This window comes from Clytia hemisphaerica, unplaced genomic scaffold (assembly GCF_902728285.1).
Source record: "Clytia hemisphaerica strain Z4C2 unplaced genomic scaffold, Clytia hemisphaerica genome assembly, whole genome shotgun sequence".
Lineage (NCBI taxonomy): Eukaryota > Metazoa > Cnidaria > Hydrozoa > Leptothecata > Clytiidae > Clytia > Clytia hemisphaerica.
The window spans coordinates 416195-547870 of NW_027104594.1; the positions used below are offsets into that span (position 1 = coordinate 416195).

The following is a 131676-nucleotide window of genomic DNA, read 5'->3' on the forward strand; positions in this document are numbered from 1 at the left end:
ATCATTTAGCCAAAAAAGTTGGATGGATTCTCAAAAACCTAAAAAAAGTTGTAAAATTAAACAACGTTTTTTGAGGGAAGTAGCTTCTAGTCGTTGAAATTCAGAAAAGAGACGCAACTTTCACCCGCCCTTCGATTCTTTTTATTTGGAGCTTGATTTTTTGTATATGGGTCTGTTTTCAACGACTAGTTTACTAGTCTAGATGTCCTGGTATATTTACTTTTTGAGTCAGTCCGGTGAATAAGCTCGAAAGACTAAAAACCTTGAATTCCGCAGTTTTCAATCTAGCGCATCACGTATTTTATTTTAAGCGTAACGCTTCTGTTAGCGCTCGCCGAAGATTTTAGACCACGTTCATAAGTAGTGCAAGTTGCTGTGAGTACGATAGGAAAATGCATGCGCAGGATTGCTTTATATTTTAAATCGGTGGAAAAGGGTTTAAGAAAATTTCTAAAGCTTTTTAAATATACTTAAGAATGAATTCTTAAACTCACGATAGGAGGCTTTTCTAATCTCAGCATTTCAACCTAATTATGATACCTAAATTTTGATTATCATTTTAACAACAATTCGGTTAAAGAAATCTCCTGCTACAAAAAGGAACTCGCTGACACTATAAACCCGAGGAGCAATGTAGCGTTTATGCCAGACTGGAATCATACTAAGAAGGGTGGTAACCTTTTCAAAATTTAACAAAGTTTACTCTTTGATCTCTAAAGACAACCTAATTGATTTTTTTATTTAATTTTCTGAATTTTCCAACCCCTACTAGGACTGCTAAATTCCAAAAAGGTAGCCTTAAGGGCGGCACATACCAGCACCTTCCATTGCCTAGCTCACCCCCCCAGGCTTTTCAATCATTAGTGAATGAAAATCAATTGATCAGGGCTTGAGGGATGATATTGTAAGATTAAGAATAAAATTGAGGAGTGTAGAAACGAGAAGGGATGGTTAGGGGATAACGGCTCTTTGCAAATTGGAAATTGAAAAACGACGCTAAGGTCCTAAGACCTTGGTGTGTATAAAGGAATGTGAGTTTAAGGAGGGATGGCCAAGTGGTAAACGGGGTCAACGTTTTAAACCAGGGGTTCGCGGTTCGAATCCCCGCTCCTTCCAATGTTCTGTTCAGTTCATAGATAGCCGAGCCGGCTGTCCGTGGACCCCGTGAAAACAATCGAAAGACTACCTAAAAGTCCTAGATTACTGGGCTATCCACGTAAAATATCGATTCTATCTATCTGTCTTCTAGTTTCGAAGACTCCACTGCGAAATGAATTCAAATGCAAACTTAATTTCCTAGTTTCAATGTTTTAGGTATTATGATCATGCATTTATTTTGACCAGAGAGGAATGTCAAGTATTCTTTAAACTAAACTCAAAAATAATATATTAAAAGATTCGGGAAGTGTAAGGATGATATGATGAAATGATGAAATTAAATAAACGGCCCTCAAACATCGATGGACCAATAGAATTAAACTTCCTGTTCACCTTTTTAAAATGTAACTTGCATGATATTTATAGTATACGTTAAAAGAATTTGATCAGGCCGTTCTAAAAGACTTTCACACATGGTATAAATACGAGCTATCCAATGCAGTTCAGCCAGTCAGTTATTAACTCGCATTAGTAAATCGAAAGAAATTTTGAACTTCTGGAGGAACAGAAACAACACGGATATAATGGATGAATTCCAGAACCAGGTCAGTGAAAAAAATTAAATCATAACTTTTACAATACCATGTGTGTTAGGAGCTTAAAAATATTTCTATAGTCACTTTTTAATTTTGATAAAATTGAGGAGGCATTAAACAGGAGTCCGTTGCATTTACTGACCTCTAAAAACCCTGGACCAAGCTTTATCTGTCATCTTTGATCGGATGTTTTTTTGAAAGTGACGAAATTTTGGACAACTGACAAATATTTTCCCCGACGAAAATTTTCCCCGGCCTTAATGCGTTTACCAACTACCAGCAAGTGACGAATTTTTCCCGACGAAAATCTTCACCGACGAAAATTTTCCCCGACGAAGTTTTCCCCGATAAGGTACCCGTAAAGAAGCCATTGTGTCAAAACTTTGACTAACAAAAAACGGCATTATATCACTAGTATGCAAGCAAAAGTAGATCTAGCGCTGTCACTGTGGGTACCACTTCCAAAAGAACACCAATCAATTTTTTTTGCTTGGCCAGGATATCGGAGAAACTTTATCCAGTGTCTAAGACCAGTGTCATTACAATAAAACTGTTTGCTTTGCGTTTGTCACAGACGAAGAATTCTGACGTCAGTTCTTCAAAGTAGAATCTGACCCAGTCTCCTCAAACTTGTTGCCCACTCTCTAGCCCGGGTTCCACTTAAAGTTTTTTTTATAGACTGGATTGCGCGATTAAGTAGCCGGTAGTATATGGTGATATGCTTTGCTTAGTTATTTTTAGAAGGTAAAACAGTATGAAGCAATGTTTTTATTTTGAGAATAAGGGATTGCAAATCTGATGTTTGTTTCTCATTTTTGATTATATCTTTCAATTCCAAATAGTTTTATTGTTATTTGGATTTTTAACATTTTTTCTCAAAATGGCGACCTCACCAAACGCTCCTAGTCTAACTACTTCACTGGACTCAGCGTCATAAAAAATTATCAAAAAGCAAAGTTCAGCCAAAAGTCTAGAGTCTACTTTTTGATGAACTTTGCTTTTTGATAATTTTTTATGACGTTGAGTCCAGTACCCCCACACTCTAGATCTGAACTAAAAAAAGACCCTTTTCATTCAATCTAATAGGTAATCAATGAGACATTGAAATTCATCAAAGAGCAGGACAAGAATGCTTACCAACAATTAGAAGATAATGCTTCCATGAAAAATGACGTCATTTCGGCCATCAAAGAAGTCGCTGAAGAGGTCTTTAAACTGGACCATGAGCTCAAAGATGTCCCCGACGAAGGCGCCAAATTCATCCTTGAAAAGAATTTGTCTCAAGAACGAATGGACATGATCAAGAAAGGTCTTCAGATTCCAACCTTCAAGTTGAATCTTTCCAAAAGTGTTTACGACGGAAGATACATGGCGTATTTCATGAAAGATGAAAACACCCTTTTGAAAGCACCTCGTGTTTTAGATTCCATTCAAGCCGTTGACATGGTGACTGCACAACAGTGCGGAAGTATTGTTGTAGAAGCAATAATGCTTACAATGGCTGCCTGTGGAATCCCGATCAGCCCTGGTCAATTTGGAATTCACCAGGCCATCGAGACCGTAACTATGAACGCAACACCTGGTTACCCTCTTCACCGGGCGGTAGAAGCATTCGTGAAGGCGTGGGATCAAGGCGATGTTTATAAAGCAGCAAATCTCTTTGGTTTACTCAAAGCTACTCAAGTTCCCCCACAATTCCCAATCATTGCATGGCCAACCATATTCTGGATGGTTATTTATGACCTTTGTAGCGGAATGAGTTCACCACGACGATTAAAAATCATTGCTCGAGTACAAGCGGAAATCGTCGCTGCATTGAACAGTGATGGAGCGAAAAAAAGAGTTTTGATTGTAAAGCTGGCTCAAGCGATTCCGGAAGCACATTACTTCAATCACAAGGTCATGAATATGAATCAATTAGAGAAAATCAAAGCTGAGATTGAGCCAGAGAAAAAACAAGAATAATTTTGTTTTGAAAATTATGAACACATGGTTGAATTTATACCGATAGATTAACATTAAAATCTTATTTCATATTTTTGTTAACTAGAGTTGTACTGCTATGCAGTTGTACTATCCATTATTATCACAAACTCTGATTCAGTTGAGCTGCTATTGTGTTTGACTTCAAGTTATCCTTTGAATCTCATATTTCTAGTTTGCTTAAGCTTAAACTTCTAGATCTATGTACTTGTAATATTTGCAAAATTTACTGAACTCTATTTTTCATATCTTTTGTTGCTGTTGGTGTAAATTAGATATTTATCTATGGTAAACTAACTTGATGAAATAAATGAAATAAAAAAAATGCTATCAACAGCTTACCAGATTACCAGATTAGTTTTTGGATGAATCAAAAATTACCTTAAGGGAAAACCTATTTTGGCGGAAACTAATTTTGGCAAATTTGGCGAATTTAGACAAAATTCGCCAAAATTAGTTTCCGCCAAAATTAAATATTTTGATCACTCGCCAAAATAAGTTCTCGCCAAAATTAAATTTTTTTGGTATTTTGCCTAAATAACTTCTTGAGTTTACAAAAAAGCTTCAAATAATGCAAAATAGAACAGATTTACGCTGACATTTGCCAAAATTAGTTCCCACCAATATCAAACTAGCAAGTAGCTGTCGCTAAGAATGCCCCGCAGAGCTTCCTTTCGAAATATCCCCAAGTAAGCAAAATAACGCATGTGTAGATTTTAAATTCGTTTTATCGATAAAATTCAAGTCGGAGGAAGAAAGCTTGGTTTCAACTTTACTTTTGAGATGACATGGGATAGACGGTCGCTCACATCTCAAAAAGAGAAGTTATCGCTCACATGTTATCACAGTGGAAACGCTAAAAATTCTGAAATTGATTTGATTCTTATAAAGTAGACACTTATATTAGAAATAAATGTGTTCATTTTTTTCGCAATCCTTTGTTTACTTTCTAATAACTAATTACCGAAAGGCATATTGCCTTCAATCAAGAATTATTGATTTGATTCTTATAAAGTAGATGCTTATAATAACTAATTACTGAAAGGCATATTGCCTTCAATCAAGAATTATTGATTTGATTCTTATAAAGTAGATGCTTATAATAAAAATAAATGTGTTCGTTTTTTTTGCCATTCTTTGTTTACTTTCTAATAACTAATTACTCACCAAAATTAAAAATTTTCAGGACTTTTGCCGCTCGTCAAAATTAGTTCCCGTTAAAATAAGTTCCCTTGGGCAAGGTAAAATTCTATTTCGTCGCATAGACGGACACTTTAAGTCTTTGGGCTAAAAAGAAAAGCCAAAGTAATTTCTGTATAAGGTCTCTAGCTGAAAGTAAAGTACTCTTAGGTTCCAAATAAACGAGCCTCCCCCCCCCCCGCTTGTTAATTTTTCGAAAGTTTTGCAACCCCCCCGAACTTTTTTTGAGTCCACCCCCCCCGTTTATTAATTTTTAAGACTCGTCTTATTTAGAATTAGTTTTTGGCAGCTGTACTAATTAATCATCAAGAAATCTTATGTCAGCAAAAAGTAAATTCTTATTGTGACTGTTTTGAAGATGATGACATACCTGGAAAAAATGGAAGTATTAAAACATTCATTTAGCTTAATTTCTTATTCGTGTATGCATTACTGTTCCGTTTCGCTCCGGTATGATTTTCGTTACGGATCGAGTGTGTTCATGTTGGTTTCGAAACGTTTCGGAGCAAGAAAACGGAGTAGTTCCGTTCCGATGAAAAAAGTGGAGCGAAACCGTTTCGATCTGTTTTGCTTTGTAACGTTTCGAATTTTGATGTTCACGCTTATTTCGGAACCGTTTCGGAACGGAATGTAACCGTAACATCTGAACATGGGCTTATTCATGATATGCATCACTGAAATGTCTTCGACATCACACCTTAGTTCCAACAGCTGATTTGTTGTAAGTGACGTAAAATCAGTCAATACATTACTTGTAACGGATCAGCTGTTGGGTCCGTGATGTAATGTTAGAAGGACAATGGATTGCAATGGTGCATATTATGAATTGTGACTTTCGAAAACTGTTCTGAAGGTGATAGATCCCTGGAAAGAATTGAGGCATCCAAATATTAATTTTGCTTTCAAAATGATTCATTTGTTTTCTTTCTGTTTAAAAATTAGTTCTACTGGACCCTGTTTCCACAAAACGAAAAGTAGTCATATAATATGGTGAAATTTCACGTTGCAAGATAAAGAGATAAAAGGACATAATTGGGTGGTTTGAGATCATTTTAGCCTAAAGAAACCTTTTCTAGTCCTGAGAGAAAACCTCTAAATATGTTGACCTCCATTCTTTCCTCAGCTGCGACATGACAAGAAATCTCTTAATACATCACTCACAGGATTCTTCAGGGGAAAGTTTTCTAGCTGAAATCTAAAAGTCGTTTAAAGAATAGACTAATAGTTTGACGTAAAGATTTATGGGAGTTTTGCTCAGAAAGCATTCTACAGGTCAAAGATCTCAAACCATCTAGAGCCATCCGTTTATCCCTTTAACCAAAGATTTTATCCATTTTCAACAGTGAAAAATAGAGATGTATAAACTTGCGGCTATACAAAACACAAAGGAAAACTCTGGTCTAGAAGCTTATTGTTTTAACTTTTTGTTAGCTTTTCCTTTGTTAATATCAAAAGATAAAAATCGATTTGCACAGTTTTTGATCACGTTACCGGTGTTCCTCTTGGAATTGGTTTGAGATTTAATCACATAATCAAAAAGCGAGCAAAACAAACTAATTTCTCAAACGCAAGTTTTTAAAGTAAGAAGCAATGGAAGGAAACAAAAGGCTTCCAGACCGGTTTTTTTATACGGACTTTGGTTACTGTAAACCAAAAATTTTAAAAACGTTCTGAGTTTCCTGTGGAAAGCTTTGAAGCAACGATTTCGGAAGTTTTCGTCATAAAACTGTAGTGACTTTGTGTGTAACCATAGTTGATATCATTGTTAAAAAATTTCCAAAAGTTCCAAAAAAAACGAAAGTTTAAATAAAAAAACTGATTCTCCCGATTTCGCATTTGCCCAAGTACTCCTCTTCAAAAAAGGCAAAATTTCCACATTCAAACATGAACAAAATTAGTGTAATTTCCAGCAGTTGAGACAATTCGATGTAGAATATGATCAGATCATAAAAATCATGAATAATCCAGTCTGGTTGCTTTTTTTAAGACAAATAATGTGACAAACTCATCATCTGGTGGAGACAAGGTCTGAAGTAGTAGAAACAGTAACAAAAGGTTAAGAATCTCTCTTAGTCAAGAATGACATATGGCAATACTGCAAATTCCCCGTGGTTAACTTCATCCGTCCAAGTACAAAAATTATCACTGTCATCATATAACCCATTTACACCATCGGCTACAACACTTGGTGAAGTCGGATTATCTACATAATCCTTACGATTCACTTCTAAATTTTCCTCTTCAATTGCTTCAAAAGAGCTTGGGCTTGGAGGCGGTGGGCTATGTAAAATCTCTGGAGGTTTATCGATCGGTACAAATTTATCAGCTGGTGATAGTTCAGTGGGTGAAAATTCATCGCTCAATGTTCCCTGATATCCAGAATCTATAGAAGATATCCTGTCCTCTTGAATGCGAGTATCTGTATCCTTATTATTTAAATCAAATTGTTCTTTTGCTACTTCAATACTGTTTTTCTTATCAATGTCGTGAACACCATTCTCATTATTAGCTTTCGTTTTATTGTTTTGGTTATTAAGACTACAATTATTGTTCCTTGAATCTGGTATAGTTTCTTTTGTATTAGTGTGATTAGTAACCAACGGACTTGGTGTATTTCTTGCATGTTTCTTACTCAGAGGACTGGATACGTTATTACGAGAGGCTGGTCGGCTGTTACTACGTTTTGGTGATAAAGTAGAAGGTGACGAGATTCTGTTGGCGCTCTGTGATGTTGAAACACGAGGGGACGACGTCGAAGGGTGAGGAGAGCGTGTGTGATTTCTATTAGGTGAGGATTGATGTTTTCGTTGTGCTAAACTTGGAGAATGAACCTTCGGTGAACTAGTCCTCAATTTTACATCTTCTGTATTATTAAATTTACGTTTTACACCTATTGGATTATTTTGTTTAGAGTTTTGTTTCCCCTGAGTTGTATCAAGCCCATTATTGGTTTTTAGTTTTTCAAGATCTTCCTTCCACTTGCGAATTAATGTTTTTATACGTTTTGCTAGCTCATTGTTTTTCACTTTCTTGCGTAAGTTGTTCATCTTTAGACCAATCCCAGTTTCCTGAAAAAAGAATATAAATTATAAGTTTGATACTGATTGGACTTAGTCCCTAAGAAATATGCATTTTAATTTTAATTTTTTTCAGAGCCCCTTGACTTCTATATTCCATACCCTATGTATCTTATCTGTATGTATTACAGTGTAGCAAATGGGATGGAATGTATGGATGGAAACCATAATAAAAATCACCAAATTGAATCCTTTTCACGGCTTTCAATTTAGGGGCAGAAATTTAGCAAATGAAAGATCGACAAGGAAAAGGTGCTAAAAGAACTGTCATGTGCTTAAAAATCACTAGCAAAATAGCTTCATGCGAGAATGGGAGAGTTCAGATTTAAGCGTATTATAATATAGATCTGTATAGAGATGCATTTTTATATTTAACCATGGAATTATTATTGACTCTGGAGTAACATTGAATGAAATACTTAGTGGAGAGCGAAGTATTGTCTATCCGCTGTTTTAGAACACAATCGGTATACAGGCTAGGATATGCAAGATATGTTGTGTAATGTCATGTTGATTAATTAAAAACTCCTGCATCACAACAAAAACATAAAAGTATAATTGGTAAAGCATGCTTGTATTGAATATTCTTTGTCATTGTTTTGATGTTGAAGTTTTTAATAGACCTTTTCGCTTTTCAATCTGCCATCTTGAATTACTGTATATGAAAAAATTCATGAAACGCAAAAAAACATATGCTAGTTTCAGATCAATGTTTTAGTTTGAGATATGGCGTCATTTTGCTGTGCTACCGTCAACTGCTCCAACTTGGGACTATCTAACAAAACATGGGATGGCAATTCAGCCACCATTTCAAACCTCCAAAGTCATTTGATGTGAGTTAATGAACAGCGTATTAAAAATACACAATTTCTCTTTCGCACAAAGTAGGCTTTTAAATCGTAATATGAAAAAAATCTGTAGTGGAACACACGCGAATGGCTGGAACGAAGACCAAATTAGTAACAAAACAATGAAGCGTGTGACACGTTTGACGTCACTTGTGCGGCAAGTTACACACTCGTTATTTGTTAATCACATCGGGTGATATGCGGCGGGCGTTCTCAAATTCTCCAATCGAAGTCCGGTCATTTTGAATGAAAACAAAAAAGTTAAAAAAAGTGCGCTATCAGTGAAAGTTATCATAACATGTTATGACAGAAAGTATGATTGATAAACTTGGAGTTATCAAAGCAAATTTGTTGTCAAATAGATTTAACAGTAAGTGAAAATACAGGCCAAATATTAACTGTCCCGTGTTTTGACCAATTGTTCTTAGTTAGACCAGTTGACGGTATTTCCAGGAGAATAATTTAATGTTTAATGTTATGCTTTTTTTAAATGGATGTTTACAGGGTGTCTAAGGATTTTTTTTCCGGGATTTAAGGTTTTCAAGGTTTTTACCACAAAAAGAAATACTCCAGCTCCCTAGTCTTCCAATTGTAGAAATAAAGAATTAGAAGCAATACCAATTGTTTACAGTGACCGAGGAGGCGCAACCATGGTTTGCGTCAACGAGAGAAAATTTTGATTTTGACTCTTTCAAATGGCTAAAAAACGCCTTGTTTTTGATTTTGTTTTTTACAAAATCAATTGCCAAAAGAGTTGTTTCAAGGAATCCTCAAAATTTTATTGATGAACGGCCATTATTCCAAGACGCCCTGAAGCGATTTGAAAATTGGGGAACAGTCGATTTCTTAGGGCTCATGCAAACGAAAATTAGTGACAAAAACTCAGCTAATGATAAAAGATAATTGTTGTAATAAAATAGCCAGAAAATTAATTATTCAATTACTTGTATATGCACTGATGATGTTTTTAATAAAACAAAAAGCTTATGCTGAAAAATATTTGTTGAAATGTTTTTTTGAATAATAATAAAAGAAAATGTTGCATTCATTGCGACATAATCGCAACAGAAACAGGGAAATACGGAATTCTCTAAACGTTATAAAGGTTTAGCGCCGCAGGCGATTTTTTACTTATTCTTACTTTTCGAATGACTGGATAGTGCTTTTCAAGGTTTTTAACGATTTTTCAAGGTTTTTAACGATTTTTCAAGGTTTTCAAGGTTTTTCCCAGAAAATTGATAGTTTTCAAGGTTTTCAAGGTTGGGTGGTTCATTTTCAAGGTTTTCAAGGTCCCGTAGACACCCTGGTTTAGCTATGAGATAAAAGATAATTATTTCTGGTTTTCAAGAGAAGCAAATTAATTAATCTTACTTCTAGAGAATTACATTTAATTTTGAAAAAATGAAATACATTGAAGATGAGATTGTCAAGAGATTGTCAAGTAATGCTAACTCTTTGGAAGTCACTGGTACTACCACACATTGACTATTGCTCCCAGCTGTCACCTTCAAAAAGATATCTGATCCAACAACTGGAATCACTTCAAAAATCTTACCTGAATGGAATCCCTACACTTCAACATCTCAACTATTGGGAGAAGCTCAAAGAACTTAAACTATACAGCCTGGAGCGGCGCAGAGAAAGATACAGGATTATCTACACCTGGAGCATCCTAGAACAGCTTGTACCAAATTTTAACTATGCTGAAAACAAAGGTGGCATCTTCAGTTATGATAACCATAGACTGGGTAGAAAATGTTATCTAAAAGAGGTGAACATAAGGCAAAAAAACATATGGAGAGACTCCCTGTCAGAAGAAGGTCCCAGACTATTTAATGCCCTCCCACAATCCATCCGTAACCTCAAAAACTGCTCCAAAACTAATTTTAAACATCAATTGGACCATTTTCTCAATTCACTACTGGATGAGCCACTGCTGCCGAATTACTTTTCTCTTAGGAGAGCTGATTCAAATAGCATCAAAGTCATGGTCCATCATCGGATTTCTCAAATTGGACGATTGTTGAGACGAGCAAAGAAGCCTTCAAAAAGTATCAAAAAGTAAGTATCATTGAATAAAAAAACATTCCTCAAACAAAGGGATTTTTACTGATACTCCTTTGAATGTTTTTATAATAAATAGAACTCCTCTCTATTCTATTATGGTTGAGTTACAGGAGGCTCTGGGAGCTCATTCTCGCAACTATAGATGCTTTGAGTAAGCATCGTGAACTGACTACCCAATTCCCCTCACATGGCATGGGTTGACCCGGGCGAAGGTTTGTTCACTTGCCAAGTGAACCGTTGTGAGTGGGAATCGAACCATTGTCGCCTGTACAGGAATCAAGGTTGATGTCCACTATACCACAAGGCCTCTTTTAAGTTTTCTATTCTATAACCAAAACATTCGATTGAAAATTTGTTCAAAATCAAATTTTTTTGTTTACAAAAGCAATAGAATGTGGCCACATCTCGAAACAGCCTTTGATCTTTCACTGGTTTGGAGGATATTGTTGTGTAAATAAGTAGCTTTAATTTATCTGACTCAATAGGAAGACACTACCAACACTCTGATCTAAAGCTCTAAAACAGCATCTAGTAACATGAAAACCTGAATAAGATTCTTCATTAGAAATCAAAACTATAAAGTGCACTAACACACAATTTTTCAGATCTTACAAAATTAATAACAGCACTGTCATCTCATCATTGACAATCAAACAAACAAAGAGCCTTGTAAACATTCCAACAACTTCCATCTAAATGATCTGCTGTAGCGAAGTTCTACCATTTTAGCACGTTACGAAGGTTGAGCCAAGAATGCTCACAGAACACCCGCAAGCTCCCGCACGGGTGATAAACTTTAATCTGTCAATCATTTTCTCAAGCACAGAGTACGCAAAGCAATTTTAGCTTTGCTCAAATGTACGGATAATGGGACCAAGTAACTTTTAGTACGAAATATATAGATAGATAGATAGATAGTGCCGCAGATCATCAGTGGATAGTATTCAATTATCATTATCCCTTGATTTTCATTTCTGGAAGTTCTGCAAAAAAAAGGAAAAATAGAAAAGTTGTATTTTTTACTGCTCGTTTTTCACAAACTTCAAAAAACTGATTTTTGTCCTGCTAGCGGGACTTTAGCTCAAGTGCTTGCGTGCAGCATTGGGTACAAAGTCCAAACATGCATTTCCCATGAATTTTATACAAAGAGTTAACGCTATTTGGCTGTCACTTCATCCTTTTACACCCGAATATTAATAACGTCAATTATCTTTTTGCATAGGTTTTGCATATTTTCTTATTAAATCTTATCACGGCAATTCAGCCATAATTTTTGCATAAAATTCAATATGGAGAGCAAAAACCCAAAAGATCTATACTTCAACATCACATCGCACCTTAGTAAAAGGTCCTATCCACTTAACGTAGATGGCTATTTGAAACAAAACCCTTATTACTACCGAGAAAAAGACAATATTTGATTTGTGCTAGAGTTTTTAATTATCCGACATGACATTGCTTTAGCAAAAGTTCTATTGCTTATTGATTCTAATATGAGATTTTTTATTTTTTCTAAAGCCTTAGCAAAAAGTCTATTACTTATATTGAATCTAATAAGACATTGATGTTTATTGATCTGCCCTGATGATGGTTCCCATCGAGCACAACTGCTTGGCATATTGGAAGTAATGGTGTTCCTTATTATTGAAAGTGAATGGAAAAAAAAAATCCTAAAGTCAATGTAACATTTATATAACTCAAAAAAAGTTAAGTTTTTCTGTAAAAGTTGAAATAACTAGAGATGTTTACCTGCAAAACCTCTGCAGTGATAGTTATTTTCTCTAGCCAGGAAGTCATTTCGTTTACAGCTTCTATGTTCAACACCTGAAGTGAGGAAAGTTGAACATTAAGGGTTAAGTAAAATCCAAAATGGCGGCCATTTTCAAAGTGCTAATTTTGAGGTGTTTGAAAAATTTCAAATTGAGAGGAAGCTAGGTAAGTATTCAGAACAAAAAGTACATAAACATTACATTTCCTTCTTCGTCAATTGCTTTCTTCAAACGGGCTTTCACTTCTTTGGCAGTGGGAGGCATGAATGCCAATACAAATTTTGACTTTCTTCCCTTGTCTTCTTCGTGCGCCTCGCACAGTCAGACATACTGTTTCTGAAATCTTTGACATGAGCCTCGGAGAAATTCGGAACGCAGACACTCGGGAACTGAAGCGAGCCAATGGTGCTTTTTTACAGAATTCAAAAAAAACGGTTGCATTCTGGGAGATTTCCAAAAAAACAAAAACAGTGTTACAAACTTCGGCCCCAGACTACCGTAATATAATATGAAAACGAACAAGATTTCGAAGTAAAAGACGAAGAAGATAGCTTTTATTTCTTTAATATCTAAGGTAAATTTGTATTGATTAATGCTTGGGGATTTAATTTGAAGCATTTCAATACGGCAGGATGTGAAAATTCGGGATTAGCGATTCTTAGAAAAAACCGGGAATAAAGTGTTTCGGCTCTGCGATGGAGAGCAGAAATTTAAATGGAAAGGTGTATTTGTAGCAAGAAAGACTTTTGATGATATATATTTTGTAATATTTTTATATTCTTTGAATAAAATTATAAATGATTATTTTTTTTGAAAAGATTTGCATACTAGCACTATTTCCATCCAAACGTTTTTGAAAATTTTGTAAAATTTAGTTATATTTTGAAATTTTCACAGACATAGACTAGACTGAGCAAGCACCGCTTTCGATAAAACGGAAGCGATCAAAGGCTTGTTTGTTTACATGCGTAATTTTGTTCGATGTCAAGTACAGTCAGACCCAATCGAAGCGTATTTTGCAAATATTATATTTGCTGTTACATTTATGGCATGTAAATTCACGGGAAAACTAGGTAGTCCGGCGGCGAAAAGGGCTTTTTTGCATCAACCCTTACAAGTAGTAAATATGGGTTTTTATTTTATTTTCTCATTATATGGTCCCTTGGGACCCCAAAACCGGTTTTTGCCAAGCTGGCAAAGCTGGGGAAAATTTTTTATGGGGGATTGAAGGGGGTAGGGTCATTTTAGCCTGGGGGTCCTTAGAAAGTCGATTTTTGAAGTTCTCATTTACCTAAAACTGATTGTGCCATCAGATAGAGCTTGAAGAGTAGATCTCCAAAATGGGGTCATTTGTCACATTTGGCGGACTTAGTCTCCCGGAATTGGCTGATACGTCTTCAAAATGCAATATTTTATGCTGACGTCGCATTTTTGAGAGAATTTCCAGCGAAAGATACCACTTTTAACAGATGCGTCTCGAGAGTACTATCGATTAGAGGGGTCATTATAGGGTCCTCGGCTAGTTATGAGATTTGAGTTTGAAATTTTGCTGACTCAGCGTTTTTCAACGTTTTTTGCCCTTTTCTGCTGAGTCAGCAAAATTTCAAACTCTAATATCTCATGATCTAGCCTAGGAAACCCTATAAATGACCCCTCTAATCGATAGTACTCTTCGAGACGCATCTGTTCAAACTGGTGTCTTTCGCTGAAAATGTTCTCAAAAATGCTGACGTCAGCACAAAATATTGCATTTTTGAAGACGTATCGGCCAATTCCGGGGGACTAAGTCCACTAAATGAGACAAATGACCCCATTTTGGAGATCTACTCTTCAAGCTCTATCTGATGGCACAATCAGTTTTAGCTAAATGAGAACTTCAAAAATCGACTTTCTAAGACCCCCAGGCTAAAATGACCCTACCCCCTTCAAGCCCCCATAAAAAATTTTCCCCAGCTTTGCCAGCCTGGCAAAAACTGGTTTTGGAGTCCCAAGGGACCATATGATGGGAAAATAAAATAAAAACCCATATTTACTAATTGTAAGGGTGATCCTGGATCGCCGCCGGACTAAGGATATAACATCAGAGACTCTGGAGTTACGAGTTAGTAGTGTTCAATCTGGCCGTGCCCGACTGAACAATATTTCAGCAGAAGCTCCAGGCTCCAGTACGTAGATGCTCCAAAACTTTTAAATGTTTAAAATGTTTATAAAACGATTCTTTAGAGTTTCCTACCTAATCACACACAACCAAAAGTTCAGTAGTTTTACTATAATTGGTATGATTTCTTTTCATTTTTTAGTCATTCTTTCTACTTTGACATATTGATATTTTATTTTGGTAAACCTCTCTCTGCTCGACTCTGCTGATGATAGGGTGGTCAGGGTGGTCAGGCCAAAATTTTCCTCTCAAATTTTGGAAGAAGTTATATCGGATCGCCCAAAGTTACCTTCATGTTTTTATTATATTTTCTTATCTCTGATCCTGTCTTTCTCTTTTCCGACAGTCTGAGTTTCTGAGACTTATAGTTTCTCAATAGACCTTTTTTCAAAGAGGCCACACTGTTGAATAATTATGTAGTCCAGCAGAAAAACAATGATAAAACCATGCATAATCATTACAATATGCATGATACAGTAATTATGCATGGCTTTATCATTGTTTTTATGGCTGGACTACATAATTACCGTAACTTGGTCTAATGTCGACACCCCTCCTCCAATTCCGACACCCTTTTTATCAGCTGAAATTTATAGAAAGGTTGAAACTGTTATTCTTTGCTTAGTGGTCAGAGAGGAATAATCCTTTTTCAATCAGTGATTCAAGCTTTCATATTATTCCCTTCTCTAAAGCACGTGCGTTTGGTTTGGGAACGCGAAACACGAACGCAAACTACCCATGTCTAAACTTTTCAATATATCTCCAGAACTAACAGATTTTTTGAAATTATGTAAAAAGGTCCAAGTTCCTGAATAGTTTTACTATGTTCTATGGAAAAATCATAAGCAACAGTCAAATACTTGTTCATCTATTTAAGATTGAAGACAAAAATTTGCGAAGAAAAATAAACCTTGAGCACAAAAAATGCTTTTTTAAACACTTTTTTCCACCGAAAAACAAATAACTTTTACAGACTTACCTTCCCCAAACATTGAAGAAGCCTCTACTAATTAAAGTAAATGAGATAAGATAAGAATAAACCTTAAAATCAACCAGAATTTACAACCTTTCGTCCAAAGCAAAAGACGTGCTTTTCTCGCCGCCATCTTGAATTTAAAATGATAATTCTAGAGATTCCATTCGTTTCCAGCTCCCGCGGTTTTTTTTCATCCAATCAGATCGCGCGATTTCACTTTCGCTTTTTCTCTAGTCCAATAGACTGCGGGATTTGAGTCATGTGACTTATCTATTAAAAAACCCGCGCGAAATACAGGGGGTCACAATTAGAAATACAGGGGGTCACACTATTGGCTACAGGAACTGAAAGCAAACAATTAAGGCCAATATTTTTGGTTTTTCTGAAGGACAAAAGGTATAGGAAGCTTTACTTAAAGAGGGATAGGCTGGGACATCTATTTAAAGATATGGACATAAAAAAGGCACTTTTTTGGGTGATTATTAAGATTTTACTTAGAAACTTTAATTCTCTTACCCCCGTCTCGACCCCCCTGATATGAGCAAGGGAACCATAATGGCCACCCCTACTGAAAATTTCAGATCAAAACAAACAAGGAATTAATTCCTGTAACTCGAAGAAAATTGGAAAAAACTGGTTTTTGACTGTTTCTGATCCTAAAGTGCTATTTTTTGGTAAAAGCTATGCAATTTATGTTTGGATTTCTAGAAAGCTTACCCATTCATTGTTGATACATTTTTTATTTGAAAGTAATCTCTTCATGGAATAAAAAGATATAGTCAAATCTTGTAGGGTCATTTTTCAATTTTTTTTTGCCAAATTCGATTTTCGCATTTCGCCATTTTACCCTACGCAAACGCACGTGAAAGAAGGGTGTCGGAATTAGACGAGGGATGTCGATATTAGACCAACTTACGGTATTCAAAAGAACGTCCTCTTTGAAAAAAGGTCTATTCTGACTAAGTTTTCATACCTGTGCTGTATCATATTTTGACCAACCATATCATCGCACTGTGGGGGGTTCGAAAACCACCATCAAAGAAATACCTTCAGATTCGGAAACCAACGCCTTATCCGTTGAGCCATCGTCGCACAGTAAAATCACCACAAGTGTTTCAACCGGTATTCCAACGAAGCCATATTTTGGTTTGTACAGAAATTTCGCCCGCTCAAATCTAAACAACAAAATGGGCCATTCCAGAAAAAAAACATTACCCCCTAATGGATGACATCAATTTTTGAAATAAATTTTGGCAAGGAATTCCAGGCAAACTTTAAAGAGAAAGTATCGGAATTCCGTGAATTTTACTTAATTTTGCATTTAAGTATTGGAATTCCATGATTTTTTTAGGTTACAGTAACGGAATTCCATGGTTTTGATAGGTATTTTGTAAATTTGTTACGGAAATTCCGGACTTTCTTGAAAGCAATTTGCTACGGAAATTCCATGTCGTCCATTCCAGACCCGACCAATCGAACTTGTCGAACCAATCGAACGATCGAACTAATCGAACTCCATCGAACGATTAAAGTTCAATTAAATAAATTAATCGAACTCTAAGATTTTTTAAAAGATTGTGAGTGTTCGATTAAGTTCGATCAATGCCAATGGGTTTCGGTTCGATCAGTTCGATAAACCAATTTTGTTCGACAAGATTGTGCTGCTCCGCCACCGTATATTAGCTTCTTTTCAAAGCCAAATTCGGAATGTAAATCGGGAAATCACTTCCGATAACGGATTACACACTTTTTCTGTATCCTTTTAGCGCCAGAAGAAGCGGTTTGTTGGGGCGGGCGTTATTCCCACTCGGCCGGCGCGCGAAATCGCAACAGAGGGGCTACGGACTTTTTTTCCGGATAGACAAATATCCGGGTACAATAAACATCAAGCTGTTAAGTCCGGGAACTGTCGAAATTGGCAATCGCGTGCCAGGACAAAGTTTTTGCAAGCGAGGGAAGATATGAGGATTTTAATATCATCGAACTAATCGAACTTTTTACTGACTGAACTAATCAAACTGCTGTTGCTTCAAAAATTGTGAGTGTTCGATTAGGTTCAAATAATTTTTTTAATCGAACTTTAATCGTTCGATGGAGTTCGATTAGTTCGATTGTTCGATTGGTTCGACAAGTTCGATTGATCGGGTCTGGTCCATTGGGGGGTTACAAATAAAAACTGGAATGGCCCAATGGTCAATCTCACTAAAGCAAAACATTGCGGCCACAGCATTTCCCTGGATAAAAATTTTGGTCACGTGACCATCCGTGATTTTAGACCAATGAAAACGCTTCATTTCCCCGGATTAAAGTTGTGTCTACACTAACACGCAGGAAATGGCTAGAAAACGAGAGAAAAAACCAGGGGCCAAATTAAATTTTTCTTCCTTCTTGCGGCAAACATAAAAGACTTTAAGAGGTCATTTTTTAAGAAGGGGTGTTAAACATCAATTTGTATAAGTAAGTGATATTTTAGTAACAAGCTCTTACAATTTATTTTGAAGTTTGTTTAAAAAAAACACAAACCCCCGTGCAGATATCTCTTTCTTACTTTGGACCCAATTGGAAGTCTTTGTACTACAGATCATTTGGCAGTGTATTGCAGCCTATACAGAATTGGAATCTAAGTCTGAAGTCGTAACTCCTTTGTCAGTGACCCGCAAGAAGTTTTAGTGCAGACACTGACTTTAGGTTGGTTTGGAAATCGTTTTATTGTGAATGTATTTCACTTTAGATGAATTTTTTTATTTGGTCATGAAAGGTTCAAGGTTTTTTACTTTTTATTTCAATTATTTCATTGATTTATTGAGCTGCAATAGCTGAATGAAAAACGAAGATTTTTGATAGTTATCATCGTGGGCTTGGCCGCCATTTTGAATTTCGATTTTTTTTCTCCTGTACTCAGCAATTTAGAGGTTGTTCGTAATACACGATTTGGCTTACGCGTAACACTTGTGTCACAATTCATAACATATATACGAACTAGCAAAAGACGGGAAACGTTTATTATAATATGGGTAAAAGTACCCCTTTTTTAAACCTGACTGAAATTCGAGCCGTTGCTAGCAACCCTGCGGGGCCCGAGGCCATGTATGCACCCGGCCCAGTGACAGTGACAAGCCGTTACTAGCAACCCTGACCCTACCTAACTGTTGAATCAATTCCAAAAAACAAAACCCCTGGAAACACAGATTCCGGGGTGACTATTATCAGCGATCCGAGGATAAGAAAATAAAAAAAAATGAAGGTAACTTTGGGCGATCCGATATAACTCACTCCTCAAATTTTGAAAACCAACTAAAAAGTCCTTACCTTTGTGAGAAAAATGACAGTTACATCAAAATGCCTCGAAAATGTCAATATGAAAATTGCGTAATCAGAGAACGTGATGTCTCGCTCATTATAAAAAGGCCGAGACAAACTTTCAATAATTGGATTGTTAAATCGAGTTAAGTCTCTTTTGTTAAGTCACCAGGGGGTAAATAAAACAGACCTTGATACATTTATCGTTCGTTTCAACTTGACAATTCGTTTAAAACTCAGCCTCCTAAATATTTGGGGTAGGTAAAATATGTACAAAGAAATTCATACTTTTCCAAAACGGCGAATCTTTAAGAAAGAAGCGAACAATAAAATATAATTACCCTTTCCAAATAAACCTCTTCGGTGGCGAGCGTAGTCTACTCTGACGTAATTGTAAAATTTATGTGATGGGAGTTTGACATAGTAATGTAATGTTGTTTGGGGAATTATGAAGTTCTCTGGAATTTCGATTGCATTTATTCAGGTTGATTTTTTATGACTTCTAATGGTACTTTTTCTAACGAGTTTGATTACTCTGTTCTCACACTTATGTCTTTTTTTTTCGCGTCATTTTCCGTGATTACTTTTATATATATTTTTAAAGACAGGCAAGAAGGCATATTGATGTAACTGAATGAGGGGTCATTTGTTAAAATTGGATAAGTAGTTCCAAAGTTATTCCATTTTCAAACCACAAAAAAAGCTCAATAGTGATAGCCATTTGAAAAATGGTGGTCAAGGTCGACGGTGGTGCCACGAATTCCGAGGGGCCATTTTTTCACCTTGATGTCTAATAAATGGTATATCTTTTTATTGAAGGTAGGTAATGGGATGAGGTTTTTTTCTTTGTTTTCTCTGATAAATTCTGAGTATATATTTAAAAAAAAATAATGAACAAGTTTGGAGTTGTTAAGGATAAGTTGTGATGGATGGAATGTTCTAATTTTGATTTTCGACTTGTTCCACGCAAAAACAACCACACCATATCTCTGAGATCAGATCTTGATTTTTTATGCCCACAACAACACGCTGCTATAAAGTTCTAAAGGGATAGGTGAAAACAAACAATCTAATGAATATGCTATCTCGAATTCATTCGGAAGGAGCATGCTCTTCTAAAATGACTGGGAATGACAACAAAGCTGCGTGATTGTGTTTAAAAATGGGCAGTGTTCCATCTAGAAGACCATTACGCCGTTCATTAACTCAAATCAAATGACTTTGGAGGTTCTTTGAAATGGTGGCCAAATTGCCGTCCCATGTTTTGTCAAACAGTCCCAAGTTAGAGCAGTTGACGGTACCTCTTTGTACCTCTTTTTGACTTCTGCTTGAACAGCTCATCCAACTCGTTGAGTCCGATGCTTCGACATTTCCTTGAGGCTGTTGGAGTCAGCTTACCTAAGGTTGAAATAGTGGGCAAGCAGAGGTTCATCCGGAACAGTTGTGAGGAAGGTGTCTAAGTGTTTTTTGATGTTTGAATACTTCTATGGGGCAGTTTGTCAAATCTCTTATTGGTCTGGGAAGGGTGTTGAATAATTGAGGGCCTTCTTGGGAAAGACTTCCCCTCCAGATATTTTTGTGTTTAATATTGACAGCTTTTAGATTGCAAATTCTCCTCAATCTCTGATTTATATGAGAGGAAATGCCTCCTTTACTTTCGTCATAATCAAAATTCGGGACGTTGCCTTTAATGACGTTCCATATATGAATTATTTGATACCGCTCTCTCCATCTTTCAAGGCTATGCAATTTTACTGATTTGAGTTTTTCCCAATAATTAAGATGTCATGGTATACTGCAATTGCAGTAGTTTTCATTCGTGGTTAGCCTACAAAGGCTTTTAACGGCTACGTATAATCCTGGTTGACAAAGATAAACAAACATCGACTGTAAAAAATTGTATGTGAAGATACCATAAGGGAAGAAATTTTCGCGAGAAGAAATTTTCGCGGAATTTAATTTCGCGAATCAGAGTTTCAAAATGGCAAATTTCGCGGAATTTAATTTCGCGAATGAGCCGATTTCAAAAGTTTCACGGAATTTAATTTCGCGATTGAGAAGAAGTTATCAACTTAGATTAACTTTTAAGCATCACGGAGTTGTTTATATTTGTTTATATTTGATAAAAAATGCACGTTATAATGCTTAAAAATCAATTGTGTCCATCTTTTTTAGTAACACCTGGTCAAAAACAACAAAATAAAAGAAGAAGAAAAAAAATTGAATTTCGCGGAATTTAATTTCGCGATTTAACAATATTGGTGTGTTTCGCGGAATTTAATTTCGCGAATTACGCCCCAATTCGCGAAATTAAATTCCGCGAAAATTTCTTCCGCAAAAATTTCTTCCCTTATTAAGGTAGCTTTTCTTTAAATTAAAAGAATCTGATCTACGGAAAAAAATAATTTGTTTGTGCGTTAAAAAGATATGATAAATTATGTACAAAAATTGCCTGTTTTCTCCTTTAAATCTTGAATTCTGTTTCTTGAATATACTGCAATTGAAAGATGTAAAAGTGACATTTATATCGCAACTGCAGTAAAAAATTACTACGACAATTTTGGGATTTCCCTGACTGAATAAAAAGTATCTTGACAAGGAATAAATAAGCTTTTACCAAAAGAATTATATAAAGAGGTCTAATTTCAGCCATTTTCAGCCAAATCAACTTTTTATCTTCCTGATGCTTTGTGGAAACTTAACCTGTCTATCCTACTGTAACATTCCCGTATGATTCTGATGTACTTGACTAGGGTTGTCAAACCGAGATAAGACGGGGTACTGCAATAAAAAGGTGGGATAAAATGGCTTCAAATTCTACATGGGAGATTCCATTGGAAAGTCTATACATTGCTGCAAAGGGAAAACACCAAAGGGATGGGAAAAGGATTTTTTTCATTTTCAGATTTTTCTGATTTGACAATTGGGTAGTCTAAAATTTCTAGGGGGGACAACCCAGGAAGAAAGAGAAAGAAGATGGTTGGTTTAACAGCGACTTAATAAAAAACGCAATTGAGTTTTAAAATGATAAATTCTCTTTTAATATTGACCATTGGGGTGATATTTCAGTTTGTTGCATTTTTGGACCTACCTCATAGGTCCTATAAATAAACCCATGCCAATTTATGTCAGTATACAAAGCTTTACAAGACAGAGGGCAAAATTCTCTAAAAACTGGCTGAAGCGTTTTTTTCATGAAATTTCTTTTGTCAGATTTTTGTATTTGTGAAATAATTTTTACATTTTTAGGGAAACCAAACAATCTTCTGAATGTGCTTTGATCTTTTGTCTGCCTTTTTTCGTATGATGCTTCCCTATTTTCTTTACACAATTTAAGGTGGTCCCTTCAGATCGTAGCTTGCCAACTTGGTTATTTTTACTTTTGAATTTATCTTAGACATGATTTTCTAGAAATGGTCATAAAAGGATCAAAGTTCTACCCTTTGATGATTTGTCTCTGAATTTTTCCGTCCCAAATTAAAGAAAATTCTGCAGATTTGAAGAATTTGGCTTAATCTTTGTTTAAAGTTCATTTCCATCTGAGACAAAAGGCTTTGTATTGACCACTGCATAAAGCTCTTTGATTCTGAGTAACAATAGTTATGGAAGTGTCATTTTCTGAATCAAAAATCTTAATACTTATCAAATCTTATTAAATAGCATTTCAAATATAAACATTAAAAGTTTATGTATTGGATGGAGGGTCGAGATTAAAATGCCATTAGATGGTAGAAATTACTAACATGTTCGGCCGGGCTGTTTTCAAGGTACTTTAGTGGGATAAACTTTTGCGGGGATTAAATTTTGTGGATGGGCATATCCGCGAAATTCAAAAATTTGGCGGGGAATTAATTTTGCAGTTGATGAGTTCCCTGATTTATTGAGTAATTTCGCGGATCAGGATTAAATCTAATTTTTCTAAAGTGATTCCAAATTTTACAAAATCGGGGTAGCAAACAGAACTTCTCTCAAAATTTTGATATGGTAGTGTGAAAAAAAATTTGAAAAATAACAAAGAGATTTCTTCAAAGCAGGGTTTGACTACTGATTTGTGGATGAAGAAACAACGAAAGAAAGTTGAATTTTTTGCGGATCAAAGAAAGATTTCAATTTTCCGCGGGTACTTAATTTCCCATATGAGGCCCTTCCAAATTTCCAATGGGACTTAATTTCGCAATTTTTGCGGATGACACCAAAAAATTTAATTCCCACAAAAGTTTGCCATTAAAGTTCAGATTCAGATTTTTTAACATAACATAACATTTTGACGTCAAATAAGTATTTTTTGACATGTATTATGGCGTCTGTAAGTGATCTTGAAAAAATAGACACGTAAACACAGACTTAAGGTGCTATCAGTTTTGTTTTAGTTTAAACATTAAAAGTTTACCCATTCTATACAAACACAAAATGGATTTGATCACAGCCTTTCTTTTAGATCTTTTTTATCTTAGCTTCTGGAGAGACTTTGGAGTCTTTTAAAAAACCATACAAGGGGGTGGACGAACCTTTTCAAGTCAAAAAAATATTATTGAAAATAAGTGGATACTTCCTGGAAAATGGCAAATTTTGCAAAAATACCCTTGGAAAGATTCTATTCATATCTTAAAGTGAGGGTGGACGAACTAAAATCCAAGAAGAATTTCCGAAATTCTGGCCCAAATTGAATGACAAAATGATATATGAGAATGTTTAGGACTGACATTGTTACACTCATTTCCTTGTACAAAACACTGTCCAATTTTATAAATGGACGACAAATGGATAAATATTATATTATGATACACTAAGACATTTCTATATTATAATGATAAAATATTCACAACTTCACAATTTGGGAATGTTAGCTCACAAAAAGTCTTATAAATTTTAAGTAATAAATATTTTTCATTTTTGAAGTTATTTTGTAAGATAAACTTCAATATACTAACCTAGCTAGATTGCAGGGAGCATGAAAAAATCTTTTAAAATATAAATAGAACAAAAGTTCTTCAGTTTGTAATAAAAATTCTAGATATAGTCAACTTCTTTCCACAAAGTTTATCATTCTGTTTGCGGTCCTAGTCTGTTTTGACTTCAATATCTTGTTTAATCTCGTTTCAATGGCATAGACATTCAAAAATTGGAGAAAGAAATTTTTTCTCAGTTGCTTTTAATTGATTTGTTTGATGAAGGTATTGAATTTTGAAACACGTTTAGATGTGATATACATCTGGTCTCCCATTTTCCTCATCATTGGTAGCGTAAGAATAATAGTGTCTAATAGGCTAAAGAGTCTACACGTGTCAAAACAAAAAAAACACGTCTTTCTGCTACTGATTTCAATATGTCCAATGCAATGCCTTTTTCTTTAGCTCCAAGCGCTGCTTTGATTTCCTCTTTCCAGATGGTGAGAAAATCCTCTTGTGTCATACCTCTGAACTCCATTTTAATATCCAAGATATGGAAAAGACCTGTATTTTGATCTAAAGAGGGTAATTGTTCAAAAGTTTCCTCCACTTGAGTAATAGTATTCACTATATTAGCAAATGATTCATAATCATATGTTGGAGTGACTGAGACTTTCATCAAATCTGCATAATAAGCAATGACTTGGATTTTGGAGTATAGTAAATCGTCCAGTAGATCTCCACTGATTTTTGCAATCATGATTAATTTGTTTTCGCCGGATACTTTGAGCAGATTTGTGATGACTCCTTGTTGCATGGCGTCTCTCAAGCCAGCATCTTTTTCCCAAGCACGCCAAAAACGTGTGTAGGATAATTTGCCATAGTTGAAGTTGATATCAATGTAAAAACTTTCGGATCCCATTTTGTGCTCTTGAGGTATTGGTTTGACGTTGATGATATTTTGCCTGCAAACAGAAAAAGGAGATATCGTGTTAATTTCAACTTAGTTTGTATTTCAAATAGTTAAAAAACTTTTGATCTGTCCCTTTACGATTGTTATGCTTTGTGCCTGAGTGGATAGGATCAAACTGGGATAAAAAAAATATCTCCTCCTTTTTCATAAAACTTTTCCCACTCATTGTGCTCTTAGGTAGTTTCTAAAATTGAAAAAGCTGGTTCTAGCACAAACTCTCTAGGAAACTGGTTTCATTCTTCAAGCAAGGAATTTGCACTCGAATTATGAACTTTGAAATTTTGCCTTTAGCTAATGCACTTGTATTGAATTTTTCTGGGATAAAACAATTCAGAAAACAACAAAAAGAAAATGTCACAAAATTATGTATCAATTTTGTCATATTCTTTTCTACACACTGTATTTCTACATCCTGGATTTCATTCAAACCCTGAATAAAAAAAAATTAATCAAACATCGCCCTTTATGTTGAGACTTGTAGTCAGTTTGATCTGAAACCTTGATTTGAAATTACTTTACTTAAATGTTTTTATTGAAAGAGATGGCTTACAGAAAGTGAGAAGTTTATCAACAGTTTCTTAGATATTTGAAATGTTTCAAATAAAGATATTTCATATTTTTTTATACTGTAAACTTATTTTACAACTTCACACTTCAAAAGCTATCAGATTGGTCTTGCCTGGAAAAGTTTCTAGGCAATATTTAATATTTTTTGTAAACTTATTTTTTACAACTTCACACTTCACAAGCTAAAAAATTAATATAGTGTTTTCACAAGGTAAACAATTAATATGGCGTTATCTGAAGTTTCAAATGAAAAATAAGATAATTACTAAAAGAATTTGAAGAAAAGATTATAATCATGAGATTCAAAGTTACTGAACGAAGTATCAATTTTTCTGAATAAATCCAATATTGTGAAAATCCTTTGCTTGAAAATTAAAAATTCAGATTTTTAACAATTTTCCTGTTAAAATTTTTCATGAGAATTTGTCGGCAAATGAACGCATTCAAAGGATCTTTGGTCATTAATATGTAATTTTACTTGATTTGAAAAAAAAAAAAGAAAAGTTCTACCTCTTCAAAGGAAAAATACATACAATTAAAAAAGAAGAAATTTGATGAATACACTTCTGTAACAGGATATTTTTGGGAGTGCTAATTTCAGAAAATGTTAATCTGCTTCCAGCAAAAAAGATTTTTTTAAAGATTTTCATCTAAAATGAATATATCATTTATCAAAATGATTAGGTTCTCAAAAAAATTCAGAAGACTTTGTGACACTTTCCTTTCATTGTTTTCGTTTGCTTAACCTAGTGAATAATACCTCAAAAGGTATTATTTGGGGGGAACTACTTTTCTTCAAGCAAAATTTGCGAAATATTAGCAAATTATCAATAAAATCAAAAAAAATTGCTAACTCACCAAAATTATAACTTATTTCATCATTTTGTAAAACGAGCCCTTATTTTTTCAAAAACACTCATAGATCTCAGAATCGTTCTAACTTTTCCTCACTATTTCTCCCACCTTGTCAACTTTCTTGGGTACTCTAAAGTGTTGAAATTAAAAAGAAAAAAAACATGAATTCTCTATGAAAACTTCTTCAATTCATTTGAGACTATTTAAAAAAAAAACTCATCATTTCTATCATAGTTCTGCTTCATAATTTGCACCCTATCTAAACTGTATATTACATCTGCAATATGAAAAAAAAACCACAGGCCTAAAACAACTATGAACATATTCATGTTTTCATTAAAAACACAACAGGATTTCTCATTAATTAAAAAGTCATTAATAAAAGTGATTGATGTGTTGGGTTGCTTAAGTTTTTTTAAGAGGATATCCCTTGAGCTATCAAAAAATTTCCTTGATGGCTTTTTAATTCTGCTATGAATTTATCATTTACATGGACAAGTTCTGTGGTGGGTTTAAAGAAATTGGATCTTAATTTCACTTTCAAAGTTTTCCTAACTACTTTTTAATACTGAGACCAAATTCAAAAAGTTTTAACTTTAAGATTAACTTTCCTCTCAGGGTCTGAAATAACGGTCGGACATCGCTCCTTGTCAGACAAAAAATAATGATTTTCAAGCTAAAGCAACCCTGATCAGACATTTGTCCACCCACAGGAATCGTTATTTTTTTTCTAAGCACTTTTTTATGTTTGTATACCGGCCAAAATAACAAATCAAAAGACTTTTGAAACTAGATCCAAAATTTTCTAACGAAATTCAACTTTTTGTTGTTCACAAGAGAAAGATAATGATATCATCTACTTATATTTAAAATCTCTTTCGGGAGTTTCACCCTCTGAATCTCCACCAGGACTTTGTTCCTGGACCCAATGGGACCACCAGCTTATCAGTGCACAGCTTTGCTGAGCAATTAGAAACTAAATCTAAATTTTACAAAAACGGACCCGCTAACAATGCTTAGAAAAATCTCTGCGAGTCCTCTAGACACCGGCAAGACCCAAAGTCACCCATTATGTGTCAAAACTTTGCAAATAACGATTCTGTATGTATCAGTGGTCTTGACTTGCCTCATTGCTCTTCCAAAATACATTGAAAATTCATTTTTCTACAGTTTTCTATATTTTTTTTTTAAAAAATGACTCTTTTTTCTTGAATCAGATTAAATACCTAACCTTTCTGTATCTGTCAACCTAAAAAAAAAACTTCATTTAATTTATTTTTTGATAAAATCTGATCAAATTGATAAATATTTCATAATAGTTTTGCTCCTTTGATAAAAAATAAAATGAAGGGCAGTTGTTGACAGTTTCAGTTCAGTTTAATCCAGTTAGTTTCAATTGGTTTTTCTCATGGCCTTTCCAAAATATTTACCATTGCAAAGAATGGTCCATTTTCTAGCACAACCACCATAGACATTATTTTGCATCTCTCTGCTGACAAAAACTGCGAAAAAAGTGAAAATTAACACCCACAAAAATTAGTTCCCTTAGAGTAAGTTTAATTTATGAAAGTTATTTATAGTCAGATGGTTTAATAAAGACTTTTGGTCTGAAAATTCCTTTCATGGTCCACCACCGATTTCTCCCTAATTTTTTTCTCAAATCGAAATACTAAAGTATTAGCTATGAAATCAAAGAAAACAATATAATTTTTGAACGTTCGAGTTATAAAAGAATCCACTTTTAGTTACCTTTTTAGAGATTTCAAATTTTCATAATCTCAACTTTGGAAGAAGCTTGGCCAAATAGTCAGGTTGCTGGACCTCAAAAATTTCAAGTTTAGTTAACCTCACTGCGAAGAATCTAATTTGATGCACATTTTATTCTTCATACTTTACTTAAATCATTTCCCTTTACTGGACATTCTAATTCTACCTTTATCCAAAGTACAGATAAAAGTTTTACACCAAAACTCTAAAGTGTTGTCAGTGAACTTTCTGACGCCATGTTGTCTTCCTCTTTGCTTTTGTAATAGAATAGAATGTAACATTAAAAACGTTCGAATTCTTAGACGGGGGTAAGAAATCACACAAACCACCCTTTGATCTTATTACACGCACTTAAACTCAAAAAGCGCTTTGATATTAATTGCTTGATCAAAAGAATTGGATTTCATCAGATACGATTTAGAAATTATATAAATACAACATTTTCAAAAACACTTACAATTTATCAAACCCCCGTTTTTTTTATAGATTACGAATGTAGCAATACATACAACTTTTCGAATGCGAAATGGTTAGCTCAAGCTTCGAACTTTTTTTTATAAACAACAAAAGCGGGCAACAAAGTCAACCCTAATAGTGGCAGAGAATAGCTATCTAATATCGATTGAGCTTTTTCGTATTGATATATTCTGATGGGAGGTCGTCAGTAGCCCGACACTTTCTAGTCCGACAGTAAAAATGCCTGACGTTTGATTTGACGAATGCGTCAGTATTCCGACAAAAATTTTGTCCGACAACGAGTCAAAAAAAACATATAAAACAAAATATGAATCGCCGAAGAGGAGACCGTGTGCTTATAAAAATCCAAAGTTCCGACTTTAAGGTTGGGCCTCTAAACCCGACTTTTCTTAAATTTTGGGAAGCTTATTATTAGGATTAGGCTTTCAAGAGTCAAGAAATTGTATTTAGCTGTTTTTACGACCCTTCTTTTGAGGGGGGGGGGCAACCCTTATAGCATAATTCTGAACATGCAAAAAGGGACGGCCCTAAGTGACTAAATTTTTGATGAGGTGACTAAATTTTAGGGCCGACTAATAATTAAGGCCGACTAAGTTTTGGCCGATAAGGTAATCAAATTAAAATTGACGTGTCCTTTGTTAGTAACGCGGCAAAAGTTCATGGGAAAAAGTGTATGCAGGCAAAAAGTTGTTCCTAGATCGAATAATCGAATAATCAAAATTTATCGGACAAAGTCAAACAAATACTGAACCAAAAATCTAGCAGTCATCGCACTTTAACCCGATCAAAGTAAATTTGTCCCCAAAAATCATTATTTAACAAAAAACAGTTCAGGCTTTTAGAATCATGACATGTGGTATCCTAGAAGATAAGAACACATCCGGGGTGTTCTAGGGTTACCAAGGCGACGGGGGTGTGCCACCCGACTTTTGACCTTCGGACCCTTAGCGGGACTTAGAGGGAGGGGAAAAATTTTTCCCGACCCATAGTGGGGCTAAAATTTGAGTTTGTGATTTTTGCAACCATTAATGGGAGTTTGCAAGTCCAAGGCACGCACCCAATACCCTCCATTTGCCCCCTCCCCCCGAGAAAAATCGTCTCTCAAAGGGTCACTTTTTTACCGATTTATCGAAGTCGGATGATCTGTATATATCACTTTCTTCAGGGGTTTCTAGGGGTTACGAAAAGTCAAAATATTCTCTCGAAGGGTTGGGATTTCTCCCATTTTGGGTCCTTTTAAGGATACGAAAGCCATGAGTGTCAAAAGAATCTCTCTAAGGGTGACTTTTTCGCAAAAGTTTAGCGTTTCTAAGGTCAGAGGACCGGTCCGGTCCGTAAATACCCTGATAGTCCCAGGGGCCATTCGTTTCAAAAAACGACTGTACGAGCGGCCCAAAATTAGGGCTTCGAATCCTGACCCTTACAGTACAGAGAAAATTTAGGCAGATTTGAGTAAATTTGGGCGACACATCGACCCTTGCGGGACAATTTCTTGAATATTTTTTTACCATTTTAAGGTAAAAAAGGGGATGAATTTGAATTAGAAAACGATTTTTTTTTCGACCCTTACAATGCACTTGAAAAGAAAGCTTGGAAAAGGAACCCTTAAGGGCCGCACTTACGGTATGTCGTTTTCCTGGAATGCTCTCCCGGGCTGAGAAAGTCATGATAAAGTATCTATCTTAAGCCCAAATGGAAGGAATGATACTGATAACAAAATAAAAAGAAAAGGGCTTTTTAGTGGAAATTCCTTCCCTTTGATTAATCAGCTAAATTGCCGTACCATAAATAAACACTCTTGACTTCCAAGTATAACGTCTAGGTCTAAGCTATTCAAGAACATCGAATAATCATTCTGTGATTTTGTAAGCAAAAATTAAACTATGACGTCATATTGGTCACTTTCTGCATTAATAATCCTTTTTTCACTTGATTTTTACCCTATGAGATAAACTTTTTTTGAAATCTACATCAAATTTCCGATCCAACGATGTATAATATCACCATATTTGTGGAGGTTCAAATTTCACCTTAGCTTGACCGCCCTGATGACGTCACAAAATCTTTAACAAAAGACCTGGAAAAACGAGTAAAGGAGGTGGATAGAAAATGGCCAGTAAAAATTTTTCTGAATCCTTTGATGTTATATAACAAGTTCCAAAAGGTTTTAGATTCTTCGCACTAAGATTTCTAAAAAAAGTGGTCCAGCAACCTGACTAAAATATTTCGAGGGTCTCACAGAGGGTTTCTTTAGTCCAAAAGCAGATCTCAAACTTTCTCTCTGGTTATTCTTTTAAGTTTATTTAAATAAAATTTGAATTATGTCTGATTATGTAAATAAAGTAGGACCCAGCTAATTCAATAGAATGTAAATTTTGTTCAGAATAAATCTATTTCCACTTTTTGCTCACAATAACTTTTGATTTGATATTGCCATGAACCCATTAAAGTATATTTCTACCAACAATAAAACAACCCGAGCTCTCTAGGTCATAATTGCTTCGTCAGGTTGTGTTACTTTCCATGTCCCTGCTAAATTTGTTTTTCAAGTCAACCTCTCATTCATGTTTCGGTTTTGTTTGTTTTGACTTACAACTTTATATTTGTTTTCAAGAACTTTAAAATCTATGTTAAAGCTTCTAAAACAAAACAAACATCATTTTTCTTTTTAAAAACTATAACCAAATCGCCTTTGGCGCCTATTAAGGGCCCTGAAATAACTTCAATTTTCCTTTGTATAAAGAAATGAGTAATATATTGACTTTCTCTAACTTTCTACATTTATAATAGGTAACGACTCACCTGATATTTAAAGTAATCTAAATTAAGAGAACCACAATTATACACTTGTTAACATGTGATATGGCTGATAGGGTATTAAAGATATCAAATAATTTGGCAAAACTTTTTGCGAATTTCAATTTACTACAGCTTACTAAAATATCAAATTTCACTTACGTGTTTTCAGTAGATGAATTCCTTCCTTCTTTAGGAGGATTTTGGTGTTGTGCGACAGGTTGTTTTAATTGCTGTATACTTGTTGGTGAGGTTGTCCTGTCTTCTCCTTTGTTGCCACAACAACTGGTGATGACCAAGTTTCCTTTCTTGCTCGTACCAGACCCCTGTAATAAACAAACGGAAAATTAAATCACCTTTACCACACTGTTAGAATATTGCTCTATATCTTCAGTCAACTCTCTCTATTTCGATTTCTTCTTTGAGAACGATTCGAATTAAGGAGATTATTTTATTTGAAGCTCAAGTCTGAGGGGACCAATATTTATTTCGAATAACAAAAAGAGAGGTCCGAATTAGAGAAATCATTATCACCTCACTGTTAAATCGCTATTTTGATTCTACTGTAAGGTATTACAGGTATCACAAGTCCTTATTCAAATAAAGCTCTCTAGCTTTCCTTGCCTCTCAGCTCTAGTTTAGACGGCCGACTTTCTGCCCTGCCTATTCTAATTGCTAGAGTACACGTTTTTTTTTTTTTTATAAGAACGTCAAAAATTTTCGAAGCCTTCGGATGTTCTTAGTTTTTTGGATTTGAAGCCTAAAAATGTTCTTAAAATGTTCTTATTTTCAGCATTTTTTGAGCATTTTGATGTAATTTCTTAAGAAAATATATGTTTTTAAGTCTCCAAAGCCTTACAATGTTCTTAGAATGTTCTTAAATTTTTGGGCCTCGAAGCCTTATGTTCTTATATAGTTTGTTCTTATAAAAAAAAAAACGTGTAGGCAGAAAGAGGGCACAAAGTTGGTTGTTAAAATCTTTGCTTGGAAAGGTTTGAAAGAAGACATTGCATTGACGTCAAAAGTCGCACTTTAGACAGCCCACTTTATGCCCTCTTTAATTCACGATTAGAATAGGCAGGGCAAAAAGTGGGCCGTCTAAACTAGAGCTCAACTTCAACAACTGCCTCTCTTCAAATAATCTGCAGGCACCCTGTGATAGTTAAACCTGAACATGAATCCGCCTTAAAAATCTTGACAAATATTCTATTCCTCAGGCACTCTGAGTTTTACACCCTATGTTGAGAAGAAACCTTCTAAAGTTTGGTAAAGTTACAGCTTGTAGATGATAAGCCAAGCGTCAATGCAACCCAGTCAAGTGTCAGTGAAAATGTAGAATAGATTTTCCAGTTAAAAAATATAATACTAAGCTTATCCAACGTTTAGTATAATAAATATTAATTTCATAATTAACAGCAAGCTCTCAGATTTATCAAAAAGGGGGAATCGCAGCATTTAATCTTATTAGTTTTTTAATGAAATGCCTCTCTTGAGATGTTAAGTCTTTTTTCTCTCTTTGTTTGGCTGTTATAAGAAAAATCCCTATCTAAGAAAATTCTTTTGCGTTTTGCATGACAATAACAATTTACAGTGTAGTCTCCATATTTCGAACATGGAAATTTTGAGCTATGCAGTTTATTGAATGGACTACAAAACCTGTCCGAGTTAAAGAGACATTCCAGTTCTGGAGACTCCACTGTATAAATTCTTATTATGGATCCTTGTTTTTTGGTTTTCTTAATATAAAGCTTTCTTATAAATAACTGGTTATTAAAACGCACCCAGTTGTTGCACTGTGGTTTGTAATTAACACGCTTTTTTTTCATTAGAACATCAAAAAGATTTAGAGCCTTCGTGTGTTCTTAGCTTTTTGGGTTTAAAAGCTTAAATTGTTTTTAAGTATTCTAATTTTTAAGCATTTCTTAAATTTTGGTCTAAGAAATTACAAAAAGTCCTCAAAATACTCTTAAATTTTTTGACTTCAAAGACTTCAAAGTCTAATGTTCTTAGAGAGATAAAACATCCAACACTGTTAATGACAGCTCATTTGATATAATTATCAAGTTTTAAATTAATTTATGTAAAAACTTCCTTGACTGAGATATAGGCTGATCAAATACTTTGCTCTTACTCTCAACAAGGTTAGCCCATGATTATTGATTAGACTTTTTTCCCAGCACCTTTCAGTCTGCATCAATGACACGTCATTTTTTATAAGAACGCATTTTATTTTCATGCCTCTAATTTTCGCGCCTTAATTTTCGCGCTCCTCATGAAATAGGATATTCGCGCACCCATAAATTTTGGCGCATCTTGTGATCTGCGATATTTTTTGAGTGTTTTGGTCACATTAAGCACATCTTAAGGCCATTTTGAGTTTAAAATTCAAAAAGTCAATAACATCCGAAGGCTTCAGAAATATTGGATGTTCTTAAAAAAGGACGTTTACCAGATATTCTGATATTCTGTACCAGAGGTATATCTCACGTTATATCGTTTCGTAGTACCTGTACGGCAATGAATTTTGAATTAGCCATAGATATCGGGTCTATGTACAGAAGACTAATATTCTGAAGACTATTCAAAATTTTAAAATTTAAAAACAGTCAAGCAATATTTTTCGGTGGTATCACCATTCTCAAGCTTATAAAAAATACAAGTGTTCTATCACCGAAATATATTGCTTGATTGTTTTTAAATTTTAAACTTTGAAAAAAAGCTTCAAATTATAACATATTCAAAATTTAAATGAATGAAATTTAGATGAAATGAATTTTGAAATGCATCCTTGAAATGAACATCTCCAAAAAATATTTTTGTAATTATTATACCATACCTGGTCTCCTCTCTTATTGCATTGGTGATTTACGCATGCGCTTAGAAATTTGAAATTTACCTCAAGTAAAGAAGTTGACATCTTGGTTCAAGATCTGAATTTTCTTTTGATTAGCTTACCTTCTTTTATACGATATCCACAAATATAACAATCAATTTTTGGAAATCTTTGAAATATAAGACTGCATTCAAAAAAATGTAAATTTTTCGTCAAAGATCTTTATCAGTCGTGCTTTAGCTCTAGTTTAGACGGTCCACTTTTTGCCCTGCCTATTCTAATTGTGAACTAAAGAGGGCATAAAGTGGGCTGTCTAAAGTGATGCATAGCCCTCTTTTGACGTCAATGCAATGTCTTTCCTTCAAACCTTTCCAAGCAAAGATTTTAACAACCAACTTTGTGCCCTCTTTCTGCCTACTCTAACAATTAGAATAGGCAGGGCAGAAAGTCGGCCGTCTAAACTAGAGCTAATTCATTCAAAGGTGGCTGAATTCTCAGTTGGGTATTATTTTTCTTCTTTACTTTCAGTGACATTTTAAAAAAGAAAAGAAAAAATTCATTTACAGAATTATGAAAGAATTAATATTTCAAGTCCCCATATCTGAAAAGGCCGTCAACGTTCGAACGCTTTCATTAGACAACGCTGTCATGATTTGGGTAGGTGAGACTAACGAATTCGATAAATTAAACATTGCCTCGATAAGTCAAGACATGAAGATGACGTCATCGGTTGATTTGATTGGTCAAAGTTCATTGACAATGAGTCAAAAATTGTGCAAAAGATTGAAAAAGCAAGTGCTTCTAAGCTATAATGTGGCGGAGGAGAATCTGTCGGAAGCTAGTCTAACTGAAGACTTGATTATGAAAGGTATTATCAATCGATTGGCTGCGGATCAAGGCTAGATGGTGGAATCAAAATGTCTAAGTCTAGCGGTGAAGAAATTCTTCCAATATGCTGCTTTTGTTGAAATGAAGTCCATATTGTATGAGAATACCCCTTTCTACATTATCCCTTGTAAATATTATCTCACTTTAGTTTTGGTGAGCATGGGAAGAGTAACAACACGTGTATAAATGGCGCAATTCAAGCTTAAAATATTCCAGAATTTTCGTTTTTAGTATTCTTAAGATATGTGCAAATTTTCCGAAGTGAAAATTCTCTAAAATTCTGAAAAGGGTTTCGTCATTCATTATGCAGCCACTTCAGTTTTAAACTTTTCTTGCTAAGGTGATACTTGTTGCGACTAGCTCATCAATATTAGTTTGGTCACCGGTCGGTCAATTGTGGCTGATTCAAGTTCCCGGGGGGTATGTCCGAGCCAAAGTTCGAAGATTTGAGAGACTGAATTAGACGTTTTGCGACCCTTTGGAAACCATTTTTCCAATTGTTAATTTATCGTTTTTGTACCCCTTTGAAAGACTTTCCAGGATTTACCCTTTATAGCTTTCACATACCCGACAACCATCTTGCCCAAGTACCCCCCCCCCAAGACTAATGCATTCCTTACTTCTGTTAGCAGTCATTTCTGACCGTCCCTTTTAATCCATATTTCAGTCATTATTAGCTGCCTTTAATTTCGTGTACGTTATTGGATTTAATTTTCGTGGATATTAATTAAAATAAAAGCGTTTTTCGCGTTTTTTTTTCGCCAAACCGCGAAATACAATTTTTTCCAATTTTATCAATAAGTTTGAAAAATCCCTAGGAAAATGAAAAAAATTTGTCTAAAAAGGGCAAAAACCGTGAAAATTAAAACCCGCGAAATGCAATTTTTCCGATTTTTTTTTTCGACCGGGAATATTAGTTTCCGCAAAAATTAGTTCCAATAAGATAGGTTTTATAATTCATAGAAGTGTATTTCTCAGGTCTATCTTACATAGTTTTATTTTCTGTTGTAGATTTTGTGAATAAAGATAAGGCGAAATAGCAATATGACAACTAACGAGAAAGGAACGTTACCAGTAAATTCTCTTATTGAGGACCAAGACATATTTTACATGAAACAAGCTCTCAAGCTCTCCAAAGAAACTCTTGAAAGACGTGAAGTCCCTATCGCCTGTCTTATTGTTTACAAGAATAACGTCATTGCTCGTGGCTCTAACGACGTCAACCGTACGAAAAACGCTACACGGCACGCTGAGCTTTTGGCGATCGAAGAGGTACGTGATTATGCGAAAACGGAATCGTTAGACTTGACGCAAGTTTTTAAAGACTCTACTTTATACGTGACAACGGAGCCTTGTGTTATGTGCGCGGCCGCTTTAAGGCTAGTCGGTTTAACAAACGTTGTATACGGATGTGGGAATCAACGTTTTGGAGGTTGTGGATCAAGGCTAGATGCTCATTCGAGGATGCCTGGGAACAATACTACAGAAGAAGTACCACCTGTTGCGAAACGATTAAAAATGGACGCTCTATCTGGTAGTTGTTTGGTTGCTATGGGTGATCCTTTAGTTTGTCGGACAGGCATAATGGCGGATGAAGCTGTGAATATGTTGAAATTATTTTACGCCGGTGAGAATCCAAACGCGCCGAACCCGAAAGATAAGAGTGGGCGAATGGAAGCATTAATGAAAGAAAAAGAGAGTTGAGGATGTAAGCTACGTGAGTGAAATTGTTCTGGGCTGCATTGAAGAATGGTTGAAGTGTTGAATACTAGAGGTTGGTGCGTAAGATAACATTTTTGTCAAGTAAATTATACAAACTTAATACAAAGAAATCACGTCTTCGTCACCCGAATTGGGTTGAAATTCAATCCACCCTAGTCAAGATTCGCAATTTGTGAGCTCACAAATTTGACGTGCGGCCGCGTACTCAGTCACTTTTGGCTATGGGTTAATATGCATGTGCGTATTGAAGATTTCAATAGTATTGATGCATGGATGAAAGCGCTAAGCTTTATTTTTTGGACCAAATTCTGAATGTGACTATACCGAAAAGCTGAAAAAGTTTTTGAGTTGCTAAAAAATAAAGCGGTGTTGTACTATTACATACAAGTATAGTAAAAGAAAAGGTTTGGCTGTGAAAAAACATAGTTACCATTTTCGATTAATTTCAACAGCCGTTTATTTTGTATATTGTTATGAATCACTTGATGCCCAAATGTTATATCCAATCCGTGGTTTTGTGGTGTCCATTTTTCTTCCCTAAAGTTTCCCAACAATTTTTAACTATCCTATCGACTTCACTTTTCACATTTTTTTGATTTTTCGTGATAAAATGTACTTTCTTTTCTTGTTTCCCTTTTTAAATTTTGTCGCACTTTGATGGGAAAAATAATCAACTCTGTGAATATCTTTGTATCCTTTATGTAAATACTGTGATTTTTTACCTCCTGGTTTACACTTTAGCTCTGTTTAATTTAGTATAAATTTGACTTTGGTCCAGGGGGTTAAGTTTTGATTTGAACAGGTTTACCTATTTTTAAACATTGATTATTTACCCCCTGGGTGGCTTTCCGGTTTTATATTTTCTTGGTATAAATTCTGCTTTTATCCAAGGGTTTATTTCTTATATCAGCAAGATATCCTTCCTGAAAAAAACTTGTTTTATTAGCCCCCGTTTTCCTTGTTTGAGTATTCTTCCAGGGGGTTCGAATTTTTATCTCAATAAATCAGGCCAATCCATTTTAAATTACAAGCAACCCAAACCCTTACTGTTTCTTAGATAACTGAAATTCCTTTTCTTGATATTCCTATTAATTATTTCACTGTTAAAATTTAACTACCCCTAGATATTAGTCTTAAAATGAAAATCTCTCAAAATTGCAAATTTCTTAGAAATTTTCTTTAGCTACCCCCTAAGGATATCATAAAGTTGGAGATGTGTTTTAGAAATGTGAAGAAAAAAACTTTACCCAAGTCCAACGTTTTAACCAATTGAGCACCACTGGTATCAGACGAGATCGCGCGATCTTTTCGGTCCTATACCAGGTCTGAACCTACCCGCCTGCCCTGTTTTTTACCCTGCCCGAATTAACAACTAAGGTGATATTGGCATTTTTTTCTTAGTTCTGATGTGAACATGCATTAATAAAAAGTATTTAAAATTTGTTACGGAGTGAGGGATTTTAATAGGTTTAGACGGCCTGCCTGCCTGTTCTAATTGCGAATTGAAGTGAAGTGGGCATAAAATTGGCTTTCCAAAGTCAATGCACTGCCCTCTTTTGACGCCAATGCAATATCTTCTTTCAATCTTTTTCAAGCAAACATTTTAATTGCCAACTTTGTGCCCACTTTTTGCCTAGTCTAACAATTAGAAAAGGCAGAGCAGAAAGTTGGCCGTCTAAACTAGAAAAGGTTGAATGGTTCAAGTATTGCTCTTCGCTTCATCCTTTTTACACCAAGCTTCTGTGATGCAAATAATTTTGAAATTGAAATTTAGTTGTTTCAAAAAATATTTGAAATCGTTAAAGTTTTTTTATACTTATTATATACTCATATATATTTTTATACTTATTTATATATACTTCTGATGTTAAGATTAAGAATAAAAAAGTCCTGGTCATAATTATTGACCATTAAACGACGACAACGTATATTAAAAACAGCAGAAAAGATGAACCAGGGGGTAAAACATACTCAAAAAGTTCCATTAAACTTGAAAAAAATGTCCTAATTTTCGAGCTGATACGTTTTACACAAAAAACGAAAAAAGAAAGAAATTTTAAATTATACAGTTTGTGTCGGCTTCTTTGTAACCATGGAAACTAATTTGATTACAGGATAAACAATACATTTTTGCTTGTTTAGTCGAGGTCCTAATTTTTAAGAGGCTCGTTTTTTGGAAGATGTATCTGGCTGTTTACGTAATTCCAAAAATACTTTCTGATCAATTTTATTTATAAGAATATCACATCAGAACTGCAAAATCTTGGAGATATTTTTATGTTAATGAAGAGCGGGTGATGTGATAAAAGTTTTTAGGAGTTTTCTTTTAATCTAGAATGACGTCATCAGAGCAAACATTGAGAGGTCTTTTTTGACACAGATAGTTTTTTTAGTTACGTAAAGTTATATTTCAAAAATCACCATGTAAGTAAAATACATAACTAGGTTTTTAGTTACGTAATTTTAGTGATCATCTTCCTTTATAAGAACTAAGTTGTCCAAAGCTGTTTGGATTCCATTTGATTTGTTTTATTTTTTCTCGCTTCAGCAATAAACTAATAAAAGCAAACAAACAAACAAATTATCCTAGACAACATATCAATATGGTAGCAATCATTCGACGAACATTCAAACTAGCCTGTGCTCCAAATCAATCCAAAGCCTTCATTTCTGCTGCAATCAAGAGGCTTTCCACTACAACCAACACTCCATCGTATTGGGACTACTCTCCATCGCATGGACCTACTGAATGGTCGAAAACCTGGCCTACGAGCGGCACTCGACAGTCCCCGATCGATTTATGCACCAAGACAGCTGTCTATGATTCTAACCTACAATCTTTTATCCTAGACAAGAAACCTGTCTCTTTTACAGCTACTAATCTAGGTAATAATGTGTCGATGACACCACATCAGGGAAGTGAGATCTTACTTCAAAATGGTCCGCTACCGAATGCGTACCGCTTCGCTGAGATGCATATGCACTGGGGCGAGGTCACTGTTTGTGGATGTGAGCATACACTAGACGGGGAACGCTTCGCTGGTGAACTCCACCTAGTGCATTGGAACACAAGGTACGTTGAGCAGCCACAGGCTATGGATAAACCCGATGGTTTGGCGGTTTTGGGCGTATGGTTAGACGCCCAAGAGGACCACCCTCACCACCCTGGTTTGGATTTGATTCTTGATATGTTTGGACGGGTCAGCCAGGAGGGTAGCCAAACAAAAAGTGCAAGTGAGTTTTCTCCTTATCAATTACTGCCTGCCAAACAAGATTCGTTTTTCACGTACCTCGGCTCTCTCACGACGCCACCTCTTCTAGAAAGTGTGGTCTGGACCGTCTTTATGGAGCCAATTAAAATCTCTATGAAACAGTGGACCCAACTTAACGGCGTCACGACTTCAAAGGGTCCTCATGGTGGGGATCGGTTTTGTAAACAATGTGCAACGTCCACAAATTCACCCTCTGTGATTTCAAATAATTTTCGAGAAGTGCAAGATTTGAAGGGAAGAGTGGTTCGTAGCTCTGTTAATCTCGTAAAATGATAAGGACCTATTTACATTGTAAATGAACTAAATTTATGGCTTCATTTACACTTTATTTATTGATGCAAATTAACAATCAAATATTCAATTTCTAAGTATTTTCCAAATAACATATTTCCAAAGCATTTTTACATTTACGTATTTTTTAGAAATTGTAACTATATACTATTATTAACTTTATTTATGAATTTTTTACCATACGATACGAGATAAACTGATTTTTATAGAGCTAGGTAACTTATACTGTAGCTAGGTATATTAAAACAATTAAAGCCATTGGCACCTATTCGAAATTAGTGTAAACCTTTTTCAGACCTCCGGTTCTAAAAACGGTTGTAGTATCTATGAGGCTAGCAAAATCATTGAACAGAAAAATTAAGTCTCTCAAAAGATAGCAAATTCGCAAATTCGCAAAGTCTGATACAAAAACATGATATGTTATATCGTCAGGTGGTCTAATGTCGACATCCCTCTTCTAATTTCGACATCCTTCTTTAGAGTTAGGAATAGCATTAATATCGGAATCCCTGATGGAAATTATTTTTATTAGCTTAGCAATCAGAGAGGAAAAACGATTTTGTCTATCTGTGATTCCGACCTTCCTTTAATTCCCATCTCTAAAAAAGGGTGTCGAAATTAGAAGAGGGATGTCGACATTAGGCCAACTTACGGTAGACTGTAGAAAGTAGTTTGACTTTGTATTGTCTTTAAATGTCCTAATCTGCTTATACCAGAAAACGCAGAAAATGTCTTGTCGAAAAATCTCGTATAGTCCTTTGGGAGAACGCGACGGTCTTTTGGAATAACTAATTACTCCAGCATAGATTATTTTAATTATAACGTCATTTAATTGACACAACTGTTACCTAGGGACGAGATAATTTATCCCATTTGTCCTGGCTGAGCAGGGCTGAGGAAAAGTAATGCATGCTTGAGTAATTTGTTATCCAATAGACCGTCGCGTTCTTCTAAATGGTTATTAAAAATAACTTTCTTACCATTTCATAGAACTTGATAATTTAGTCTTCGCCCAACATAATGTCACCACTCAGCCCTCTCTTGCAATTATATCAAGATTGTACTTCTAGTCTTAGTAACTTAGTTACTCAACTCTGTTCAACTATAGAAACTACTTGTTTAGAATGAATGAAGTAATTCGCTCTGTAGTAGAAACGAGCACTCTAATTGTGAAGAGACAATTTGACTCAAGAAGCTATTTGTTTAAATATATCATGAAGGAGCTTAAGATGATCGCTTTCTAAGCCCATTCAGACATGTCAAATTCGTTAAAATTTTGCACAAATAGGGATTAATCAAACATAAGAAATGAAGTTTTCCCATCAAATACCTTTGTCCAATCTACCAATCATTACAGACGAAATCCTTTTTCTTTGTTCGATTTCAGTTTGGAACAAGTTTTATGATTTTGTTTTATACCTTTTTATTTTTGTTCAATATATTCTTTTTCTTTTATGAGAACAATTTCATGAGAACAATGAGGCTCAAAAATGCTTAAAAATAAGAACAATTTAAGAACAGGATAAGAACAATTTGAGGCTTAAAATGTTGAAAAATAAGAACAGCTGAGTCTCAACCAAAGTTTACTGGTTCTTATAAAAAGAGAGTGAATACAATTGTAACATGATCTACAGTAGGGCCCAGGATCTTTATGATTCAATTTTGATGAACAGGTTTTAGTGTAGCTCATACCTTACTCAACTTTGTAAATTCTAACTTAGCTTTTTTTTCCCTAGGCCTTAAAATCAATATGAAAATTTTTCCTTAGCTTTCTGATATTATACTGTAAAAACATATAAGTTTAAATGTATTACTTTTTTTTAGTTTATCTGTTATTTTGTACATTTGTTTTGTTTTGACGTATATCTATTTTCCTCTTAGCCTAGCGAGGGCGTATATTACTCTATTGTGAATCTCAAATATTAGGTTTTCAGCTGACGCTTCAAAATTCTGTGTTTTGTAGTACTTTTTTGACCTGGCAAGTTTTGAAAAATTCAGGCTGAAAACGAAGCTCAAAATTGTCTTTTGAAGTACTCCTTTTAGTTCTTAATTGAAGGGGAACAACCAAAAACTTACCCATATTTTAAAAGATTTTAATGCCGTGTTAGACGCAATATTTTCTCCAGAACCCCCGATTTCCATTTTAGAAAGAATTTACAAAAGTCGGAAATTGCTTACCAAATATGAGAGCGTCTAATATGTTTTCACATTTAGAAAGATAAAGTTTTTTCACATTTTTGAAAAAGTGATGAAAAAAAATTAAGTTCAAAATTTTTTTTTTTTAATTGAGATTTTTCACAAAGTGTTTTTCTGCAAATATTTTTGACGAATTCATCTCAATTGTTCTTGAAATTGTTTTGAGAATTCTCTTACTCTAGATTGAATATACGTGAACATTAAAAACACAATTGCGTGTATGTCTGATTTAATATAGATAGGTATAAGCTGATTCCTAGATATTACAAAGGGCTGTAACCGTTTTTCTGTCAAAATCAATCTACCTAATTTAATATAGATAGGTATAAGTTCATATCTAGATATTACTGCAAAGAGCTGTAACTTGATCTAATATAATCTTATAAAATAACTTTTCTGTTATATTGTTATAGAAAATAAAACACAAAAATTGTCTATCAGAAAGCTGAACACATTGATGAGCTGAAAAAACAATTTGGGAAGACATATATATACACACATGGACATTTTTTAATCCTGATTTTCTACAACAAACACAATTTAGGATTACAGATTTTATGCCAAGGATCTTATATTAATAACTTTTACACACAGCTAGACATATGCATTGATTTTTGGGGGAGTTTGTATTACGCACATTAAACACAAGGGAAACACGTTTTCTATTTTACATCTTACTGGAAAAAAACAGACAAACATTAAACGAGGATTCAGATAATGGCTGGAAGTCGAATTTTACGAACTTTAATTTTGGGAGCTCCTGGCAGTGGGAAAGGTAACAAGTTCAAATTTTTAACTTGACCAACTACACGTTTTTTTATAAGAACAACCAAAATTTTTGAAGCCTTAAGATTTTCTTAACTTTTTGAGTTTTAAGCCTAAAAATGAATGTTCTTAATTCCACCATTTTGTGAGTATTTTTGTCCATTTGCTTAAGAAGTTGATTCTGTAAAGCCTTAAATTGTTCTTAACTTGTTCTTAACATTTTGGTCATCGAAGCCCTAGCTATGTTCTTATATAGTTTGTTCTTATAAAAAAACGTGTATTAACAATATAGATGTATATTCTAAGTGATTGATTAACTACATTTCAGTGATTTATAGTGGAATTACCTGAAGGCGTAAGGCTTCTTATTACTTATTTATGATGGAACTAAATTCGGCCAAAAAATTGAAATCGAAAAGTTCGATTCGCTAGAATTCATTCTCGCAAAGAATAATCGCAAAATCGCTGCCTCTGAAATAATGCTTTTAATGTTCTCTTGAACGTTCATTTTTAAGCAGAATTGAATTTTCTTTGATTTTAATTTCCCCTAAGTAAATATTTCACTCGTCAAAAATATATTTATCTTCTTCCCTCAAGGTACTATTTCAAAGCGACTAGTGGCTGACTACAAACTAACGCATCTAGCCTCTGGTGACTTGCTGCGAAATCAAATCTCTGCTGGAACAGAGGCTGGTAAAGAAGCAGAAAGTTTCATTGTGAAAGGTCAGCTCGTTCCAGACCCTTTAATTGTTGATCTGATATCCCAGGAACTGGGGAAACTGAAAACCAGTTGGTTGTTGGATGGTAGGCTCATAATAACCTTATTTTGTTATTGTGATAGCGTGGTTAACCGATCAAGGCATCGGTGCCTCAAACCAGGAGTTTGGATTCGAATCCCTGCTCCTTCAATGTTTCGTTCAGTTCATAGACAACCAATGAATCCGGCTTTTGCTTTCTTTTACTCGATTGTTTTCGATTTAAGTGCCGGGGGAGGGGGTGCTGGGTATGTGCGTGCCTTAAGGGTCGGTTTTTCACCTTTCAAAGTCTCTCTAAGGGTTGGTAAAAACACCCTAGCCTCTCTAAGGGCCACCTTTTTTGCTGTAAATCAGTCTCTCTAAGGGTCAGGGTTAGGAGGACCGGCACGCACATACCCAGCACCCCTCAACCCTAGTATCCCCCCCCCCCCCCGATATAAGTAACTTTAATGGCCGAGAGAAATGCCGCCAAAATATTTTCTGATTAGTGAGCTCATCTTTATGACTGGCCTTTTAGACTACACTTCAAGTGAAATAGTTCTCTTGTCTTTTTTACGAGAAGCTGTAGAAATTAGAACTCTCGCGAATACAAATTTGTTCAAAACTGCTGAAAGTACTCTTTAACTTCTATTAATGAATTCGTTCTCCTTATAAATATACTACCGGTGGTTTTGTATCTTTAGCCGTGATGATGTTATTGTTTTTCTAGGATTAGGATGAAAGATTTTTAATGAGAGGTTGTTGGTTTTTGTACTTTATTTACTTTTTTATGCTTTCAGGATTCCCACGGACTCTTTCTCAAGCAGAAGCTCTTTCACAGAAGACCAATGTAGATCTGGTCTTTAATTTAGATGTCCCTTTCGATACGATTCGCCAACGTCTAGAGGTATGACTAGATATTTGGTGTTTGTAAGTGAACTTTACAGGCCCAGCTGGCACACAACGTTGTTTCAACGTTTGTATAACGTTCACAACGTCCATATAACGTTAGATGAACATTAAAACAACGTTGTGTGCCAGCTGGGGGTGAGGGTAGGCTGCACGCATCCCCTCTGATATGTTTCCATAGTTACAATCCCACGGAAATAAAAAGCTCACGGTCCTTCTGTGAATTTTATAAAACTCAAAGACGGGGTAACTCTCGGATGGAAATTTTATACATGTCGTGCATCCCCTATATCAAGATCATATCATGGGATAATATCATAGAGAGATGCATACAGCCTAGGTAAGGGGTTCATAATATCAGCCCGTTTTGGACTGTGTATCCCTGTCTATCGAACCCGTTTTTGCAATATTTCGTATTAGGATTTTCTTTGATGCTGAGATTTATTTGGGTAGAGATGAATTAAGTTTTGAAAATGATTTCGGACGGTCTACGGACTACGTACACGCAAGTAGTAAAGAAAGAATTGATATAAAAAATACGAACAAGATTTATCTCCTGAGTCGTAAAATCTCATTTTAAGTATGGTAAACCTTGGAAGAGGAAATTTCATGAAATCTATGTTTGATTTTTTGACTTTCTTCCTATATAATTTCCTTCTTCTATTTACTTCAGAAACGTTGGATTCACGCGCCGTCCGGGAGAACTTATCATGCGGACTGGTCACCTCCAAAAACACCGGTAAGTCTTCGAACTTTTGTGTTGTGAAGGACCAATGGCGGATATATACGACGAAGCCTTCTTATGACGCCCAGTTTGATCATAAAATTTCAATTTTCAATGTACGACAAAGAGAAATTTCAAATTTCTTCATTTCAGCGAGGTTTTAGAGTTCTACAATTGCTTTTTTATAAGAGCATTCAAAGTTTCTGAAGCCTTGTGGTGTTCTTAACGTTTTGAGCTCTAAGCCTAAAAACATTCTTAACAGTCTTGTGAGTATTTTTGTCCATTTTCCTATGAAATTCGATGTTCTAGAGTCTGCAAAGCCTTAAAAATAGATTTTTTTTGAATATAATGGGTGAAAAAGTGAATCAAATGCCTCAAAATTTGGTCCTGTTTTTAGATCCTTCCTCTAAACTGGTGAATTAATTTAAAGTTCTCCCCCAAGCGACTTTCCGTCAATCCAGTCAGGCTCACACTGCATAGGAAAACCTTAGTCCGGTCGCTCAAGGGTTAAGCTGAGGGTTTTTAATGCAGACGGGTGTAGTTAAATATTCCGAGCCTCTTCAAAAAGGCCATTCTGTACATTTCGTTCACGAAGATTTCACTTTTGAAAAGACCGCGCGTCTCTTTTTCGATTACCGTTAGAAAACCGTTATAAACAAACACGAATTCGGCATAGTGGACCATGCATAGTATGTTGTTATGTTGTAAATTATGTGCATAGAGAGGGGGACTGTAAATGTTTTTGATGTATCTGATTCGGTTCTAGAGAGGTTTTTCATCAACAAATAGAAGTTTTGAGGGAAAAAGAGGTAATTCGTAATCGTAGTATAGACAATGGAGTCTCCATAACTCGAGCACGTACGGAGAACACTAATTTGCTCGAGTTAAGGAAATTTCGATTCATCGAGGTTTAGTATTGCTGAATGGACTGTCAAACTTGTCCGAGTTAAGGAGGCACTCGAGTTATATAGAGATTCAAGTTGGAAAGACAGTCGAGTTAAAGAGGTTCGAGTTATAGACACTCTTCTGTACAAACTATCAGCTTTTTCCGTTAAGTCCACACCTGTCTTCATCAGTCCAAGTAGCTATGTACATCAACTCCAAGGAGACTTTGATACACGGCGAATTAAATTTTGTTTGATTTTTTGAAGTCTTATATATAAATGTATTTGTTAGCTGAAAGAAAGAGATAACTCGTCCGAGTTAAGAGGCATTCCAGTGAAAGTGATATTCGAGATGGAAGTGGTTCTAGTTGGAAAGATATTCGATTTGGAAGAGGTTCGAGTTGGAAAGATATTCGAGTTGAGGAGGTTCGAGTTGGAGGAGGTTCGAGTTGGAAAGATATTCGCGAGTTGAGAAGGTTCGAGTTATGGAGAATACTCTGTACAAACTATCAGCAGCTTTTTTTCCACACCTGTCTTCACCTGGTGAGTAGTTATGTACATCAACTCCAAGGAGACTTTAATATAATCAAATATTTACTCAACTATAGAAATGGCGGTTTGAAATATTCTCTTTTTTAAGACTCTTATGAATATCTTTAGAAAAAGTTTTGTTTTTGTCAGATGACTTGAGTCCAAAAAAAATTCCAAATTTTTTACAATCTTTTTCGAAGAAAAAACATTTTTGGAAAGGTGTATTTTGAGTTATTTTTCCGATAAGACTGCAGTTGACTTAAAAATCTATGTTTGGGTTTGACGATGTTATCGTCCGTTACAGTTATAGTAACTAGGCGGGAAAATATGGCGGTATGGCGTTATGGCGGTATACGGAAAAGAAATCGGCGGGAGAATTTCGAAGACTGGCAAACTCTACCGACTGTAAACTCTTTTCGGCAAAAAAATCTGTTACTGAATTTTCTTCGGTTTTGGGCTTATTTCTTAGATAATGATTTGTCTTGATGTTTGGGGTTGAGTTAGATATAGCAACTTGTCAGATTAAAAGAATATTTGTCACTTTTAAGCCGATTTCGTAGCCATTTAATTTGGAAATGGAACATTTTTATCTTAGCGATTGAATGTTTATGCCAGTTAAAACTTTATTTTTCTCAAGCTCTTTTTCTAAAGTAAATTTCATGGATTTTTTAAAATGTGTTTGAATTTTTTCACCCCGTGAAAGCTTCTGATCGTGAAAGTTTGTACGCCTAAAGTAGTCTTATAGTTTGAATAGACTATAACCATATTACGAAAGTCGTTAAAAATATTAAAACCCATGAATCTCGAAAAATAACACTCGAGGCTGAGCCAAAATACTTTAAAATCAATATTTTTTTTTAAATCCGGTTCATTTTATCCGCTTTTCTATTTCTCGATATTTTTTTCCTGTTTTCTTGCTAAACATTGGTTTGATAAACTTTGTTTGAAACTGAGCGTTTAAAAACATAAACAAAAGTTCTTCCATGTTATTGATGTTTGATGTTTCGAGATGGAAGTTTCTATGGCCGGATAATGATTTCCGATTACGAGTAGACAATTAAATTCCCCGAGTTTCTTGTGGTGTGACCCTTTTTTGACTTTTGTCACAAAAATTGAAAAGGAAAGCAAATTTATGACTTTGTGTACGATAATATCCTTTTTAGCTGAGGCCGATTGGCATTCCTCATTAGAAAATAAGACTAAATAGAGGGATGCTGATAGCCTATATGAACGTTTGCTTGAGTGTTAGGGTAACTTGAACACTTTCCTTTCCCTTGATACGAATACTATTTTAGGGTCGTTGATGGATGACTCGTTAAGAAAACAATTTTTGGGTTTAAATAGTTTGAAAGATAATATTAATCTTAGAAAAATTAAGGCTTTTGAATTGAATTAGAAAGTTTCGTATTTTGCTGGAAACTCTATAGTCTCTGGAGGGTCCCAGATTTGGTTTGACCAGATTATTTTTATTTGTCAGGGGTGATCATATAGTATATGTTTCTTGTATTGTAAATGAAGCATACTTCCAGTGTTTTGCCAAGTTTCGTATTTTGCTGGAAAATATTAATCTTTGAAGGGTCTCAGATTTGGTTTGACCAGATTGTTTTTATTTTATTATGTCAAGGACAATCATATGATTTGTGGTTAAGTCCTGGAGTAGTAGGTAAAAAGTTTTTAAAAACCTTCAGTGTTGTGCTAAGTATTTTACAATGGGGTTACGATTGGTGAGTTTTTAGTAAAGAGTTTTCAATTGAGGATTTTGTAAAAGTATTTTAATCATGAAATCAAAAAACCGAGAGGCGACTATATTCTATCATACATTAAAATCTAGTCCTGAAAAATGTAACTAAAAAAGTTTAAAAAGACCAAAAACAAGGTTCGTTGCGATGATGTGGCTTATGATTTATTCATGGCTTATCTGGTCTGCATTTCACCGTCCTCTTTTCGTACATGGTAGATCTACCTTTGACGTATGTGAATTATGTATTTGCGATGGGACAAAGTTGGATTGTGATTCTAGAGGACTAAATGATGGAAATTTCATTCATGTTGCCAAGGTGATTCCAAAACGAATGACGTCACTTTCGTTTTCTGGAAACTTACTGACTCATTTCCCGGTCACGGCATTTGAACGTTTAACAGAAGTACAAACTTTGAACCTATCGCGCAATCTATTAACGGAAATTCCTCTTGATTTTTATAACAAATTTCCACGTTTGAGGACTTTAGACTTGGCTTCAAATCGTATCAGGGAAAGCCTCACAAGAGCGAATGGTTCGGCTAGAAGTAATCCTTTGAAATACCTGGCTTATTTGGAAAACTTGAGGTTGAACAATAACCTCATCGTCAGCGTTGATCCTAGGATTTTTGAGGATACACCAAAGTTGAATAGATTGGATTTATCGAAAAATTTCATCCAGGATTTAAATCCAAGTTTTTTTGAACATTTTGAAGATGCAAACTTATCGATCGATTTTGATGAGAATCCGATCGAGGAAATATCGGAATCGATGTTTGGAGGAAATCGATCATTTGGTATTATATCGTTTCGTCGTTGCAAGATATCTTTCATTCACCCGAAAGCCTTTGCGCGGAACATTACTATTAATGAGTTGAGGCTAGATTACAACAAATTGACGAGGCTTCCACAGGCTTTAACTGACTTACGTGAGAGTAACGTAAGCCTCTACGGAAACCATTTCAGTTGTGATTGCCATACGTCTTCCGTGTTACGTAAAATTGAACAACTTGGAACGAACGTGAATTTAATCGGTGCCCGCTGTAAAAAGCCGGCGTATTTTTGGTTACGTAAAATCGTAAACGACGAAAGTTTCCGTAATGATACTTGCGTTACGTGCGTTAAAAACGAGACTGCGTGTGACTCACGTAATGTAACGTGCTTCGAGTGTCAGTGTCCTGAACGCACACAGTACGGAACTTGTCGTACCGCGACTAATCATTCCGACAACGTATTTGAGAAATGCAGATGTACGAGCTACTTACCATATATCAGTGCTGGAAGCGTTCAAAGTGTATTTTTCAATTCCGATTCCAGTGCGGCGGATTCAAAATGGGTTATTATCGGTGTAGTCGGGTTTGTTGTCGTCTTTTTTCTCGTTATGACGATGCCAGTTCATTTGTATTGTCGGCGCCGAGTGCATAAACGACAAATATCGACGATTCGCGATCGGTTAATTTCACGATCTTCAAAATCCGACAATGATGAAAATCAAAACAAACATGACGTCACTATGACGGACTTTTGTGACGTCACGATGAGTGACGTAGATGATGACGTCATCGTTTTCGAGAACGCGAGAGATGCGGACGGAGAGGAACCAGGATGCAGTAAAACGCTTGAAGAGGTTGAAAGTGACCACGAGTTGTTTTCACATTGAGTCAATAATTATTAAAAGAGATTTTTGATAATACACCTCTGTCTCATTGACTAACCGAGAAATTTTCGTTCGGTCTTGAGGACAAAATAAAGAAGGGAAAAATAGATGGAGATGGAAAATATCTTGTTTTTAAATTGGTGGGGAACTCGAATACTATTATTGTAAATAGCTAAAGAAAAACCTTTAGAAATTCTCAAAACTTGAGCGCTGTTTTTTCACGGGTTCAATATTTTTGACAGTTTTTCCAGTGGGAATGGGGTACAACTAAGTCTGTCTGTAACACGACGGTGCTTTAATTCAATGTATATATTTTACTCTTTATACTCTTTAGTACTGTATTATACTCTTTAGTACCTAAAAAAATTGTGAATAATGTCTGAATTTTTGTATTCTCCTCATTGTAATTATTTTTGAGTAGAATCGGTTTCATACATTATACCAAAGTGAATTTTCTTACCATTAACATTCCTTTCTGCCAGTTTAAAACCTTTTTAGAGCAGTTTTCTTAACTCACTTCCTCAGCTAGGCCCTTTTTTTGAGCTACATATTTGAATATCTGACAGGGTCGCGAATTCGTGATGCTTTGAAAATTGTATTCAATAGGATCGACTTTTGGTCATCACCACCATTTCTATTTTGAGTTGCTGGCACGGTCCAGAGGTCCAGGGTCCAGAGGCACGTCCCCGTTAATCTCATAACAGATCATCCATTCTGTGCATACCACACCCTGTTCTAAAGGGATATGGCGAATGTGACGATGTGACCTGGTTGTTCAACCAAAACAATCAAAACTGTGTTGCATTTTCCTTGAAAACGAAAGTGATCGGCTTCTAATGTTTATATTTATGACTGGTACGATTGTTTTGCTTTAGCCATTCTACGCGCTCAAAAGCTCATTTAACATTCATCCCAAATTGGGATGGTCAACTTAGGCCGATTCTCTTACGTAGGCATGCCATGCGTGGCTCGAAGGTTTCGTCCCCGTCGGCTGCCAAGGTCTGTGCACCCCCTCCTCCGGGACTCTCTCACTTAGTGGCCAAGCACTTTAATGAGGCTTAGACTTTGATCTGATTCCGAAGTTTTGTGTTTATAACTTTTTAAGAATTTTTCGGGAAATTAATATTTTTTATTAATTTATACAAACTTAAAATATGTAATTTTTGATTTATCCTGCGATCAATTTAGTCTAGTGGTGTCCTATTAGATTGAGCGTAACTCCGACTTTATTTCCTTTCTTTACTAATCAGAACTGATCAGAACGAAACTTTTCACTTTGTTTTCCAGGGACTTGATGACGTAACAGGAGAACCGCTGACCCAACGAGACGACGATAAGGTTTGTACTGCATTTATTGAACTGGTAAACTTTCAAATTATCCCAACACATAACATTTCTGATCATCTCCTCCCCATCTCCTCTTCTTTGAAACAAGACTAGAAATGATATCAGCTCTACAGTCGGTCTCAAATTAATCCTGCAGAATAAAAGACCATAACTTATAGATAGAACTCGAAGTAAACAGCGGCATTGAATAGAAGTACTTTATAACTTTCACTGATGAACATTCTCCCTGTAAGATTTCATCTCTTCTTTACATCAGTGTTAAAAGTTCTTCCGTCTCAGACGGATTTCCATCTCAGAGAAGTATATAGAGAGGCTTTTCTGTCTCAAAATCCTGCATAATTCACCAAAAGTTCAAGAATATGTGCTAATCTGCTGTGTAAAAACCATTTTCCGTCTCAGATAAAAGGTTAATCTTGCTTTGACCACTGTTACATTGAAACAAGACTAGAGTTAACAGTCGGTCTCAACATAATCATGCAGACAAAAAAAGAAAGTAACTTTTGATATAAATCAAATAAGAAAACGGTTTTGTGCATGTTGATAAGATAAACATGAGTGTATAGAAAAAAGTTTGCCGGATAACATGTGGTTGCTGCCCGATTTTTGAAAATCGGGAATTTTCGGGTTAAAAATCTGTCAAGTGATTCTTCTTTTCTTTCTTTTCACAGCCGGAGACAGTTCAAAATCGTTTGAACACTTATGATAAAATGACACGCCCATTACTCGACTACTACAAGTAAGTACCGTGCCATTTTGCCCCTTATTACTGGGGGATTGAAAGCGTTTTCTGTTAATCGCCCTGGCCTAGCCAAGCCTCGGTAACCCTGAGTACAACACATGTATTTTGATAAATTTTCGAAATTCGATCAAATCTCGCTTTAAATCTTAAATCTATAGGCTTCAATCTTTTAAAGAGTTGAGATTTTTTGAGAGTTTCATTTTCATTTTCATGTAAAAGAATTGATAAAATTTATTGGAAAGCTTCACATTTTCTATGTGTGTAATACACTCATCCTGCTACTTGACCCTTTTTCAAAATATTTTTGACATATTGGTATGAATTATTTTTGTCTGTGATTGGCGCTTTTAACTTACACATACGTAAACATAAATTAAATCACATTTTGGAAATTATCGACCAGCATAAATTAAAAGAAAATGAAAACGCGAACTAAGGGACTGGGGACGTGTTTGGTTTGATACACGCTTTTTTTTATATAAGAATGGTGTTTTTCAATTGATCGGATATTCTTAACTTTTTGGTGAAAATCATCCAAAAATATTTTTACGGTATTCTTAGGTTAAGATCAAAATTGGCAATCTACAGGTTAAAATGCATTAAAAATGACATTCTTAGGTTCAGTTGCCAAATTCCATGATGGTGATATTCTTACCATATTCTTAATTTTTTGGCCATTTTCATCATGAACATTCTTATAAAAAAAAGCGTGTATTTCCTTCCCTTTTAGAAGCCAGGATCTTTTGCAGTCGTTTCACGGAACGGAATCAAACGTGATCTATCCACAAATGATTGACTTCTTGGACGAATATATGAAGTCTGTAGATTGGTAAGGAAAAAAAATGTCCAAAATTAAGTAAAAAATGTCATCAACACGAAAACGTGGATAAGTTTCCTCCAATAGATCGATACACTGACCTTTATAAGTTTTCCAGAGAAATAAGATCTAGCGCTCTCGCTGCATTTACACCGCTATTGAGTAGTGCAGCCATTAGGGTACCAATTTTCAAAAAACTCCGATCAAAGATTTTGCTTGGCTGTGGCCGGGATTGAGAAACTTGGTCCAGGGAATGTAAAGGGGTTCTTTACTATTTCTGTAGACGATCCTACCGCCACTTTTTTCCCGTAAACCGCCCTGACGCCCTAACTCTTTCCCGCGTTTACTGACTTTTAAACGGACGATAGCATCGTCTACTATTTCTGCTCATAAGTGGGTTGATGACATTTTGTCAAATATAATTTTTCATATTGGGTTTTGAATTTTTTTATATACTTATTGTATTTTTACAAATTTGGGGATAAAGCTTTATATACGTTAGGGTTTAGGGTATAAAAACTGAAATTAATTTGTATGATTTGTAACGAAATTTTGTGATTTGGGAAATTGGTTAGCGAAATAAAATTTTACAAAAGATTTTAAACAGCCTCGGTACTCAAAACTTCATGTAACCTGGAAACCTGAAAATGAATGGATAGTTAGTGACTTTTCACACCAGACTGTTGATATTTTGTCACCGCAGTGAGCGCAGCTGTTCTCTTTTAGCAAACGCGGTGGACGTTTACTCTTAGGTTCCAAATAAACGCCCCCCCCCCCGCTTGTTAATTTTTCGAAAATTTTCCAACCCCCCTGACCTTATTAGGACCCCCCCCCCCCCCGTTTATTAAGTTTTAAAAAAATTTTCAACCTTCAAAAAAAAGGTTCCTTATTCTGCTCTAAATAGCCTGATTTTAGCCTATATTTACCTTATTTTTGGGTTTTCGTAATTACAATTTCCAACCCCCCCCCCCGGCAATTAGGTCCCCGTTTATTAAAATTTTAAAAATTTTCCAACCCCCTCCCCCGTTTATTTGGAACCTAAGAGTACGTTCTTACAAAGTAAACAGGGAATGCCATACACCATCAGTATATTTATTTATAAAAAGCGATTAAAACGGTGGCATTTTAGTGGCATTGTCTAGTTTATTTAATACACGTTTTTTTTTTATAAGAACAAACTATATAAGAACATAAGGTTTCGAGGCCCAAAAATTTAAGAACATTCTAAGAACATTCTAAGGCTTTGGAGACTTAAAAACATGCATTTTCTTAAGAAATTACATCAAAATGCTCAAAAAATGCTGAAAATAAGACCATTTTAAGAACATTTTTAGGCTTCAAATCAAAAAAAACTAAGAACATCCGAACCCTTCGAAAATTTTTGACGTTCTTATAAAAAAAAAAACGTGTAATCTTATTAAAATTTGATGAGTTTTCCACTGAAATGAAATGTCTAAACCGTTCTCAGTACAAGATCACGTAATAAGGAACATTTTGTGTTCATTATACTTGAGCCGATACGTTTAGAAGACTTTTGATGCAGCGATTTTCGATGTCCCAGATTGGAGTAGGCTGCCGGCATCCACTAACGGATTCGTGCTCCTTATAGAGGATGCTTAATAAGCTATATTTTCTTTGTCCAGAGATACTACCTTGGGTTTTGTAGAGGTCTGCGATTCAGACTAGGATTGGAGATATTCAAGTATTTTTTTACTTTGATATACTGAAAGAAACAAACCAAAGAACCAGAAAAAGGAAGATTCTTATATCAGTGGTGGTATGGAGAAATCGACCAACATCAAATTTGTGAGTTTCTGAAGTTTTGCTTATAATAGAGACGGTTTTGCATCGAAAATATGATTGAACATTTTTTTGTGTGTATTTGTTATGTTATCTCGCGCGTTTTTGAGAGACTTATTCTTTCACAAAATACACGTTGTTTTTTTTTCTTCAAGAAACTAGTTTTACCAAGCAGCCTCGATGTTTCTTAAAAAATCCTTTTGAGCCTTAAATTGTTCTTTCTTTCTCTCACATTTGTTTTGATTGGAAGGTTCTTAAAAAAAAATAATTAAAAAGTGTTATTTTCTCATTCTCAGCCTCAGCATGTTTCTTAGATGTTTCTTAGTTTTTAGGCATTCTGAGCCTCGTGTTTCTTAAAAGTGTGTTTCTTAAAAAAAAACGTGTACCTTATCGGGGAAAACTTTGTCGGGGAAAAGTGAAGAAATTTTGGACAAGTGGCGAATATTTTCCCCGGCCTTAATGCGTTTACCAACTACCAGCAAGTGACGAATTTTTCCCCGACGAAAATTTTCACCGACGTGTGTTTCTTAAAAAAAAAACGTGTATGCAAAATTCCCGTTACTAAATTAAACCTCGCAAAAACTTTCTCAATATTTTTGTATTTGAGGAGAAAACCTTTCAATTTGCCAAGTACTCTAGGGGCTGAGTTAGGTCCCGTATGCGCATCGGCGTATAGTCATTTTTTTCTTTTGATCATGAAAGTATAGTCCTTGAAGAGTCAGAAAACGTGTGTGGCGTTATTTAGATCAGGCTCAAATTTCCATAATGGCGGATTTTAGATTTCAACCCTTTTTAGCCCTCTTGCTTGAAAAAAAAAACTTTTTTGACTTTAAACATAGACATATTATATACCAATCGATCACAAATTTTATGCTGATTAAGAAATGCTAAGAAAAATATTTTTTGAGCTTAAAACCCTGCATATTATATACCAATCGATCAGAAATTTTATACTGATTAAGAAAAAGGTCAGAACCATGGTCTGAAAATTTCGTTATCAAGAGATACGAAGTACTTACGTTTTCTAAGTTTTGAAATACCAAATTTCTGATCGATTGGTATATAATATGCAGGGTTTTAAGCTCAAAAAATATTTTTCTTAGGCAAGCAGAGCCTAAGAGCCCATGTGACGAAAGAAAATTTTGAATCCGCCATTATGGATTTCGAAATTCATGTAGAAAAAAAACTTTTCCTGAATTTTATTATTAGAACGGTAGGCAAGACCCTCCGAAAGTTTCAAGTAAATCAAGTAAGCCAATCAAATGTTACAGCCACGCAAATTTGGAACCAAAAGTAGTCATTTCAAAAAATCAAAATCGAAAGTGCTTCATATCTCCAGATAACGAAATTAACGAAGACCATGGTTCTGACATTTTTCTTAATCAGCATAAAATTTGTGATCGATTGGTATATAATATTACTATGTTTAAAGTTGAAAAAAAAAATTTTTCAAGCAAGAGGGCTAAAAAGGGTTGAAAATCTAAAATCCGCCATTATGGAAATTTGTGCCTGATCCAAATAACGCCACACACGTTTTCTGACTCTTCAAGGACTATACTTTCATGATCAAAAGAAAAAATGACTATACGCCGATGTGCATACGAGACCTAACTCAGCCCCTAGAGAAAAGGGGTAATTAAGGAGCCCCTTCGCCCTCAGTGAACCAAATCACTGTGCTATTTATTTCAAGCCAACACGATTTTACAAAAAAACGTAAATTCAGAAAAATTGCGCAAAATAGGGGTAAAAAGGAAAGTTTCGAGGAAGTTATCTCTGACTCTAGATTGTGGAGTTACCTCCGGCGAGGACATTAAAATTTGAAATTTTTGTTGATTCTTTTACACAGATCAAATGGGTTTAGGTGTGTCGGGTCAACAGGTTTAAGCTTTTTGTAATATGATTTCAATAATTTGAGATGTGCAAATCAAAAGTTTACATTTTTTGCTGTTATTCCGTAAAAGTCTAAAAGGAAATTTTAGAAGGAATTAAACCCTGAAGATAGCAAAAGCCATACACCAGTTTCTTTCTTATAAGGTCACTTCACTCCGTTTTATATCCATTCAACAACAATTACCAAAATTCTTCTTGGCCTGAAAAGGTTCATTAAATGTGCTGAGGATTTGATTACAAAAAGTTGGAAATGTGCAATATCTTTGCGACTCAAATTTCAAAATTTTTTTTCTGTCATGTCATAATATCTGACAGCAAAGAATTTTCCAAAGAGTTCGTATGTGGGAAATATAATCTCGTTTTTTCGCATAATAGTGCTTGAAAATATGTAAAAATGCACGAGTCAATGTGTCCAGGGGGTAAATTAAACTGTAACTTTTCTGTAACATAGGTTCCGAAAAAAAGTATGGCCTTGAAAAAAAAATTAAAATGCTGTTGATTTGTCAAACCATTAAAATTCTTGATCCGATGGAAATTTCAAAGTGAGTACTGTGCTATTCGGCGCTATTACTTTATGCATATGGAAAATACTATAGTAGAAAAAAGGTTTTCTTATGACTGGACTGAAAGGACTGGAACTAATTTACAAATACAATAGGAAGCAAAAAATATAACACACATAAATATTGCGTGCAAACATGGTCAAAACAAAAACAAAACAAAGTGTGAATTTTGACGGACGGCAAAAAGGTCAAAAGCGTTTTCCGTTTTCTGTTTTCTGCCATTCATTCTGACTTAGAGGTGTTCAGTCATAATCCAACAAATGGTAGCTTAGCACCATTGCCTTTTCAAGCAATAGTAAATGCCAAACTGAAGCAACCACAACAAGAAGCAAGAAGTTTGTTAGTTGACTTAAAGTAAGTTCTACTTTTAAAGGATTTTTAAACTGCTGTTGACATCCACTAATGGATTCTTTCTCTCTTTACTACCGGCGGTTTTGTTGAGGTCTGTGATTCAAACTAAAAGACTAAAAGCTTTTATGAGTAAAGAGGCGCGCCGCTTATACTGTCACAGCAGAATAAAATAGAGTTTGTAACCATTTGTATTTGCGCGACGCGACGTGGGAAGGGAGTGGGTTGTTTCTCTGCTAAATTGTGTAAGTTGTGGGTTAGAGATGCGTTAAATTATTTCTTCTAATGTTTCTGTAGACTGTAGACATTTTATGACTAAACTCCCGGGGTGGGGGGGTACTGTATGGGCCGCCTTTAAGGGTGCCTGTTTTGGATTTTAAAAGTCCCGGAAAAAGTCAGTCCCACTATAAGGGTCGGAGAAATAGGAACATTTCTTTTTACCCCCGGAAAGATGGAAATTTGGTCCAATTTGTCCCAATTAGGGTCATGAAATTCACAAATTTTCCTTTTTAGTCCCGGTAAGGGGCCATAGGGTCGAAAGTCGGGTGCCCCCCCCCCCCGGGTCTGACCTGTGTTTCCTAATGATTTTAATGGCCAGTGAAATATCAGCGAAATTTCTTCTTTGAAAATTTTGTTAATATTACTTACGTTCTTACTTAGGGTGAAATTTAAACTACAGTGGACGCTCTCTAATTCGACGTTCTACTATTCGATAAGCTCCCGTTTTCGATCAAATTGAAAGTCACCGTCAAATTTCCTTAAGAAACTCTCATAAACTACGCTCTACTATTTGACATTCTATTACTCGATAAGCTCCCGTTTTCGATGAAAATTTGAAGTCCCTTGAAGGTTTTTCGCTCTCTTATTCGATTTCTAGCGTGTAAAAATGCCTTTAGGCCGGAGTTCGAAATTCAAATTTTCGATTTTTTTGCGTTTGAATTATAACTTCGAAATTCGATTCCTCAAAACTTTTCAAAAAAGGCAAATATCGAAAGTTTTCTTCCGAAGAAATTAGGTTTTCAGCAAGAACTTAGACATTTATCCTGATTCGCGTTCAAACCAATCGAGTCTCGCTTATATTTTTCTTTCTCAGCTCTATAATTCGATATTCACCTCGTGTTTATCGGATTAGGGAGACTTCCTACTATTCGATACGTTCCCGTATTCGATGAAAATCCGATTCCCCTTGAAAATCGAATTAGAGAGCGTCAACTGTATTTAATATTGATCAAATTTTGATTATTTTGAAATATTTTATTTTTTAATATTTTTCTTGAAAGATTTTTTCTTTACATCAATAGTATATTTTCAAATTCTCGTAAATGATAAGTCTCCTCACCTGCATTGAATTTTGTTGTCTCTATTTTCTTCGATTTTTGCGTAAATTATTAAGAAAAACATTTTGCACCGACTTATTTTCGAATGATTTTACCCGCTCTCTATTTTCGTTGGTCAAAATTCAGCTTGATTCAGTCGTTTTTAATCTCGTCTTTTCATCGTCTTATTCGAAACGATTGCCTTTAAAACATCGTCTAGGGTCTCTAAATAAATGTTATGATCGAGTTAAAATTTTGCCTTTGAAATTTTTTTCATCGCTCAGAAAAATCGACCAAAATGTGACCAAAACCCTTGATGAAATTGAAGTTTTTTCAGGAGCAATGTGGAGGAGAGTGAAATGTTTAAAAATTTCCTTATATGGTAAAAAGTGCACTCCACCGCAGAGATTTGATTGAAAATTTTTATGAAATTTTGAAAATAAGCAACGCGAAGGAGTGTTCAAGTGAACAAAAATACCTTATATGGTCAAAAATGCACTCCTTCGTAATGCTGATTTTTCGAGCTGTAAATTTCGCTGAAAACTCGATTTTCTGGGCTATTGGGTGGACAGTTGCCTTCTGGGGACCTCAGTATCGGCACTAGTACGTCGCTCAGGTCGGTTTTGGAGCCAAATAAAGCTAGGAACCTTGTCCTCGGCGCTATGACGGCGTAAACTTTGGTCCAAAAATTTTTGTCAAAATGTTATTTATAAGCACAATGTAACGTTTTCTTAGGAGCACATTCTTTAGTGATGATAAGAATATTTCGTTATAAGAATATCTTATCTAAAGCACTTTTTTTTTTGTTTCAAGCCCTTTTTTATAGGCATAGTTTGATATTGTTCGAAATTGTTTGTAAGCATAGTTTAGCCGAAACAAATTTTGAATTTATAAGAATTGATAAAAGGTTATTTATTTTGTTATAAGAACATTTCTTTGTGCCTATAAGAAATTTTGCCAGATAGAGATATGAAAACAAATTAAATTTTGCATCGGCATTAGAATTTTTTTCTCATGAAATAATAAATAAATTTATAATTTGAAATTAATATGAAATTAATATTAATATAAAATATTTAAATATTTTTTGAAATAAATTGATTAAATTAGAACCCACGAATTACAAACTTGGCACTTTTTCATTAAAAAAAAATCCCCAGGAAAATCTAAGAAAAGTGTCCATAGTACGAAAAAACCGCGTGAATTAATTCCCGGGAATTCGAATTTCTTTTTGACCTTAAGTAATCATCAAGAAAACAATCGATAAAAAGAACCAAAAATTAATTTGACACATTGCTTCCTAATGAGAAGAAAAGAAGTGTTAAAGTTCGTATAGTATTTCGAAAAATCAAAAACGCAACTTCGAGAAGTTCGAAAACTATCACATCATTTTCTTTCCCAAAGAGTGCGCTCTTTTTTATAAGAACCTTTAAGTTGGTAATGAGGCTCATTTATTTTTTAACTTGCATCCTGAAATTGTTCTTATCCTTTTCTCTAGGGCAGATTTTTAATAATTTGACCCTTTTTATTTGCTCAAAATTCATTGATTATAGAATTATTGTTATTATAAAATTGTCCCATTTAAAAACAGTGTTACTAACGAATAAAATATTTTTTAAATAACCAACATAGACTCGCCTTACTAGTTTGACCTCTATAGATATATCTCCTATATATGAAACTTTTTTCGCTAGAGGATGAGCAGAAGCCTATCGCCTTACAGGCTCGGAAAAATATTACGGAAAAAGTCCGGAACTCGTAAAATATAAAGTCATGCGATAACTATTACGTATCCTTATGTTATAATTACGAGGTTGTCCAAATTGAAAATGTTCAGATACTTTCAGGAAAAAAACCACACCATCCAAAGTAGTCTTTCATCATTACATTATTCTCGATCCAATTCAACATCTATTTTACGTCCATTTAACATTCAATTAACATCCATTTGACGTTCAATAACTGATTAATGGCCATCCTGTAAAAAAAACAACGATTAAAATATCACTGGTCAATAATTCACAATTAATCTCAAAACATGAAAAGCAGACTTAAAATGAATTGAAACGTGTGAAAATATTTCGTTTTACACTTACGAAATTTTTGAGAAGATTCAAGGCTAAAGGTGAATCGTCCATTGAGTTTAAAGTCCGAAGGGCTAGAGTAGAATCTCTAACCTTTCCCAGGCAAGAAAAAGTGAAGCCTTAAAAATGCGCCGTATTTTTGACGGCAGATTGAATCTAGCAATTCCTTTGTTTACGATTGATATCTTTTTTCGAAATTTAGCGGTAAATTTTAGTTTAAAATGGTTTCAATATGTCATTTGTGTAAAAACCAGGCGAGCCACTCAAGGCCGCGCAACTTTGGTAGGATTTGTTGGCTTCAAATCCTACCAAGGAGATTCGATTCTAGCCCTTCGGGCTTATACTTCATTGGAATCGTCTACCTTTCCAAGAAACAAAATGTTAAGCGTTAAAACTTGCGCCGCATTTCGGATGACGGGTTGAAACTACTTTTTCGATTTCGTACCTTACATTTTTCAAAAATTTAGCGGCATAAATGTTACTTCGAGTTCAGAACTAGAACGAAAAACCACGGGGCCACGCTACTATGTGGAAATAAGTGGCTTCAAATCCTACAAAGAAGCAAAGGCTTCTCCAAGTCTTAGATAGAAGATTGAACATTAGCCTTTGGCTTAACCTTATTGAAGTAGAATAATACTACAAACCTTTTCTCCATATCCAGATTTTGTTTTCTAGCCTCGGTTTGGTGTGATTGGGGCAGCTGTACGAAAAGGGAGTGACGTCATTCTAAAGACTAAACATTCTATGTCGATCCAAATTTCAAAACGTTCTTGATAAGTTTGAATCGGGTACATGAAGATCAAAATCTGAAAAATCAAAAAAAAATACAGCTTACGTAAAATATGTAAAATTTTGAAAACATTTAGGAATTGCAACTTTAAAGCTAACTTTATACATGTACAGTACAGTATGCATTTCAATTTGAGAAAACATAAAACTTTTTCAAATTGAGATACGGTAATTTTTTTTTTTTAGCAAAGGTGCCATTACGAAATAACCCTTCTCGTAAGTTTGGCCTTGCTAGGTTCTCAAATGTTTTTTTTTTCAAATTTGAAAAAATCAATTGCATTGAAAAATCAACAAAATATTTTACAGTATTTAAAACAAAATGTGATTTGAGAACAAACCTTTGGCTGATGCTTAAGTTCCAATTCAATTCATCCAGCCTCGTTTCTATGTAGCCTCCCTTTGGTGAAACACATGTGCGATATCGAGAAAACCATCTCGGTTTGTTTGCACTTGGTAATCAATCTAAATTTAAAAACATTTGAAATTTAAATGAAAACTCCATCTTTCCAAGATGACGCTCTATAAGAATATTAAGATGATGAATATCGCCAATAATTTCAGAATATTCTAAGAAAATCACAATCGTGGAACTTAGCAACCCATTATTCCCATTTTCAGAGCATTTTTAAAGTAAATTACAAAATGTCCCTAAGCAATTTTCAAAACTTTCAATTTTTATGCTGTATTTTTGATTTAGGTATAAGAATACTTTTCCGAATTTAAGAATATCCGCGATGAAATAGGAAAACCACGCTCCGATAAAAAAGCGTGTGCGACAAAGGTACATTTTGACCAATAAAGTTTTTTTTTAAAACACCCAAAATGTTTTGAAGCCTTCGAATGTTCTTAACTTTTTAAGTTTTAAACCTAAAAATGTTCTTAACATGTTCTTATTTTCATCATCTTGTGAGCTTTTTAGGCAATCTTCTTAAGAAATTGGGTGTTTCACAGTCCACAAAGCCTTAAAGTGTTCTTAACTTGTTCTTAATATTTTGGCCATCGAAGCCTCATTTCTTATGTAGTTTATTCATATGGATTTAGACCCCTGTATCTCATTAATTCGACCCCGAGTCGTGCGTATTTTTTGATCAATCACCCAACCTACAGAGAGGAAAATACATTAAAAAACGATTTGAAGATTCAAACGAGATGGTCTGAAAAAATTGTTAGAAATAAAAAAAACATGAAATATGAAATATGAGAATTAGGAAGAAATCATTTGAAAAGAAATTTTACATGTGAAGAAAGGGCCAGATATGCAAAAACAACTTTCTTACCAATATTTCATGATTAGAGCTCCAGAAGTTGGAAATATAGTCCGATCTCAAACTTACTTGGCCTCTCTACATCAAAGACATGCACCTTGTCACATTCGAATGCAACTGAAACTAATCTTTTTACACATAGAAAATATTGTTCAACAATTATAGGAGATCCAATTACCCGAGGGATGTAAAAACCAAACTCGTTCACAGCCCCTTTAGCGCGTTTTTTAATGATTTTATTATCGCGTACATCAATAGATCTTTTCATAAATTGCGTCACGAGCATCACTTGCCTCGTTTTGAAATTATTACCAAGGTGATTAACTCCCAGCAGATTTTATTAAAACTACTTTCTATTTATAAAAAAATCATTTGATGTCTCAAGGGACATAATCACCATGATAATTGTTTGAATACGAAGAAAGTGATGTTTGTGACGTAACTATCGCGAACATCAATTATAAGAAACTCGAACCCCCGAGGGACGTTTAAATCAAACTCGTTTCCAGCCCTACATTTTCAATGGTTTTAATTTCGCATTCATTGCTTAAAAGAAACTCGGTTCCCTGAGGAATATTTATAAAACAAATTCGTTTCCAGCTCTTTCGAGTTCAAGATAAAACGCTTAGATGGTAATGAAGCCACTTATTTCCCATTCAGAACACGTGACCCGTGTGTTTTTCGAATAAAATTTCAATATGAGGAGCAAACTTAAGGCTTGACTTTTTCTTGCTCGAGAAAGGTTGAAGATTCACCTCGAGAGTAGGTAAAAGCTTCTTTGTCTCAAAATCTTAAAAATTGTGGCTTTTGATCAATTTTTTTAATTCTAATCTTTGGAAGAAAAACGGTCATAATTTTTGATACATCAAGTTAAAAAAAAATTCCGAAAAATTTCAAATATTTCAATTCTTTGCAGACAATTTAAAAAAATTTCGAAAGAAAAAGGTTAATTACCCATTACAACTAAGCATTTTTTGTAAAAGAGGATACTATAACATTTTATCAACGTCTTTTTAAGGTTCATAACGTCATTTTTGTGATTAAATTGCTAATTACTCTTGATAGAATAAATTCACAAATAACTTATAAAGACAGTTTTTTTGTTAAAAGTGTCAAGGAACTCAAAACACGAGTTTTATCTTCAAATCTCATAACCGATCTTTTGACTATGGTCAGAGCCCTTAAGAACCTTTTCCCAATGTTAAGAACGTCCAGCACCTAGACCTTTCAATAGAGAATAAACACATCTCGATTTTGGTTCTTATAAACAAAAACTCAACAATTAGATATCATTAACGTAATTATAACAACTGTTTTTGACCGTCTTTTTGTCATCAAATTGTCATCATTACAAAAAGTAAACACATTTGGCCAAATTTTACGAAATGTTTACGAAAGACACAGTGACGTGAAAGTTTGTGAGAAAAGAATTGTGGAATGAACGACACTGTTTGTTGAAGCTTGATCGGAATATTGTTATGCGATATTATATAAGCATTTTGTTGTAAAAGTATTTTGGATGGTGGTGGAGTGACACAGATTTGTTTTGACCATCCTTACGTTACTAAAGATGAGCAGACAAAGTCTACTTGCAAGTAAAGATGATTTCAAATACCATCAGGTATGTAGAGTTGTGAGAGAGTCTTGTTGCCATTTTGTTTATATAAGATAACACTTTTATAAGAATTTGAGGCGAAATACGCTATAAGATCGATCTTCACTTGCGCGCGCTGCGATCGCATCTTTCGGCTTCAATCCTTTTTGCTTTGAAAAAGATTACGTCGTAAAGAATGTAGCGCGCTCGAAAAAAAATTGAATACATTTCAACTGTCTTCAACCGTTACGTCAGATCGCACCAATGGAATTGCTTCATTTTTCTTTTGACCAATAGCGTGGAAGCTTTGTTCGAAAAACTGCGATCGCAGTTCAATGAAAACAACTAAAGCTAAAAGTGGCTGCAAGAAGAAGTAGTGAGATAGCGAAGTAGCGAGATATGACTGAAGCTGAAATAAGAATATCACCCGGGGTTTTGTAGAGGTCTGCGATTCAGACCTTCAAGGTAAGACATTTTGTCGACCCTTTGAATTTCATTGTTTAGCTCTGAGACGAGTAGTTTGTAAAATGTGATCTGTGGAGGAGATCCTATTTATTGAAACGTGAATGGAAAGTACACTCCTCCATAATGCTCATTTTCTAAATTGCTCGTCTCAGACAAATTAATCGTCTCAGTATAAATAGAACTAATGAATGTTGACATTGACAGCTTGAATAATGTTCTTACAGAGAAAAAAACACGAAACCACACTGCGGGGAAACTTTTCTGTTTTAATTTTTTTTGATTATGCAACTCTAAACTTCTCGAGAAGAAATCGTTGTTGAAAAATGGAACGATACGAGTATATAATGGTCGATATGACCATTATATACTATGACTATATATTTTTGAAGAACATAGCACAACAATTCTTTTTGGTACAATCGTTCAAACATCAGGAGCCCTTGTGTGGGAAAGCAGAAAAAAGCGGGAAGCAGAACTTCTGTGTAGTCTTTTACCATCTTAGGTACAATTTGAGGAGGCAATTTTTCGGCAGTTTGCGCCCTTCTAATGTTTAGGAAAATAAAAGCACGTCAATTTTTGGGTATTTTTCCTACCAATATTAGAAAGTAGAAAATTAGTGATTCCAGGTGACCCTTGGGGTAAGGCTTCCCTTTGATAGCAAAAATGTCGAATGGAAAAAGTTGGTAGTGACAAAATCGCAAAATCGGGTCGAGGCCCGGTATGCTTAACAATATCTCATTTTCAGCCTTAATTTATATTTATTTATATGCTCAGACTTCGGTTTGTTGATTTTCTTTGGGTTCATGAAAATTTCGAATTTTTAAGTTGGAACATTGATTCAGCTCAAAAGATTGCAGTCGTTTTGTAATTTGGCGTCGCAGGCGAAAATCTTTGGTCTAAGAAAGCTAAAACAGCTTTGAAAGTAACCCTAACAAGGTCAGCGTTTTAGTAAATCTCCACAAGCTTTTTAGCATTTCAGCTTGGAGGTATGCTTAGCATTATGCTTATTTTTTTACCGAGTTTGAGCTTATAAATGCTTATAAACGTTATGCTTACATAAAAAAGAGTGCGTCCACTCTTTCTGTTAAACTAAACAAAACAATGAATCTGCTTTCCCGCACAACAAAAAACAATTTAGGAAGTGATAATTTGAATAAATGAAAATGAAGAAGAAAGATGGACAGTTTTACAAACAGGTTTGAAATCCTCTCTTTTAAAATACTTCTTCCACTTGCCATGTGAACTGCTGCGAGTGGGAATTTAACCTCGATCACATGTGTATAACAAAGGTCCATGGCCATTATACACAGAACCTAAAAGAAAGTCGGCTGTCTGAAAGTCAATTTAGCCTGCACCAAACTCTATATGGGAATATCAATACCCATTGTGTTACAGCAGGGATATGTTATAGCGGAGCTGGATGAAGGACGAGAATTCCTTAGCGGATTGCTTCTTTGTCTTTTCTATTGTAAACTGTTGATAATAGAAATCCATCTCTGTCCCCTTGAGTGTTCTGTTTTTATAAGAAAAATGAAACAGACAAAGTATTTATGCAGTACGTTTGCACATATTTTGCTATGATGTTCCCGCTTTTCATCAAAATAATATTTGTAGAAGATACCTCAAAAGCTTCCTTGTAAATGAAATCTATTTTTATCAGCGTGTGTTATGAATTTGAGAAGCTTTCATAATTTCTCTTTAAAAATTTCGGATGTAAATATTTTGACAAATATTGTTTCAATTGACTTGAAATTTTTTCCATAATCAGACATACCGACTTGCTATCTGAAAATATCAGTTAGAAAGTGAGGCACCCCGCGGTGTAGCGCGGTATTTCAAATGAAAAAGTACTATTTATAATCTTAGAGAAGAAACTTCTTATAACTTTACTAATGAAAACAATGTTTTTCATTTTTTTAAATTGTCATTCACAATGTTTTACAGACCCTCTTGATAATTAAAAGTTTTTAATCGTGAACGATAAATGCAGCAGCAGAATCATTGGCTGAGAGGAAATCCAAATTTCACGAGTTTGTAATTAAAAAAGTTAAATTTCATATCAAATTTTAATGTCAGGGACAGAGATAGAACAAGGCTTTTTTAAATGTGCGTTATCCAGCTCCGCTATAACATATCCCTGGTTACAGTCCGTTATTTCTACCCTCACTAGCTGAAAAATATCATATAGCTGTAAATTTTCAGCAAATGGGAAAATAGGTTTCTGGGTTTGAGTGAAGAGACATAAAATCCCTTAAGATACGTAAAGGAGAATACAAAGGCATTAGCGTGGTCATTCGAATAGAGCGTTCCCTAAATCCTAGGTTATGCAAAAAGCATCTCGCCTTCCCAGGTCATATTTTACTAGACTCTTGACAAGGAATGTCAAAATAAGCGAGACCAGAAAGGTTCCCTTTGTATTAAGGTAAACAAACAAACAAGGCTTTAAGTGACATAATATTATTTGGGCGGCCTTTACGAGTAACTGGTGTTTTCGTATTAGAGTTCAAAAGGTTTTTTCCTATTTTTCGTTCACCTGGTGCATTGAACTGTAAGGAGCTCTGGTATAAACTTGCATCAATTTACTATAGTATACATTAAACAATTTTTTTTCATTTTAATTTTGTTGTTGTTTTGTTTCGAGACCTTGAGCTGTTTGTCTAGAGGTTTTGAAATTGAGAAAGTGAAAATACTCTCAGTCTAACTTCTGAGCTCAAAGCAAAATTCAACATCATCACAGTAGCAATATTATCAAAGTACGTTCTAGTCTGCAATAAGCAATATATACACCCCTGTTTCACAGCCCCGATGGAGCTTCTTTAAATAGTACAGAGGATTAAGTATCCCTGTTTCACAACCCCGGTGGAGCTTCTTCCAATAGTGGAGCACTGGGGACGAAATTTTTGCCAAATTTTCCAATGTGGCGGGGGTCTGTGACACAAGGGTGTATATATGGTAAGATATGGATAGATAGCTTTTAGACCTTTTTCGAAAACTTGGGTCAAACTTAAATTTTAATTAATGCATCTATCCTTAGGTCAAGATGGCACCAGTCAAGCCGGAAGAGGCCGAAGTGGAGAGCAACCAATCAAACAAAAGTTATCAGCATATTATCTCTGAAGCGATAGGAGACATGGGGCGTTGGCAGGCGTTTTTAATTTTCGCCCATTTTACACCCAAGATTGTTATGGCGTGGTGTATGATAATTATTAGTTTCGGAGGTGCGAAAACAGATTGGTGGAAGCGAACAATGGAAATTGACCCTATAAGTAAGTAGTTACGCATGCGTAAGAAATCTCAGATTCATAATATGCATCCTTGCTTTGAAAATTTACCGAGTTACGTAATCTAACTTTTTCTACCCAATTCATATGCATCGCTGTAATCATTTTCCGCTCAAGCCTCTTTTCTTTCGCCGTTCTTTCTAACTTTTGCTTGTACCAGACGACTACATCATTTATATACTTTTGAGTCAGTACATTATTTTAGCTCAGGCTGGGTCGTTCTTAATTTTTGAAATTTCTAGGCTTAAATGACTTTAACACGCTTAGTTTCTTTAATTAAAAACTGAAAATTTGTTAAAAGTAATATTTTCTTAGTATTTTGCGAAATCTGAGGCTCATAATGCATTCAAATAGTTCTTAATCTTTGGCAAATAATCAGCCTCGTGCTTTTATAAAATTGTTCTTATAAAAAAAGCGTGTAGTGATAAAGAAACATCGAATGTTTGGATAGAAAGTTTTTACTTAGTTCTTTCACCTTACAGCCAATGAAACGTTGTATGTAAATCGTTTAAAAGACTGTTCGCCACTCGGCATAAACGATTCTATTGTGTATGATAACACGTATACCATAACTGCTGAGGTAAGCAAGTTTGTCTTTTACTTTTTGACATCCCTGTCTCAGTGACCCTCCTTTGGATTGTATAAAAGCGAGTTTATGTATTTGCACTTTTGAGTACGGGAAAGTGACTGAAGCGATTCGAAAAAACCCGCAGTTTTGATCTGCTAAATCGAAAACGGTAAAAGTGTTTGTTTATCGTCACCCCCAGTTAGTATAGAATGTAGACAAATTACCGTCTCCGTCACAGAAAAACACACATACATAAACTCGCTCTTATGCACCGTCGTTTTGTACAAGCTTCCCGTTTCTGCACTAAGATTCTTGTCACTTTTCCGGAATCTTTCCGCTATTTTTCCCGGGATAACTGGAGTGAGATTGGAAAGGGTTTGTTTCTAAAGGTACGGAAAATCTTGTGCTAACCCACGAAACTGCCCAACTTTCTGAAGCTCGTTTTTTAACTACCCATAGTTTTTTTCCGATAGAAAAGTGGCAAAGGAATCTTATACAAAACGACGGTATGATCACACATACTATAACTGTTGAGGTAAAGGTAATTTTAAAGCCTGATAGTACAGATTTGGGGAAAGAATATAATAATTAAATTTGGCGGGAATTCAAAATTAGGTGGCTGGTGGAAAAATTAAATCTAACGGGAACTTAATTTGGCTAATTTTGACCAAATCTGCGTTATAACATGCTTAAATTTAAAGACAGCATCGTTAAATTTAAGACCTGTCAAACAATTAGTTAACTACGCACACTTGAGCCTCAAATGTCTTACTTGACACCCCGTTCTCACAGACACCCCATTCACTCGAAAGATTGGCCTAAATATCCTCCCCAGTGGAAAATTTATACTCCAATATTTTTGTCCCGCTGATAATAATCCTACAAAATATTGTATTGTTTTTCCGTCGAAACTGAATTTTTCTAATCCCCAGCCACAACGAATACGGGAATATTTATCTCCTTCGAGTTTGAGCCCATCATTTTTACCCTAAATGGCTGCAAAATCTTACCGGGTTTGTGAGAAGGGGGTCTTGATTTTTACTTGACTCTTGAATTTTGGCCAGCGGATATTATAAGTGTAAAGTAATTAACGATTTCGGATAACACCAAAATTTCTTCCCTTAAGGTAATCCAGGTAATCAAAGTAAAATGTAGTAATAAAAAAATCTAACCTTGTCGTTTTCCTTTTCTTATTCTTTTAGTGGGATTTGATATGCGGTTTAGATTACATTCCAACTTGGATTAAAACTTCACAAATGGTTGGCGTGATGGTCGGTGCTGGAGTGCTTGGCCAACTTGGTACGGATGGTTTTCTTTCTTTTTTTTAAATAGATGGTTCAAATCTGCTGCTTTGATAACTAAAAAAAGATGATTCGTAGGATTAAACCATAGTCATTATAAAAACACTGGTCTGGAAGGCTTTTGTCTCTTCTTATTGTTAAAAGATGGAGCTTACGTACCAAAAAATCGATTTATTTTGAAAGCTTTTTGATCATGTGATTGGAAAATAGACCAATCCAAAGAGAAGATTTTGGTTATGTGATCAAAAAGTATGCAAATAGCAACTTGCCTTTTGTTTGTAACAAAAGAAAATTGAACAAAAAGCTAAAACAAGACATTGCCAGACCGGGGTTTTTTATAATGACTATGATTAAACCTCGTATCAAACACTAAACGATGTTATCGTCCGCTACAGTGATAGTAAAGGCGATAAAATATGGTGGTATTCGGAAAAAATCGGTGGGAGAGTTTCGAAGACTGGCAAACTCTACCGACTGTAAACTCTTTTTGGCAAAAAAACCGTCCGTTTGCGAATTTTCTTCGGCTTTGGGTTTTTTTTCTTAGATAGTGATTTGTCATAGACTATAGCATAGTCTAATAAAACACTAGATCTCGCACTAGATAGTCTTTTAAAAATTAAACAATGAAGCTCAAAATCGCCAAAAATTAAGAACAGTTTAAAGACAATCGCTGACCTGAAATTACTCAATTTCAATTTCAAGCAATTTAGGGGTCAAAACAGTAACAATTGGGTATGAAGCCTACAACACCACAATTACAACCTATCAATAAAAACAGGAAATGAACAATTTGAGGCTCAAGTGCCAAAAAAAAAACAGCCGAGAAAAAAGTGTATCTTTAATTTAGTGACGTCACAATATCAGATGGCGTACTATGTTGCTTCAACTCCTGTAGTCTGCGAGTATAGACTAGTTCCATTTCATTTTTTCTATATCTGTGCAAGGTGCGAAAAGTTTCAGTGTCATTTTAATCTTTTAATCTGACAAGCTACTATACCCCAATACTACTAGTTCCATTTTCTTTCTGAACCTCTTAAAATAAACACAAATACTACCCTTATTCTGATCAAAATATTCATGATATGCACCACTGGAGAGTCTTCTGAGAACTTCTAAAATTTTCCACCCAATACGTCACTTAAACAATAGAAAAAGTGACGTATTGGGTGGAAGAAAAACCGAAACGTTGCATAATTTCGTGAAGTCATTGTAGTGGTGCATATCTTATAAATAACAAATACTACCCTTATTCTAATCAAAATATAATCTATCTCTTCATTAATTTAGGTGACTGGATAGGGCGGCAAAAATGTTCATGGTTCGCCTTCACTTTAAGTGTAGTTTTCATTCTCATACAAGCCTTCAGTGCCAACTGGATTATGATGATGGTCTGCGCTTTCGTTGTCGGAATCGGCCTCGGAGGTAAATGTAACCCGATTTTCCCCAATTTTGTTTACTATCCAATGGAGATTTTCACTTTTACTAAGCTACGTAGCCAGATTTTCCCTGATTTTCAAACTATTCAATGAAGATTTTCATTTTTGATAAAAGTTGACTTCGGAGGTAAGGGTAGCCCGATTTTCTCCGATTTTCGAACTATCCAATGGAGATTTTCAGTCGACCATCGACCTTTTGCGGCTGGCACACAACGTCATTTCAACGTTTATGTAATGTTAACAACGTCCATATAGCGTTAAATGAACGTTGAAAACAACGTTGTGTGCCAGTTGGGTTTTTGAGGATAGAAAATCTAATAGCCTTAAGATTTTGCGTAGTATTGTCAACAATGGATTGAACATGGCTGGAAAGTCGGAAAAAATATTTGCATTTCGAGTCTTTCCCAAATTCACAAGATTCTTTGCAGTAACTTAAAAATCGAATAAGATAGAGTTAACTGTATACAATTTCATTTTCAGGTTTCTTGGTATTAAACTCGATCTACGTTTTGGAATATATTGGAACATCGTGGCGTTCCGCCATTGGTTTTATTCCATTTTGGGCGTCAGGGGTGGTCATTTTGGGCGGACTTTATTCCTTGTTACCAAATTGGAGACATTTGTGTATAGCATCAGCTATTACTGGAGCTCCATTTATTATTTTCATGTGGTAAGTTTATTACACCCCTGTATCAGTGCGACCTTATCTTTCCATCTAAGATCTTTGGCTTGTAAATTCCTTCCATGATCCTGAACAAAACCTCTAAACATTTTTGTCTAATTCAAAATATTATTGTTTTCTTGCTAAAAGTAAAAAATTTGTAAGTTGAAAATCTCGAGCTAGTTAAAAAGGTTTAGAGGTTTAGCTTAGGACTATATAAAGAATCTACCAGCCAATGATCTCAAACCATCTGATAATCCCTTTGAAATCTGTATTATCTTAGTAGGATGTGTGCAAGTATTCTACTCCATCAGCAAACATTGCAGCTTTGAGTTATAATCATTGAGTTTTAACCCTTCTCAGGCAAGAGAAATTAAAGCTACTTTTCTCCCATCAAAAACGCTCAAAGAACACGCCGTAATCATGACGACGGATTGTATCTAGCGGTTCCTTTGTTTTGGAGGACTACATTTTTTGAAATCTAGCGATAGATTTTAGTTTCAATCCGGCGTTTGTGTAAAAACTACGCGCGGGCATTCTGGATGGGAAATAAGTGGTTTCATTTCCATCCAGGAGTCTCGCCTCTAGCCCTTCGGGCTTGAAACTCAATGGTTATAATGCCCTAGTCTTAGGGGGTTGGATCTGAGATTTTCCAAAAAATTCTGTCAGGGTCTTTTGGCTTTCCCCTCAGCTGGGAGGTGGTGGAAATTACTCTCTATAATCCGAAGATTTTTGATCCCTTGAAGATCGAATTAGAGAGAGAGTCAATTGATAGTAAATTCTCTTTCTCAGGTTAACACCGGAGAGCATCAGATGGCTTTTACAGCACGGTAAAACAGAGCAAGCAGTTGAAGTGGTGGAAAAAATTGCAAAACATAACAAGCGGGCGAAACCAGATCTCACGGACTTAAAAGCGGTCGCCGATCAAGAAAGTTCAAAATTAAAAGAGAACGCTCTGAAATACAATTATATGACTTTATTCAAATTCAAAGCTACAAGATGGAGATGTCCATTATTTGGCTTTTTCTGGTAAGTTGAAAATTTTTGGCAAAAAAAAGTTCACAAAGTCTAATAAAGTTTTGGTTTGTTTTGAATTTTTCTCTGATCCTTAACCTATAGAGGCCATAGAGTGTCGCTGGCATATTGAATGAGCTGTGCTAAGGGAAGGTTTATCTCTCTCAGCTCGATTTTTTCGGTTCTGTTCCTATAGGGGTGGACCTAGGAGTGCTGGGACCTATGTCACCCTGTGGCATTTTCACTTAAGGGCTCTGGACATACCCAATTTTTCGATTTTATACCAACTTAAATGGCAATTTCTGTATTTTAAAAATATTAATGTATAACTTTTTTTATATGTCCTGTTAGACCTACTTTTTAGAATTTCGAAAATCGAAAAATTGAAATGAAAAAATTAAATGAAGAACAAAACGAAGAGTTTTTCGAAGAAGAGTATTTCACCTTTCAAAGCCCTAATCTCGGTAAAAATCAAAAAATTTGGAATTTTTTTTGGTTCAGGTGATGTATCTATTTAATATCTAAAAATACAATTTCGGAAAATTTTTGTGGAAGTATCTTTACTTTAAAATCTCAAAAAAACCTCATTTTTGGCAATTTTCTTCACTAAATTTCCATACGAAAACAGCTATAACTTGGGATGTAGCCAAATAGAAAATTTTTCCGAAAAAATCCAAATAAAGAAATTATTTGTCATTATCTTAGAAAAAGTTTGAAACAATAAAATGATTTCCCCGAGGAGATTAGGCTTTTTTGTGAAAAATACGTACTAGTTATCGCATGACTTCGAGTGCAATACGAGAAATATTTTACGAGTGCCGAGATTTTTCCGTAATATTTTTCCGAGCCTTTAGGCGAGGAAAAATATCGGTAAAATCTCGGAACGAGTAAAATATCGAGTATTGCACGAGAAGTCATGTGATAACTAATTTATTGTCGACTCAAAAAAATTGTCCTGATATAAATCTCTTTTTGTTTTTGTTTTAAAACTTACTTCCGCCTTGCTTCTTTCTTCTGTGTACCTTAAAGGAAGAAATTTTGGCGGAAAGAAAATTTGGCGGATTTGGCGGATTTGACTGAAATCCGCCAAATTAAGTTCCCGCCAAAATTTCTTTTTTCCGCCATCCGCCAAATTAAATTCCCGCCAAATTAAACATTTTGAAAATATGATCTCTTTTAAGGTGTTTTTGCTATTTTTCGCTGTTTTGACGCCATCTTAATGTTAAATTTTTAAGCGACCGCCAAATTAAATTCCCGCCAAATTTAGTTTTTTCGTCCATCCGCCAAATTAAATTCCCTATGAAAAAACTTTTTTAGCCATCCGCCAAATTAAATTCCCGCCAAAATTTCTTCCTTTAAGGTAGTTTCGAATGTTTTTATTCGAAAATCTAATTCGAACGTTAGATTCGAACAAAAAAATTCGATATGTTCCCGCAGAAAATATTCACACAAAAACAAAACAGAAAAGCATTTTTCGATCATTTTCGATCCAGAAGTTTTGTTTTGAAGAGTTGCAGATTTTTCAGAGATGTATTTGAAAGTTTCTAGATTGATAATTCAAAATGCAGATGGTGTACAGTATTGTTTCGATAGACAAGAAACCCTTCATCATTGGATTAATCAGATTGATAACATTCAGTCTTTTTCTATGTTTTTGTTTCGATGCATGGAAAAGAATAGCAGAGGAAAGGAGTCCCATGATGGAAATGTATGCTTGTAATAATGGTTAAAGAACAACATTTTTTCAAGAGCAATACAATTTGGATACTTTCTTGATTATCGTCAAGCTTTAAATGTTTTGAATTTTAGAAGGAAGATGTAATGATTGTTGAGTTGAAAATTCAAGGACGTACCTCGTCGAGAACGAGAATTAGGAGAGAACTTTTATAAAAATCACTCGTCATTTGGTTTAATACAAGACATTTCACTTCCCTTGCTATGTTATGAGAAATTTTATTGGCAAACATTCAAGAATCTCAAGTTTTGTATGCATGGATAAAAAACTGTTTGGTTTTATCACACGAACGAATTTTATACCAAAAGCTGAAAATATTTGGGTGGTCTCAAGTAGTTTTATAATTTCTTAGCTCATCAGATTTGATTTTAGTATCTTTTATGGAAGAACTCCAAAGTAAAAGTTAATCTGAAAATATTTTTGTTGCGTTTTCCCTTTGACTCCCAAGTCAGTTTCTCCGAAAGCCAGTTCTTTTCGGCTGTTTTGTTTTGATTTTTCTCCCGCCGCTTACCCAGTCCCCCAAAATTCAACGCGGTCATATTTCCATACTAGAGAAATATGAAATATCGCAAATATCTCGATGCTCTCGACCAATCAAAACGCTGATATTTTTTTGGGTCGGCAATAAATGTTTTTTTTTATAAGCATACAAAAATCCGAAAACAGGCTCAGAGATGCTTAGGTCGAAAGCTTAATAAGGCTGAAAAATGCTTGAGGGGATGCTTAAATCTAAAGTATAAATTTAGGAAAATACTGAAAAATCCGTAAAATTCCAGCCAAAAAAAGCCAGAATCAGGAAAAATACATTTTTCTTAGGCTCAAGTAATTTTTGCCATATGCTTAATTTTTCCCCATATCTGAGCCTAGATATGCTTATAAGTGCAATGCTTATAAAAAAAACATGTACCACAGGGATAACTGGCTTGTGGCAGCCAAGCGTTCATAGCGACGTTGCTTTTTGTATATGAATAGCGTCGTTTTGACGTTTTATTAAGGTCCATGTCACACTTATTCCTTAATTACTCATGATGTAATTACTTAAATTCATTTTTTCAAAAGCAGTTTGTTCTTAAACATGCCAAAGAAGCGAAAACATAAGATTTTATCTTCAAATTCGTACTAGTTATCGCATGACTTCGAGTGCAATACGAGAAATATTTTACGAGTGCCGAGATTTTTCCGTAATATTTTTCCGAGCCTTTAGGCGAGGAAAAATATCGGTAAAATCTCGGAACGAGTAAAATATCGAGTATTGCACGAGAAGTCATGTGATAACTAATTTATTGTCGACTCAAAAAAATTGTCCTGATATAAATCTCTTTTTGTTTTTGTTTTAAAACTTACTTCCGCCTTGCTTCTTTCTTCTGTGTAGTTTCGAATGTTTTTATTCGAAAATCTAATTCGAACGTTAGATTCGAACAAAAAAATTCGATATGTTCCCGCAGAAAATATTCACACAAAAACAAAACAGAAAAGCATTTTTCGATCATTTTCGATCCAGAAGTTTTGTTTTGAAGAGTTGCAGATTTTTCAGAGATGTATTTGAAAGTTTCTAGATTGATAATTCAAAATGCAGATGGTGTACAGTATTGTTTCGATAGACAAGAAACCCTTCATCATTGGATTAATCAGATTGATAACATTCAGTCTTTTTCTATGTTTTTGTTTCGATGCATGGAAAAGAATAGCAGAGGAAAGGAGTCCCATGATGGAAATGTATGCTTGTAATAATGGTTAAAGAACAACATTTTTTCAAGAGCAATACAATTTGGATACTTTCTTGATTATCGTCAAGCTTTAAATGTTTTGAATTTTAGAAGGAAGATGTAATGATTGTTGAGTTGAAAATTCAAGGACGTACCTCGTCGAGAACGAGAATTAGGAGAGAACTTTTATAAAAATCACTCGTCATTTGGTTTAATACAAGACATTTCACTTCCCTTGCTATGTTATGAGAAATTTTATTGGCAAACATTCAAGAATCTCAAGTTTTTTTGTATGCATGGATAAAAAACTGTTTGGTTTTATCACACGAACGAATTTTATACCAAAAGCTGAAAATATTTGGGTGGTCTCAAGTAGTTTTATAATTTCTTAGCTCATCAGATTTGATTTTAGTATCTTTTATGGAAGAACTCCAAAGTAAAAGTTAATCTGAAAATATTTTTGTTGCGTTTTCCCTTTGACTCCCAAGTCAGTTTCTCCGAAAGCCAGTTCTTTTCGGCTGTTTTGTTTTGATTTTTCTCCCGCCGCTTACCCAGTCCCCCAAAATTCAACGCGGTCATATTTCCATACTAGAGAAATATGAAATATCGCAAATATCTCGATGCTCTCGACCAATCAAAACGCTGATATTTTTTTGGGTCGGCAATAATGAAATTTATTTTTCACTATGACCAGAGCCCTTAATTTGGATGCGCATGCGCATTTGAAATCAAAAACTATTTGAAAATTCAAAGTTACGTTATGACATTTTATGAGTTAAGATTCATTTCCAGACCTACTTTAAATGAAAACGATTAAAAGAGACGACAAGTCTTTTTCAAAACACATAAAACTTCTGTATCAGTATTTTTAAAAAGGAATTTTACTGGTAAATACAGTCTCCAGGCAACTCCCCGGACAGTACCCCAAGGAAGGCCGTTTTCGAATTTTGATGTATTTTTACGTGCCCAAAAGCTCCCAATGGAAAATGGATGGCAATCAATGAGAATACTCCCCTGACAATCAATCTTCTTTTCCTTCTAGGTTCACATGCGCTTATTCGTATTATGCATTGACTTTTGGAGTTAGTTTGTTATCAGGTAATCCAGCAGCTAATATGTCACTAATGGGCGTCGGCGAAGGGTGCAGCTTGATTATGTGTTGGGCGTTGACTAAAAAGTAAGTAAAATTTCTTTTTATAAGAATGAGTAAGGTTTTGGGTAAATTTATAACTAAGGATTGGCTTTAAAGCTTCGCAAAGTAACCTGAAGACTTCAAAGATGTTTTAATTGACCTATTGATCATCTGTTCTGATTGGCTTTAAAAGCTTCCTTTCCTTTAGCCGATCGCAGCGCTCAATATTCATCCAAAATCTGGATGAAAACCATCGAAAAGAACCGTCAACCTCCGCTTACGGGGCCATGACCTTTAGATCGAATAGCTGTCGTACTGGGAGTATTTAAAGGATCTACTTACACCTGCTGGACTTTCTTTCCGGTGTGGCGGTACATCCCCTTTTCAAATATAGTTGATACTCTCTGAGTGACGTTCTACAAACCTAGACTAGCAAGCGTCTGTCTTTCTTTGGACACAGGAACGCAGGAATAGTGCTTATAAAGAGTTCTTATAAAAAATAGAAATTGCCGCGGGAGAGTTGTGTGGTTTGTATTCAGTGAACATATAGACATTGCAAGCTTAAGCTGTAGCGAAATACAACGACGTGGTTTACTAGCCCAAGCAAACCCTACCTTTTGATATTAACAAAGGAAAAAGCTAACAAAAAGTTAAAAACAATAAGCCTCCGGACCAGAGTTTTATACGGACTATGATGTAATTGAAGCTGAACTTTCTACTTTCATTCCACTTTAGATTTGGTCGAAAATACACAACAGTTATCCTATTCACGTGCACCGCTCTCTCCTCCTTCGTCATCACTATCGGTTACGCTACCAAAGCAGAAGATTCGGAGACGATAAAGACAGTTTGTGCATTGGTATCAAGGCTATTTCTATCAGGAGCTTGGGGTTCACTTATCATCTACACTGTGGAAATATTCCCTACAATGTTAAGGTTAGTATAACGAGGGTATTGGTATCAAGGCTATTTCTATCAGGAGCCTGGGGTTCACTTATCATCTACACTGTGGAAATATTCCCTACAATGTTGAGGTTGGTATAAAGAGAGTATTGGTATCTAGGCTATTTCTATCAGGAGCCTGGGGTTCACTTATCATCTACACTGTGGAAATATTCCCTACAATGTTAAGGTTGGTATAAAGAGAGTATTGGTATCAAGGCTATTTCTATCAGGAGCCTGGGGTTCACTTATCATCTACACTGTGGAAATATTCCCTACAATGTTAAGGTTAGTATAACGAGGGTATTGGTATCTAGGCTATTTCTATCAGGAGCCTGGGGTTCACTTATCATCTACACTGTGGAAATATTCCCTACAATGTTGAGGTTGGTATAAAGAGATTGGTATCTAGGCTATTTCTATCAGGAGCCTGGGGTTCACTTATCATCTACACTGTAGAAATATTCCCTACAATGTTGAGGTTGGTATAAAGAGGGTATTGGTATCTAGGCTATTTCTATCAGGAGCCTGGGGTTCACTTATCATCTACACTGTAGAAATATCCCCTACAATGTTGAGGTTAGTATAAAGAGAGTATTGGTATCTAGGCTATTTCTATCAGGAGCCTGGGGTTCACTTATCATCTACACTGTGGAAATATTCCCTACAATGTTGAGGTTGGTATAAAGAGAGTATTGGTATCTAGGCTATTTCTATCAGGAGCCTGGGGTTCACTTATCATCTACACTGTAGAAATATTCCCTACAATGTTGAGGTTGGTATAAAGAGGGTATTGGTATCTAGGCTATTTCTATCAGGAGCTTGGGGTTCACTTATCATCTACACTGTAGAAATATCCCCTACAATGTTGAGGTTAGTATAAAGAGAGTATTGGTATCTAGGCTATTTCTATCAGGAGCCTGGGGTTCACTTATCATCTACACTGTGGAAATATTCCCTACAATGTTGAGGTTGGTATAAAGAGAGTATTGGTATCTAGGCTATTTCTATCAGGAGCCTGGGGTTCACTTATCATCTACACTGTAGAAATATTCCCTACAATGTTGAGGTTGGTATAAAGAGGGTATTGGTATCTAGGCTATTTCTATCAGGAGCCTGGGGTTCACTTATCATCTACACTGTGGAAATATTCCCTACAATGTTGAGGTTGGTATAAAGAGAGAATTGGTATCTAGGCTATTTCTATCAGGAGCCTGGGGTTCACTTATCATCTACACTGTAGAAATATTCCCTACAATGTTAAGGTTAGTATATCGAGGGTATTGGTATCTAGGCTATTTCTATCAGGAGCCTGGGGTTCACTTATCATCTACACTGTAGAAATATTCCCTACAATGTTGAGGTTGGTATAAAGAGAGTATTGGTATCTAGGCTATTTCTATCAGGAGCCTGGGGTTCACTTATCATCTACACTGTAGAAATATTCCCTACAATGTTGAGGTTGGTATAACGATTTTTTAGTATTTAAGGCTATCTTTCATACGTTAACAAATACCCGTCGGCTGAATTTAAAGCCTCGGAGGGCCTAGAGACATAAAACTTTTGGGTGGGAAATTAAGCCACTTATTTCAGATCATGAAATATTTAGGTCAATGAATTTTGCTGACTCAGCTGAAATGTCTGAAAATATGCTAACTCCGCAAAAATTATTGATCTTAAAACCCAAACATCTCGTGATATACCATTTTATAAGTTAGTACGTTTCAAGACCCACGGCTTTGGTATTTAGGTTATTTTCATACGTTCACATATACCCGTCGGCTGAATCATTGAGTTTAAAAGAGCCTCCATCTAGGGACTAGAGATATAAATTTTGGATGGGACATTAAGCCACTTATTTCCCATCCATAACTCACAAACCACGTGATTTTAACACAGAAGCCGTATAGGTAAGGAAAACTAACGCCAGATATAGAAAAACATTCCGTGTGAAAACCAAAAAAGCGCTAGATTCAATCCATCATCCCAAAACAGTGCCGTAGCTACCGGGGGGGGGGGGGTGGTAGGGGTAGTTTCCCCCATAATTTTTTTGAAAGTGATTTTTTTTCATAAAATGGAATATTTTACCTTTAAATGTTGCCTTTATTCGAATTATTTTAGTTTAGTATTTAGTGGTTGGCCCTCATGGTCTCACTGAACTTATGCCCCCCCCCCCAATATCAAATTGCTTCCTACGGCACTGCAAAAACAGCGCAAATCTTCACTTTTTCTTTTGTCTGAGAAATTTTGAAGATTCCACTCTGGCCCATTCGACCAATAATCCTTGAAATAATTAAGAAAATATGGCCAGCTCAACACCGAGCATTCTCAAAATTTTGCTCTTAACTTACTGGTAAATTCAGTCTCCAGGCAGCTCCCCGGACGGTACCCCAAGGAAGGAGAAGAGCCCTAAAATTTAGAAGCGAAGTTAAAGTGATGCGAAAAATAGTCTAACAATAAAACGTATTACTTTTAATTGTTCAGATCATCAGCCTACGGTTTCGTTTCGATTTGCGGCCGAATCGGTGGTATCGTGGCTCCGCAATCCGCTCCACTTTATGACGTAGCAAAACATCTGCCTTACACCATCAATGGCGTTTTGGGCGGTCTTTGCGCCCTGGGCGTCCTGCTTCTCCATGATACGGCTACACAAGATCTGCAAGATAAAATGGATGACGATGAAGAAGGGTAAGTTTTCGTTTAAAAGTCTGTTATTTATGTTTAGGAAATTGAGGCAATTATATTAAGTTGTCTATAGAAAAGTCTGTTTGATGTGCTTGAAAAACCGAGGCGAAATGCGTAGTTTCGACACACCTAGTTTCGTAGTTACTTTAACTGAGGAATCAAAGAAGAAAGTTTTATATAATCTGATTGAGGCAGCTACACTTTTTTTATAAAAACGTACAAAACTTTCGAGGCCTTCGAATGTTCTTAACTATAACTTTCTGAGTTTTTAAAACTAAAAATGGTTCTTAATATGCTTTTGTGAATATTATTACAACTGCCTTAGAAATTCGGTGTTTTTGGTGGATAGTCCGCAAAGCCTCAAAACGTTCTTAAACTTGTGCTTAATATTTAAGCCATCCAAGTCTTATGTTCTTATATAGTTTGTTCTTATAAAAAAAAAATTTTATTTTGCAGGGATCTCAAGAAAGAAGATACGACAGTGTAAAAATTTGTCGAAATTACATCCAGTTGGACATCTTATCTTTGAAAAGGAGACTCTAAAATCCATCGTAAAACAGACAAAGTTTTTCTCATGAGGCCCCCCCAAGCGGTTTTCGTGATGACGTGATAGGGGCTTTTTTTAGCGTGATTACGTGATTTGGGAATTGTTTTTTCGTGATTTCGTGATGTGGTGAAAACGTGATCGTGATTTGAAAGGTTTTTTAGCCGTGATACTAGTCTGAATCGCAGACCTCTACAAAACCTCAGGCAGCCTCAGGTAGTATAAATAAGGAGCACGAATCCGTTAGTGGATGCCAACAGCCTACCGTGATACGTGATTTGGAGGGATGGTTGATTGTCCATTTTTTTGCTGATTTTCGTGATCGTGATTGAAGACAAAAAATTGCGTGATATCGTGATTAGAGTTACCGCTAGGGGTGCCTCATGTATCTATCTCGTGCTTCAGTGCCCTGTGAATTCTTCCGAGTAATTTCCACTCCCATGATAGAAATTATGCTTTTTGATCATGCCAGAAAATTTACTTTAGCTTTATACCGGGGAAATTTCTAGAAATATTTATTTTCTTATCATTTCGTCCTCCAAAAAAAACGTAAATGTTTGAGGAATTTTATAATCTAATTTTTTACAAGATTTTATGTCGTCTAAACTCGTGTATCATGTATATTTTTTAAAGATACGATTTTTTACAGAAAGATTTTGAAGATTTTTATAGAAATAAAATACAGTCGAACACGAACGGGGGAGCAAATATGTTCGAGTTAAGGAAAGTAAGGATGCATTTTTGACTGAAGGAACCATATAACTCCACTTTAATATGAAATAAGCTAACATTTTTCATCCATCCATAGCGTCCGCCTGGGTTTAGGTCCCAGACAAATAATTAGGTCCCCCCTGAGTTTTAAGTCCCCCCAAAGATTCATGACATTCATGACCCTCGAACATTTGTTCCACAAAAAAGGGTTATTCAATGTAAGTTGTGTTGCAGTTCAAATGTTAGGATAAAATACTTTGCTCATTTTATATAAAAACATTGCGCCGCAGACGAAAAATTTTCAGCTTCATGAGCTTTAATTTGAGTAATTTAAACCAACCATTAAGATGAAGTATTCAGCCCGAGCTCAGCCCCCACGTTAAATGATGAGATTTCAGCTCCCCCCAAGCATATTAGGTCTCCCCAAATATATGAAACATCTTTAGCCCCAACCCTTTGTTTTTTTGGAGGGTGTAATCCCCCCAACTAGTAGGGGGGCTGGCGCTATGGTAATACATACAAGTCATACAAGCGAAGGAACTTTTATTCAATGTTATTCAGGTTATTCGGCTCTCAGATACTGTTCGAAGTTTGGGTTTTATCTAAAAAGGAATTAATTTCGACGAGAAGTAATCATGACCAAAGTCGTAATTTTGGAAATTTGAGGCAAAAAGCAGGGGTTGTTTCGTCAAACAAAGCAACTTGTTTTGGTAAGGTAAAGGACGAAAATTAAGCGGTTTTAGCCAAAATGACAAAGATGTATTTTAGGGGGAGGTGGATCACTTTTCAGGCCTTTGTCTCCTTAAGAGCTACAACAACAGACAATACACCCCTGTTTCTGTGGTGAGATGACTATGAAGTTATTGAAATTTCACCGGGTCCGATTTTGAGCTCTCGTTAACTCACTGAGATGAGAAATTTTACCTCGATTTTCACTGAGGCAAGAAGAGTGAGATTTTTCAACTGGTTTTTGGTAACTTAGGAATGGTTTATGTTGAAAATAGGCAGATGAAAAATTAAGGGAGGATTTACTTTGACTGCTTATCGGGGCTTTGCTTTGCTTTGTTTTTGATAGGCTGGCGAATGAAGAATGAACTCTGGCAAATTCTAGATTCTGGGCCGGTGAATTCTTAGCAAGCCCAGTTTATTGGTTAGTTCGGAGGCGGCAAACCCAATTTTTAAACAATCAAATTTTGATATTTTTTCCTGCCTTGGAGCAACGAAATTTGCCCTTCGCCCCCCCCCCTAGGGTTGCGAGCTGACGGGGGGGGGGGGGGGGTGCCGCCCGACTTTCGAACTTTGGACCCTTACCGGGACTAAAAAGCAAAAGGAGAAAACAAGGGAAAATTTTGGGAATTTTACGACCCTTATCGGGACAAATTTGACCAATTTTGACCAAATTTCGATCTTTCAGGGGGTAAAAAGTTGAAACTTGCCTATTTTTCCGACCCTTAGCGGGACTTTGGAAGTCCAAAAAAGGTACCCTTAAGGGCGGCACATACCGTACCCTCCATTTGCATAAGTACCCCCCCGACCCCACCTCCACCCCCCCGAAGGGGGGATCTGACCGGGTCACTGGTGTAACAATATTCTGGACTCTGCTTAGACACCTACCGAATACATGCGTTAAACTTGAGGCACTCAGATACGAAGTACTCTTGTCTCCCGAATAGACGGGGAGGGGTCCGAATAAGCAGGGGGTAGGAAAATTTTCTAAATTCTAATAAGCAGGGGGGGTGGAATAAGAGGGGGGGGGGGTAATTTGAAGACAGAATTTTTTTAACTGATACCAATTTCACCAACAAAAAAGAAACTTTAACAGATGTGAACATGTAAAATAAGAACCAATACTAACAAATAGGAAAACTTTAACAAGTTTGAGGTCTATCTACACTGTAAAAAAATATTGAATTATTTAATTAGCAGGGGGGATTTTAATAAGAGCGGGGGGGGGGGGGGGATTTTTTTCTCTTAACAATTAGCGGGGGGGCGTCTATTCGGGAGACAAGAGTAGTTCTTGAACTTGCGTAAGTTCTTATACCTACATTTACGTAACCTTTCCTTTTTGGATTATGATTGCAATACTACCAATAACTCAAAAGATAAGACGGCGAGATAGGTTTACAGTTGACACTCTCGAAATCGACTTTCAAGGGAGAGAGAAGAATCTTTTTCGAATTAGAGGAAAGAGTTACTGCAATTCAAGAGTAGCAATACTGAGCGAAGGCGGGTTTGCTTGGGATATGGAAGGCTGACTTTCCTTATAAGCTGGAACGACTCGGATGTTTCTTTTTAAAAACTTTTACCAAAATTACAAAAAAGTACCATTGAGCGAATGGATTCTTTTAGAACTTCATAAACAACATACCTCTCGTGATACCTTATCGGTGAAAAAAATGTCGGAGTTTTATTTAGCCGGGTTTTTTTTTCCGTCGGGGAAAAATTTCGTCATCTGAGGCATTTTCGTCACTTTCCCCCGACCAAAATTTCAAATTCGTCACTTTTCCCCGACGAAATTTACAATTTAGTCACTTTCACCCAACTAAATTGTCCAAATGAAACGGTTTCCTTCACTAGCTCGAAAAAAGATCTTGTAATTCGACGTTTAAAGCACTAATTTCGTTTAATAAAGGTGGAAAAAAAATTTTAATTTTGGTTGGGGTTTAAAAAATTGGGTAAAAGTTTTGGTCGGGGATAAAAGAATCGGGTAAAAGTTTTGGTCGGGTGATAAAATATCGGGGAAAAAATTCGTCGGGGGGAAATTTCGTCACCCCCTCAAAATCTTCGTCACTTTCCCCCGACAAGGTACCCCGCAAGGGACTCTCTTTGTTTCAGCGATTTCACCCCTTACTCGTGAAGATGAATAGGTGGCTTGCCCCGCCATGTGCATCTCATCAGTGGGAAAGATTTTTTCACTCTTTGTGCTTGAGTAAACTGAACTTATAAAAGGTTTAAGGGGGCGCTATGGACGCCAAATTTTGTTTGTCCACCTCAGAAAAATTTTCCCATCGCGCCAATGCACCCCATTTTCGTTTTTTTGCCTTAAGATTTTAACATGTAACCCATGGAAGTTTTAAAAGGTCGTTTTCTTTTTTCATGAAAGAAGGTATGGTTGGTGGGAACTCATTGCCTCTCACTTTTGCAAAGGAAAGCTCGACTTGAAATGGGTTCCCAAATTGCAATTTTCAGTGAAATTCAGATAATTTTCAAAGATGAATATTTCAATCATTTTTCGAGGCGACCCAAAAGCATCTTTTTCGATTGCTATCTACGCAAAGGTAGGGAAGGGCGCTCTTTTTCCATGGATTGCTCCAAAGAACAGGGATCTCACCAGACAATCAGGCACGACGGAAGCTTTTTATATCTGGTACGGCGAATGAGGAAATTTAAACGATTTTATAGCGCTTGCCGTACCAGTTGCGTCATGCCTGTCTATATTTAATTTTGGTATTGGTAGAGGGCTGTCTTGAAACAAAATTCAATATTCTAACAAATTATAAACAGAAAAAAATCTGATTGACATTGATTGTGTTAAGATAGCAGATTAGAAATATTGAGAAATAAAATGAATGAAAATTTTTTAAATCGAATAAAAGATTTTTTTAGCTAGGCAAAGGGTGTTTTTTGTTGTTAATCCATTTAAAATGTCGAGAAAAATCCATTAACATTCTTGCCTACACCTGACTTTCGTATATATAGCTGGCTGTTGCTAGTTAAGTTATCCAAACCCAGGACAGCGGTTTTTAAGCCTCTTGCGATTCCTCTTTTTTATAAGAAAATACCACCTTATCGGGGAAAAAAATGTCGGGGGAAAGTGACGAAAATGCCTCTAGGTGACGAAATTTTTCCCCGACGAAATTTCAGAAGACACCATAGATTTTGAAAGAACTGTCTACTTAGGTAGGTAAGTTAGGTAAGACGGCATGCCGGTCTGATTATGATTTGGTTTTGAAGGGGGTCTTAAAAGATATTAAAAACGGGGGGTCCTGATTACCGGAGACTGAAAGTTTTACTTTTTGATACCCCCCAAATGGTTAACAGTCAAAATCAGACGATTTAGTGCAAAACACGTGACTAATGTCACTAATGTGACTTTTGATGGCAGAAAACATTTTCAAATTGATATTTAAACAAAAAGTAAAAAAGATCCGGAGTTGTAGGCTACGTCATACACGTTTTTTGAAAATAAGAACAGACTATATGAGAACTAAATAAGAACATTTTAAGAACAATTTTAGGCTTCGTTATAGTAGTAAGGTCTAAAAGCCTGGAGCTGTCTATTGTGTAGACTAGAGTTGTCGGAAAAAATCAAAAAATCAATAAACAGAATGGTGGGGACTTTTTGGTACCTGAGATTTAATTGAGTTAAACAGTAGACTAGTTTGCTAGTGCTAGAAAACTCCGGAATTGGCTGTGGAAAATGAGTAATCGATACCTCTTGTAATGAAGGATAAATAAATATGTACTCCCAGGTACCTAATAGCCGGGGGGTTGGAATAAGCGGCGGGGGGAATAAGAATGTCCTGGTTGGAAAGTTTTTGAAAAATTAATTAGTGGGCCCCCTCGGCTATTAGATACTTAATTCATGTTTTTGCACTTACTTCCCGATGGAGCACAAAAAATGGGTAGAAAATCTAAGATTGAGGCCAAAAAAATAGGGGAATTATTTCCTTTTCGGGCCACACCATTTACACGTTTTGAAAATTGTAGGGACCAATGCTCTGGTGTTGGTCCTCGGGTGCTCCGTATCGCCTTTTGACCAACTTTTCAGAAAATAATCACGAACTCTTGCCATCTCGATATCTGACATAGGAAGGGTTGGTTTTTCATGAAAATGTTCTTATTATAAAAGTAGAATTAAAGTAACTCGAAACCGTTCGAAATTGGGACAGCGGTTATGAAACTTCTCAATAATGGAATAAGATGAAGATTCGTTTTGGGTTTTATATTTCTTCCCCAAATTTCCCTTTTTTTCTTTTTTTCCCAAGATTATATCAATTTAAAAGGAATGAAAGGTGAAAGCTATTATGTAATATTTGCAAGCTGTAAGAGGCCAAAACCGAAGCAGAACCAAAATGGAAGCACTGTAAAAAGCTTTAAACGAATCAGGGGGTTTGTTCAATTGAGCGGGATTTCTCTTTTGTTTTTATAAATCTTATTGAATCTGTAATAATTCAAAGCGTGTAAACACAAATTAAAAGGCGCCAACTTTTTCGAATAATAGGCCCTTTCTCGTATCCATTTAAACAATGCTGAAAGATCAACTATTTTGAAAGAAATAAAATTTTGTAAGAACACAATATTTAACATTGCCGTTACGATATAGATATTTTTGACCCTAGACCAAAGTCTTTGAGAGGTGAATTAATTGTTTTCCTGTTTTTAATACGCACTCAGTGATTGGTGAATTAGGTCAGAGTAATTATCATTTTCATCCCACTTCAATAAATCTAAAAATAATTGATTTCCTATTAAAAGAAATATATAGGTGAATGTTTTAGAGGTCATACAGAAAATGAGGGCTTAAAATTTTCAACTTTCGTGTCCACGCGACCATGTTGCGATGTAAAAGTGACTTAAAGAGTCTTCTGTTGCAATTGAGTAGTAAGCGGTTTTATTGTTAACGGAGAGAAAAATGCAAGTGTATTTCAGTTTTACATTAATTCTTTTTTTGGTGCTCTTTTCCGTTCATACCAATTGTTCGGGGGATGACGATGCAACTGATAGTATAGGAAATGATTTGGATGGAGAAGATGTGAACGCTGATGGAAATGCCGAAACTAGAGATGAACCGCAGCAACAGCAGATCAGAACATCAGAAACAACGCATAAAGCCATCGATGACCGAATTTATGATGAGGCATTACATTTACTTAAACAACCAGATGAAATTAGGCTTGTTCACTCTTATACCTATTCCCAAAGGAAAATTTATGAGCTCGCCAAGAAGGGTCTAAAAACTCAGGAGATATTTAATCCAGTGAAAAAAACGACTGCCCCTGAAATAGCTGATGCTGAAAAGAAGATCGTTCCAAAAAAGTCAGATTTGGAACTGATTGTTAAACACTTTCACCACGTATTAAAAGGAGAAGGAGCACATAAAATACATATCAGAGCTCGGATAAAGTTTCATGGTATAACAAGACGTTTCGTTCAAACCTGGCTTAATCGAAATAAAGAACATACCCAGCACCAACCAGTTTTTTCAAACAAGGCTCCAATAACACCCGTCGTATCAAAAACGGTCAATGGACACCACCAAATTGATCTTGTTAGCATGGAGAATTTTCCCGTTCAAATAGGTGACCAGATTTATGTTCAAATCCTATCCGTAATAGACAATTTCACAAGATTTCTACAACTCAGACCACTAACATCGAAAGAACCCAAGGAATTGTTATTACACATCATACAAATTTACAGGTATTTTTTATGATCAATTTCATTATAATTATTTGTATCTTTGGAGTGTTATGAATGATACGAACACGCGACTGTTTTAGTTTAAAAATAAACAAAATCCGCCTTCAAGTACAAATATCTTACTTTGAAACCAACTAAAGCATCTGACTTGGATGGTAGATGTATGATTTTATAGAAAAAAGCCGTTTCTATGAAATGCTTCTATTTTGGTTCTAGAGTTATGCCGAGTTGAACCAAAATGGAAGCACCTCTAAATCAGCATCTTAATTTGAATAAGTCATGATAAACCAATTCAATTATATGACCTGAGTGGTAGATATATTATGATTTTATAGAAAAAAACAGTTTCTATGAACTGCTTCTATTTTGGTTCCAGAGTTATTCCGAGTTGAACCAAAATGGAAGCACCTCTAAATCAGCATCTTAATTTGAATAAGTCATGATAAACCAATTCAATTATATGACCTGAGTGGTAGATATATGATTTTATAGAAAAAAAAAACCGTTTCTATGAACTGCTTCTATTTTGGTTCCAGAGTTATTCCGAGTTGAACCAAAATGGAAGCACCTCTAAATCAGCATCTTAATTTGAATAAGTCATGATAAACCAATTCAATTATATGACCTGAGTGGTAGATATATGATTTTATAGAAAAAAACCGTTTCTATGAACCTGCTTCTATTTTGGTTCTAGAGTTATTCCGAGTTGAACCAAAATGGAAGCACCTCTAAATCAGCATCTTAATTTGAATAAGTCATGATAAACCAATTCAATTATATGACCTGAGTGGTAGATATATGATTTTATAGAAAAAAACCGTTTCTATGAACTGCTTCTATTTTGGTTCCAGAGTTATTCCGAGTTGAACCAAAATGGAAGCACCTCTAAATCAGCATCTTAATTTGAATAAGTCATGATAAACCAATTCAATTATATGACCTGAGTGGTAGATGTATGATTTTATAGAAAAAAGCCGTTTCTATGAACTGCTTCTATTTTGGTTTCTAGAGTTATGCCGAGTTGAACCAAAATGGAAGCACCTCTAAATCAGCATCTTAATTTGAATAAGTCATGATAAATCAATTCAATTATATGACCTGAGTGGTAGATGTATGATTTTATAGAAAAAAAACCGTTTCTATGAACTTGCTTCTATTTTGGTTCCAGAGTTATTCCGAGTTGAACCAAAATGGAAGCACCTCTAAATCAGCATCTTAATTTGAATAAGTCATGATAAACCAATTCAATTATATGACCTGAGTGGTAGATATATGATTTTATAGAAAAAAACCGTTTCTATGAACTGCTTCTATTTTGGTTCCAGAGTTATTCCGAGTTGAACCAAAATGGAAGCACCTCTAAATCAGCATCTTAATTTGAATAAGTCATGATAAATCCAATTCAATTATATGACCTGAGTGGTAGATGTATGATTTTATAGAAAAAAGCCGTTTCTATGAACTGCTTCTATTTTGGTTCTAGAGTTATTCCGAGTTGAACCAAAATGGAAGCACCTCTAAATCAGCTTCTTAATTTGAATAAGTCATGATAAATCAATTCAATTATCTGACCTTTGTGGTAGGTGTATGATTTTTATATGATTTTATAGAAAAAAGCCGTTTCTATGAACTGCTTCTATTTTGGTTCCAGAGTTATTCCGAGTTGAACCAAATTTGACGCACCTTCAAAATATTATTTCACTATAGTGTCACTTTCCACAGATCTGTCCACAAAAATTTGGCCATTCCCTCTGATTTATTTAGCTGTAGAATCTGAAATCCTCACCTGTTCATGGGGATATAGAATTTATCACTTTATCACTGGCGGGATAGGATTGTAAAGAATTTATTGTGAGGTGCTCGAAGTTAGTTTTTACTTTTTCTTTCCAGAACATTTGGCCCTCCTAAGATAGTCCAGTCGGATAGAGGAACTGAGTTCCGAGGTGAATTAAAGCTTTTCCTCGAAAGAGTTGGAATTGAAGCTAGAAACAGTCGTGCCTACCATCCGCAGAGTCAAGGAAAGAGTGAAAGAAGCCATCGTACATGGAAAAATAAGATTCGATATTGCTTTACCAAAATTGCAGAAGGTGGAGGTATGCTTTTTATTGTACTGTATCCAAACATATTCAACTATTCTTTTTTACTAAATTTAGAAAATAGTTTGAGAGTAAAAGGGCAAAAACGAGAGGTACAGGCAGTCCACAAACTTACTACATCTATAGATAACATATGCTTTTTTCATAGCCAATAACATTTCTTACTATAACTTATTTAATCTTCTCCTAGAAAATTGGGTAGAACGTCTTGGAGAATGTCAAGACCAATACAACACTGGTGCGCATCGTTCCATTGGAAAAAACAAAACTCCATTCGAGTTATTCTTTGGACGAAAACCAAATTTCGATATTGCGTTGTTTGACACAGGTAGATTTTTTTTTAAATTCTATTTTCGATTTTTATGAGTCTCCGGATGCGCTGCTGGAGGTTTAAAAGTAAAGCTCGAAGAATAGATGACTTCGTTCCTACTTTTCAAGCAAACAAAATTGAAAGAACACAAATCAAACATCAAAGTATTTGCGTTTTTTCGTTTTTCTTGATAATGTTTAGCAAATTTCTTGAAAATTTTATAATTTAATTTCAGCTTTTGAAGGACTTCTTGGCGCAGCTGAAAACCAAGAATATAGTAGCAACGATGACTCCGAGGAAGGTATTCATTTGATTCTAAGTGATTTTTATAGCAAAACAAGAAAGCCTAAGTGGCGTTATGGCCCAGCAGTGTTGGTATTGTCAACATACTTTCCATTGCAGAGTCGCCATACAACTCAATTTACAGGGGTGAATTTTTTCGATATATAGGCAGGGGGGGTCATGCAGTTATTATATAAACACTATGACAATTACTACCGTGGTGGTAATCCGGTGAGCAATTGGTGCCTAATGTCGATTTTGGTAGGATTGGTGTACTATGAGCATTTTTAATTAGGTTTTTAAAAATTCCGGAAGCAAAAAAATTCAAAACATTTTTTCAAAGTCAAAAAAAATCACAAAATTTTTTCATTAATCAAGGCATGAAAGATATTTTAACAAACTTGGAAAATGATTGAGATATTTAACTCTTGAACGGTCGTTAATAAGTCGTACCCAGTAAAATGGTATCAAAAATGAGGAATTCAGTGAAAAAATTGCCAAATTTGGCATTTTTGGGGGTGGTATACACCAATTTTGAGGGTAAAATCAGTAAGTACACTATGGAATAACTGCAAGGGTGGTGGTGTCTGTAGAAAATGTCCAAAATTGCAGTTACTCCACATAGTGTCAAGGAGTAACTGCAAGACCCCCCCCCCCTGATATAGGGAAACTCGAATCCGGTGAGCAATTTGTAATGAATTAATTAGGTGCTTTAGTTCTTTTGAAAGAAATATTAAACTGGAAGTTTTAACACTAACTCTTCACTTTGGAATTTACAGAATCAGAACTAAACTTACCTTTGATTGTCAATTCAAACAATACACAACAACAACAACAGCAACAACAACAACAACAACAACAACAACAACAACAACAACAACAACAACAACAAAATTCCAACGAACACCAATCGACCCTAAACGAATCATTTGGTACATGTGACTTAGACGGTTTGTTTCATAAGTTTTTCCGTGGGGACTAAAGATCCGAAAATATGAACACGTTTCGTGGGAACATTTCCATTGCTCAAGCTACTTTGATAATTTACGAACTAAATATACATACTCTAAAACTGTCGGATTGACTTTCAATGATTTAAAGAAAAGTATCAAAACATGAAGGTGCTTTCCACGAATTTTAGCACGACTTGTACGTCGTCAGAAGCACATATCATTATCAATTTCGCAAGATAATTCTTATAAAATCTTCTTTTCTTAACAGGCAACCAAATCGACGAAACTCGCTCAAACTTAGAAAATTGCAAAACCACTGATAGGACAGCCAAGACTCCGCGTGATTTGACACAAGGTAATTGACGCATCGGCTATTTTTAGTATGGCAAAGTTTAGAGCGTTATTTAGATCCGGTGTAGAAAAAGACAACAACTTTTTATTTTCTACCCAAAAGTTTAGTTAGATGTGGACAGATCCGGGCAACATTTTTGCAATTTCTTACCAGACCTTCTCTGTAGGCTGCCAATGTCTAAAAATCCCTAAAATCCCACCAGTGGAACAGTTTTTTCATCCTGGTTTTGAGCTAACTCGAGATAATTCATGTAAAAAGGTTAACTGTAATACGAGTTTTCAAACCTTGTTCTCACTAGTCTTTGAATCGAATGATCATTAGAGACAATAAATGAAATTTACTTTCTTACAACCAGGCACGCAACCAGCTCAAGATGATTCTAGAAGTGATTTTACGGTTATAGTTAGTAGTACTCCTGGCAATAGTAAGTCTTTCCTTTTCTTGTTTTTCAGAGCATAATTGCAAAATTTCTGAAAACTGTTGGTATTTATCTGACACGTATCTGACTAGAGTCTACACGTTGAGAAGATACGACCCCTTGTCACAAACGCGTATTGTTCTTTTGATGACGATGACAATCGAGTTTAGGGGTCGTATCGTGAAAATTTCTGACATTAAGTTATACGACGGTAATTTCTTTACGAAATGATTTTTTTTACATGAATCACATTATCTACATTCTACATTATATTTCAGAGTATAACCTACGATCAGTCCGAAAGAAGAAAATGTTCTCGCCCTCCTGGTTTACCGAATCTTTAATAGGTAGGAGACAGTTTAATAGCTTGATCCTTTTTTATAAATTAATGATTTATGCATACGAAAAGATTTAAGAATAAAATGGTAATGGGATAGGAAATAATGTTCTTGCAATGTTTTAGTATACTATAAGTTTCTTTACTTAGTTTAGTATCATCATTGCTATTTATCTACTACCTAAATTGTTTATTAGATGACGACATTTATGAATTCGACCAACAACAATACGCTAAACATTCTGCTGAAGTCCAAAAGATGCGTGAAGAGAGTATCTTGCATCAAGCGAAAGTAAATCGGAAAATGGTTGAAAGGCATGCGAAAAAGTACTGCTCGAAAGTGTACAAAGTTGGAGATTCTGTCCTCGTAAAGAACCCAAAGTCAAGAACTCGGCGTGGGAAATTGAGATTAAACGAACCTAGGGCATTTGAGGGAAGAATAATTGAAGTAAAAGGAACAAACTACAAGATTGTGTATGAGACTGACTGTGGTGAGCAAGGTTCTGATCTGTTTTCCATTGCCAATATCACGAGCGTTACTCTTGAAGAAGATAACCGCCGACAACGTAAGTCTGGAATGAATGAATGCGCAGTTACCGCACCTCGTATCGATCCTTTAGCTGGTGCAAGTTCCAATAATGATGCTGCTGGTAACTGCACTGAAGATGACGATGATATCCAATACAGAGAGGCAATGGTACGATTGGAAGAAAGGTTGAAGGTGTATGATATGCAACCGGAAGAAACACTTGGAGATGGCAACTGTTTTTTCAGGGCTGTCTCTAGAATGACATCTGGGGATGATAGCCAACATGAACTCATTCGTCTACAAGCTATTGAGAGAATGGATGATTACCCTCAGGACTACGCAGAATTTATTGAAAATGGCGAGCATATCAATAATTATATGGATAGAATGGGAAATTCCGGTGAGTGGGCCGATGCTGCCATCATTCGAGCCACGGCAGATGCATTACAAATTGAGATCCATGTAATAAGCTCAAATATGGACCACATCGAAACTTTCACACCACCAGGCCACACAGAAACAATTTTTCTTGGTCAAGTCATGAACATCCACTACGTTTCCACCAGCAACATCAGGCAGCCCCAAACAATACCATTCGGTGGGGTCACGTCTGATGGAATAAGTCTAACAGATACTTCGGGAATGAACATCTCTCTAACATGGTTTTTTAATTTTATGAAAAAAAATCCAGTGCTAACCCAAAAAATCAGTGACTTAAAAGCTACTGCTTCAAAAAAGCTAATGAGGAGTTTTGGGCAATTTCGGGTCGGAAAGTCGGCGGAAGCTAAAAGGTTGTGGTATGAGTTGATAAAGAGTAGGAAACTTCCTCTATCTACGTCATCAGTTAACGCTGCTAATATCAGTGATCTAATTTGTTTGGAACCTGTGCATAATCATGGGCTAACAAAATTTATGTACAAAAAAGCATACGGATCTTGCAGTTCTAAAGACTGCAAGTGGAAAATACCTGATAGTCGCGAGTTCGAGCTCAATAGAACATCGATTGACCTAATTAAAACTTTCCACATCGGTGAAAGAGAGAGATGTCCAGAGTGCGCGGGCCATTTTATTGGTGAGAATAGATTGACGGTAGCTTCTCCCTTCCTTATTATCTTTGGAGATGGAAACTCCATGCATAGTTTCCCTGAGTCAGTCATTTTGAAAGAAAATGATCACCCCCTGTGCTATGACCTTCAGTTTATCTCACTTAAAACTGAAAACACTAAAAGATGTCATTATAGCTCGTTTATGAAATATGGTGACACACACTGGACATTTTTTGAACAATTTGTATCTGGAAATCCAATCCGAAACTTTTTGACATTGCCAAGAGATACGGAACAGCAGATCAGATTTCTTTTGTTATTTACATTTGCTTGGCATTACTTCAGTCGTTTTCACCTACATTCCGACAACTAGGCAAAAAACGCAGCATCAAAAATGATAATCAAAAGCCAAACAAGTGTAAGAAAGTGATCCAGAAGCCTATTGAGGTAGAAGCGGCACTAACGGAACGAGAAAATGTGCAACTTGTCCGCCGACGAACTCTGGACTCTTTCATTGAATACGACCGACACATCCATCGCGCACCGGGAAAGGGGAAGGCCTATTTAGCAGCTTTGGTGAAAGATGTACGGGATAATGGATTGAGACGACCAATACATTTGGCAGTATGTAGGAAAACCGGTAGAGCCTACGTTCATGATGGAAACCATAGGATGGCAGTCCTGAAAGATTTGCATGTCGAGTGGGTTCCAATTCGTTGTAATTACTATTTTATTCGCCCAGACGACGACCAGACCTTGTGCCATGTTCCTAACGAAAACGTATCCTCATTCCCAGACCACCCAAAACCTGAGGACGTAGGTTTTGAATGTAAAAACTTACAATCATTACCTCCTTCAGATAGTGACACTGATGATGAGTAATTACTGAAATCTGAACGCTTTTTCTCAACAACAGTTTTTATCAGAACATGAAAATTTTCAGTTTTAGTGTGCAAATTTTATCACATTTCTTGTTCATATTTTTCATATACAGTATCGTAAGATTCCTAGACATTTTACTTTATGTTTTCATCTTCCTTGCTTTAGTTTTGTTATTATCTTAGGAGTAAATACCAAATTGCAACGAAATTTTTATCTCTGGGGACGATTATTGGTCCAGCAGGCCTTTCATACGGGGGTGTTTTAGCATACTTAGTAATTTTAACATATCAGCATATTTTCAAGCATATTTTTAGGACATCGACTTTATAACCACATATAACCACATGTTGATTTTAGGACAATTTTTTTTTCATCTAGCGTTTCTTTCAATTATATCTTAGATAGTTCACAACCGATTTGCTGTGAATATTATTTTCTTTTGTCATGTTTTTGGAAAGAAATGCCTTTTCATTCATTATATTGAGAACATATAGGATTTTACCATGACATTCATCATGAATTAACAAACGCTTCCATTTTGGTATAGCTGCAATTTAGAGAAAAACCAGAATGGAAGCAGAAATAAATTTTGATTCTAGTTGTTCTTATAAATCAATCTGCTTCAATGAATTGATCTAATTACATTATGTAATAACTGTGTAATCTAAACCAAAAAGACTTTTTATAATCTTTCTTTTGATTATAATATTATTTTGTACTTTCAGTTATATAGAAAGAAAAAGAAAGAGTTCATTTTTGTAGAAATGCTTAACCCCCTGAAAAGTTATTTGATCTTTCATTGAAATAAAATCTCTATTAGCGTGTACACATCTTCTATTGTTTAAAACAAAGGAAATCACTCAGTTGTTTAGTTGCTTCGACTTTGGTTCTGCTTCGGTTTTGGCCTCTTACACAAGCTCATCACTCAAAATTGATAGATGTTATGACTTACAGTATTAGACATGAAAAGAACAAAGTTTTGAATTGTAATATTGCGTCAGCTCAGTAAAATTACGCAAGACACTCTCAAATAATTGGACATAATTCGTCCAGAAAAGTCGCTTGACTAACTCACAAAATGTACCAAAGAGGTACCCTGAGGGAGGCGGTCGTACAGGGGGGGGTCGGTAGTAAAATCTCAGACATAATGACGTTTACTACGGTGGTGGTGTGACGAAAAATCGAAAAAAAATTTTACTACCCAGGGTAGTTAAATACTAAAATGGGTGGTATCTATGTGTTAAATGTTGAAAAAATTTTACTACCTGGGTAGTTAAAACTGGTAAAATTAGCAAATTTTAGCTATTTTTTGTAATTCTTTTAATTTTCTGGATGACTTTTCTGAAAAAATCTGAAAATTTTTATAATTTGAAAAAATTTTCTGTTGGAAAGTTGTTTGCTGCAAACAAAAAATTCTCTAAATTTTTTGTCAATATAAAAAGACTTTAATTCTAAGGGAAAAACATTAATTTTTGCACTACGTGAAAAATGTGTCACAGAAATAATCATTTTTTAGCTTTTTTTGCAAAATCAGTCCGAAAAGCAACCAAAAAATAGGTGGTCTCCATGACAAATTGTCCCAAAAGCTTTTTACTACCAGGGTAGTAAAATACCTCTTCCAAGAGTCTGGGTGGTAGTATGTAAAAATTCGTAAAAATCCTTTTACTACTCATATATGTCTGAGATTTTACTACCGACCCCCCCCTGGGTCGTAAAGTATCTACTAGAGGGGGGTGGAGGATATTTCAAAAAATCGAAGAATAATTTTTTTAAAGGCTCTATTATATTGCTAAAAATTGACAAGATTTCGCAGGAAAGCAAAAAAATTTCCGGATTCCCCCTAAGGATGACAATTATTTCCTTCTAGTAGATACTTTATAACCACTTCAATTAGGGAGTTAGTACACGTACACGGGGAGGGGGCAGGGTGGCTACGCCCCCAATAATTTTCAAATTACTTTTTCTCTATATAAATATACTAAATACACCGTATAAGGGGGGTAAAATGAAGGTGAAAAATCTAAATATTTTTGGTATTTTCAATCATGACGTTAAAAAGTGATATTTAAGGTTTGCGGACTCTTAACACATCCAAACAAAATTATAAAAATAAGAACATTTTAAGTTAAAACTCAAAAAAAATGAGAACAACCTTAAGGCTTCAAACATTTTGGTTGTTCTTATAAAAAAATGTGTGGTCTAGTTGAATTGCTTTTTTTGAGACTGCAAAGCTTTGAATTTAGAGATCTGCACCTTTTTTTATATAAGAATGTCCATGATGAAAATGGCCAAAAAACTAAGAATATGCTGATAATATTACCATCATGGAATTTTGCTACTAAAGCTAAAAATGCCATTTTAAGAGCATTTTCAATTATAAATTATCAATATTCCTAAGTTAGGCTCACTCCTTTTACAAAAGTGCCATTTTATGCTTGAGACGTATGAACTAAATGTTAAATCTAGTATGAATTAGGATCCTAAACCTAAGAATGTGCTATAAGAATATATTAGGATGATTTTCCCAAAAATGGATTTACACCATTCTTATAAAAAAAGCGTGTAATTGAGTACATTAGCCCAACAACTGCCGTCTCCCATCGCTTCTAAAGAGTGAATAAGGAATAATTTCAGGATTTTTTCCTTATTAGCCAGAGTTTGGATACAAGGTTTTCTAAACCTAGGGTGTCGTAGGAAGGAAAACACCCGGAAAAAAATATGATAAAATAAAAAAACCCTAGCCCACCCTTCTTCATTCTCCCGGGGGGGGTACTTAGGCAAAAATGGGTGCTGGGTATGTGCGTGCCTTAAGGGTAGGGTTTTTCATCCTCCCAAAGTCTCTCTAAGGGTTACCAAAACAACAAAAGTCAAAATCAGTCTCTCTAAGGGTCGGTTTTTTCACAAACTTGGGTCAAAGAAAAGTGAAAAGTCAAAAAAGTGAGAACATTTTTAAAAAAAGTGAGAAAATTTTTCAAAAATTAGAGAAATTTTTCGAAAATTGGAGAAATTCTTTTAAAAATCGAATTTCTTTGGCCCATTATAGAAATTTTTTGTGAAAAAGTCTCTCTAAGGGTTGGGTTTTTCTACACTGAGTCTCTCTAAGGGTCACCTTTTCACCAAAATTCAGTCTCTCTAAGGGTAAGGGTCCAGAGGTCTGGCACGCACATACCCGACACCCATCAATCCTAGTACCCCCCCCCCGGGTTCATTCTCTATCGAAAACCAGAGCAGAAATTTTTTTTCAGGGTACAATTTGTCGGTGAAAATAAAAACAAATATTCTGAAAATGAGTCTATTTTCTATACTGATTCAATAAAATAGCTCACAGCGTGGTCCGAAACAAAAGAACTATAGGCGCAATACAATTACCTGCTAGATGTCCAAAAAAATAGTGAGTGCAAAAAATTTTCAAAATACAACACCCCCAGGTGGAGAGAGTACAGCTGTACAAAATGTCAGGACGACGTCCATATAAGGTTATATGAACATTGAAACAACGTTGTGTAGCAAATGGGGCAGTAATTTTTGTGAATACACGTTTTTTATAAGAGCAAACTATACAAAAACATAAGGCTTCGATGGTCAAAATGTTAGGAACAAGTTACGAACATTTAGGCATACCGGATAAGTGGGATGGGGGAACCTGGGAACCTAAAGTGGGAACCTAAATGAACACCTGAAAAGTGGGATGGGGGAACCTAAGTGGGAACCTAAATGAACACCGGAAAAGTGGGATGGGGGAACCTAAGTGGGAACCTAAATGAACACCGGAAAAGTGGGATGGGGGAACCTAAGTGGGAACCTAATTTTTTATTTTTTTTATTTTTTTTTTTTATTTTTTTTTTTTATAGCAATATATTTCGCACGTCTATTGACCTCCTATGAAACAGAACTTTTGATTTTAGATTTTATAAATTTTTTTCTCCCTTTCTTTTATCAAACGCTCTTTGAAGACTTGTAAGGATGGTGCTTCAACAATATATTCTTCTAGATCATTCCAAGGTTTCACACTTCTGTAAAAAAGAGAGTTGCTTTGGTAGCCTCTCATACCGTCATTAGCAAAGTTCCTTTGAAGCTCGTAATCATGCTGATGTCGTGGTCGTGTTCGAGGAGTAAATTTCTCTGATCTTATAGACTCGTCATAAATGTGGAGGTTCTTGAAAACTTCCACCATATCACCAACTTGCCGCCTGGTCTTTAGGCTAGGTAGATTGATGAGTAGTAGCCGATCTTCGTATGAGTAGTTTCTATAGCAACTAACTAGCCTTGTAGCTCTTCGTTGGACGCCCTCGATTGCATTGATATGTTTGATTAGCCTTGGAGACCATACTACGTGTGCATATTCCAAATGGGGTCTGACAAATGCAATGAAAAGCGTTCGAAACATATCTGGTGAGAGAAATTCGAAGCTCCTGCTAATCAAGCCAACGATAGAGTTAGCTTTCTTGATTTTACTGAATATATGGGCTTCAAAGGTCAGGTCACTATCGATTATCACTCCTAGATCTTTTTGGTCAACATGTTCTAGAACAGATCCTGATAGGGATGGACATATTTGATGTTCCAAAATTTACCCAGTGTTAAAACATGACACTTGTTCGGATGAAATTCTAAAAGCCGGACTGGCTTTGACCAAAATTTAAACCCTTAGAGTGCACTTATTCTCATTTTTGCTCATTTCCACCCTTATAGTGTACTTTGGGAAGCTTGGAAAAAAGGGCCGCACGTACGGTAGGTCGTTTACCTTGAGTGCCCCCCCCCCCCCGTGGATCTATGCTTATGTGTATTGAAACGTGGCAAGCCGTGCAATATTTTCTATTTTACTATCAAACATTTTTAATTAATGAAGTGTATTCACACGCTGTACTGTTTGGTTGGTACAGAAAGAAAAACGAGCTAGAATCCGTTAAATGCTAAGCGACCCCAGCCCTGACCCGAAAATTGGAGCTGCTAATAAAAAACAATGTGTATTGCATCAAGAGTGAACAAAAACTAGATCGTAAATAATGTTTTACGAGATTCTGTATTCAAGCAAATTAGATCCGTGCAAAAGAAAAAAGAGGCTCTAAGTTATCCATCGAGCTATGAACGAACTTCTAATTCCTTCTAGATTTGAAGATATGACGGTTTAAAGTTTAAAGTTTAAAGTCAATTACACGTTTTTTTTTTATAAGAACAAACTATATAAGAACATAAAGCTTCGAGGCCCAAAAATTTAAGAACATTCTAAGAACATTCTAAGGCTTTGGAGACATAAAAACATGCATTTTCTTAAGAAATTACATCAAAATGCTCAAAAAATGCTGTAAATAAGAACATTTTAAGAAGATTTTTAGGCTTCAAATCCAAAAAACTAAGAACATCCGAAGGCTTCGAAAATTTTTGACGTTCTTATAAAAAAAAAAACGTGTACGTCAATTTACTAAAAAGAACCTTTCAAAAAGATGCACTATAAAACTGCTGATAAATAAACATGCTTTTTTGAGCTAATTGAATAAATAAATTCCCTTTGTTTTATTTTCAACATTATTGTTTGCGAACCGAGGGGTGAGCTTTACTCTTCAATTCCATAAATAAATAATCATAAGAGAGACTCTACGGTGGAGAAAGAGGAAAAACTCGATAACCCAAATTTATCTGGTCGCCGGTCGTGGTCGCTGGTCGTGGTCGCCATTTCTGGTCGATGTTTAGAAACTCCCAAAAAATATGTGCACATCTTTTCAAAATTTTCAAAATTTGAAAAGTAAACACAAATCGCCATTTTCAATAGACCTATTTATTTAAACATAAAGGAATTCTTCTTAAACTACGATAAGACTTGCTATCGAGCAAGTCTTATTTTTCGCTTATTAAAACAGGTGATTCCTCGAATTTAGAATTTTTTCTTCCATTTTTTCGAGTGGTCACATTAAAAAATAGATAAAAATATTTGTTGTTATGACAACAGCTATATAAGCGGAGGTAAATCATTTGGTGTGACCGCGGACCGTCATGAAGTAATCCGTTGTAAGTCTGGACTTTTAAAAATATCTGAAGTAAAAACAGTGACCAGTGACTTATGGCAACTATTCAATTTTATACCAATCCATCTTGGTTTGGAATGAAATTCAAGATTTCGTTACTTTCGATGATTCATCTACACTAGCATTGGATCGTCTTAAAGATTTAAGTAAATTATATTTCCTTTCCTCGTACACTTGATTTGTTTTTTTTGTTGTTTTTTTTTTTTTTTTTTTTTTTAATTTTTTTTTTTTTTTCCTCTCTTTTTCGAGTTTGATTTTAAATTTCAATAGTTTCTTCTTTTTTTATTTTAGTTTTTATTTTTTTTTATTTTTTTTATTTTTTCCAATTTTTCGAAAATTATTTTATAAAAAATGTTATTTCACTTTGTTACTAGACCTTAGTAACTTTATTTTTCTTAGCTTTTCTTGTAATTATATCGTGCGGCCACCTCCTTAGTTTAGCTTTATGTCTATGAGTGTGGTCGCTAGTCTCGCTTTTTAGGACAAATAAATTACTTACTTACTTACTTACTTACTTACTTCAACGATATATGAAACGTTATAGGGGCGATAAAAGAACTTTGGGCTGTTCCATTAAATTTCCATAGAAAGGGAAAAGTATTCTTGGAAAATGGGAAAATTTGCAAAAGAACCCTTGGAAAAAATCTTTTAATACCTTAAAAGTGAGTGTGGACGAACTAAAATAATCAGTTTTTAATCCCCTGAAAATTTCAGAATAACCTTTTACCTCCTGAAATTTTTTTTAAAAAATACTCCTTTATATCTCCTGAGAATTTTCGTCCATCCCCTGTATCGATAGAAAATAGAACGGAACCATTTGCCAGGATTTCTTTCCTCCCTTTCATTGTAACTGAAATGTGACTGATTTAATATAGGTTTTTGAAACAAAAAATATTTTCTTCTTTTTAGTAAGATCTTGAAAATGACTGTAAATTCGTTATAATTCAAAGTTTGTTTCTCAATAATTTTTTTTTTTATTTCAATTTTTCCATCGTATCTGAAACATTTTTAACATACTGTATACACAAGACAGTATTGTCAGCAGCTAAGTTGCCTCTGAGCCTTTATTGAAACAAGTCAATAAACGGTTATCAATTTCATTTCACTTCGTTTATCAATACACCATTAAACCCTTAGCGAGCGGCGCAGTCGGCTTTTTGAAGACTGGTAATAAATTTACAAGGAAGACTTATTCTCAGCGCACGGCATTTTAGGCTACAGCTAATAGAGTATTCCTACAATTCATGATCTTCATAACGTAATGTTTTCTACGGAAATACCCCGGTTTTAGCCAGTAGTGGCAAATTTAAACTAGACAAAAGTTGTACAAAATCTGCCACTGCTGGCAAAAATCGGGATCCTTCCGTAGATACATTAATTACGTCATGAATATCATGAATTGTGTTTTCGATACCATCGTCGAGAAGAATTTCCCCTGTATTTTTGTTCCCAGTCTCCTTAAAAGCGCCGCAAAGGGTTGATAAGTGTATAAGATTATGTAAATCTCGGACGGTAAATTGCTTTAAGGCTCTGGTCATAGTGAAAAATCAATTTCAGAATTTGAAGATAAAACCTTATGTTTTCGCTTCTTTGGCATGTTTAAGAACAAACTGTTTTTGAAAAAACGAATTTAAGTAATTACATCATGAGTAATTAAGGAATAAGTGTGGCATGGACCTTAATAAAACGTTATAACGACATTATTGGTATACTTTTCACAAAAAAAGCCTAATCTCCTTGGGGAAATCATTTTATTGTTCCAAACTTTTTTTAAGTTAATGATAAATAATTTCTTTATTTAGATTTTTTCGGAAAAATTTTCTATTTGGCTACATCCAAAGTTATAGCTGTTTTTGCATGGAAATTTAGTGGAGAAAATTGCCAAAAATGGGGTTTTTTGGAGATTTTAAAGGAAAGATACTTCCACAAAAATTTTCCGAAATTGTATTTTTAGATACTAAATAGATACATCACCTGAACCAAAAAAAATTCCAAAATGTTTGATTTTACCGAGATTAGGGCTTTGAAAGGTGAAATACTCTTCTTCGAAAAACTCTTCGTTTTCTTCTTCATTAAATTTTTTCATATCAATTTTTCGATTTTTGAATTCTAAAAAGGTAGGTTTAACAGGACATATAAAAAAAAGTTATACATTAATCTTTTTAAAATGCAGAAATTGCCATTTCAGTTAGTGTAAAATCGAAAAATTGGGTATGTCCAGAGCCCTTAAAGCAAACCATTATTGAAATCTCGTTTGCTTTTCGTTGCTCGTCTATTTATCATTGAACACGAGTGTTGTTCCACAACGTATAATTTTGACCAAACGGCACACAACATCAAAACAACGTCCATGTGACATTCATAACGTCCAAATAACGTTACTTGAACGTTAAAACAACGTTGTGTGCCAGCTAGGTGACTACCAGGTGAATCAAAAGCCAGATAAAAATACCTTTCAAAGGCATCTTGAAGTATGTGTACCATTTTTTCAACTTGAAGTGAGAGATAGATCAATGATTTGTTGTGGTTGTTCCTCATCAGGTTCGATAACGTTCAAACATTCGTCAACAAATTCGGTGAAAATTGGGATCTGCATCACCTTTTCCATGGTCTTGGATTGGTTTTGTGATGTGTTGATTTCATGCAACATATCACGAAGATGTTTATTGTTCAGTAAACCTTTCAAATGGTTTGAATCACCTGAAATTTTGAAGAAAAAGAAAAAAGTCTGTTGGAGGAAGTATGAAATTGAAAAGCCAATCCATTAAGCATCATTTACTTTACTATTCAGTCCAAATTTCAAAACAGAGTTTTTCGCTGAATATCCAAGAAATACAAACTAACCCTATCTGCCTTGTGGTTTAAAGAATTGTGATTGGCTACAAAAGAATTCCATCCATACTCAAAAATTTTCATAATCACAGCCAATCGGCCTATCAGCCTGTCCTGAAAAAGTGACCACATGGTGCATAAGTATTTTCGTGGAAATCTGAACGGCCGTTTCTCCCCTTCCCCTCTAAGAAGGCAAATCTTGAAAATATTTTGCTACCTCTTCGTAAAATTTAACCTATTGTTCTTTTGGTTTCCTATTTTCCGAGAGAGGATGTTGTGATGTAAGGGGCTATCTCAGATAAAATTTCCATTTTGATTAATAAAATTTTGGGAGGCGTGCGCCTACCTAAGGGAGGAGTGGTCTTGACCTCTCTATCTATATACTATTAAATCTTTTGGGAATTTTTTTTTAATTCATGTATCAGGAAACATTATTATTGTCATTGCAAAATCCAGCAGCACAGATATTCTACGCTCCTGGCTGAAGGAAAATTATACGCCATCTTTACGATTTAGACCTTACTCTCGACTTCTCTTGCCTAATCACTTCCCTTCACTTCATGTTGGCTGTTTGCTCTATCTAAACAAATAGTTTGTTTCATATAATCCCTTTTTTTGAGTGGTCTAATTTAAGCAAAGATTACGCGCTATAAAGATTACTTATTTTTATTATCGTCTTTGATGGGATTTTAGATCACTATTTAAGAAATAAGCCCAAAGCCGTAGAAGATTCGCAAACGATCCCGCCGATTTTTTCCGTATACTGCCATAACGCCATACTGCCATATTTTCCCGCCTTTACTATCACTGTACTCTTAGGTTCCAAATAAACGGGGGGGGTTGAATTTTAATAAACAGGGGGGGCGTAATTGCCGGGGGATGGAAATTGTACTTCTGAAAACCCAAAAATACAGGGGGTACAGAGGCAAGGTACTAACCCATAGGGTACTAACTTGAAAATATTCTCACAGATAATAAACTGCGGGGTCCTAATAAGGTCCGGGGGGGGGGAGAACGATGACATCGTCTAATGGGATTTTGGAATATGTTTTATAGTTTTGTTGTTTTCATATAATTTTTGAAAACGAAAGTCAAAAAAATCCTCTAGTTTATTTACTAGTTTACTCTAGATTTTCTTTAATTCGAAGAAGTTTGCTGGTCTTTTCAGTTAAAAATGTCTTCTAAACCTGTGTCTATACCGTGTGTGTTTGGGTTTTGGAAACTCCACTGTAAAAAGGATCTGTGTACATCCTGACTACTGCCAAAAACTGGTGATGAGCCAGCGATGTTATTTACCTCATCGGGGAAAATTTTCGTCGGGGAAGATTTTTGTCGGGGAAAATTTTCGTAGGGGAAAAATTCGTCACTTGCTGGTAGTTGGTAAACGCATTAAGGCCGGGGAAAATTTTCGTCGGGGAAAATATTCATCACACGTCCAAAATTTCGTCACTTTTCCCCGACGAAGTTTTCCCCGATAAGGTATAGGTCGAGTCGACTAAAGATCCATGCTTTTGGAAAATTAACGGTCTTGTGCTAAAATAAAGGAGCTATGACGTTGAGATATGAGTCGACTTAGTGATATCTAGGCAATGCGCTAAATAAAGACGTCACAAAGATTTATTCAACTGTGTTAATAACATTCGGCAAACACCATCGGTAAATGAAAATGAAAAAAACATCGCAAACAAGAGAGAAACAACTTTTTTCATTTCATATTAATTTCCATCGATTGTTTGAGGTGCTTTTCACGGATACTTATGAAGAAATAAGGAAAAAGGAAACTTCTAAAAACGATGGCAAATTTTCAACTTATTCGAGAAAAAGATGGTTGGTGGATTTGCCAAATAACCTAAAAGATGTCCGAATTCCGAGAAATTTCTCTTCTCTCCGTATTTAAAATTTTATAGGTCATACCAAGGAACTTGGTTATATGCCGAGTCTGTACATCCACTCTTTGCTCTAAAAGGGGTATGTCGTTGTTCAGCAAAAACATTCAATACCACCTTTTACTTGAAATCGAAAGCGAAAGCGCATGGTTATAATGTTTATTGTTGTGATTGGCTTTTAATTCTGCTGCGACCTGTTTTGCTTTAGCCACTCAATGCGCGCAAAAGCTAATTTAACATTAATCCCAAAAAAGAACAAGGCGGTGCACCTAGCTGAGCAGATTCCCTTACGGAGCCATGACCTTTAGAGTGAATACGTGCCAGTCTGGAGTATCAGAATCGGCCCGGAGATTAACAAATGACAGGCTATTTGCAAACTTTAACAATGTCTTAGATTGGAATCGCCAAGATAAACTTACTTCCCACTTGTCAAGGGAAAAAGAAAATGTCTAGTTGTAATATCTAATCTGTTTTATTTTGATCAATATATACCAAATCTTTAATAAATTTAAAGGGATCGAAACGTTACAACATTTAGAACTTTAAAATGTGATAAATGACTTTAAAAGAAGATATGTTGCACCTTCACAATATAAATTCAATTTTTGTATCAAACTACAAAATACACCACACGATAAATGACGTCAATCTTGCAACACGATCCTTGTCACTTAACCTAAACATGCTACTTCAAGTCACAATTTTCTTTCAACGTTCATATACGTAACAATCCATTAATTAAGGTCAGAACTGTTTTATTCCATAAGAGTTCTCAAACAAAAACCCAACAATAAAGAAGTCAATATCGTCCCAAGTTTTGATTACAAGTGATCTATGCATAGAATGAATAAATGAATATTTATCACCAATATACACAAAAGGTTAGGATGTTTTATCATCCTTGTACGCGTGTACGCAAGAGGTTAGGATATTTTTCTTCTTAACAGAAGACGGTGAAGAACAACCTTCCGTCCTACTCAACTCGGCACCGTCAGAGCTGAAGGATTTCGTTACCGGTAATTTCGAAAGCTTAATACTTCCGACTTTTTCACATATTGTCTTTTGCGGAGAGTCATTCGAGCAGTCAGATGCGGACGGATTTTCAACGTTTTCCGGTATTCGACCGGAAGAACGTGATGCATTGTCAGCACTATTCACACGGTGCCGATTCGGTTCGTTCATGTTATCCCTGGCAACGTATAAATGATAAGTTGGCGCCGACACCGTTCTAGAACGTTGCAGAAACGGTGAATGTCCGTTGCGCGATGTATTAGGAGCATGACGTTGTATAGAGCGACGTCGACTTTGTTCTTGATTTGCGTACGTTCTCTTTTGATACAAATGTAATTTCTTTAACGTATCTTCATCCATTTTATTGTTATGATTAGGATCTTCAATTTCGATTTCAACTGCTTGTTGGTGTTGTTGGTTTTGTTTCTGTTTCTTGGTAAAGAAAGGCATAATCAACATTCTCGCTTTCAACACTGTTTATTGTGGGTGAGATGCCAGCGATTATTGTAAAAAGAACTTGTCTTATCTTTGAAGATTGCCTGTCAATCAACTTCAGTCAAATCAACTCTTGAAGAAGACTATAGTTGTTGGTGTAAGAATACCTGTCGGTATGATTAAGTCTACAAGGTCCATTAATTTTCTACAAATAATGTCTTCTTGCAGTTTCTTACTGGTCAAATGATTAAACGATTGCTAAACTAAAGTCTTATAATAAATGTAAGATCGGGGTACCGAAAAGATGTTTTTTTTAAATCAAGTTCCACTCAAGTTCAAATAAGTACTCGAAACAAGATGATCCAATAACAAGGTCTTTTATTTTTCTTAATGATATCCCAAAAATAAGCTCAACTTTTATGTTAGTTTTTAATATAATTTGACACCTTTCAACCAATGAACAGGGCGATGAAAAGTTATATCGTATTTAAACAAACAATAAAACCTCAATCGCAGTATTAAATCCGTAAGCTTTGTTGCTTCTGCGTTGACCTCGTTGATTTCTCGTCTTGTCCTTAAGTCTTGAAGTTTGATGAGAAAAACAGCACACTTTTCACGTCCTTCTTCTTCTTCGTTCTTTCTTTTTCTTATTTTGAAGACGTCAGAGAATGTTCTGAAAGTCGTTGAGCGCAACCTTGCATAGATACGACTAACTCAAAACGCGTTTTTGCGTCTTTTTTAAAAGATACACATGTCTAGAATCTCTCCTACGCAGGAGAGATATAAATCTTATCATTAAAGCTATACTGCAAAGTTAAACTCCGTAAGGTGGAGAGTGAAAACAAATAATAGAGGAGGGATACTTCCCTTTGTTCATCGCACTTTCGTTTTCTCGTTAAAATAAATAGAAAATCTTTTTAAGCGAATTAAAACGAAAACGAAGATGAAGAACTAACTCAAAAAAGATACACGTTTTTTATAAGGACAAACTATATAAGAACATAAGGCTTCGATAGCCAAAATGTTAAGAACAACTTAAGAACATTCTAAGGCTTTGCAAACTCTAAAACACCCGATTTCAAAGGATAATGGACAAAAATGATTAAAAAAATGACGAAAATAAGAACATGTTAAGAACATTTTTAGCCTTAAAACTCAAAAAGCCAAGGCTTTAAAATTTTTCGATATTCTTAGAGAAAAACAACGTGTATTTTCATCAACAGAAAGATGAGGGTGAGGTCATTTCACTTCTTTTATTACCGAAAGTTTCTAGTGAAAAGCCTAACAATATTTTTTGCCCCTTTTTTGATAAAAATGAAAATACGCGAATAACAAGATGTTCTTCTTTCTTTCAATCGTCTCTCTTGAGATTAAATGAAGAATTAATCCTATTAATCCTATCCAAAATGAAAATCAGATAGGAATCAGATAAAGCAAACTAAATTGCGGTACACTTGACCTGATCAAATTTTGATAATTACGCAAATTTTTTATGGATTTTACTTTCCGTTTAAAGGTTTTATTTTTACATAAGTGTTTCCATTTCATATCAGACACATATTTCATGTCGGGACAGTGTCTTGCTATTGTTATATTTTGCTGATATAAACAAAAAATGTTTTTCTTTCCCTCTTTCTGATCATCTTGCTCCACATCCGTGTCAGTCCAATATGAAAAACCTTGTAAATTAAAAGTGATGAGTAAGCAAACGATATCACTCTTACTTAAAAACGAAACTTTTACTTTAATTCCCTGATTTCGAATGGATTTCAAATGATACATAACGTTATTTTATGATAGATGTTTTAAAACAGCCTACAAACTGGTCAAAATATAATGGCAATTCTGGGTATTTCTTCATATTTCGAAATTTTAAGTTCGGCTTACACAACATATAACTCCAGGCTTTCTGAAGTATTACGATCGAATCGTTGGGGGCCTCTGTTATGGCACAGACTAACTGAAATATTTCCATTTGGCCTTAGTCTGAATCGCAGACCTCTTGTTAGATATACTTCCTGTAAGAAAATTTGTTCGCTAGAGGATAAGCAGAAGCCTGATCCAGCCTGTTTTTATTAATCTTCAAAATGGGGCGGTAACCTACACTAGTTAATTATCAAATGTTTTAATCTACGCCAGACCTTTTTCGAAAAAGAGTTTAGGAAATGTTTACAGAGCTTAGGCGTCTTGAGATAAATCTTCGAAAGATTCTCATTTCCTGAAATTCATTTTATCGTCAAATCATCCGATTTTTTGGAAAATAATAGATGAAAATAAAATGAGCGATTTGTTATTTTCAAGGAAAACAGTATATTCAAAGAATAAACTTCGACTGAGAATAGGGCGTCAGAGAAATCTGCAATAGAGTCTCCTTAACTCCGACGTCCTCTTAACTCGAATGAATACGTTGACATCGTGAAAATTACCTAACAAACTCTTATAAAAAAGTTCTACTACTCGAACCTTCATAACTCGAATGTTCGGTGATTATAGGTGATTTCTGTACTGAAGATATTGAGTGCAAAATGTGGACGAAGCAGCTATATCTGGCTAAAAACACTAGTTTTAAGGCTCAGAGAGCTTTCCTAAAATATACAACAGGTATACAACAACTCTCTTTCTCAAGCCAAAAATTTCCATAAATTTTCACCCTATGATTTTTGCCTGAGACCGTCATATTTGTCCGAAGAACGCACCAAAGTGTCCGAAAGAAAATTGGCAGCCATGTTATTTTGATTCCCCTACCCCTTAGCTTTCAAAAAAATGTATATATGAGTGCTTTGATCTAAAAAAATCGAACAAATTCCCCCCTACTAATTGTTAACAATCCATTAAAGTTTTGATTTTCTTCATCTTCACTTTTCATCTTCATTTCTCCATGATTTCGAATTTTTTCTTAGATTATGCCGATTAGTTTGGAATATTAATGTATCCTGATTTTGTAAACTATGTTCACCGTTTTATGCTTGTAATATAAGTAGGAGTGGGCTATACAGGGTGATTTTTCAAAAAAAATTTTTTTGAGGTCTAAATTATAAGTGTAGACAGGATCAAATAGAATTTTTGAACAAAAATGAAGAAAAAAAATGTGGGAAGTCTTTTTGTAGACTAAGGTTTGTGCCCTCAAATCAATCTTTTTCCATCTACCCAACTACCCAAATTATGTTGGAAATGAGACACACAGAAATTGAATTCCGCTCAAATTTGGCACATTCACTTCTCAGGGACACAAAACATTTATTCGAGAATTATAATTTTGTACATTTTGGGCGTAGCCCAAAGGCTTTACGCAGGTAAAAAGAGGAAGGCTTGACTATAAAGGCGAGAAAACATTCTTTCCTACTTAATTTGGCACATTACCTCTTCAGGTGAAGATTTGTCAGTGTAAATTGTGAAATCTTAAAAATTTTATTTTTCCTACCTAGAGGGAGTGACTTCTCGTCCTAAATATATGAAAACTTGACAACCTTTTATTTCTATGGTCTTGAACAACAGAAAATCCATCAAAATTAATGTTTGTGAATTGTAAGCACTTCTTTTATATCTGAAATAATGTAAATTCTCGTAGAACTGCCGACAATTTGCTCTATGTGATAAAAACACTTTCCTTAATTTAGCACTACCTCAGTGAAGTTCAGAAGACGTAAAAAGGGATCTGAAAGCGGAAAATTGAAACTTTTACATGAATTTCGACTCTGAAAGGCTTCAAAACTGTTCTTGGATCAAGAATACCAATTTCTAGAGGGAATTTCAATTGAATTACACGATTTATGAATGAGCCCTAGCCCGTCTATATTTCCCCTTTTTTTACGGACACCAAAGCAATTATTTACGAAATAACAAATTAACTTTGGGAAATATTCTCAGGATTCGTCAAGATAGATAACTGAGGGTAGGCATGCAAAACTTTAGGGCAAAAATATCATTCCAAAGTTTTCTAGAGTTACCCAATCCTTTTTGCCCTTTTTGGGGTTTGGCCACGCCCTAAAACGTCCGATGATGAAAATTTTTAAATAGTACTGACAAAATGTTATTATTGTTATTCAAGGAGGACTTGTACCAAATTGCAGCAAAATTGAATGATTTTTAAGGTTTCCAGGTCAAATTGGGGATTTTTTTGTCATACTTTATATGAGTCTAATAGGGGGCCAGAAAAGGGGCTCCCACATTTTTTATATTTAAAATATCTCAAAAATTCTTTTTGATCCTGCCTAGATATGCCATACGGAGCTAAAGAAAATTTAGTTTGACATGATTAGACGAAAAAAATGAAAATGACCCTGTATAGCCCACTCCTAATATAAGTTATAGTTATCAATCGAAAAATACAGTATAAAAGAAGGAATGATTTTACAAAAACAAGATGGTAGGTATCATTGAAAACAAAGAACAAAACAAGCTATAGACTCTCAGTTGGTGTTTGTAGTAAGTAGCCCCTCGTCGTTGTACTTTTCCTTCAAGCCTTATGTGCAGATCGTGGGCATGTAACTTGCAATAGATTTTTTTTTCTTCGGTGAAAATCATTTCTTTTTTCCGTTTTTTTTTTTCATCCCTACACGTCAGCAAACTGGAAACGGAAAAACTTACACGGAACAGATGTCAACCTGTGACTACTTTCGTACCACGCAACTACATGTAAATTACTTCAAAAATAGATGCCATTTCGAGATTTTGACTTACAAAATGCTTTATTGACCTTACAAAAATACTGCTAATCCCAAAGGACTCAAACTTAAGGGCCGCTTTCCTTGCAACCCCCCCCCCCACCGGGGGTCCGATTTAATTATCATACGAGTAAGAAAGGTTCGAATTATGGACTTCCTATTTTATCGTAGTTGAAGCAATGAAAATTATTGTTTCAATACTGGCAGTTTCATGTTTAAGATTTTCTATTTTATATATTTTTCTCACATCTCCAAATTGCAAGGACCTCCAAAAATAGAAGTTTTGAAACATCTAACGTGGGCATCGTAAAAGAATGCTCAAAATAGATTTTAAAAAACTGAAGATTATTTTTACGTAGCAAAAGCTAAACGTAATAATCTCTCGTGTCCGAACTCAAAAAAAAAGTAACAAGAAAAAGTTTTGCTGACGTATATTGAGGCGGGGGCTTGGACAGATATTTCTGGTACGGAAAACTAAGATATGGGAAGTTGGCCTAACTAAACTGATTATGGGACGTTCAAATGCGCATACAGGCTAGTGTAGAGCAAAAGAAATTAGGTCAAGTAGGAGAAAATGCCTGAGCTGAAAATTAGAAATATGTAAATGTCCAAAGTGAAAATGAAGGGAACTACAAGAACTACAACAGTTTCGCTTATATTTTTGGCCATTTGTTTGTTGCCATTTGCCTACTTTTACTCGCAACAGTCCTAGTGTGTCACTGGCAGTTTTTGTTTTTTAATTACTTATTCATTCAATCAAACTTATTCAATCTAATTTATTGCCCTTATTGTAATTCGCATTAATGAAACTCAACGAAAATGCTTTTATCATAAAAAAAATAAAAAAAATAAAAAGTTCCACAACGATATGTTTATAAGATCAGAACGCCAATATGTATTACAGTGGAAAGGTTTTATTGAGTTACAGAAATTTCTGAGACCTGAATTACTGGTCTATAAGGGTTTGTTACCTGAAAGGGGTCAAAAAACTTGTTAATGAGTTAAGGAGATATTTGGAGAGAATCAAGGAGATATTCCAGTCATTCTTACCAAGTTTCCGAAGGAGTTCTTCTGGGACGCGATCGTTTTCCTCAGTCAATAACAGATGTTGTGGTACTGATGACTCTGGTGATGTTAGATTGTTGCTCATCCTTTCCCCTCCGTCTCCCACGAATGGTGTATTTATGGTAGCTTCATTTGATGGTTTTGTATTTCTGTCATCTAACTTTGTCATGGGTTGTTGAACAGTATTGGCACAACTCTCTGGGTTGGTTGATAAAGAAGAATAAAGTACTCTAGCACTTCTATCATTCTAATTAAATTTTAGTTTCTGTCATCTAACTTTGTCATGGGTTGTTGAACAGTATTGGCACAACTCTCTGCGTTGGTTGATAAAGAAGAATAAAGTACTCTAGCACTTCTATCATTCTAATTAAATTTTAGTTTCTGTCATCTAACTTTGCCATGGGTTGTTGAACAGTATTGGCACAACTCTCTGCGTTGGTTGATAAAGAAGAATAAAGTACTCTAGCACTTCTATCATTCTAATTAAATTTTAGTTCCCGCCATCTAACTTTGTCGTGGGTTGTTGAACAGTATTGGCACAACTCTCTGCGTTGGTTGATAAAGAAGAATAAAGCACTCTCGCATTTCTATCATTCTAATTAAATTTTAGTTTCTGTCATCTAACTTTGCCATGGGTTGTTGAACAGTATTGGCACAACTCTCTGCGTTGGTTGATAAAAAAGAATAAAGTACTCTTGCACTTCTATCATTCAAATTAAATTTTAGTTCCCGTCATCTAACTTTGCCATGGGTTGTTGAACAGTATTGGTACAACTCTCTGCGTTGGTTGATAAAGAAGAATAAAGTACTCTCGCATTTCTATCATTCTAATTAAATTTTAGTTTCTGTCATCTAACTTTGCCATGGGTTGTTGAACAGTATTGGCACAACTCTCTGCGTTGGTTGATAAAGAAGAATAAAGTACTCTAGCACTTCTATCATTCTAATTAAATTTTAGTTTCTGTTATCTAACTTTGTCATGGGTTGTTGAACAGTATTGGCACAACTCTCTGGGTTGGTTGATAAAGAAGAATAAAGCACTCTCGCATTTCTATCATTCTAATTAAATTTTAGTTTCTGTCATCTAACTTTGCCAAGGGTTGTTGAACAGTATTGGCACAACTCTCTGCGTTGGTTGATAAAGAAGAATAAAGTACTCTAGCACTTCTATCATTCTAATTAAATTTTAGTTTCTGTCATCTAACTTTGTCATGGGTTGTTGAACAGTATTGGTACAACTCTCTGGGTTGGTTGATAAAGAAGAATAAAGTACTCTCGCATTTCTATCATTCTAATTAAATTTTAGTTTCTGTCATCTAACTTTGCCATGGGTTGTTGAACAGTATTGGCACAACTCTCTGCGTTGGTTGATAAAGAAGAATAAAGTACTCTAGCACTTCTATCATTCTAATTAAATTTTAGTTTCTGTCATCTAACTTTGTCATGGGTTGTTGAACAGTATTGGCACAACTCTCTGCGTTGGTTGATAAAGAAGAATAAAGTACTCTAGCACTTCTATCATTCTAATTAAATTTTAGTTTCTGTCATCTAACTTTGCCATGGGTTGTTGAACAGTATTGGCAACAACTCTCTGCGTTGGTTGATAAAGAAGAATAAAGTACTCTAGCACTTCTATCATTCTAATTAAATTTTAGTTTCTGTCATCTAACTTTGTCATGGGTTGTTGAACAGTATTGGCACAACTCTCTGCGTTGGTTGATAAAAAAGAATAAAGTACTCTTGCACTTCTATCATTCAAATTAAATTTTAGTTTCTGTCATCTAACTTTGTCATGGGTTGTTGAACAGTATTGGCACAACTCTCTGCGTTGGTTGATAAAAAAGAATAAAGTACTCTTGCACTTCTATCATTCTAATTAAATTTTAGTTCCCGTCGAGGCTAAACTTTCGTTAAATACTCTCTACTATTCTGAACCTGATTCAAATAAATTAGACTTTTCGTTCGAATTCGAATTAGCGAGGGTCAACTGCGTCATTTTGATGTAGACCATTTATCGTTGATGGAGCATTGATTTATAGAAAAGGAGATTATTTTGATATAAGAGTCGTGAAAAATGTTTTCTTAATACAGAAAAGACCAGTCGAAAAGAGACCGTACTACAAGTATAAACACATTAACATGGTATGTTGAAGTCAGGAATAAATTTCCGATTCGTGCGCCTTGATATCTCATTCACTAGCTATCCTAATGTTAATAACTCAACTCTCACTCTAACGCCAATCTCTATAATTCGAATCTTTCTGCAATTCGAACTAAAACATTGGCCCTCGCAGCTTAAGAGTGGTAAAAAAAATAAATAAAAGGTAGACCACAAATAAAGAGTCTTTCAAGGGAGGAGGGGGTCAGGATGGAGCCTTCTCCTCTGGTCGGAATTGAGAATAATTTGTGTTAGTTTATACATTTGTACTTTTCCTTTGAATTTTGTGTTGTACGCAAACAAAAAAGCGGTATTCATGGTATGCAACATTGCAATGTCTTCTGACATTACATCACGGACCCAATTAATTGGTTGTGAGTGACGTAAAGTCAGTTAATACGTCACTTTCAACCAATCAGCTATCGTGTCCGTGGAAGACATTGCAATGGTGCATATCATAAATACAAACAAAACAATCAACAATTAAATAAAATCTATGGAAAACCTTGGGATCAATATTTTTCAAACAAGGTTATGGGGGATATCAAGTAAGAAGGTTGTGTCTCAAAATCATTAATAACCCTAAGTAATAATGACATCTGAGTTAACAAAAAAACAGTAAAATCAAGTTACCTTTGTGTGGCTTGAAACATACCAGCGAACAACTGAAAAAAGAAAAAAACAAAATCAAAATGCCGTTTTAGTATTCGTGACCTGAGAAATAGAAGGGCTGCAAGAGAGGAGGATTAAGTTAAAATGAAGAAGAGATGTATAAGATCAGGGTGTTGATGTTTTCTCTTCTAAATCTACTTAATAGAGTTAGTTTTAAGAATGAGAACTAAATATGAGTCAATACAAAAATACATTTAGTAATTCACTTAGCGACCGACCCGAAGGCTCCCTTTTCTCTAGCTGTATTGTGTACCCACTGGTAAGGGAGGGCGCCACTCTCCCTGTATTTCACCACTTAGTGTTAATCTTTCTCTTAACTGCTGAGCATCAAGCTAAGAAGAATCAAGCACCATTGTGTAAATCTTAAGAATAACCCGGCCGGGAATTGAACCCGCACCCTTGCGTAACGTGTAACGTAGTTAGACGCTCTACCTTGACGTAGGGCCAATAAACATTGGAATTAATAATCTTTAATACATTGGAAACGATAACCTTTTCTGCATTTCATCTACAGATCAAAATCAGCTGGATAAGATGCCTATAATATTGAAAAGTGAAATTGTGATAAATACTTACTATACGATCTTACATTTAGGGCATCTATACTTTGCATCTGTTTCATCGCAAACCAAACATTTGCCTTCGATTCTTCCTGGCATATTCTCTTATTTTCTATAGAAAATTATTTTTATAATCTTTTGATTTATTTTTTGTAACCTGAGTAATAAAAGATGAAAGTAAACAACAATCTAAAGCACATTTTCAAAATGAGCATTAAATTTGTTCAAACAATCAGGATGCGTGAGGAAAAAAAAAGCAAAAAAAAAAAAGTGACCTAGGAAAGTAGGAAAAAAACATGTTCTATCCTCTACAGAAAAATCACCATTTTCTATCGAAAATTAGCGAGGAAAATACCACTCTCAGAAAAGAAGCATTTCTATAATATTGAAAAATGAATAATTTTGATAACAAAATAATTTATTAAATTATGGAACGATTGACTGCTATTTTTGCTATTAAAAATTCCAAATTAAAAAAAAACTTAACTCTAATTTACAAAAATCTTGCATGCATGATAATTATTCTAATATAGGGATAACTAATGTTACGAAAAAATGACAAACAACTCAACACAATCCAAGTATAATTTAAGAATAAAGCATCCAGCCATTAAATCAAAACTTTTTAGTTCTTTTTGAGCATTTTTTATTATATATAAGAATATTGAGAAACTATTTCCAATAATATATAATTTGTCTTTTTAAAATTATAATATTTTCAATCAAGGAAATTAACACGTATAATATTTTAAACTGATCAACTGAACAACCAATAAACGGACACCCAGTAAATACATCTATAACTTGTAAGAACAATTTTATAAGAACAATGAGGCTCAAAATCGCCATAAAACAAAAATAACAATTTAAGAACAATCTGAGCCTGGAATTACTCAATTTCAAGCAATTCAGGGGTCAAAATAGTTCAATTTCACTCCATTTTAAATAAGAACAGAATAAGAACAATTTTAGGCTCAAAGTGCCAAAAAAATGAGAACAGCCAAGCCTCATCAAAAATCTACTGGTTGTTATAAAAAAAGAGTGTCTTGGAGATTGTACATCAAGGAGGAAATATCAAATACCTTTTTTAAGTGTTCTCATCTCGCTTTTCGTAAAATGTAAATTTTTGTTACCAAGGAAACTCAAATCAATCTGAGCACTTAGAGTCATTTGTTTTGCTGAAAGAGATCGATACCACAGATATCATTATACAGATTTCTCATGGAAGTGAGTTTAGTTTTATAGTCCACTAGTCGGCCATGTTGTTTTCTAAATTTACGATTCTCAAACGTTAACAACCAGAATTGAAAACAAGGTGATGGGCTAGCCAGTTATGAAACTGGACACACTTCCTTTTATATGGGTCGATAATATCTGAAGTACATGTTTTTTCTTTTATAAGCATAACGTTTATAAGCATATGCAGGCTCAGTTGTTGGTGCCTAAACAATGGCAGGACAATGGCTCTATTGTTTAAGAACAATAGAATGCTAAGCATAATGTGAGCCTGATGTAGGGACAGACACTTGCTTATAAAAAAAAAATATGTATTTTGTGGACACCGGGGTATACCTTTATATATTAACATTCTCTCAAAATGAAAGGACTGAAGCTATTAAAAAATGAAAGTCCCAAAATAATAAAACCAAAATAATTTATTGCTTGTAATGAAAACCGATGATTCTTGCATTCTTCAAAACATTATATACAGTGACCACAATGATAATGAGCAAACAAACCACAATAATTGTTGCTCTACTGTCCGTATAACATAAATATCTTGTCAACAACATATTCTCTGAAGCTTTGATTCTCTCATGGATGGAATAAATCATGTCTGCTTGGAAACTATCACTAATAGCAATGATCCGGTTAATAGCACAATCAGTAAGAGTGTACGGAAATGCTAGAAAAACTGTTTTGAAGTGAACAAAAAAATGTAGATTTTCCACTTCAACGCCTATGTAGTACATTAGAAGCCCTACGTAAGCATCGTCTACATGCATGTACGGGACGTAATCAGCTGCGTATAAAATCCTTGGTAATAGATTACCACTGAACACATACATTGCTCCTTTGCAGTACGGTGGATAATAATCATCTTTGTACTGTTCTCTAGATATATAATGCCGGTGACCAACTTCGCGCTGCACCTTGCTTCCTTCTAAGACAATCCCACCATAAAAATCACCATCAGTTTCACGTACAAGACCCCCAAATAACTTGGGTGTGTGGATATAAACATCATCATCTGTCTTGAGTATGAACGATGGGTTCAAGCTGCTGGCCCACTTGAAAGCAACCATTAATTTTAAAGTGATAGCTGAATAACGATCAGTATAGTCAACCAATAAGACATCATTATTTTCGTTAGCTTCTTTTCGGATAGCCTCGTCATGATCTGAGCGTGCTATGAAGAAGACAAGTTTACAAGCTATATCTTTAGGCAGGTGACGTGATTCACGATACATAGTAAGAAGATTGGCACAATTACCCCATGTTTTACGGATAGCATCTCGTTTCTGACGATGAGCCTCGGAATGAGGGCTTGAACTAACCAATATCAGTGCAAATAAATTTGTACCGTGATCAACAGTCGGGTTTATAACAACATCTTTGTAAACAAAAGGTACTCGCTTTGTGTTCTGGCGGAGAGTGAAATGAATAGCAGGTACATGATAGAAAATACTCCGAAGAAAAACTAATAATGTTAGAACAAGGCCAATGGTGTATTTACGACGGTAAAGTAAGCGCCATCCTCCATCTTTCAGGCCAAAACTGAAAGAGGGCATTTATCAAAACTCTTACACTACAACCATCAACAAGTGAAAACATCAATGTCAAATGGAAAGTAATTGATTTTTTTTGTAATTTTGCAAATTATCTGAAATGAGAAAAATATAAACAAATAGTAAATCATTTAAAATTTCATTTAATTAGTAAGTAATTTGCAGAGCTTATCAAATGTGTAAGTAAAACCAGAACCTAGAACTATTGCTAATATTACATCAGTAGTCTTAAGACCAAATGATTTACAGTAGCAGACTAAATGATTTAGCAGATGGTTAAGTTAAAAATTAATCCCTACACCATTTTTATCTTGGTAGTTATGCATTTTAACTGATAAAAAAGCACATATCTCAAGAATTTAATTCGATATTGGCAGGATATATTTTTTTCAAATCCACATTTCTCGGTTGATAATTTTTTTTGTTCAAACCAATTCAACTTTTTTTTAAAGCCAGAAATAAAACCACTGGTCACAACCATGACACCCAAATATTTTCCAAGAAAAGCTATTTGAATTTAATTTCTAGAAAATCTTAGTGACAGATTGACATGAAATGGTAAAATATTGCACTTTCAGCAAATCAAAATCTTAAAATTTTTCTATCTTTCTCTATACTAGGCCCCCCCCTCATATCAATTAGGCCCTCTTAACCGGGGGCCCTAAGGGTATATTTATCAAGGCATCATCTATGCGTTAAAGAGGAATATAGGCACGGAGTTCTATTATGTAAAGTGAGGCAGGTGATTCCTTTGTAAAAAAATAAACTTCCATCAAAACAAATGTAGCACATGTAATAAAAACGTATATCGTCCACCTCTAGGCAAAACGCACTGTCGAATAATCAAAATATCTCTTCTGTAGCAGCGAGCATAAAGAATTTAATAGTTTTTTGATCAAATAATTATGTAAATGTCACTTCGAACGTTTTGTAATTAAAGATAAAAAACAATGAAATTGATATCCTTAAATAAGATAGTAAAACGTTCGAAAATGTCATGAAAAGAGAGAAAAGGCTGAGAAAGACTGAATGTGAAATAGGGAAAAATTAAAATGCTTTTCTGCTAATTGGTGAACGATAAACCATATATTCAACGTGAAAAATCTGATATCATAATATTCAGCCTCGCTTATCTATCCTGATCTATCTGCTTAATACAATTCAGGAATAATTAATATCCAATTAAATTTAAAGGTTTTGTTTTTAAATAAGAGTGATATCGTTTGCTTACTCATCAATTTTAATTCACAAGCTTTTCCACATTGAATTGGCGGATGTGGAACAATATTGGTCAGAAAGAGCAAAAGATAACAAATATAACAATAGGCAGACACAGTCCTGATATGAAATATGTGTCTGATAAGAAACGAGGACACTTATGTAAAGATAAAACCTTCAAAACCCTAAGAAAGCATAGGTTATATAATATTAAAAGATGTACAAAAAAGTAATAAAAATATAATTACTAAGATTTTGAAAAAGAAAATCTAATAATTTGTAGCAAGAAGCTTTAAAAAGATCTTAATTTAAGGGGCACTTAGGCAAAACAGGCGACGGGTATGTGCGAGCCATAAGGCAACCCTTCGCTGAAAGTGTTTCTATTTTAGGCTTTGTCTGTCACCTTGCAAACCTAGTACCCCCTCCCCTGGACCTTAAATTTTAAATGTCTTCTTTATAAAAGACAAAAATGAAATTTCATAACCAGTAGAGATTTTTTCTTGTATATTTAAGAAGTCTGCTCAAGCAAGATTTTCACAACATCATCTGTAAACTATCATAGTTCATTAGTAGTGCTACCTTAAGGGAAGAAATTTTCGCGGGAATTTAATTTCGCGGCTGGTCAAAATATTTTTTTTCGCAGGAATTTAATTTCGCGGTTCATCGATGTTGCAGGATATTTTTGGCCAAAAGCGTTACTAACTAAGCAAAAAACCTGCTTTAAGGCTTGAAATAGTACGAATTTGGGGGAATGCGTGAAATAAATTAAATTTCGCGGGATTTTAATTTCGCGGTTTGACGATTTTGTAAAATTTCGCGGGAACTTAATTTTGCGGTTTTAGGCAAAATCCGCGAAAACCGCAAAATTTTGTTCCCGCGAAAATTTCTTTCCTTAAGGTAATTAGTTTTTAAAAATTCAAAGAAGGGGCATTATTTAAAAAAACTATAGAATTAAGAGTGAATAAAAGAGTACTTATCTAATTAATTAGATACTTTAGACTTTACAAACTATATCTTGCATCATGGTATCTGTGTCTCGAGTGCACAGAACCAGCGGTGTCTGGACAGCGCTAAGCGCTCCAAATTCGAATATCATATCATATCATATCATTACAAAGTATAATCTAAAAGTTCTCTAAAGTTATTTAAAATATGCTTAAAATAATAATTTTGTCGTCTAAAATAAGAGCATATAATATGTATACTTTTGTCATAGTTTGAAACTATCAGTTATAATCTAACAATAGGAATATATATTTAATAAAGATGTTTAAAATGTTTAGAAAATAATGACTTAAAAAAAGCAAGCTTTAAAAATAAGATCTAGAGTAATATTATATTTTAGATAAAAAACTAAACTGAATTTCTATTTAATTAACAAATAATTTAATCACGTGCCTTAGTGAAATAGCTAGGGATTAAGAGTAAAAGTCAGACAGAATTAAAAAAAACAAAATAGACTGGACATGCTCACACAATGGGGTTCATAATTTTATTTTTCTAATTTACTCATTAATTTTTTGAGACTGAATTTTGAATTTTTTTCAATCAGCTCAAACTTGTATGTAGCTGATGATTGTAAGCAAGAAACTTTAGGTTCTACATTTAAAAAAAGTTTTGACTCATCATTATTATATTGCTCCTTTACACTAGCACTGTCTTTGGTGAAACAAACCAACACCCTAATACTTACTTATATTGATAAAAAATTCAAAAATATAATTATTTCTATAGAATTCTGTTGACAGATTCTAAATAATTAATATGTAAATAATAATTTATTTCCACTATTAACACTGTCCTACAATAATGACCCGATAGTGAGGGTTGTATGAAAAATGGATGAAAAGATTTTTCTAAAATTTTTAAAGTAATTTTATCCGGAACCTAAAGAAGTTTCTATTTAGCAACAAATAGATCTTGACAACGTTTGGAACTTAAAATTATCAAAATATACTATTTTATAAATTTAAAGACAAAAACACTTTAGCAGCCTTTTGGCTTTACTTCCTTCCACCAATCATTGGGATAGAAATGCCTTTGAATTTCCATTCCCTCACGAGGTACAGAAATATTCATTCCTAAAAAAGGTAATTTTGGTAACGGCTTCTCAAACAATCTTGCTGGCGCCTGATGAAAGTTACGAAAGTGTATGAAAAACACCCATGGTTCAATTCCAGTCCTTCCTCGATCACCGAACCATGTCTCAGAAAATATCATCAAATCACCGTGTGCTTTATTTCTTGAAATCACATACTCTCCTTTCCAATGTCTATACACCACTTTTATTCCTCGATCATAGAACTCTTGGAGAAATTTTGATTCATCAATTTGGGCAACTTCTTCGGACAATATTGCTAGATCAAAGTCATTGTCCCAAGGAAGAGGACCACCAAAGCGCATTGCACCAAATAAACTGTTAAAATAAGAAACTTGTGCTAAAGAGTATAAAATAGTTTGAACAGTGAAACTCTTTCATGGAAAAGGTGAGAAATATCAAAACTAAGACATTAAACCAAGATGTTTTTTTATTTCAAAAGGAATGATTCTTCAAAATCAAAAAAATTTTTTAAAAAGGTATAATTCCAAAACTGCAATCAAGGAAATGTTAAACTTACCTGCCATATATCAAAACATGTGTCAAACCAAATTTAGTTAAGATAACATGAGCATCACGAAATAAAGACTTGAGTTCATTCATGTAGTTATCAGGAGTCTCACAAACCTCTTGTTTTGCCATCTTGTACCAATGCCATCCTTGCACATTCAAGGAGTAAAAGATAAAGAAAGCAACAGAAAATAAACCACAAAGAAACAAAGGTTTGTTTTTTCTCCAACAATTTAAAACCAAACGATACATTTTTAAGTTAATATATTGATTTTCTACTGTTGGCTAATCATTTTATTCCATTAACTGTAAGGTAGCAAAAAAATATGTTGTTCAATGAGAGTGACATGGAGGACAGTGTATCCCCGCATGGTTGAGCCTGACAAGTAATAGCAGCCATACCACAGAGTTGGGCATATCTCCCAACACTCTTGTATCAGAGCCTGGTATGTAATTCCCCTCACATGGCATGGATGTACCTTGCAAAGTGAATCACATCACTGAGTGGGAACTGAACCCTGAGCTCACATACCAAAGTCAAGACTGATAGCCCACTACATGCAGTCATAAAATAATGAAATGAATAAAACAATAGAATAGTCGTTTCAGGTCGTTTGGGAGAATGCAAGAGTATATTGAATAACTTTAATTACTACAGCATAAAACTTTTCCAGCCTTTTTGGTAAACTGAACTAACTTTCTTCCATGACCAGAGCTTTGGTACCGTCCTTTTTAAAACCCTGTTGAGTTTTTGCACGACCCTTTTAGTACTCAGTTGACCACATTTGGACACCACCCCTCATAGTTGCTGTAAAACTTTCTTTAATTTGTCACAGGGTGCCACATTTGCTTGGCCCATCAATATACTGTAGTCTGATAGAATTAGGTTTTACCTGGTTGAAAAAAATAATATGTGGCTTAAATCTGACACAAAGGTTCCTTATGGGTCCAAGAAACACCAAACCAGCTGATTCTAATTCTTACGACATACAAGATTTTTTTTTAAGTTTTCAAAAAATAAATTTCAACATTTCAACTAGAAAGATCACAACAAGTAGCTAACGACAATGGGGACATTTTGAAATAGTCGTTTGGGAGTACATGACAACCATGACTCTGTTCCTTATTTTTAATTCCTTCAACACTTTGGGTCGGAAATTATCTGCTCTGTATTACCGTAGAGTCGTTTAATATCGACATGCGTCTTGTTATTTCGACATAGCTGTAGGCTGGTCTTCGAAATAAAAAATCAAACATAAACAAATACATACCAAAGTTATCAATCAATCACTAAATTGTACTCTCCCTATCACGTCACAGATTGTTGAAATATAAGAAACGTGAAGTGGGTTTTTTTCGAAAAGAAAACTTTAACGATGTAGTCACTAAAAAACTAATTAGTATGCTTTCATTCAACGGAACGAAGGTATCCAAATCAAAACAACATTTTGCACGCGAGGAATTTTTTAGTAGACCTTTTTACCGTGAACTGAAAATAATAAAAAGAACCCGGTTTCCTTTTGAATTTAATGTGACCGCCATACTGGCCATCACGGCGTACGGCCTCTTAGCGCCTAGAGCTTGTGTTTTTGATAAATAAGGAAGGGGAAACCAGGCTAAGCGCCCGAATTATTTTTATCACGTGACTTGAAGCGTAATAAAGTTGCAAAATTTTAATGATGGACACGAGAAAGTTACGAGGAAGTTTGCATGCGTTTCGTGTGCTGTGTAAAACTGCTTATGAGGATTGCAATGTTTATTGAACTTCTAGTTTGATGGATGAACTTGTTTGATAAGAATGATACCAAGAATTTCATTCAAGGTTTGTTTTGATTATTTTACAGATCCGGTGTCGACTTTAGAAGACGCATGTCGATATTAGACGATTCTACGGTATGGAAATAAAAGTACTCAAGCTTATACAGTACTCAAGCTAATAATTTTTAGTACATTTTGCGGGAAGATTTTACAATGTTAAAATTTCTGGGAAACAGCCTATCCGGTGGTACGCGGATCTAGGTGGGTTCCGCCTCCCCCGTAGATCTTTTTCTTGGGAAGTTGATCTTCAAATTAGTTGTAAAGGTTGGCTTGGCTCAAATTTTTTCATCTATGGCTCAAATTTTGGGCAATTTCTCAAAGTTTTTGAAAATGTTAATTTCAATAAAAAGCGCCGGGTTATTTTTTCATGAATCCCTTTAGAAGTTTTGCGGCGCATTTTTTTGCTTGAGAGTCAGAGAAACGATATAGCGCTTTCGCAGCATTATCTTTGATACGCATTTTGGCGGGACGCTAGTGTGACTAACTGAAAGGTTTGTTTTAATTTTAGTTTGTATCTCTGAAAGACCCTATCAGAATTAGGCAGGGCTGTCGGATTTAGGACCAATCACGGTATTACTTTTCACGATGCGATATATTAATATTTGGATCTAAAAACTTCTGTTAAAATCCCCCTCCCTCTATTAAAGTTCACCCCTTTTCTGCTCTGTGTTTTGTAGGGCGGACTTTCCCTCCATCCACAGCAAGAGATCCAGAAAATAAAGAAAAAGAAAGAAAACAAAGCTTTTGAGTTTTGAGGAACAAAAAGCTAGCTTACGAGCTTTTTAATCCTAAAAAAGCAAAAGTCAATCATTCTTGAATTCATTTTCTTCACTGATTGTTTTTGCTTAGGTATCACAAATTCATACAAAATTGTACAAGAAAAACTTACATGTGCAGTTTCCAATGATGACAGTTTAAAAGCATGGTATAAAACAGTAAAAATACTTACATGACATGATACAAGCAGTCGAGTGTTTATAATACAAACGGTAATTTTGATTTATTTACTTTGACTTTTCTGCTGATTCAGCGTGTTATCGTTGGAAAACTGCTGTTTTCGGCAATAGGTTGCCGAAAAAGAAATAATTGCCGTTATTATCTTAAACACCCAACTAACAAGCTGACAGGGCCAACTGCTCCTCGTTTCTTTTTTCATCATTTCTCTCCGTCGTTCGTGTCGGGAACGTCTCCTAATCAGAGGACACGTCTTTATCGCGTGTGAGGGAGGGGTACCGTGAGTTATCACTACAGCGCGAATAGGAATAAATTCGAATATAGTTAATTCCGGGGGGGGGGGGGGTACTAGGCAGGATGGGTTACGGGGATGCTCCGCTGGTCAGGGTACCTTTTTAATCCTCCACGAGTCCCAGGTAGGGTAGTTTAGGTATAAACTACGCCAACAAAAATCATAAAAAAAGAAATAAGTTTATACCTAAAGTAAACTACAGGTAGGGTCGCAAAAACACCAAAATAGAAAAGTCAGTCCCTCGTAGGGTGTCTATTTTTGGAAAATTTGGGGAAAAATTAGAAAATTTGAGAATATTTTGGAATTTCAGTCCCATTCAGGGTCACTTTTTTCGCAAATTTCGAGTCCCACGTAGGGTCCATTTTTCGAACCACAGCGGAGCACCCCCGTCGGTCGACAAGGGTAGTACCCCCCCCCAGGAGTAAATTTAATAATTTTTCTGTTTGAAAACTTGACCTCTGATACTCAGGCAGGGTAAGGGAGGGGGGTAACTCTCGGACGGGAATTTTACATACGATACGCTTCCCCTACTAAAAAATATCTATCAGGGGGGGTCAGGGTCAGAATTCGCCCGAAATTTGGCGGTCGAAATAGTTCCTCAGCCAGCAGAATAGTCGTCCGGCCCCCCGGGGGGGGGGACACTCATATGATCTGGCCTACGTCATGTGCCGCGCTTAAGGGTGGGGTTTTTCAGCATCCCAAAATGCACTGTAAGGGTGTGTCTCTGTGAGATTGCACTGCAAGGGCCGAATTTTAAAACAAATTCAAAATAATTGTTAAAAAGAAAGGTTTATACATCTCATTTGTTTGAAAAAGTTTCTATTGTCTGATAATTACAGCTGACAAGAATAATTTTCTCAGTTTTTCTTTGAAACAGAAAATTTCCCAAGCTTTTTCTTTCACGTAGTTTTACAGCTGAGAAATATAGTGCACTATATATAAGGTACCTTTCCAGGCATATTATTGAACTGCACGCTTGTAAGGATACGATTTTGAAAGGCTGATTTTGCGCGGCACATACTGTCGTTTCGGAATCGAGTGCCCCCTCCCCGCCGGCCGGGCGTCCAGCCGGCGGAAAATTGGCCGTCGGAATAGTCATCCGGCCGGCGGAAAATTGGCCGTCGGAAAAGTTATCTGGTCCGCAGAAAGTGAGGTCGAGTTATTTTCTTCGATTTTTTATTTTGAGCTACGAAAAAACGAGTTATGACAATATTTTCCGTAAATTTTGGTTAAATTAGGATGTCATTCATCATCAATATCGTTATCGGTTTTTTTTCGCTTAATCTAATTGTTCGAGTTATTTCCTGTTTGTTAACTACTCGGCTATTTTAAATTGAATAACTTTAAGATTCTTTAAGATTAGCTATTTAAAATTCCCTTATTTTGAACTATTCTATAACTCGGTTCCCGAATACCAAATTGTTGATAAGGTTATTATAATCAAGCCAAAAATTGCGAAAAAGGACGCAACAACTCGGTTTTTCATAACTCAAAAAAAATAACTCGAAAAAAAACAACTCGACCTCAATTTCCGCAGACCGAATAACTTTTCCGACGGCCAATTTTCCGCGAGCCGAATGACTTTTTCGGCGGTCGGATAACTATTCCGCCGGCCGGACGACTATTCCGCCGACAGAGGAACTATTTCAGCGGCTGAATTTCTGTCGAATTCTGACCCAGATCCCCCCTGATAAATATCAGAGGGGATACGTGCGGCTAATTATCGGGTTTATACGCTACGAGTGCAAAGGTGACTAAAAGTATGCAAAAAATTGAAAGAATTTCTAATGTAATTTTCACCCTAAAAATTTTCCAAAATAATCAAAAGTCGGCTCTGTCAAATACACATCTTGAAAGTTAGGAAATTATTGAGACCCTGTCAGATATCTTCAGATAGCCTAGAAAAAGTGACCCTGGCAAGTGGCACGTTCTCGTACGTACCCAATTCCCCCTCTGCCCGATCTAACTAAGTAAAGAAACCTTTACCTTTCAACCCTCTAATACTAAATAGTATTTGGTGGGGCGCACTCTCGGGTACCTACCTAATAGCCGCCACACAAAAATTTTCCACCCAGGACATTCTTATTCTTATTCAACCCCCCCCCCATCCGCTTATCTGTTTTTGGGAAAATGTTTTTTGAAAGTTTCCTCTTTTGTCCTAATTCTGCTGTATTAGCCTCCTTTTCAAAAATTGCCCACTCAGGACATTTTTATTCCAACCCCCCCCCCCGCTTATTAAATTAAGTTTTGAGATTTTTTCCAACTCCCCCTGCTTATTAAGGTACCCGAGAGTAGATACTTAATGAATAGACCTTATCGGAGTTTTTGATTTTTTTTTAAGTGATGCATTGTGGGATTGTTTCGAGTGTATTACAATAGAATTCCCTCGAGGAATTCCTAGAAGATTTCTATTGTAATACACTCGAAACAATCCCACAATGCATCGCTTTTTTAGAAAAATCAAAAACTCCGATAAGGTCTATTGTTAATCAATCTTCGGAATTTGTTCTTGTGAACAGGAACGGTGCCGTGAGCAAAAAAAAGCATCATTAATTGCACAATAGTAATGGGCCATTCCATTTTATATCCATATAGGGGCTGGACGAATATTTCCAGGGGTTAATTTGAGTGAAATTTCCAGGGGGTCTATAAAGAGTGTTTTTTGCATTTTTCCAGGAGGTAAAAAATTATTTCAAAATTTCCAAGGGGTAAAAGACTGATTTTAGTTCGTCCATTGTCACTTTAAGGTATAAAAAGAATTTTTCAAGGGCTTCTTTGCAAATTTTTCCATTTTCCAGTGGGTATCCACAAATTTCCATGAAATAGTTTTTTGACTACAAAGGTTTTTCGAATGAAAATAGTATTATTCCAAATTGCAAATTTTTGATTTAATAAATAGAAAAATAAAATGATACAATAAACAACGTGCAATAAATGATATCTGATTCCCCCCAAAAAAAGTCCCAAACATGCATATAAAAGGAATGGTTGGTTTGCAGTCCCGGATAATTCATGATATGCACCATTGCAATGTCTCCGGAGATTACATCACGGAGCTAACAGCTCATCATTGGTTGTAATTTGACGTAAAATCAGACAATACGTCAATTACAACCAATCAGCTGTTGAGTCCGTGGAAGACATCGCAATGGTGCATATCATGAATACAAAAAGGTTTCTAGAGTTTTCCTACTGTGAGATTCTTGAAATGGCTACGTAATGCGAACCATCAGAAAAATTGCTGATTAAGAATTCTGCGGGATAAACTTTAAATTATTTCGAATCATTTCAAATTCAGCCTTCGGGGAAAGTATTTCAGCTAAAGAAGTCTCAGGAAAAATCAAACGATGCTATACTCCAAATAATAATAATGGATCAACAAATAAATAAAAAATAAAAACTTGATAACTGAACATAATAAATACTACGATATATCTAAGATTGTGCATATCGACCCCCTTGCGTCAATTTCATATGTACAAACAACGCCCTCTAATTTAATTTTCAAGATGAATTGGATTTCTATCAAATAGGAGCGTATTGAATGGTAGAGCGATGTTCATGAGAGTTTTTTGCCCTTATTTAAAGACAATTAACTTTTGTAACACAAAAGACCCGTGCCGGGACTGGCTCCGGTAATAGTATATACTATAAAAAATTAAGGGTTGTCCTCTAATTCAATTGGATTTTTATCAAATAGGAGCGTATTGAATGGTAGTTATTGGTGACTTTCAATATTATCGAATAATGGAGCATATCGAATAGAACGTCGAATTAGAGAGCGTTTATA

The 131676-nt window shown here is 35.2% G+C and overlaps 11 protein-coding genes and 2 long non-coding RNA genes across 18 annotated transcripts; 7 read left to right on the top strand and 6 right to left on the bottom strand.

Moving 5' to 3' along the window:
* Positions 1–1599: 1599 nt before the first annotated feature.
* Positions 1600–3741, top strand: LOC136823857 (uncharacterized). Its single transcript, XM_067080016.1, has 2 exons — positions 1600–1703; positions 2781–3741. Exons 1-2 carry the CDS (start codon positions 1683–1685, stop codon positions 3657–3659), a joined length of 900 nt encoding a protein of 299 aa, XP_066936117.1. The 5' UTR covers positions 1600–1682; the 3' UTR covers positions 3660–3741.
* Positions 3742–5767: 2026 nt separating this feature from the next.
* Positions 5768–13022, bottom strand: LOC136823784 (mediator of RNA polymerase II transcription subunit 26-like). Its single transcript, XM_067079954.1, has 3 exons — positions 12840–13022; positions 12619–12693; positions 5768–7945 (listed from the first exon to the last, which is right to left on the bottom strand). The coding sequence occupies exons 1-3, from the start codon at positions 12900–12902 to the stop codon at positions 6947–6949; spliced, it is 1137 nt and encodes a 378-aa protein (XP_066936055.1). The 5' UTR covers positions 12903–13022; the 3' UTR covers positions 5768–6946.
* A 10731-nt stretch (positions 13023–23753) lies between these two features.
* LOC136823824 (uncharacterized) lies at positions 23754–41403 on the bottom strand. Its single transcript, XM_067079994.1, has 3 exons — positions 41383–41403; positions 31559–31722; positions 23754–24926 (listed from the first exon to the last, which is right to left on the bottom strand). The coding sequence occupies exons 1-3, from the start codon at positions 41383–41385 to the stop codon at positions 24332–24334; spliced, it is 762 nt and encodes a 253-aa protein (XP_066936095.1). The 5' UTR covers positions 41386–41403; the 3' UTR covers positions 23754–24331.
* LOC136823832 (tRNA-specific adenosine deaminase 2-like) lies at positions 35970–37111 on the top strand. The gene has a single exon (XM_067080000.1). It carries the CDS (start codon positions 36162–36164, stop codon positions 36819–36821), a length of 660 nt encoding a protein of 219 aa, XP_066936101.1. The 5' UTR covers positions 35970–36161; the 3' UTR covers positions 36822–37111.
* On the top strand, positions 39392–40654 carry LOC136823850 (carbonic anhydrase 1-like). The gene has a single exon (XM_067080011.1). It carries the CDS (start codon positions 39443–39445, stop codon positions 40382–40384), a length of 942 nt encoding a protein of 313 aa, XP_066936112.1. The 5' UTR covers positions 39392–39442; the 3' UTR covers positions 40385–40654.
* Positions 41404–43009: 1606 nt separating the features above from the next.
* LOC136823815 (GTP:AMP phosphotransferase AK3, mitochondrial-like) lies at positions 43010–53526 on the top strand. Its single transcript, XM_067079987.1, has 7 exons — positions 43010–43373; positions 43961–44167; positions 44898–45004; positions 45680–45745; positions 51828–51878; positions 52556–52623; positions 53357–53526. The coding sequence occupies exons 1-7, from the start codon at positions 43316–43318 to the stop codon at positions 53457–53459; spliced, it is 660 nt and encodes a 219-aa protein (XP_066936088.1). The 5' UTR covers positions 43010–43315; the 3' UTR covers positions 53460–53526.
* A 1397-nt stretch (positions 53527–54923) lies between these two features.
* LOC136823789 (solute carrier family 22 member 7-like) lies at positions 54924–79517 on the top strand. Of its 3 annotated transcripts, none has more exons than XM_067079959.1 (9): positions 54924–55249; positions 68592–68823; positions 69321–69418; positions 70609–70705; positions 71995–72129; positions 72624–72813; positions 73597–73833; positions 78302–78436; positions 79127–79517. In XM_067079959.1, the coding sequence occupies exons 1-9, from the start codon at positions 55223–55225 to the stop codon at positions 79335–79337; spliced, it is 1362 nt and encodes a 453-aa protein (XP_066936060.1). In that variant the 5' UTR covers positions 54924–55222; the 3' UTR covers positions 79338–79517. The 3 variants fall into 3 exon arrangements, with proteins under 3 accessions (XP_066936060.1, XP_066936061.1, XP_066936059.1); XM_067079960.1 differs by lacking the exon at positions 54924–55249 and adding an exon at positions 57862–58050; XM_067079958.1 differs by lacking the exon at positions 54924–55249 and adding an exon at positions 64889–65119.
* On the bottom strand, positions 62107–63635 carry LOC136823990 (uncharacterized). Its single transcript, XR_010849085.1, has 3 exons — positions 63511–63635; positions 62572–62695; positions 62107–62250 (listed from the first exon to the last, which is right to left on the bottom strand). It is a non-coding gene; the product is annotated as an uncharacterized lncRNA (long non-coding RNA).
* LOC136823791 (uncharacterized) lies at positions 78301–81894 on the bottom strand. Its single transcript, XR_010849068.1, has 2 exons — positions 81804–81894; positions 78301–78429 (listed from the first exon to the last, which is right to left on the bottom strand). It is a non-coding gene; the product is annotated as an uncharacterized lncRNA (long non-coding RNA).
* Positions 79547–82712, top strand: LOC136823790 (solute carrier family 22 member 19-like). Of its 3 annotated transcripts, none has more exons than XM_067079963.1 (3): positions 79547–79621; positions 81818–82021; positions 82475–82712. In XM_067079963.1, exons 1-3 carry the CDS (start codon positions 79614–79616, stop codon positions 82503–82505), a joined length of 243 nt encoding a protein of 80 aa, XP_066936064.1. In that variant the 5' UTR covers positions 79547–79613; the 3' UTR covers positions 82506–82712. The 3 variants fall into 3 exon arrangements, with proteins under 3 accessions (XP_066936064.1, XP_066936063.1, XP_066936062.1); XM_067079962.1 differs by lacking the exon at positions 79547–79621 and adding an exon at positions 80524–80598; XM_067079961.1 differs by lacking the exon at positions 79547–79621 and adding an exon at positions 80622–80794.
* A 6196-nt stretch (positions 82713–88908) lies between these two features.
* On the top strand, positions 88909–96392 carry LOC136823898 (uncharacterized). Its single transcript, XM_067080055.1, has 9 exons — positions 88909–89696; positions 91587–91789; positions 91983–92120; positions 92338–92403; positions 93164–93334; positions 93606–93692; positions 94045–94113; positions 94386–94454; positions 94642–96392. The coding sequence occupies exons 1-9, from the start codon at positions 88909–88911 to the stop codon at positions 96390–96392; spliced, it is 3342 nt and encodes a 1113-aa protein (XP_066936156.1).
* An 8430-nt stretch (positions 96393–104822) lies between these two features.
* Positions 104823–118363, bottom strand: LOC136823782 (zinc finger HIT domain-containing protein 3-like). Of its 2 annotated transcripts, XM_067079953.1 has the most exons (4): positions 118224–118363; positions 117609–117640; positions 114803–115015; positions 104823–105624 (listed from the first exon to the last, which is right to left on the bottom strand). In XM_067079953.1, exons 1-4 carry the CDS (start codon positions 118304–118306, stop codon positions 105413–105415), a joined length of 540 nt encoding a protein of 179 aa, XP_066936054.1. In that variant the 5' UTR covers positions 118307–118363; the 3' UTR covers positions 104823–105412. The 2 variants fall into 2 exon arrangements, 1 of the variants encoding a protein (XP_066936054.1); XR_010849067.1 differs by lacking the exons at positions 104823–105624; positions 114803–115015 and adding an exon at positions 116588–116640.
* Positions 118364–118888: 525 nt separating this feature from the next.
* LOC136824011 (beta-1,3-galactosyltransferase 5-like) lies at positions 118889–121092 on the bottom strand. Its single transcript, XM_067080169.1, has one exon. It carries the CDS (start codon positions 120997–120999, stop codon positions 119863–119865), a length of 1137 nt encoding a protein of 378 aa, XP_066936270.1. The 5' UTR covers positions 121000–121092; the 3' UTR covers positions 118889–119862.
* Positions 121093–131676: the final 10584 nt, after the last annotated feature.

Excerpts from the sequence above, each read along its gene's own strand:
- LOC136823857 (XM_067080016.1), top strand. The coding sequence starts at position 1,683 with ATGGATGAATTCCAGAACCAG. Across the intron at positions 1,704-2,780 it reads TGGATGAATTCCAGAACCAG|GTAATCAATGAGACATTGAA; the intron begins GTCAGTGAAAAA and ends TCAATCTAATAG.
- LOC136823784 (XM_067079954.1), bottom strand. The coding sequence starts at position 12,902 with ATGCCTCCCACTGCCAAAGAAGTGAAAGCCCGTTTGAAGAAAGCAATT. Across the intron at positions 12,694-12,839 it reads CAATTGACGAAGAAGGAAAT|GTGTTGAACATAGAAGCTGT; the intron begins GTAATGTTTATG and ends TCCTCACTTCAG. Across the intron at positions 7,946-12,618 it reads TCACTGCAGAGGTTTTGCAG|GAAACTGGGATTGGTCTAAA; the intron begins GTAAACATCTCT and ends TTCTTTTTTCAG.
- LOC136823832 (XM_067080000.1), top strand. The coding sequence starts at position 36,162 with ATGACAACTAACGAGAAAGGAACGTTACCAGTAAATTCTCTTATTGAG.
- LOC136823850 (XM_067080011.1), top strand. The coding sequence starts at position 39,443 with ATGGTAGCAATCATTCGACGAACATTCAAACTAGCCTGTGCTCCAAAT.
- LOC136823824 (XM_067079994.1), bottom strand. Across the intron at positions 24,927-31,558 it reads AATTCATCTACTGAAAACAC|GCAAAATATCATCAACGTCA; the intron begins GTAAGTGAAATT and ends TTCTGTTTGCAG.
- LOC136823815 (XM_067079987.1), top strand. The coding sequence starts at position 43,316 with ATGGCTGGAAGTCGAATTTTACGAACTTTAATTTTGGGAGCTCCTGGC. Across the intron at positions 45,746-51,827 it reads GGTCACCTCCAAAAACACCG|GGACTTGATGACGTAACAGG; the intron begins GTAAGTCTTCGA and ends TTTGTTTTCCAG. Across the intron at positions 52,624-53,356 it reads CCATTACTCGACTACTACAA|AAGCCAGGATCTTTTGCAGT; the intron begins GTAAGTACCGTG and ends CTTCCCTTTTAG.
- LOC136823789 (XM_067079958.1), top strand. The coding sequence starts at position 65,069 with ATGAGCAGACAAAGTCTACTTGCAAGTAAAGATGATTTCAAATACCAT. Across the intron at positions 69,419-70,608 it reads CGTATACCATAACTGCTGAG|TGGGATTTGATATGCGGTTT; the intron begins GTAAGCAAGTTT and ends TTATTCTTTTAG. Across the intron at positions 72,814-73,596 it reads CCATTTATTATTTTCATGTG|GTTAACACCGGAGAGCATCA; the intron begins GTAAGTTTATTA and ends TCTCTTTCTCAG.
- LOC136823790 (XM_067079963.1), top strand. Across the intron at positions 82,022-82,474 it reads ATGGATGACGATGAAGAAGG|GGATCTCAAGAAAGAAGATA; the intron begins GTAAGTTTTCGT and ends TTTATTTTGCAG.
- LOC136823898 (XM_067080055.1), top strand. The coding sequence starts at position 88,909 with ATGCAAGTGTATTTCAGTTTTACATTAATTCTTTTTTTGGTGCTCTTT. Across the intron at positions 92,404-93,163 it reads CAACGATGACTCCGAGGAAG|AATCAGAACTAAACTTACCT; the intron begins GTATTCATTTGA and ends TGGAATTTACAG. Across the intron at positions 93,335-93,605 it reads TGGTACATGTGACTTAGACG|GCAACCAAATCGACGAAACT; the intron begins GTTTGTTTCATA and ends TTTTCTTAACAG.
- LOC136823782 (XM_067079953.1), bottom strand. The coding sequence starts at position 118,306 with ATGCCAGGAAGAATCGAAGGCAAATGTTTGGTTTGCGATGAAACAGAT. Across the intron at positions 115,016-117,608 it reads ATGTTTCAAGCCACACAAAG|AGAGTTGTGCCAATACTGTT; the intron begins GTAACTTGATTT and ends CAACCAACCCAG. Across the intron at positions 105,625-114,802 it reads AGAACTCCTTCGGAAACTTG|GTGATTCAAACCATTTGAAA; the intron begins GTAAGAATGACT and ends TCAAAATTTCAG.
- LOC136824011 (XM_067080169.1), bottom strand. The coding sequence starts at position 120,999 with ATGCCCTCTTTCAGTTTTGGCCTGAAAGATGGAGGATGGCGCTTACTT.